This window comes from Dermacentor variabilis, chromosome 6, assembly GCF_050947875.1.
Source record: "Dermacentor variabilis isolate Ectoservices chromosome 6, ASM5094787v1, whole genome shotgun sequence".
In the NCBI taxonomy this organism is placed as follows: Eukaryota; Metazoa; Arthropoda; class Arachnida; order Ixodida; family Ixodidae; genus Dermacentor; species Dermacentor variabilis.
The window spans coordinates 86,941,720-87,085,898 of NC_134573.1; positions in this window are offsets into that span (position 1 = coordinate 86,941,720).

The window sequence follows — 144,179 nt, forward strand, 5'->3', positions numbered from 1 at the left end:
TTTGCTCATGCACTCCGCTATTCTTGGCCGGAAACCAATTTTAGCTGTATACCAGTTATTATAATCAGTATCGCTTGTATTTGCGCTTGCTCGGCCGTAGCTGTTAACACATGTTGCTTTCTCCTTGTAAACTGCGGAGCTTTATGGACGCCGGTAAATTTTTTCAAAATATGCACATGGTTCAGACAAAGCGTGTTTTGCTACGAACGCTATTGGTTCGTGTGGCTACCGATTGCCCGCTGACCTGAGGCTGTCACTGACGACATGGTTTAGGCAGTTCGAAGCTAATTAAACCAGACTGTGCAGCAGAAGTTCTACCCCGTTGCATCATACTTTCTGCTGGAAGCCGGATAGTTTGGCCAACCATCCATGCAGGCACCTCTCTCAGTAATCCAACGAGTGCGCATTTCGTTCTGTCGCAAGAAAAGAGGACTCCTAATGGCCGTGTATGGCTGTGTGGCCGTGTATGGCCGCACTTACTGTCCGCATATTATTCATTTCGTGCGGCACCCCCTCCCCCTGACACACGATAGTTGCGGCGAAAAACGCACGGGTGGAAACATTTAGGCAGCAGCCGTGCGTTCCACGGTCCTGGAACACTGATGCTGAGCATAATTCGTCTTCATTACCGTATTTGATGCCGAATGGATGGCATGAGTGCGACGCTGTTCCTCGGAACGCGAGCCACTCACTGTGCAGGGGCTGCTACGTTCTGCATCCTTTATTTTTCGAAACGCAGTAGCCTCTCTTGTCAATGTTATTTTTTTTATTTGGCAGAGACGTCCTTTTGCAACATCGTGCACTGTTTGTAGAGATACCATATGCATATTCATACCCGGAACACCGAATATGAGCGTAGAAAATTACATCGCTTCAACGAAGCACTGGCGCAACCAGGCTACTAAAAGCAGCTCAGGGGTGGGCATAAATATGGAACACTTCGCTATTCGAAGCTCCATCTTGATTTATTAGTATTTTTATGAACGGTAGAAGAGGCGGCAACGTGGATTAGAGAGCGATAATGGCTATTAATTTCATATATTGCAGATTACAAGGAAGAAGATGAGAAAGTCATTTAATGCATTAAACACGTATATCATAGCCGGTTGGAATAATACCGAGCGTGCGAGTAAGATATAGAAGACGCAGTAGATGGAGCCAAAGATTATATAGTGGTCAGGTGCTGAAATGTGCAGACGTGACGTTGAATTGACTCACGCAGAAAAGGCCTTCGTGCTTAAGAGGACCTATGAATAGATGATGATGCTGAGTCTGACAACGATGATGACGGTAGAGATGATAAACGAACCCTCCATTCAGGAATTCACCTAATGAATGCGTCTTTAGCGGGATTGTCGTGTTATCCTGCAATCATCTTTAAGAACGTCAAGTGAGAAGAAGGGAAGAGGTTAATTTGTTTATTAGCGTCGAGAACTTTTACGCACCTTAAATGACAAGATCAGCGTCTTCTGATGACAGCATGTTATTTGGTCGACGTTAAACTGCTTCTGTCTAACAGCGGGCTACTCTGATCTGACCCAGACATGGTACAGCCTCATCTGGCGGGCTGGCCCCCCAACGCGCACTGACCAACGAGGCCGTGACACTGTTGAATAAGAGGTACAGTGTGTCTTCGGAAAGTGGCCACGGAGGTGACTAGGTGAGCATAAGACAAAATAGTGGGTGCAGCTCCTGAAGCTGCGGCTCTGTAACAAAGGTGAGCCATAACCGCGGTGCCGCAGGTGCCTCGTTCAGGTTGAATAAAAAGAGTGTGTGACCACTTTCAAATTATTAGTTCGCAGTTTTTAAAAGCTGGTTCCAGTTCTTGCCGGAGTATTGATAGAAATAAGAAATATCTAGCGGTTAGGTAAAACGCCTGCTTTTTTTCTATTGAAACACGTGCCCGCGAGTTGACAAAATTTCAAACAGAAAAAGATCTCTCAGATTTATAGACCAGCATCAAAAGATAACCCGAATTGCTGACAGTACGTCACACGATTTGCCGTCTGCTTACATGCTACGCAATTGTGGTGCACGCTTCAATTCATTCAATGAGGAAGAAAGCAGGCCAATGAGTAAAAGCAATGCCCTTCCGGTCGAGTTTTATATATGCTTCCAGGAAAGTATAACACGTAAAGGTGTCGCGTTTTATTTTCGTATGAAATGGGTTGATAATATTCGTTTACAGTTTTCTGATTAGCAAATACCCTTGGGCAACGTGTGTTGGGGATGTGTCTGCTCCAGCCTGTAGTCAACCAAGCACTCTAGGTGGTTTATTTAAGGATCGTTAAAGTATCAGTAGAGCAAGCCATTCACAGCAAGAGATGATTATATTACCGCTCTTCAACGTAGGGACCGTGAAAATCGCGAATTTATTCACTGTCAGTACCAAAGGGAATCCACTCAAATGATTGCGGGAGAAGAAAAATTGTGTTATTTTTTTTCCCCGTAGTTTTACCATGCGTAAAAAGCGCCACAATTCTGATACAAAATTTGGAGCCACTAGACACTTATTGCTCCCTATATATTGCACATGTTCGTAGCTGTGCGTTACAAATCATTATCAGATGTTGCTGAATCACTGTTACTGCTTGTGTTCTTATAGGTGTCTTTTGGGTGCCAGTTTGTAGACTTATGGCAATTTTTGCAAATCTTTGAATTGTGCTGTCTCTGTTACCAAAGATAGGCCTCTGCACATATATACAAGCTTTTCCTCGCCATGTACACACCATAGAATAAATTGTGCTGTTAATGCAAATAAGTGCAGTGTACATCGTGACCCACATCGTCTCTCTATAAATATAATTTTATTAGCGCTAAGATGCCGCAAAATCTTGGGAAGATGCTGTTGGAGCTTTCTTCGCAACTCGCGTAAAGCACATCTTCTTGCCTTCAGCGCGTCCCAAATTTTGCAACAGAGCGCTGTCGCATGTCCTAATAAGATCGAGATATTGAGGCAGCCACAGCCAAGCTGCCCGATGACAAATCAATTGATGTATTCCTGTATGTGCTGGCAATATAGGCTAGTCAGCATGACTTCAAAGAAGATGACTTATGTGCGTCAGTCTGAGTGTCAGAACTGCAACATAACGGCATATCACCCGTCCCAAGGCGTCTAGGGTACGGAATTTAAAGAAACCTGAATGCTTTTATGAATTATTGTGTTCAAGAAAGCTAATAGAAATAATAAAAACATTTTTCTCTCACAATTTACTGAAGCTTATGGTAGAGCAAATGCGTTAATAAAGGCGACTGATAACACCCACCTATGCCTTTTGGTGACCTGTACATTTAAGTTTCTAAAAATTGAGTTTTAGTGATATGCTGCTTTTCACTTGAATGCGCTCACGCTTAAGATCTTACACGGAAGCTACGCTATAGGCGCTCAATGACCGTAAGTTAGCGCGTACCTATGACTCTGCCTTATCCTGCAGCTCTACTGTGGAGCAACGCTTTATTTTTTCGTACACTCGTTACACCACAAATACGTTGCACAATTGCAGTCTTCCATGATTTCTTCCCAAAGCTGCCTTCATTGAAGCGTGCACGAGGGTTGAAAGAACATTAAAGCGTTAAACCAAAGTGTCAAACCGGGTTAGCTTGTATTGCTTCCAACTATGCTTTATTACAAATTGCATAAAGATATATATGCTCCTGTACACGGGATCACAACAAAAACTACAAATTCCTAATGGCTAAACGACAAAGATAATCAAGATCATGGAAAAAGGACAAAACTGAGATGGCACGCTACCTACAGCTGAATCCAGAAATAAAAGTTCCTTATCCGTCAAAGCAACCGATGATTAACAAACGAAGTTTTCTTTTGCAATAGCCGCTTCTTAAATGAGGATCCTAGTGTTGTATCACGCGTGTTTATGTATGAGTAGCATATTTTCGAACTCCGATGAGCGACCGCATTGGTTACATTGCTAACAAAAAAATCCAGCCTTCCCTTTCTGCGCTTTAGGGTATCTTCTGATGTCACGGTCATGCACCTGCTTCCTTCGCCCAAAGGCGTTAGTCAACAGGAGAGAGGTATGTCATTGACCACGGCCCTTGAGCACTTAACAAACCTATTTTCTTTGCTTTCTTTTGCATGTGCTTGATTGTCTGTTCGCAAGACTTGCTCTAGCACACAGTTTAGAAAGTTTGTGCCTGGCTGGAAAGAGAGCAGAAACTCCTGCCCTCTGCCCTATCTTCTTCAGCTTATGCGAGATACCACGTAGGTGCGGCTTACGTACTGTCTTTTTTTCGCAAGTGTCTTTGGGCTTCGGGACTGGTGTTACTGTCTTTCGACTGCTTACATAACGTTTCAGAAACAGAAACAAGAAGGTGGCGGGGATAATCTGCTGAGTTTAAACGATCAACATGCCGACCGAAGCTCTCCTACATTGAATGGTGACTACCCTTATTTAGGGCATCCAACAAACCCGAGTGAACGATACCGCGGTGAACTAGCTTGCTGTGTGGGGACCCGGAAACCCAAAGGAGCTTTATTGTTCATGGCTTGCAGCTTCAGCAAATGTGGGGACCCGATAAAGATAGCCTTAAATCCGGAAACTTCAAAGGAGCGCTATGTGGAATCTCTTGCGGGAGGTGTAGTGGATCCAGGCATTTGTAGAACAGTGCTAACTTCTCCTGAAGGCCGAGCCCTAGCGCGACATCGTCACCTTCAAAAAAGTTCAGTGATATCGCCAAACTGTCCACAAGTGGGGCAAAGATTTTGCCCCACTTCTTGCTAAATTCACGGTAACCTTTCTATCAAGGTGCGCCATAAATAGGTCACTCCGTAAAGGGGTAATAGATGAACCTATGGAAGTGCCGCTCTTCTGGAGAAAAATCCGCCCATCCCATTCGGAGAAAGTAGGCGATAGGTAAAGCTGTAGCAGTTCAAGAAAACCAGCACTCGTGAGGCCGCAGGTGCTTTCAAACTCTTCAGCGTCATGCTTCGAGATAGCTTCTTCAATAACAACCATAAGAACATGATGCGGAACTGAGTAGTATAAGTATTTTATTTCGATAGGTATGGCTTTGTATGGAATGACTGTATACTTGGACATGTACTGAATAATCGGTGAAAAAGATTTAACTAAGAAAGGGTGATTGACCTGTAAATATACTTGGTTACATTGAAGACGGAAAGCAAACGATTTGTGTCGCGATTCCTTTTCAGATGTCAGTACACAAAAGGACACTCTTGTGTGTTCTCGCTGAGACAAACATTTCCAAAGCCAATTCTTATTTCTTTTCAACCAAACGAGCGAGCGTAGCAAGACTTACCTTGGTTAAAAGGCATTTCCCCCAGGTATAGGCATCCTTCAGATTAACATGTGACCACAAGGAAAAGAGCGAATCAATTCAAGACTAAACTTTCGCCAAAAACGACCCTTGTCACATCACAAAGAACCCACCTTCCTTGGCGGAAGGTACAAGAAAGAGGTCATTCAGAGTAATGCACGAAACTATCTGTTGAAACGGAAGACTTCCTCCACGATGGTTATATCTGCAGAGCACACCAACGCCTTCACACGCACGCTCGTCACCCTCACACTCCGGGGCACGCCTGGGTACATCACGCACTAGAGAGCAGTTCCACAGGAGATTTCTTTCTTTCTGCGGCAAACTGTAGGCCAAGAGCGAGGGCTCATCTGACAAAGTGCGGGGAGGTAACCAGTCATTATTGTGGACCGGTCCCGAAAGTATTCCATGGTTTGGCAAGTTATGGAACCGAAGGACGAACAAATCTCATTGCCAATTGCGTTCCACACTGTAATGTATGAGAGCCGCTAACGCGCGCTGCTTCTTCTGTTTTTCTTGACGACTTCCTGGTCCATGATAAGCTTAAACGAAATGGAATTCCAAGTGGAACCATGCTTATTTCAACCACTCGGAGCGCAGGATCAGTAAAATCCTTTTCAGATAGCATGCGGACAGGGTGAGTACATCGAAGACGTATTCGACGTCTGCAGGAGACGAAATCAGCATGTGAAAAGACGTGCACGGCAGATGAAGAGGGAGATCGAGGTTACGAGGAGAGACGGATAAAAAGGTATACAATTAAGAGAGCCCGACGAACTACAAATTTTTTGAAGGTGCGAAAAGGAGTTGGTAATACCACCAAAAAAACTTTATTACAAAGAACACAGTTGTCCTCGTCGTTCCTTCTCCGTCCTTCTCTGTAGACCGTAATGTGCACATCATTTGTTGAATATGGCAAACTATACTTTATCCCGCAAGTAACTTACATCACTGCCGAATGCTCGAGCTATGCCATATCATTGCGCAGCGTAATATATTTTCACGCGTACCTAACTATAAGCGGGATTAGATGCCTTTATTTTTGCTTGGTAAATGATACATTGCAGTGATACGTTCGATGTACAGCCCTTCTTGCGTGCAGGTCCTGTTCGGCGAAAGTACTGTGTCAGTGCCGCCGGTAAGCCTAATAGCCATCCTAACGGCGATTACGTTGCAATAAATCAGTGCTCATGCATCCCAGACAATCCACTTCGATCGCAATTTACGCTTGCTATTGACTCTCTGGAGTGACCGCACGAAATAAATCGTGAAATTATGATAGTTTTGTGGGATCGCTTGCTGAGGGCAAAGCATCAGGTGTGTTTTGTCGTTGTTAATGAGATGACATGTTCGCTTCAGCCCTTCTAGGACTGCACAGCTTGTGCCGAGCCGTAAAGGTGGTTTCATTTCCAGTTAGCAGATGGCGCTACAGCATTTGCACCGGTCAACAATTGAAGATGTGGCATTCTAGTGAGGCCTATTTGTTCACTGCATCGGTAATTTACAACTCCTCTCTAACATCGTTCATGATGACTGTTACGAGCAAACGCAAAATACTACTGCGCCATTACTACTGGCTCAGGAGGCTGGAAGACGCTGCAAAGAAAACGTAAAGATGAAGCCGGGCCCAGCTGTCGCATAGAAGAAAACGCAGTTCAAGGTTGCAACACCAAGAGCTTTGTTGTGTCCATCGACCAACCGTGCAGGATGACAGAGTAGACGCTGTGCAGGCGACATGGCACAGGTGAGCACATTTTCAGAGGTGTTCGGCCTTACTATCGGCTAAAATCTCCTGTAGCTTCCACAGTGCTGCAAGGAACTACTGAGATGCCTGAGAGTGTAGATGACTACTGAGAGTATAGATGTCTACAGAGTCATTTGAAAAAACGTTAAGGCTTGGGCGCTAAACCGATGCGTTGTCATTAGCTTGCTAACTCAGCCGTGTATTGCAATATCAAGTAGCGTCTGTCATATTGTGGAAGAATGCAGAAAATTGTCCAGTAGACGAAACTTTTTAGATACGACAGCAGCGTAATGATTGGATTCACAGAGAATAACTTTGGCGTGGTCAGCGTCGTCATCGTATGCTATTGGATTTATTCAAAAGCGAACAATTGCAAAACACCTCCTGCGCGTTGTTCCGTACCCAATTTAACCTTCATTTGTATCTGCGGCCTATTTCTGCCTTCTAAAACTACTACTGGGAAAATTGTATGCTTAAAATTTGCGAGGTTGCTCTTCCTTGTAATTGCGAGTTATAGGCGTTCTGACCACTTATCTCCTATTTTTGTTTCCATTTATGCTAATGGTACATACATTTAAATGTAAAATATATTACTAAAACATGCATTGCCAACTTTGCCACTTGTGAATAAGGGAATGTTTTATTGTCGTCATCTAGATGTCCTTGCTTATATACTAGCCCAATCACATTAGAATGTAATTGCCAATATTGCTTGTTATATATTTGGTGGTGCAATTGTCATCGAATATTGTTTGTAACTGTTATTTTTTATATTTTCCTGCTAATTCTCACTGACTTTCTCACACTGGCGGACATGGCCTCAAGTTAGACATTGAGTCGACTCATAATGAGTCCACTTATCATATTCGTGTAGCCGGTGCGTGTCTATGGGACAAATATAACGGTAGGGACTCTCGCTTTGCAGTTATCCTTTGAGCTTCTTGGAGTGAAGCAAGGCATGGGTGATACTATTCGTCACCTGCCTCATGCGCCTGCCTCAGAAGCAGAGCACCAACGTCTCCTCGCAAGTATTCGTCATTCAAGAGGTTAGTTGGCCTCTTCCTGACATTTCTTCTCACAAGACATCAATGTGACTCACCCACAAGAAAGGCAGGAGACTTCCGCGATTGCTTCTGCTCCGAACTCGTTTACTGCAATACCAGCATTCTCCTACAGCCAAGGGAACAAATTTATTTAGCCTTGCCTGTTTTCGCGCACCACTGATTGCACCACCACTGCTTTTGCGCACCACAGAGACAAAGCAGACAACGTCAGACAACTTCAGAGCAACGCTATTGCACTTCCCACGATTCTAAACAGAATGTACCCAGCTAACTGCAAAAAGAGCAATGCAAGCACAGCAAACTGCCCAACAACTCTTCCTCACGGTATGGGAATGTGATGGCATTGGCGTACAGCTCATCAAAGAATTAACCGTCGTGCAGGGGGTACGTCCGGCTGGCTAGCGCCGACCCTGAGGATCAGACAGGTCTGATGGAAAGGGCGCAGCAGGCGGCCAAACCGCCGGCATCGTATGTTCAGGGTGAACACGTCCCCTGTTCGTTTGATAAATAATTTTCGATACTACTACTACTAATTTTACTCTCAACTATTGCTCTCGCGAACTACGGGGAATGTAGATATCATAAAAGCTAACAAACACTGACACCAAGGACAACGTAGGGGAAATTAGATGTGCGTAATCAATGAAACAAAGAAACAATAAATTAATGGAAATGAAAGTGGAGGCGAAAACAACTTACCACAGGTGGGGAACGATCCCACAACCTTCGCATTTCGCGTGCGATGCTCTACGAATTGAGCTACCGCGGCGCCGTTTTCCCATACACTTTCTTTGGTATTTATGTTTCCTGGTAAAACCCTGGTAGTGCTAGCCAGCGCCACAACTCGCAGACCTTGGCAGAGGGGAATGGAGAAGAAGACAGTCTCTGCAGAGTTTCAGTTGCGCAAGAGGCATGCGTTTGGTCGTAGAATGATCCTGTCTCCCACACTTCTTTTATTCTGGCTATGAAAGACCTTCACCCTCTTATCAAGAGAATGCCTGGCCTTAAACATGCCATATAGGCCGATGAGGTCACAGTCTGCTGCGCCACAGGAAGCAGAGGAGAACGCGATTCGACCAAAGAACCCGGTATAGACATCGCCGATTTGTACACTCGCGCAGTCGGACTTACATGATCCTCAGAAAATCGGAATACGTTATTGTCATAAATTCCGACGCATACAAAGGCGAGGTCCATCCATTTCTCGTCAAGATTAGCATAGCCCGTAATTCCAGCTCCCACCACCGTAAAGTCATACGAGTTCCTGCTTCTATGTGGCAACAAGATGGCGAGGGCGCCAAATGGCTTTTGCGCACACGAATTCCAATCGGTCAGGTTACCCACATAATTACTCGAAACATAAAAGGCTATCGGGCTTCCTAAAAACGAGCTCATCAAAATTTCCGAAGCTACCATCTACTCACGCATTATGTGCAGCCTCCCTTATGTCACCCTAACAAATATAAAAAACCGCCGCCTCGAAGCAGCACTTCGAAAATGTCACCGTATCGAAATGGGAGTGCCCCATTATGCCACGGCCACTGACGTTCAAGTGGCTGCACTCGGTAACACACTGGAAGGTGCAAGCGTACCGCGAAAGACAACAGTATCGTCTCCGCACCGTCAAATCTTCATGGACTTGCCTATGGGGCCATTAACCTGCTTGCTATTCCTCTAAATCTTCTGCCATGGGATGGGATTACCAGGCTCACGATCTTGCCCATATGTAAGAATATGAATCCGACACCTTAGCATCTACTTAGGGCAGGTAGTGCCCGCGGATCTGGCTCATGAGACTGAAATAATTATTAGAATAGAAATGGACTGGGGTGCATTTCAGAGGTATTCTCAGATCATGAGCAGCAGGTTGCCATTATCTCTAAAGAGAAAAGTGTATGAGTGTTCTGTCTGACAAGTACTCACCTACGGAGCAAAAATCTAGAGGCTTACAAAAAGGGTTCTACTTAAATTGAGGACGACGCAGCGAGCTATGGAAAGAAGAATGATTGGTTTAACCTTAAGAGATAAGAAAAGAGCAGATTGGGTGAGGGAAAAAACGCGAGTTAATGGCATCTTAGTTGAAATCAAGAAAATTAAATGGGGGAGCATTGGCTGGACATGTAATGAGGAGGGAGGATAACCGATGGTCATTAAGGGTTTCGGACTGGATTACAAGAGAAAGAAAGCGTACAGGAAGCGGCAGTAAGTAAGTTGGGTGGATGAGATTAAGAAGTCTGCAGGGACAATACGGCCGCAATTAGCACATGACCGGGGTAATTGGAGAAGTATCGGAGAGTCCTTTGCCCTTCAGTGAGCGTAACCAGGCACATGATGATGATGATGTTGATGATGATGATGACGACGAATCCGAAATCTCATAATAGACCACTACCATCAGAGCTGATAACCTCCCAACTCCTTCACATGGCACACTTGGGAACGCCGCTCACACCACGGACAGAACCACCATGGCTGTTAGTTGTTTAGGCGACATCATACGTCATCAGAAAGCAGTCCCAACCAACCCTGGCGCTGGAGTTCTCGCCTTAACAGATGTCATTTGCCTCCTCCCACAAGACAGTCAATTACTGTTCGCAGTAGTTGTATGTCTGAAATCAACACTTCCGAGTGAAATGAGCTGCCAGCATGCAGACTCCACCTCCCCTACACGTCGTCTTGGAATGGGTGCCTGGTCGCCAGCGGTCCCGAGTAAGCAGCAAGGTCATGCCCTAGCTCGTGAAGCCGCTATACCGTGCGCCCGCATACTATGACCAGATACTTATATCCCAAGAGCAAGAAAGATCGAACAAAAAAGCATCGCCGCTGAGGCCTCAAAGTATTGATCCAGGACGCACGTACCCTCCTTCCCCTACACCTTTCTATGTCCCACCATTATGCGACCCACAACAGGCAGGCCCCACATTGACCCTCCCCAACTGATGCCCTCCAGCACCGCATTGAAAAGCGTCGCGGATGCCCATCGTGCCACGTTTCTGAGGCACGCGTTTTTGTGTGAAGAACGTCGAGGTAACCCCTTGACGTTCTTCACAGAAACTGGATTGCGAGCACGCTCATCATCAGCCTACCGCGCCTCCCACAGTCTTACTTGGGAAAGTGTGACGAAAACCCTATAAGGCACACAGCCAACGCTCTGCCCTCGCCTTGCTTCTCACATCCTGCACAGTCAAGGGTTCACGCTACGCACCTCACTCCCGTCACCTTCATCATCACCGTTTGTACCTAGAATTGTGATGCGGAATAAGGACAGGGAGGTCGAAAAAAAATGACGCCTACTTCAGAAAGCATCGCCACATATCAGCACTTTCGGCTCAATGAAAGTATATTATGTGTGGAATATGACTGAAATAAATATTCAATGGATTTAGGTTTTCATTTGTTGCGTGCAGTTATTGTCGTTCAGTTTGAACGTTGGTGCGACAGGCTGCTTTGTTTATAGGATAATTTCACAATAAGAGCTGGTTATCGTCGGCAAAAGTCTTGATCATGTTATAGTCAAAGAATTATGCAAAGCCGTTCAGGCATTATCCAAGAAAAGTAACAGAACGATGCACTTGAACCATTACGAAAGCTTCAGCTCATGCAGAAATGTTTTATAACACAACAAGAATGATTTGAATGAAAAATTTTGCATCTTAAAGAGAAAGTAAAGCTCTAGTGACTGTTGGAAGTATAAGTTTGAATTAGGACTTGCAATTTTGTTATTCAATGTTTTCTAAAATGTCAGTTTCGAAAAACAAAAACAGCTAATTTACGATACCATAACTCTGCACCAAAAGTAGTATCTAAGTTCTACGAACTTCGACCGTTGCTGCACTCAAAGCGTACAAATTTGAGATATTAATATACAGCTTATGTCAATTTGTTACAATCTTTTCGAACCTTCTCCTAAATTCCAACTCAGGAAAAGACGGTGGAAGAACAAGCTAGACCTGACATTGTGCTGTTGGAGAAGTTAAGTAAAACAACTGTAGACGCCTAGCCCGCGCCGAATGAAATAACTTCCGAAGCCAACGCGTTGTTTTTATCGGCACATATATAACACTGCAGGCCAAAGCAGCCAACACATGCATTCTACCCGCCGTTCATCAATTGGTTTTATGCGGCTAATGGGTCTGTCACGAAATATTCTTTACAAATCCTGACAGCTCTTTCAGATAGACACTGTTATTGTACTAGGTTTTTGTATCAGAGTTGATGCGTCATTTGTACTAATGGCCCTATGGCTCTATGGATGGGAATTATATTGTTTTCACTGAGTAATATTTGGTTGTGACGTATGCTTATTCAGATTGTATCAACACAAGCATAGCTTGATAAGCATGCGAAAACAACAGCCAAAAAGGTACCACAGCCAGTTGATGTGGGCCTACATTGTGAGGTGACTGTGTTCAGCCCTCAGGATACGGTGACATAGCTGCAACGTGCTGTTAAAAGCATCACAAACAAAAAGGAGTTGAATCAAATGAATAATAAACTTGAAAACGCTGTTTGTACATAGATCTTCGAAGCTGGCATGCATATTTCAATATATTGCTTATTAGACTCTTCTAACATTGCCAAGTATTGGGACCTGTTCCTAATAAATGTTGCTATGTTTTTCTAATGCGACAATCCGTGGACAAAATAATGAACGAACGAACACACTGTTTGTGTTCTTCGCCTTCTTTTCTTGTCGGCATCATTTCGTAGTATTTTTCACATCATATAACTTGCTTTTGTGGGCACAAGTTCGCCCAATAAAACGCCAGTTTCACCATTCACCGTTTTTCTTTCTTCACGGCCACTACCACGTGACGATACCAACTAGCTCAGCTCTCGATACCTTGTACATGCAGCTTTCTTTTATTGAGATAACTTCTAATAATTGTAAAATACTCGCTTTTCTATCATTCGCAGGCTAATTTTTCCACGTCTTCCACTTCAAAAAGTATCCACCTCAAGAAATGCAGAAAAGACGCAAATGCGTGTGCCGACCTGCGCGGATCAGCTTGTTTCCTTGTTTTCATTTTTCTTGCACTGGTGGCATGGCAATAAATATTCGCGCAATCATGGTCAAATAATGAGCATTTGACAACTAGTTATGTTCTTTTGGTGAAACACGGAAGGGTAAATCTGTGTTAAGGATGGCATGCCTATAATAAATAATGGGCAGTTCTTGATTACGGTTAACACAAACACACACAGAAGTTTAATAATACCAAATGCAGAGAGGTCATGGTGAACAGAAATTTCCATCTTCGTGCTCTGGACTTTCAAGCCTGTGAAATGTCTCTTAAGGAGGACTTTAACACAGCGAACTCGGATAAGGCAAGTTTTCAACCACGCCGAGTACGTTGAGAGTGTCTGGTTGCTTTCCAGGGGGCCTAATGTGAAATAAATGAACTTGCGACTAAGTATAGAAAATGTACCGTTCAGATAAACTGATCCTTTTTTCTAGTCTGAGGGTGAAAAAGGTTGGCTTTCTCAAATAATTTCTCTTATGTGATCAGTGACTTTTGATGTGCATCGTCAACACCGCATTCGCCTCGATGATGCGTCAACGACTCTGCCAGTATGCTTAAATTCCCACGGCAACCACGTCGTCGGATGTATCCTTCGTCATGCATTTGAGCGCGAATAACAGGGCCCATCCATGACAGTATGTAGTAAAATATACTCGCTGTGAAATGCTTAAATCACCACAGCGGGAGGCGTGCTCGAGGCATACCACTAATAATTTAGCAGCTTACATTTTACACCTGCATTTAAATATTGTTTCTTGATGATGTGATTTCTCCCTATGATGTGATATAGAATACCAAAGGGGCAGATCAAGGTCAGATGAGTGCGCTAACTGCGCAAAACTATACGTTAGTTATTCAATAAGATTTGTGTGCACAATTCCAACAACTTTTTCTCAACCTTTCTCCATAATAAGTTGTGCGACTTTTTTTCGAGCAATCAGTTTTGGATTGTACTGTGGGATTTTCAACATCCATAGGCAGCAAGTAGAAAAAAGGAATAAAATTTTAAATGCTAGACAAGCAAATCACGTAAAAAGTTGTCAAAGCTGCTGAAACTGCTTTGAGAACAACAAACAAGTATTTTAACTAATTAACAAAGCCGTTGCTTAAACGGCTGTGCGAACGCGCACTTCAGTGCAGTTATACTGCAGATTACACTAGCAAGAACTAAGGCACCAAAATAATACAGGCGCATAATTAACACTATAAAACTGCTACATTCTTAGTCAATAGTGGCTCAAAACAATGCATATAACGCGGAAAGTAAATCACAATTTCGATGCTTACAAATGACTCACTCCAAGCGGCCTATTTTATGCGGCCCTTGCCTACGTGGCCCGCATTTAAACGGCACCATTCGTTGCAGTGATGGACGTCTTGGAAAATGTCACGCATAAAGGCATATCTTTATGCGGTAGCTTAGATAAAATCCTGCTCACTAAAGATCGAATATTATGCGGCTAGGACTATGGTGCCAAACGAGCATTTTTCATAAAAAAACAGTTTTTTTTATTGACAGGCGCCGCCCACAGCCGTCGTGCACGGGGTTTCATACATATAGCTGATATCCGCGTTAGAGGAAATTTGTAACCCTCATTACACAAACCGAACCACTGAGGAGTACCTCAAACCAAAGGGTGTGGTGCTCGCCGAGCAAGTCTGAGCTGCTGCTATATAGACCCAAGAGACGAGGGCCGAAACCGAAGCGATGGGACACAGGTGCCGACCCATGCGTCCGCCTGTTCACCGGTGAAGGCAACACGATTCCGGTGGTCAGTCACATCAAGACGTTGGGCATGACAATAGAGGCGGATGGCTAGAACACCATCGCAGCCGCTAAGCTCACCACGAAGTCCAAGAACGCCACACGCCTATTGAGACGAGTGGCCAACTGGCATTACAGTCCCAAGGAGGACAACCTGCTTAGACTGGCAGAAGCTTTCGTAGTCAGTCACTTCGTGCACCTCGCGGCCATTCACAATTGATCCAAAGTGGAGAGAGACAAGCTTGAAAGGCTCCTGCGTAAGGTTGCCGAGAGAGCCATGGGTCTACCCATACGCACGAGCACAGCGGCACTGGACTCATTAGGCATGTACAATAGGGTGAGCGAGATTGCGGACGTACAGGAACGGGAACAACTCACCAGGCTGTCCGGTACACGTGCGGGCAGATGGATCCAACGAGAAATCGGCGTCGCGCCTCGGGAGATCGGGTGTGACAGCCACGGGCCAACACCGGACCAGAGGAGAAAGATTAGGCCAGCCCCTCTGCCCAGGAATATTAACCCAGAGCACAACATCGAGGGAAGACTTGCTCGAGCCAAACCACTTGTCCGACAGGCAGCCGCCTCCGGGAAAGCATGCTGCTTTACGGACGCAGCCAAATATCCTGGCAAACGAGCCTATGTAGCAGCGGTGGTCAACAAAGATCGCACGGTCATCAACGCGTACACGGTCCGCACTGATATTCCTGTAATGGCCGAGCAGGCGGCCATCAGCCTTGCACTCCTAGAAAACGATAAAAGCTTGGTATACTGCGACTCCAAGAAGGCGATTCTGTCTTTCAGAACAGGGAGCCTATCTCCGACCGTCGGCAGAATAATTCGTACTCAACACCTCACCCCAGACTACATCAATTGGTTCCCGGCACACATGGAACCATTAGAGGGGCCGCTCCCTAACCTAAACGAGCGCGCACGAGACCTAACTCACCATGCGAGCCAGGACTCCCTCTCGGCAGGATGGGAGAGTGAGTGAGGCACCCTCGTCACTTACAACGATCTGAACCCCCCAGCACAAGAAAACCATGCCACTGCCACACAAGGCACTCAATAAAGCACAATAAGTCACCTACAGGCGGCTTCAGACGGGCACCTACGCATGCCCGGACTTCCTGCACAGAATCCTTCCCGACGCGCACCCTCCCAGTGAGTGTCGCTTTAGTAACTATATATCTAGCCTTGCTCACATGCTCTGGTGTTGCCCCCTGGTGCCGGAGGCCAGGACCACCAAGGAAGAGTGGGACCGAGCTCTACGCAGCTCGGACCCTGAAGCACAGCTGTGGGCTGGCCATCGGTCCCGCGACGCGGCGGAGGGGCATGGCGTGTCTGCCCCGACGTGGGAGCGGCCCGCTGCGCGTTCATCGCGCACACCGACGGACCTCATGAAAATTATTCATCCATCCATCCATCACACAAACATCAAAACACACTTTACAGAAACAGGGACATACGGGGAATCGAACCCGGGTACACCGTGTGCACCATATTTTACAGCACATCGCTGAACTGACACGCAGGATTCGCATAGCTACTTCTACATATATTTGTACTTGCGAGGCTGCCAGTTTATGTCCATTGGTCAGCGTCGGCGATCGTGTGTGGTATACATATTTCGTGTAACTGTTGCCGATGCTTAGTGGTTGGTGATAGTAAAGATGTAGTTAAATAAGTAGCAGTATACAACTACCGCTTTCAACAGCTGTCATGTGCGACGGAAAGGCTAAAAGGTGTAACATAACCGAGCATGGGAGCTCCGAGAAAACAAACTGCTGCTTCCCCAGGCCAACGTTGTTCTTCAGTGTTTTGCGTTCATTCGCTATGCTGCGGATCGTTCGCTGCAGTCGCTGTTTAACGGGGAACTTGGCTTTGTATGAGAAACTTTCAACCTCGTTCACGTTCAAGAGGTTCAGTCAAATGTGATCCACCGCCAATATGCACACCAGCAAATATAGGTAACTGCCTTTGCTTCAAAGTTGCACTGCCTCGACTGTACGATGGCAATGCAGCTATATCTTTCTGAGCCGTCGAAGAAGTGGGCGGCATTTAGCCGGCAGGATGCCCCATCCCTAAGGCTGAGAGATACAGCTTGTGCGAGTACGAGAAAAATGCTCTCCAACCATGCTTTTATGCCATTCCGTTGTAGTTATTGATTCAGTGTTGATTTTAAAGGAGAAAGGCTCCTCAATGTGACCCTACCGCAACTCTATTTCAAATATCAGAACCTTCAGTGCTTTGCACATGCTAGCTTGTTTTCACTTATTTACCTGCCAGGCGCATGGGACGTTGCTACCAGCAACCGTGGCCATACCTGCATGGCCGTCAAGCTTAAAAGGAAGAGAGAAAAAAACGAGGCGTGCTTAAACAATTTATATTGAGGGACTTAGCATTCCGAGATTGAGGTGGATTACAAGGGACGCAGTAATGGAAAGCTCCGGGTTAATTGTGACCTCCTGCGGTTTATTGCCATGCACCAAAAGAACAAGGCAAGCGTTTTTGTATTTCCGACGGAATGCGTTGTATAACTTCCGTCGAAGCGCTAGAGCCACCAGGTTACCACGGCAACTGTCGTCAAAATAACGACTGAGCTGTTTGTAATTTATGAGGCACAATATTTCCTGCATAGTAAAGCTCACAATGGCTCCATTTCTAGCCGTGGAAGCCGATGACTCAGACTCAGAGTGAACCTGGAATAAACGCAATTTGCCCATTGTGTTGTGCTGCATTTGTGTGATCAGCAGTAAAGCAAAGAGCACTCTCCACTATCTCGAATGCAAGTAATTGTCCATGCTGAAGAAGAGCCGTATTCATGCGCAAACTACGTTTATTTATCCATACACATGCATATAGTTATAAAGATGTGCCAACTGTATCAAAGTGGACGCGCTGTAATAATCGGGAATGGTGCCATAGTACCATGTATTATGGAAAGTGAACCAGTCAGTGCTTGAAAATATGAGATGGACTGCATACTTGCATACCCAAATATCTCGAAGACTGAATAAGGATTTACGCAGTTATTAAAAGCATAGGTTTTTCTCTTACCGTCTGAAGTATGCTTTAGCGGAATGTCCACTTCATGTCTGTATGCCATCTGAAAGCATGCTGTGCATTCATGCACACAGGTTCATGCATATTTTGACAGATAACATATTTTTCAAATAAAGATGCTTTATTTGCAACAAAACAAAGTGCGCAGCACAGTTTCACTGTAGGTTCTTAATACAGAATGAGGACTTGCATACCAAGCTCTGACAGAAAAATGTAAAACTGCAACAGTATATACAAAAGCATACAGGCAGTGTTTGCGCCAGTAGCTTTTAAAATGTAAAACCAGCACAACGCATGGTCTTGCATGATCTTCATGCGGATGTGACCAACAAAGGTAGGGTCTCTCAGTTAGTTACTTTCTCGTTTATTTTAAAAAGTTTTGTTTTGAACCAAATTTATGTAATATATCAGACAGGTACAATGTAAGGAACAGAACACATATGCGCCCCAAACTTAATGTAAGATCAAATTCTTTATAGACAGGTTATCTAATGAGGAACTTGGATAGCGAAGTTCTGGCAGCTAATGAGTACATAGCTACCATGACTAGCATGAAGAAAGAAAGAATGAAGCAAATATACATATTTGAATTGAAGTACTCTTGTGGGAGCCAAGCAACATCAATGTTTCTTTGTACGGCGGAGCACACTCCATATACATGTCACAATGTTTGGGTGAATGCAGGGAGATCCAAGTACATTCTTTATGTATACATTGTCATTAAGAAATAAAATAATCCTTTTAAAATATGAATTTTATATTGACCTAATTACTTCGTAATCGCTCAAACGTCAGACATCCTTTCCCCTTTATCCTTCAGAATTATTTTTCCTGGTGAATCCTGGACCTCTAGTCGAACGTTGTACCTGTAGGGAAACAGAAATTCCCCTCAATATTAGACAATTCATGAAAGTTTCACCTTGGCCCTGCAAGGGCTATGTTTTGCTCAATAGTTGATCAAAGCCAATATAGTAGTGATCTTGCACTCAACAGGTTTATGTGCCAGCCGAAAACTTCTGAGGTTGTGAGACAACGATATGAGATTTCTTATGTCATCATCATCATCATCATCATCATCAGCCTGGTTACGCCCACTGCAGAGCAAAGGCCTCTCCCATACTTCTCCAACAACCCCGGTCATGTACTAATTGTGGCCATGCCATGCCTGCAAACTTCTTAATCTAAACCGCCCACCTAACTTTCTGCCACCCCCTGCTGCGCATTCTCTTGAAATCCAGTTCGTAACGCTTAGTGACCATCGGTTATCTTCCATCCTCATTATATGTCCTGCCCATGCCCATTTCTTTTTCTTGATTGCAACTAAGATCTCATTACCTCGCGTTTGTTCCCTCACGCAATCTGCTTTTTTCTCGTCCTTTAACGCTACACCCTTCATTCTGCTTTCCATAGCTCGTTTCGTCGTCCTCAATTTAGGTAGAACCCTTTTCGTAAGCCTCCAGGTTTCTGCCGTGTAGGTTAGTACTGGTAAGATACAGCTGTTATACACTTTTCTCTTTAGGGATAAGGGCAACCTGCTGTTCATGATGTGAGAATGACCGTCAAGCGCCCCCCAGCCCATTCTTATTCTTCTGATTATTTCAGTCTCATGATCCGAATCCGCGGTCAATAACTACCTGCCCTAAGTAGATGTATTCCCTTACAACTTCCAGTGCCTCGCTACCTATCGTAAACTGCTGTTCTTTTCCGAGACTGTTAAACATTACTTTAGTTTTCTGCAGATATTTAGACCCATGCTTCTGCTTTGCCTCTCCAGGTCAGTGAGCCCCTGATTCCCCTGAGTTACTAAGCAAGGCAATATCATCAGTGAATCGCAAGTTACTAAGGTAATCTCCATTACCTTTATCCCTGATTCTTCTCAATCCAGGTTCCTGAATACGTCCTGTAAACACGCGGTCAGTAGCATTGGAGAGATCGGTTCTCCCTGCCTGACACCTTTCTTTATTGAGATTTTATTGCTTTCTTTATGGAGGACTACGGTGGCTGTGGAGCCGCTATAGATATCTTTCAGTATTTTTACATACGGCTCGTCTACACCCTGATTCCGTAATGCATCCATGACTGCTGACGTTTCGATTGAATCAAAAGTTTGCTCGTAATCAATAAAAGCTGCATATAAGGTTAGGTTATATTCCGCACATTTCTCAATCACCTGACGGATAGTGTGAATATGGACAGCAAAGAGCGGCTACGATGCGGACGTTCCAGAACTTTCTTTGCTTCTCGATGCAGATAGTATCGAGTTGCTTCACCGGCGAGCCACCACCACAGCCTGATGCGTCATCAGACATTTGGTTCCGCTCGCCCCTGCGCAGCCCAGGGCTGCAGCCAGAACAATGTTGCCCAGCCACATCGAAGGAAAACCCTTCAAACGTCACCTGATTTCCCATGGATTCGGCATTGCCATCGTCCCTGACATCATCGGATCAACTGCCTTTAAAGACCGGGCTCTCATCGTTCTTCTTCAGTGGGCAGAAAAGAGCGGCTACGATGCGGACGTTCCAAAACTTTATTTGCTTCCCGATGCAGGTCAGTCCTAGCCCTGCTTTGCACTGTAAACACTCTAGCAATACTAGCTTGCTGTACTTTCCATGTTCAAACACCATGTTTAGCATTGTTTGTGACTGTGCTTATGTCATGAAATTTTTGATGTTGGGGGGTGATGTCGAAATGAATCCCGGGCCTCCGAAGGAGGACTATAGCAAAACTTCTAACGAACTTCTTTCTTTGATGAAGACACTTAATGCTAAAATAGACAAAAATCATGCAGAGGTGCTCTTAGAACTTTATACATTAAAGGAAATTCAGATGAATCTGAAAAAGCAAATGACACATTTAAATGACAGATTGACAGCTATTGAAGAAAAATTAGAAGCATCCGAAAACTGTGCCGAGGTAGAAGTTGCCGGAGCAGTAACTGAGGCTGTGGGTAGGGAGGCGGCCTGCATTTACAGTCGTTTTTATGAATTCGAAGATCGGTCAACGCGCGATAACTTGATATTTTATAGCGTTGCTGATGACCGGACAGAGACGTGGGCTGCTTCTGAAAAAAAAGTGCGCGACATAATTTCTTCAGCGCTCAATATGGAATTGTCAAATGAGGCCATATCTCGTGCCCACAGACTGGGAAAGTTTTCGCCAAATAAGTGCCGTCCGATAATAACTAAGTTCACTAATTTTAAAACAAAAAGCAAAATATTTTCCTCAAGATCCCAAAATGAGCACGACAGGTATCACCGTAAGTTAAGATTTTTGTATTTCGACCCGCACATCCCGCAGAAAAGTAATCGAGTTTGGAAAAGCTAGCGGTGAACAATTTTCACTACGCTACAATAAATTGATAATCACAAAGAAAGCTTATATGTACCACCCATCTAGTAACAGTGTCTATGAGATCGAGTCCGGAATCGAGGCTGATGAATCATCCTTGCATTCTTCTCAAGCCGCCGTTCGATCTTCTGCGCATGACACACATCAGGCATAGCTGAACTCGGACACACACCGCCTTGCACCTGATATTAATCTGCTCTTTTCTAACATTCGTAGTGTTGTAACTCAACGTGATGACATATCTTCCCCGATCGATACACGCACTGCCGACATTGTCACTTTGACAGAGACCTGGCTATCGTCAAAAATATCCAACAAAGAAGTATTCGAATCCCAACAACAATATTGTATCGATCGGTGTGACCGTGGTACTATATTAGGTAGCGGCGTGCTTATCGCAGTGGCCGACAGGCTCAATTCGTTTCACATTCCTCTTTTTTCCGGTTTCGAAGCAGTCTGCGCCGGCATTAGAATAGACCACTGCGATGTTATTTTTTGCGCAAGTTATAGGCCACCGAGCGCTTCCTCTACATTTTGCGCTGAACTTCATGACCTGCTTAATACCATCGTAACAAGATTTCCACACTGACCCATTTTCCTAATGGAAGATTTCAACTACCCCAACATAATCTGGTCCTATCCTGTGCCAACTGTATCCGACTCATCCAGTGATAGCAAGGCATTTCTCGATTTATGTTTTGATTTCCATCTTACTCAGCTGATTACTCAACCAACTCGAACAACAGCAAGCAGCGCTAACATCCTCGACTTAGTTTTGACTACCGCTCCGGATCTTGTCAAGTCTTTCAGTATTTTGCGAGGGCTTAGTGATCATTGTTTTATTCATTTCCAGCTTACGGAAAACGTCAACCGTCCCAATAGCAAACAAAAATACATTCGAGACTACTATAAAACCGACTACGCATCATTGAACACACAACATCAAGCTTTTGTAGAAGAATATATGCAGGACTTTAACACTTGGAGAGCTGAACAGAACTGGTCGCTTTTTAAAAATAAAGTTAATGAATTAGTACAAAAATACATACCCCTCCGAGTTGTCCGGTGTAACCATCGAGCAGCGTGGTTGAATGCATCCCTAAAACCTACCTTGAACAGGAAGAAGCGGCTGCTTCGCCAAATTAAAAAAAACAGAACACAACTGATAGCTGGCGTGCGTATCAGCAGGTTGCTTCACTGTTTAAAAACGCAGTCAAAGAAGCTAAACGCGTTTTCTTCCACAGTACACTTCCATCTCTGCTGACTGAAAATACTTAATAATTTTGGAAAACTGTCAAGGGTTCCGAATGTAACACAATATCGTTAAGTGATGTAGATGGTGCTATTGTTTCACAAGAAGAATGTTGCTCTTTACTCAATGAAGTGTTCTCTAAATTATTTTTTGAATAACGTGTTGCCCTGTGCTTCTCTACCTGAAGTTGTTAAGATGAATTTTCTTCAGATGGAGCCCTTGGTAATTGATTACGAGGGCGTCGTGAACTTAATTCGTAAGTTAAAGATATCGTCATCGTCAGGAGTAGACGATACTAATTCTAAATTTTTGAAAAGTACCAAAGTGTATTCGCCCATAATTTTGTGCAACATCTTTTCGCAAGCTATTCTGTCGTGCTCATTACCAGAGGACCTTAAGGTCGGCAAAGTGGTTCCATTATTTAAGTCTGGCGACGTGCATTCACCTTTAAATTACAGGCCAATTTCTCTAACAAGTGTGCTATGGAAAATTCTAGAGCATATAATATACTCTAATCTCATCAACTTCCTAGAAAAAAATTCATTTTTTTTCATCTCGTCAGCATGGGTTCCGTAAATCCTTTTCCTGCAATGCTCAACTTATTTCATTTACACACGACATCTGTGCTGCGTTGGATAATGGATTTCACATTACACCATCTTAGACTTTTCTGAAGCATTTGATCTCGTCTCTCACCAATTACTTTGTCTAAAATTAAATACACTTAACATTGACCGTAATATTATCTCATGTATTGAACACTTCTTATCCAATAGAACACAATTTGTCTCAGCGAACAGTTTTGACTCTCGGCGTTGCCCTGCCAGTTCCGGGGTGCCGCTGGGTTCTGTTCTCGGGCCCTTGCTTTTTCTCATTCATATTAATGACTTGCCTTACTGTGTAGCGTCCTCCATAAGGTGATTTGCAGACGGTTGTGTCATTTACAGAGTAATATCGACACTCCAAAACGACAATCTGATCTAGACAAGGTAACTAACTGGTGCGACACTTGGAAAAGGCGACTTAACAGCCAAAAGTGCAAAGTAATGAGGATTTCCCGCAATAATGCTTCGTCTAACCTATCCAACTATCACTTCAAATAACTCTGTACTCGAAGAAGTCAGTTCCTCTAAATACTTAGGCGTCCACATAACATCTAATTTTTCCTGGCAAACACACATAAACCACATCACTAACAACGCTAACCGTACGCTTGGTTACCTCCGTCGCAATTTCTCCATGGCACCCGGTAACTTAAACCTATTTCTATACAAAACACTAATGCATCCTAAGCTTGAACATGCCTCTTGTGTATGGGACCCGGGCTTGGATTACTTAATAAATGCAATAGAATCTATACAAAATCGTAGCGCCCGTTTCATTCTTACTATTCTCGAACGTCAAGCGTAACATCTATGAAGGCTACTTTAAACCTTCCTCTCCTCACATCCCGTAGGAAGTTAGCACGCTTATCACTGCTGCACAAAATTTATTATTACAATTCGGAATTAAAAAGTGAACTTTTTTCCGAACCTGCACATATATCATCTCGTACTGATCATCGGCATAAATTGAACGTTCCACACTGTCGCACGTACTAATTTTTTATTCATTTATTCCTGAAACTACGAATGAATGGAATCATCTGCTGGCCTCAATTGTTAACATAACCGATACATCTGCTTTTAGAACTACTATTGAAGAATACTTTTGATAATCCACGCTTTCTAATTTTTTATTCTTATTCCCTGTTATCTGCACATGCCCTGTATTTCGTTCCACTCCCTTCTGTAACGCCTTCGCGCCTTGAAGGTACAATAAATGAATGAATGAATGAATAAATTGTAATGAAGAAGAAGAGCACAGGAACAAGGCCAGCCAGATCGTCTCTTCCATGCCTGCTGTGCAACCAGTGGGCCAGCCGGATCGCCAGTGCTTGGCACGAGTGTGAGCCGTTCGAGGTACCAGCTGTTCCTGCTCTGCGTCACCTGCCTCCTCGGTTACGAAGAGACGTTACCATCGGAACTGTTCAGTGCACCCATTACAATTGGTGGAGGTGCGGGGTACTCAAGAACATCTACACCCTGGAACTCCGGTCTCGGACTCTGCCTCCCGTCATGCCTGACTCTCGCCAGCCGACGCCGCCGCCACCCCCCGTTGCCTGCTCTGGCGCTGTCCCGCAACGCCATCCAGCGGTTTTCAGCGGTACGGACGAACAGGACTTCAATGACTGGTTGGCTACGTACGAACGGGTGAGCTTGCACAATCTATGGGATGATACCGCCAAGTTAAATGCCGTCATATTCTACCTAGCGGGAGTGGCTCACCTGTGGTTTAAGAATCACGAAGCCGACTTTCAGTCCTGGTCCGCGTTCAAGAACAGTTTCGCTGCAGTTTTCGGTCGCCCTGCCGTCCACAAGTTGCGCGCCGAGCAGCGGTTACGAGAGCGAGCGCAACAACCCGGTGAAACATTTACCTGTTACACCGAAGAGGTTCTCGACCTGTGCAAACGTGTGGATGCTTCTATGCCCGAAAATGAGAAATTAAAGCACATTTTGAAGGGCATCGCCGATGACATTTTTCAAATGTTGATCGCCAAGAGTCCGCGCACCGTAGCAGAGCTCATAAACTTGTGCCAAAGCTACGACGAGTTGAGAAGGCAACGAGCTTTGACCAGGCGCCCCTCAGTGGCTGACGAGGCCCTCTCTTCTATGACCGTCCTCCCTGATCGCTCCCCCCTGCTCACACAAATCCAAGCTTTTGTGCGGGAGGAAATTGCACGTCAGCTCTCTCTAATGCCCTTTGCTGAGCTACCCCTACAGCAGCCGCTGCCTTCACAGCCTCCTACACAGCTCACCCCTACGCTCCGGCGGGTTAATGAAGAGCAAGTTGCTGAGGCCCTACCTATGCAGCATCAGCAGTACCCTGTCGCCGCGCCACTTACCTACGCAACCGTCACCGCGCAGCCTCAAGTTGCTGAGGCTCTACCAATGCAGCATCAGCTGTACCCTGGCGCCGCGCCACCTACTTACGCATCCGTCGCCGCGCAGCCCCCTCGTCAACCACTCGTTGCCCTACATCCTCGGCCGCCACCACCCGTTCATAGTCCCGTTCATCGACCTGCTCCTGCCTTTACTAATCCTTGGCGCACGCAAGACAACAGGCCCATATGTTATGCCTGCGGTATTCCCGGCCACGTTGCATGACTCTGCCGCCGCTGCGTGCTGCACTCTGATGAGTTTGTGCAGTCGCCTCCCTACGCCAACGTGCAGCCTTTCCACGACACTTATCTTAGTCGGCAGTCGAACAGGCCACCAGCCGAGCGCCCGGTCTTTACACGTCGTTCACCTTCCCCGCGTCGCCGCTTGTTGTCCCCCATGCGTCGGCGCCCTTCACCCACGCATTTAATGTGATGCCATTTGGCCTATGCAATGCGCCTGCTACCTTTGAACGAATGATGGACAATATCTTGCGCGGCCTAAAATGGAGCACGTGTTTGTGCAATCTCGACGACATCGTTGTGTTCGCCCCTGATTTCAGCACGCATCTTCTTCGCCTTAGGCAAGTGTTGACGTCCCTGACCAACGCAGGCCTGCAGCTGAACCTGAAAAAGTGCCAGTTCGCCGCGCGCAAGCTCATGATTCTGGGTCACGTCGTATCACAAGACGGCATTTACCCCGACCCATCCAAAATTCGCGCCGTGGCAGAATTTCCGAAACCTAAGACACTCAGAGAACTCCGCGCCTTCATCGGCCTCTGTTCTTACTTCCGACGCTTTGTTCGCAATTTTGCCTCGATAATATCACCTCTGACACAACTCTTAAGTGGCGCCCACGACCTATCCTCCTGGTCTCCTGCATGCGACACCGCGTTCGTGACCTTACGCCGTCTCCTGACGTCTCCGCCTATACTGCGACACTTCGACCCCACCGCCCCAACTGAAGTGCATACCAATGCCAGTGGTATTGGCCTTGGCGCTGTCCTTGCGCAGCGCAAGTCTGGCTCCTCCGGAAAACGATGGATTATTGTCGCAGTTGACCACCTTACACGCTATGCCGAAACCGCTGCTCTACCTGCAGCGACCGCCAGTGACGTTGCATCCTTTCTGCTCCATCGTTTCATTCTTCGTCATGGCCCACCTCGGGAGCTACTGCGTGATAGAGGCCGTGTGTTTCTGTCGCAGGTGGTTGAAGCTCTGCTTGCTCAATGCCGCATAGTTCACCGGACCACCACGGCGTACCATCCTCAAACTAACGGACTTACAGAGCGTTTCAATCGCAACCTTGGTGATATGCTCGCCATGTACGTTTCATCGGAGCATACAAACTGGGACATCATCCTCCCTTTCGTCACGTACGCATATAATACGGCTACCCAAAGTACCACAGGATTATCTCCATACTTTCTTCTCTACGGTCGCGATCCTTCCCATACCATCGATACGGTTTTGCCTTATACACCAGACGCGTCAGAATGTGCTCCCGTTTCAGCCGTCGCCCGATACGCCGGGGAATGCCGTCAATTAGCGCGAAAGTTCACCTCTGCTGACCAACAACGACAAAAAGCCAATCGTGATGGCGACGCTACGAATCCGAACTTCGCTCCCGGCGCCCTTGTCTTGTTGTCCGTGCCTTCTACCACGCCTGGACTTTCGACAAAACTTCTCTCGCAGTATGATGGACCATACCGCATCGTCGAACGGACCTCTCCCGTCAACTATGTCATATAGCCGCTTACATCGACATCCGACAAGCGCCGCCATGGACGGGATGTTGTTCACGTGCGCCGCCTGAAACAATTCTATGACCCGCTCGTCTCCACGTCGTAAGTCGCCAGGATGGCTCCGCTTTTGCACCGGGGGTAATTGTAATGAAGAAGAAGAGCACAGGAACAAGGCCAGCCAGATCGTCTCTTCCATGCCTGCTGTGCAACCAGTGGGCCAGCCGGATCGCCAGTGCTTGGCACGAGTGTGAGCCGTTCGAGCTACCAGCTGTTCCTGCTCTGCGTCGCCTGCCTCCTCGGTTACGAAGAGACGTTACCATCGGAACTGTTCAGTGCACCCATTACAAAATAAATAAATAAATAAATAATTAATTAATTAAATAAATAAATATTGTTCAGTAGTCTTTAAGCAATCATGCTTGGTCCTTTGGTAGGCAGAAGTCTAAGGAGTTCCTGATTCTGTTACTGATTACCTTATTATATACTTTGTAGGCGACGGAGAGTAAGCTGATCGGCCTATATTTTTTTCAAGTCTTTGGCGTCCCCTTTTTTATGGATTAGGATTAGGTAGGCGTTCTTCCAAGATTACGGTAGGCTCGAGGTCATGAGGCATTGCGAATACAGGGTGGCCAGTTTTTCTAGAACAATCTGCCCACCATCCTTCAACAAATCTGCTGTTATGTTTTCTTCCCCCGCTGCTTTCCGCCTTTGCGTAGCTACCAAGGCTTTCTTTACTTCTTCCGGCGTTACTTGTGGATGTCAAATTCGTCTAGACAATTCTCTTATCCATTATCATCGTGGGTGCCACGGGTACTGTATAAACCTCTGTAGAACTCCTCAGCCGCTTGAACTATCTCATCCATATTAGTAATGGCATTGCTGGCTTTGTCTCTTAGCGCATACACCTTATTCTTGCCTATTCCTAGTTTCTTCTTCACTGCGTTTAGGCTTACTCCGTTCCTGAGGGCATGCTCAATTCTATGCATACTATACTTCCTTATGTCAGCTGTCTTGCATTTGTTGATTAACTTGGAATGTTCTGCCAGTTCTAGCCTGGCTGTAGAGTTAGAGGCTTTCCTACATTGGGGTTTCTTGATCAGATCTTTGGTCTCCTGCGATAGCTCACTGGTATCCTGTCTAATGGTGTTACCATCGACTTTTATTGCAGAATCCTTAATGATGCCCATAAGATTGTCATTCCTATCTTCAACACTAATGTCCTCTTCTTGAGTTATGGCCGAATACCTGTTCTGTAGCTTGATAGGGATTTCCTCTATTTTCCCTCTGACCGCTAGCTCATTGATCGGCTTCTTATATACCAGTTTCTTTCGTTCCCTCCTCAAGTCTAGGCTAATTCAAGTTCTTACCATCTTGTTGTCACTGCAGCGCACCTTGCCGAGCACGTCCACATCTAGTATGATGCCAGGGTTAGCGCAGAGTATAAAGTCCATTTCATTTCTAGTCTCGCCGTTCGGGCTCCTCCATGTCCACTTTCGGCTATTCCGCTTGCCAAACAAGGTAGTCATTATCCGCATATTATTCCGTTCTCCAAACTCTACTAATAACTCTCCCCTGCTATTCCTAGTGCCTGTGCCATATTCCCCCACTGCCTTGCCTCCAGCCTGCTTCTTGCCTACCTTGGCATTAAAGTCGCCCATTAGTATAGTGTATTTAGTTTTCACTCTACCCATCGCAGATTCCACGTCTTCTTAGACGCTTTCGACTTCCTGGTCATCACGACTGGATGTAGGGCCGTAGACCCGTACGACCTTCAATTTGTACCTCTCATGAAGTTTGATAACAAGACCTGACACCCTCTCGTTAATGCTATAGAATTCCTGTATGTTACCAGCTATATCCTTATCAATCAGGAATGCGACTCCTAGTTCTCGTCTCTCCGCTAAGCCCCGGTAGACCAGGATGTGCCCGCTTTTTAGCACTATATATGCTTCGTTTTTCCTCCTAACCTCACTGAGCCCTATTATATCCCATTTGCTGCCCGCTAATTCCTCCATCAGCACTGCTAGACTCGCTTCCCTAGATGACATTCTAGTGTTAAACGTTGCCAGGTTCTGATTCCAATGGCGCCCTGTCCGGACCAAGAGATTCTTAGCATTCTCTGGAGCGTCACAGGTCGTACCGCCGCCGTGGTCAATTGCTTTGCAGCTGCTGGGGACTGAGGGCCGGGGTTTGATGGTTGTATTCATATAGGAGGTTGTGGCCAAGTACTGCACCAGGGTGGCCAATCCTTCTTTGGTGACCATTACATAGTGATCACCAGACATAAGCGGAAAGCCAAACTTATGTTTTTTTTATTCTTCTGCAAACTTTTAGCACTGCAGCACTGCTTTCAGACAACATTATGAAATGATACAGGAACTGAAATCCACAGATTTTTCAGTGACATTGTGAACGACTCGCAAATTTTTCCAACCATTCAAGTTATAGCTTTGTATTTGAAATTTCACTGGCTATATTAGCGCTAATGTCTATCGCTATTCATTCTAAATGCAATGAGTGCATACTCAGTGCAAACCAAGTATTCAAGCCATGACAATAGACGAACGCCCGTAATGCTCTGAACAAGCAAATAAAGCGAGCAAAATATGCTCAATTGCGTTTTCCACGCTCTGCATAAGCACATTTCACATATACTTGTCCACTTCAATATCAACTGAATGTGCTTGGGGTTATGCTTTATTTCTCAGCCATATTTTTTTACGCTTGCAGTTAATAACTAAATAGCCCACATTGTCATCTGGTACAGAGCGCTACTGATTTCTGTCCCTTACACTTACTGACATTCAGCTGCGCTTGCATTTGTTTACGCTCGCATAAACTGACTCAGTGACTTCCCACTCTGGTGAAATCAACGGAAATGTGTGAGAGGGCTCGTAAATGTGTATAGTGATAATAAAGAGTATGCAAGTGCTTCAATGTCATCCGCATGCGAGCAATATTAAAACCAACTGTTTCTTTTTGCACCTCACCAGACTTTTCTGCTGGCAAAATATTATAGTTTTTCTTCATGTGCTTTATCATAAGCAGATATTCTTTTCGCGCTGCAATGAACAGCTATTCTGGGCCAGTTCTTCGCTTACCGCTGCCGTGGTCCACTCTATAGTCGCACTGGAGACACGGGGATTCTGCTTTCTTTGGTGGCATTGTTATTAGTGTCGACCTCTCCTGCTTTAATTCTGAAAAAAAATCAGTTAGGTGGCCATAAAAACAAATTGCAGAAATTTCATAATCCCCGATACAAAAGCTCATAAGAAAAGTCTTAAAGCCTCTTTTGGGGCTAGTGGGTACTTCATAGCCGAAAGTCAACACCACATAGCAATTACTAGATATAAGGAAAATGTACGATTTGTTAATACGTTTTTTTTTCGTTCTTTCATAGTTTTTACCAATGAAACGCTGCTTTCTGACAATTTGAAAACACAAAAGCACAGAAATCCATAGATTTTTCAGTGTGCAATAAAACTTGAAACTGCACCCTCGACGTGAGGTATCGCGCCATTGAAATTTTGCCAGTGGCGTAGAACTTCACTACTTCTACAAATAATGAGTGTACTTTTCCTCTCTAAGACACATTGTGGCAAATTCTACTTCTAGCGCATACCGGCACTTTTTCTCTGCTGCTGCGTCGTCGGAGTAAAATGATTATTTTCGCGTTAAACAAGCGTTGAGCTAAACGAGCCTCTGAATTCGAGTGAACTCGATGCATTAACAGGAAAGCCGCAAACCGGCGCAAATCCACACAACACCGAGGATGGTGCGTAACGCACAAGAAAATTGTTCGAAATAAAGCTATCGTTCGACAAACTGAAACTGCGAAATTTATTGAATTCATTTCGCGAAGTCCATGAAGGGGACAAAAAAAACAGAAGATTTCATGGTTAGAAGGTACACGCGATTACTAGCGGTGCGATAAAACGCCAGCCCCAGTGAAAATGCGCGTATGAAATTTAAACGAAACGACACATGGCTACGCCAGCAAACAATATCGCCAGCACTAATGCAATTTGAGGAAATTGAGGTTTACACGCGAAATCTTCAATGCGCGTGCCCGCATTATTGCTACTCGTTTAAATGTTTCATCCCCGAGATTCGTTATCTGCTGGCTCATAATTATGCAATGGCAGAAATTAGGCATTTAGTGGTATGGTAAGCAAAAATCAACCTACCGAATCAACACTGGTTCGCAGCTGTACAGCACACACTAAAGGGCTCGACGATCAATCGCACATGGAGGATCACCGCCGCTGATTATCGCCCTGTAGTCGCACTCGTACGAGCTGTCTAAGTTGCACAGGCTTCTTACGTTTCCGGTAGGATCGGCGGAATCATAAGATCGGCGGAAAGCGTTCACTGACGCGGCCGGATGCCTTCACAACGCGAACCCAGTCGCATAACGTCACTGGTACAAAGACATGACGCTAATGGCCACCGAAGATAACCGCCTTGTCTGGCGCCTCACGCCATGTTTTGCTCCTTCGCAGCCGGCCAGTAGAGTTGCCAGATGGCCCCAACAAAGATAGCCGAATGATCTCAAAATGTAGCCCAACTATAGCCAGATCCAAATTTGTCGTGAGCGAAAAGTAGCCGAAAACACAACCAATACGTTTCATAATGTTCAGCAGGTGTTTATATAGATGGTGTGAAAATCTTACCATGTATTTTCGGCTTGAAAATTACTTCCGGCGCATGCAACCAGCACAACACTGGCCTCAATATCTGCGCAAGAAATTCTAGCGAGGGCTGTCACTCAGACGTGGATCTGGACACCACTTATTGTTACAATGATCCGTAGGATTTCTTTGCAGATTTACTCATGACATCATTGGTATTTATTGAGCCCCGTTCTGAGCTCACTTTAGTTCACGCCTCGCTTTACCCGAGGTATTTTTCTATAAAAGTCGGGAAAAATATTGCCAGCGCCAACCTTGAGGATCAGCTTCGGCTGCTCACGATGTAGTGCTCGATAGACGGCCCAAGCTCAAGGCATTTTAGAAACATCTTAACGAAAAAGTGCGCCAACAATACAGACGAAAAAGAGAAACGACAAGCACGGGTGCTACTCGCAAGTGTAAGTTTATTACAAAAGAAACAAAATAGGTAGAAAACTACGCTGAAACGAGAACAGCCACCCTCTCAACTGTGCACCAGGAAACTAAAGTAGCATACACGTTGCAACAGCCAACTGGCTAATCAAGAACTGATTCGCACACACTCCCGAAGGTATGACACTTCTGCCTGTGACAAAGCTATCGAGGGTTGACTGATGCATCTGTCACCCTCCGACAACATGTAAAAGGCTTCAATAGTTCTCTGGTTATTTGTGCTCTATGCCTGAACAAAACCTCAGTTTTATCAAAAACAGGTTTACACAATCTTAAGCGGCAATGGGCGAGGAAATTGGTGTTTGCCAGCTTGCTGTTGCCACGTGTATGTTACTTCCGTTTTCTCGTGCACACTTGAGAGCGTGGTTGTTCTCGTTTCAGCGTAGTTTTCTACTTATTGTGTTTCTTTGTAAATACACTGATCGTTGCGAGTAGCACCCGTGTTTGTCGTTTCTCTCTTTCTCGTCTACGTTTTTTTCGTGCACTTTTTCATTAAGATGGAACCACACCAACTCGCCCAACTCTCAGTTTTGATGAGTCGCATTTAGGAATAGTGGTGCCTTTCCTAAGCTTGAATCGCAAAATAAACATGACATTTCTCTCACCCGCTCTCTCTTTCTCTCTCAATTTGATATTTTCAGTTGTAAGCAGGAAATACTGCCGCTTGGAGGCGCACTGGATTCTTGAGAAAACTTCAAACCTTCTCGCATTTTCCTCGTGCGAAGAAGAGGCAGTTATGCAATTCATCTTTGAGTGGGAAAAACAGAACAACCTGCTTGTCCTTAACAGAAGAGGTGCATTAAAATTCGTAGTTATATTTGCCGCCTTGATTATGGGGCTGGTAATAACCCAGGTGGTATTACTATCTGAAAGAGTTTACCTGCGCAATATTTAAACAGGAATTCTCTAGCAACATTCGTACAATGCGAAAACGTGTACGTAAGTTTCTGTGAATGAAGACACGAATGCATGTGTTGCCAAATTTCCGAAGTGAGCTGTGCACATTCCTTTCATTGTTACCTGAAAAAAAATTGACTGTTCCGCCCGAAAGTCGAACCACCGATTGTGATAGCAAATTAGTAGATAGCTGTACGAAGTAAGGATAGTAGGTCTAGCGGTCATATAAACTCGTAAACATTCGCTTACTAACTAAATAAACAATGATAGAACATGTAAGCGTGACTGAACGGGGCCGTACGAAGAAACAGACACATAGAGACAGCGCTGTCTTTGTATGTCTGCTTCTTTCTACGTTCTTATTCAGTCGTGCTTACACATTCTATCACCGATTCAAACCAACTATAGCCCGTCAACGTGTTTTAACTAAATTAACCAGCACGGTGTCATGCGCACACAGGTGAACATGAAGACATCTCACTCGATGAGCGCGGAAACTCGCTGTCAAAATTCTGGTGTTAAGGATGGCGGCAGCGGCAAGCGAATTGACCTTCATTCAACTCTTGATTCAACGAGAACAAAACGTTGAAAGCACAACGCATTCGAAGCTACCGGCAATGTGCGCACTCTGCAAACATCGCAGATCACTGTGAACATGAGGCACGCGCGGGCGCGCGCTTTGGCCATGTCGCAGGTCGCTTTCAATAATGCTCCTCAATAAAATAAAGGTAGTGCGATCTCCTCTCTCCTCCTCGTGCGCCGACGTTGGCTCGCCCTGCGCGGAGCCTAATTTGGAGACGCTCTCCCATTCAAACGCTGTCGCCACGTCTCGCTCGCGCTTTTGAGGCCCTATTTTGATCGGAATTTTTTTACGGCATATTGTGACTGGCTGCCCAAACATCAAGAGAGGACGTCTGAATGCCGTTGCAACTGGCTGGCTCGATTGGCTCTACTTATTCGGGCTGCCTCTCTTGCTTCAGCGCCAGCGAAACGGCGAGAACGCAGCGTTTCAGCAGCATATCAGCAACGCCACACACAGCCACTTTCGCAGATCGCTTTTGACAATGCGGGCCCCCTCGTTCCTCTTCTATGCTAAGTAAGCGTCGAGAACACAAAACGCGAGGCTATATCAGCAGTCGGCAGTCTTTGTCGGCGTCGCAGATCGCTTTCAAGGTACGGTCGCCCCACCCTCATCGTTGCGTAGCGTACAGCGATACAGCCAAAAACGTTGCTCTTCGCATACATTAGAGCCGAACAAAGAAAACGCCATGGAATGTATGATCCAGAAGACAAAAAGCCCGCGCGTTTGACGACGACTTGATTGAAATCGGCCACGAAATTCGGGAATAAACGCAGTGCGACCAGGCGGAACTTAAGAGAGCGAAAAACTAACTAATCCGAATACAACAAGTGGCAGCATGCGAGATTAGTGATGAGCGAAGAATCACTCGCTTACCTCACACAGCGGGGACGAGTGCGTGGTGTTGAAATCAGCCCGGCTGATTCTTTGAAGCCACACCTTCGCCTGCGCTGCGTGTCGCTTCACAGATGGAATACAGAAGAGTCGCCTGATGTCAGTTTCACCTGTCGTGCATCCGACGCCAGAGCAGAACCCCTCGCGAACACGGATTCTTAGAGTTTACCACTATATTACCTAGAGGCAAATCTGGCGCTTCTGCGCAGTGGTATCCATGGGAATGCCGGTATATTGCGACTTCGGATTGGCATCGTTCTCGGAGAGCCAGGCAAGCACCGTTGAGTCGTTCACAATGATTAATTTTCTACTAAAACAGCACGTAAAAAGTTGTTTTAGCTTTATTATCCCACAAGAGTATATTTCATTTAACTACGAGAACTTCTTTTTGCATGTACAGTTATATAAAACACAAAAGATGTCAGCGGGCCGCTAGAGTTGCAGGACAGACGTCAAGATTCGTGCTGGCTTTGGAACAATTTGTCGTCTGGTTTGCTTTTCTTCGCTTGGTTATGCACTATAGGTGAGTAAACTTCACCGGAAGATGTAATATGCGTGAACGGAAGACTTTTATGCAAATTTTACTTTATGAACGCGCTATTTGTGTAGCCATATCCTCGTTTGTGACGAAGCCTCTTACAAGACCAGCCAACACAAGCCTCGCAGACACATATACCGTCATTCCCATGACGGCACAGCGCCCTTTAGGAAACTCTCACAGACGGTGCGCCAGATTTTCCTCTAGGCAATATAGTGAGAAACTCTATGCACGGAACTACGCTACTAAAGCGCAGAGGATGCGCAAAACATGGCGTCTGCGTAAAGCCCCTCATTGCGTCTGCGTACGGCGCTCGCAATATTTGGCATAGGTGGCATTAGCTTTCAAGACACACGAGCGCCGGCAAGGCGTCCCTACGGCGTCCGCCAAAGGCGTCTACTACGGCGTCCGCGATTGGCGCGGCCAACGCCGTAGCAGACGCCGCGGTTGTTTCAACTCTGTATGGAGGGGCGGGCGAGAAGGACGTCGAGGCACCCTGGCAGCCGCCGGAGAAGAACGCCCCTCCTCCCTCGGCTCATCCCCCTGCTTCGCGCGCCACAGGAGAGGGTACGCCTGGGCGCCGTTCTGCGCTCGCGCAAGCGACATTAGAGAGTTTTAGAGAGCGACATTAGAACGTTTCGCTCCGCTCGCGGTCTCCACCGTTGCGCCAGCGGAGCGGCTCCCGAAAAAAGAATTTTAGCCCAGCGGATCACTCACCCGTTCGAGCGGAGAGAGCGGGGCGCTCTGCTTCCCCACCTAGTGGTCCGAATAGGAGTTACTGAGAAATGCATTGAATTACGCTTGATTTTATAATGCAAGAAATGTTGAATGAAGATATATTACATGTTCTCAGTACATTATTCGTTAATAATATACTGAGTACTAATGTACGGGTCAGCGCCGCAGTCGCCGTCGTCGATGCAGAACTGCCGGCGTTCATGTTCGCGGCTGCCATCTTGCATTTCCCATACACGCCCGCGCGCGCTTACGCACGCTCGCGCGCTGCGCATACCCTCCGCTGGGGAGTGCTTTCCAGCGGGCGTAAACGCTGCTCCGTAAAACCGCTGGCCGCCTCAGCGTTGTGCGCATGCGCAGTCGTGTCTCCGCTCGCCCGCTCCGCTCCGCTGGCCGTAAACCCGCTGGGCTAAAACTCTCTATTGAACCGCGCTCACCGGCTCACCCTCACAAGCTACGTTCGCCGTGCTCCCTCGCGGGTTGCAGAATCAAGCGTCCTTCCTTCCTTAAGATCACTATCATGATGATCTCATACGGAACCTCACGGCAACGACGACGGCAGAAATGCGCCTGGAGTGTCTATCTAATTGCTATCGCAATAAAAAGAAGTATAATTCTACTAGGAAAGACACAAAATGGATTTTATGGGTCGCGCACGGCTGTCATTATGTTAGGTGAAAAGTAGCACCCTTTGTCTAACAAATTCAAGCACTATATATAAGACTAGGAAGCCAGCGGAACACTATATATACCTTAGCTGGCAACAACTTTCTGCCCAACCCCCACGGCACTGTCTGAAAAAATAACAAATACGGACGCATTAACAGTACCACAAATACCTATTATGTATATCGAATGCAGTTTCTTTTTCTCAGCACACATGGAAAATGCGTGTGAGCAAATACAATGCAATGACTTGTAAGACGAACAAAGAGGAATTACGGTGATCATAAAGTATGTGCATATAGAAGTATGTAGTAATCGCAATTCCGCATAAGCACATAGCTTAAAGGGGAAAAAACTTTCGCAAGAGTGTGGCATGAAAACCGACGAGTTATCATCATGACGTTGGCAACGAAATCACTCGCCAACGTTTGGTGAGCCAGTACCTTGCCATCGTCACTGGGGACGAACACTGTTTTTCGTATGTTTACTGGGCTTATCATTATAATAACAAGCAACGTTTATGAAGTACCATGAAACAATGACAACTTTCACGTAATACAAAGCTGCTTTTCTAAAACAAAGACTGGAAAAAGACATTGCGTAGAGTCACAGTTGATACTTCTCCCACTGGTGATGTACGCAAATGTATTAAATATACCGTCTAGTTTCATTTTGAATAACTTCCACTACCACTTAGACAATATAGAACGGCAGGGTTGAACGCGACAGAAACTGTTCATGTGGCTCAAAATCTTTGCAGCAGTCCACCCTCTCTGCCAAACCTTAGACGACGTGAACAAGATCTTGCCGTGTCTTATTGTACATGTGCTTTCTAAAATCATTCTTTGTCTACGAAACCTGGCTTAACAGGAGGCCTTGAGGAATCCTTGATGAACACTGAAAGGACCACGGGCGAAAATGGCGCACTATGACATGCGTGCGAATACTTGAGTTGGGGTGTAAGTCCACAATACTTTGTTGTCTGGCAGCCGGCATGGAACACGTACTCGACAGCTGTCAGCCCCACCGTTTTTATTACTGAACCACGCGTCAACCGGCAGGAGATGGCGGCTAAAATAAAATAAAACAAGAGAGTTTAGTGCTGTAATAACGTATAAACATGGCAGCCATGACTTAACGCCATCCTTTGAAACTGCCTACACATCTTTCGAACCGCAGTGGGCTTTGGGGTTTCATAAACCGGCGTTCCCAAATGTTGCGAGTGTTGGCGTGGTCCTCGGGACTCGGAAGTCCTTAAGACAAAAATAGCCCACATATAGCCATGAAGCCAACTCAATATTTTCGACGCCAGCCCACATAAAAAGTAGCCCAATTTGGCAATTATTACCACAATTTGGCAACCCTGCGGTGCAGTCTTTACACCTCCTCGGCCATCAAATCTTCGCACAGAGGCGACAACTTCTTTCTTAGACTATTTTCTCTGTCCTTTGCATTTCGCTTTTCTTTCTCCCTCACAGCTTCTCCCTTATCCCTCCTTGTACTTTTTGTTTGTAAAGCTCTCTCAATGCTGCTGTGTGCTTTTTGGCGCTCAACTTTCGGTGCCTCATATAAACGTTGCGTTCGCTCATCGGCCGCATACAACCGTAATGAGCGGGTCGGCCGCGTTTTGTCACGCATGAGCTCGCTTGAAAGAACGCTTATATGCGGTGCTCTGGGATGAACCGTCAACGTGCCACTTCTACGGAGGACTCTAAGGAGGACTTGACTAAGAGTGTACAGAGAACCCCCAATCCGCCAAACCAATACACCCGCTACAAAGCACTGAGCTTCGGCAGACTACAGAACTGCGACAGACTATCGAGCCACATCCAAAAATACGATAAGACGTCAGGACTTCCGTCATCGTGTCCTGGTCCAATTTCAATCACGTGTGCTTTTATCACAGTGGTACAAGCGCTGCAAAGCAGGGAATACACCTCTCGTCTCAAAGGTATCGGTTTGGGATATTTGGCGCGTGCCTCCGGGGCCACTTTCTCAAGATATTCCCTCGTGAAAGCTAGACCTTTGAGACAGTTTATTCTACACCACCTTAAGAATCGGCCCATATTTATTAGTGCTTTCCTAAGAGCAGCTAACACTCTTATATGCTTCGAAATAAAACTAAGCAAGCTCTAGGCCGATCTTATCATCAACTGAATTAAAGGTTTTCTTTCCTATCGGTGACAAAATGTGTTTGCTAATGGTGGAATTTTCAGGACTGCTTCTGTGGCCTTTGGCGTAACAAAAGCCTGTATTCTGCGCCCAATATTGCTTCTACTCTATGTTAAGAATATATATCCCTATAAATGTTCAATTCACTATAAAAGTGTTTGCCGATGACTTTGTTGTTATTAGAACTTTTTAAATTTCTAATTATTTAATAATTTATTTATTTATTTATTTATTTATTAACGTACCCTAGCGGACCAAATGCTATACATAGAGGAGTGGGTATTTTTTATTCCCAAAACTCTTCAAACACTGCTTTCTTCAATTCAGTAGCATTAGTAATTGCAGCAACGGAAAGCGGGATAATTCCATTTCTTCCTAGTACTTGGTTTAAAGGTATTGGAAAACAATGCTGGTAAAGCATGTGTGAACTATGACTTTGAATGCTTGGTCACTGCGAGAAAGAACGTAATAACTACTCTGCCAATGCAATACTGCAATACGATTTGGATAGCATTTCCTTTTGGTAATTCCATAATGAGGCTCAACATAGCTAAGTGCAAAAGTAGGTGTACCTCGCGTCAGTGAAATGATAACGCATGGTTGTGTTCTCAATATTACGCGACTAATAAGGGTCACTTTCTATAAGTAGCTTGGTATTTATGTAACAGAAAGATTTTCATATAATATACATGCGGTGTTCCTATCTGACAATGCTAGAACCGAACATCGCTCCTTAAGCCGCAATTTCTGATCTGCCATTGTGCCGTCAAATTTATCCTCATACAAAGCACTAATACGACCTGAGCATGAATATGCATGTTTCATTTGTGGTCCCTGGTGTGCTTTACCACCGAACAGTTTTCAATCCATTCAGAACCGCGACGCCGGTTTCATTTTATCCATGTATTGTCATCCTGCTAGTGTCCAATCTATGAAATTAATCCTCCATTTACCTGACCTCGCTTTATCCAGCAAGCGTTCCCACCTATCACTTTTAGTAAAATTTATTATGTTAATCCGCATGTGAAAGAACCACTTCTGCTTCGTCCGTCTTATGTTTGATCACGTGCTCGCCACCAGTTCCTGGCTGCAGGGGCGATTTGCCTCTCGAGTGCCTTCATCACGCGCGTACCTGTTCAGAACGAAATCAGCTTCCTCCCTCTATCATTAGGACAGTGTTCTACAGTCATGGCATCCTACTCGACTCTGTAATGCCTTATGGGCCTGAAGAGTGTTGGCGATAAATAAATACATTAAAAAATCGGTCTAACGAACTCTGGGGTTTTACGTTCCACAACCACGATCTCATCATGAGGCACCCCGTAGTGGGGCATTCGGGAAATTTGGCCCACCTGGTGTACTATACCGTGTACCTAAATCCAAATACAAGGATGCTTTCGCCCCTATCGAGACGCGGCCGCCGTGGCCGGGATTCGATCCCGCGACCTCGTGCTTTATAGCCCAACACCATAGCCACTAAGAAACCACCGCGAGTAAAAATACGCTAGAGACACTTGAGATGGCTTACGTGTGAGAAGGCGAAAGCATTATAGTCGCTTTGGTAAAATATCTTTTTCTGCGTGTTCCCTGTTCTCGCCTGCGTTTTAATTGAGCCTCGGTAAGGCCAAATAAAAAGGCGCCGAGCGTCTGAGCGCGCTCGGTTGCTCGCGAGAATTTCATAAGTCGAAGGAACGCTTAGCGTAATTCAATTGACTAATAATGCTTCTATTGCGATAGCAATTACATGGATACTCCAAGCACACTTCCGCCATCGGCGTGAGCGTTGGCGTCGCCGTGAAGTTCCGTATATACTCCAATGGCGTTGACACCATCACTGATAACGCCGTCATGCGCGCCCTGTTCGGCATGTTCGAGGGAAGGCATGTGAGGGGAGCTGGTAACAGCTCCCCTCACATGGTAAGATAGCTGGTAAGATAGCTGGTAACATACAGGAATTCTATAGCATTAACGAGAGGGTGGCAGGTCTTGTTGTTAAACTTAATAAGAGGTACAAAATGAAGATTGTACAGGTCAACGCCCCTACATCCAGTCATGATGACCAGGAAGTCGAAAGCTTCTATGAAGACGTGGAATCGGCGGTGGGGAGAGTGAAAACTAAATACACTATACTGATGGGCGACTTTAATGCCAAGGTAGGCAAGAAGCAGGCTGGAGACAAGGCAGTGGGGGAATATGGCATAGGCACTAGGAATAGCAGGGGAGAGTTATTAGTAGAGTTTGCGGAACAGAATAATATGAGGATAATGAATACCTTCTTCCGCAAGCGGGATAGCCGAAAGTGGACGTGGAGGAGCCCGAACGGCGAGACTAGAAATGAAATAGACTTCATACTCTGCGCTAACCCTGGCATCATACAAGATGTGGACGTGCTCGGCAAGGTGCGCTGCAGTGACCACAGGATGGTAAGAACTCGAATTGGCCTAGACCTGAGGAGGGAACGGAAGAAACTGGTACATAAGAAGCCGATCAATGAGTTAGCGGTAAGAGGGAAAATATAGGGATTCCAGATCAAGCTACAGAACAGGTATTCAGCTTTAACTCAGGAAGAGAACCTTAGTGTTGAAGCAATGAACGACAATCTTGTGGGCATCATTAAGGAGTGTGCAATGGAAGTCGGTGGTAACTCCGTTAGGCAGGATACCAGCAAACTATCGCAGGAGACGAAAGATCTGATCAAGAACCGCCAATGTATGAAAGCATCTAACCCTACAGCTAGAATAGAACTGGCAGAACTTTCGAAGTTAGTCAACAAGCGTAAGACAGCTGACATAAGGAAGTATAATATGGATAGAATTGAACATGCTCTCAGGAGCGGAGGAAGCCTAAAAACAGTGAAGAAGAAACTAGGAATTGGCAAGAATGAGATGTATGCGTTAAGAGACAAAGCCGGCAATATCATTACTAATATGGATGAGATAGTTCAAGTGGCTGAGGAGTTCTATAGAGATTTATACAGTACCAGTGGCACCTACGACGATAATGGAAGAGAAAATAGTCTAGAGGAATTCGAAATACCGAAGGTAACGCCGGAAGAAGTAAAGAAAGCCTTAGGAGATATGCAAAGGGGGAAGGCAGCTGGGGAGGATCAGGTAACAGCAGATTTGTTGAAGGATGGTGGACAGATTGTTCTAGAGAAACTGGCCACTCTGTATACGCAATGCCTCATGACTTCGAGCGTACCGGAATCTTGGAAGAACGCTAACATAATCCTAATCCATAAGAAAGGGGACGCCAAAGACTTGAAAAATTATAGACCAATCAGCTTACTGTCCGTTGCCTACAAAGTATTTACTAAGGTAATTGCAAATAGAATCAGGAACACCTTAGACTTCTGTCAACCAAAGGACCAGGCAGGATTCCGTAAAGGCTACTCAACAATAGACCATATTCACACTATCAATCAAGTGATAGAGAAATGTGCAGAATATAACCAACCCTTATATATAGCTTTCATTGATTACGAGAAATCGTTTGATTCAGTCGAAACCTCAGCAGTCATGGAGGCATTACGGAATCAGGGTGTAGATGAGCCATATGTAAAAATACTGGAAGATATCTATAGCGGCTCCACAGCCACCGTAGTCCTCCATAAAGCAAGCAACAAAATCTCAATAAAGAAAGGCGTCAGGCAGGGAGATACGATATCTCCAATGCTATTCACAGCGTGTTTACAGGAGGTATTCAGAGACCTGGATTGGGAAGAATTGGGGATAAAAGTTAATGGAGAATACCTTAGTACCTTGCGATTCGCTGATGATATTGCCTTGCTTAGTAACTCAGGGGACCAATTGCAATGCATGCTCACTGACCTGGAGAGGCAAAGCAGAAGAGTGGGTCTCGAAATTAATATGCAGAAAACTAAAGTAATGCTTAACAGTCTCGGGAGAGAACAGCAATTTACAATAGGCAGTGAGGCACTGGAAGTCGTAAGGGAATACATCTACTTAGGGCAGGTAGTGACGGCGGATCCGGATCATGAGACGGAAATAATCAGAAGAATAAGAATGGGCTGGAGTGCGTTTGGCAGGCAATCCCAAATCATGAACAGCAGGTTGCCGTTATCCCTCAAGAGAAAAGTATATAATAGCTGTGTCTTACCAGTACTCACCTACGGGGCAGAAACCTGGAGGCTTACGAAAAGGGTTCTACTCAAATTGAGGACGACACAACGAGCTATGGAAAGAAGAATGATAGGTGTAAAATTAAGGGATAAGAAAAGAGCAGTTTGGGTGAGGGAACAAACGCGAGTTAATGACATCTTAGTTGAAATCAAGAAAAAGAAATGGGCATGGGCAGGACATGTAATGAGGAGGGAAGATAACCGATGGTCATTAAGGGTTATGGACTGGATCCCAAGGGAAGGCAAGCGTAGCAGGGGGCGGCAGAAAGTTAGGTGGGTGGATGAGATTAAGAAGTTTGCAGGGACGGCATGGCCACAATTAGTACATGACCGGGGTTGTTGGAGAAGTATGGGAGAGGCCTTTGCCCTGCAGTGGGCGTAACCAGGCTGATGATGATGATGATGATGTGAGGGGAGCCGAAGATCACGGTCAACACCACCTAGGCAAGAGAAGACCTGAGCACTCGGCGATGACATCACGGAGAAGAGGCCGGCGGCAGGCTCGGAGATACCGTTTGAATGAAGAGATCGCGCCCTTATGGACAACGCAAACCAGAGCGCCGTTATTGTTTTTAGGCATAGTTGAGCAGATGGCCCGCAGGAAATAGGGCGTGTTCCAGGATTATCCTATTTATGCAAAACTATTTACGCGCTGCGTTATTAAAAAGCCCGTCGGTAAAATAAATGAATGGTTCAACCTTAGGAGTCAGAACAAATTTCGAATAAATGATGACAGGGAGTATGGATTATACTGAAAAGTCACAGTGCTGCCCTCTTCAGAGTAGCTTCTGTGCCTTGATCTATCGTCGACGTCAAAGAGCTTGTCGTTCATGCTACTACAAAAGTTCTTCAACAAAATGTTAGCACTGCACCATAACACATATCTCATGACAACTTTACTGGTGTGTCCTTCTTATATTCTGGACGCATGTATTTATTCCCGTCTAGATTAGGCTCTAAACGAATAATTTCGCTTTCGAGGCATTATTACATACCGTACCGCAGCCCACATATTTACAACACCTCAAATGAGTTTAGCAATGGAGATACAAAGCATTCGTACAACTATTTTCAAAGAAACAGCTGCTTTGTTCCGCGGAATTCCAGCTTTTCTCATCTTTGCCTTAGCAATGGGACCCAATTTTCTGTCATTGATCTTGCAGAAACTTGAACGCATAATTTTTCGTCTCCGATTTCTAATTGCTCTAGCAATTGAGAACGCACAACTTATTAGGCATATTCTGGCATGAATGTTATCCAGATTACGCGGCAATGAAGGCTTGTCAGACACAGAACCGCAATCGCAGCACATGCTGTGAGGATTGGGAGGTCAATCCCATCGCTCGTAATCAGTTGTCAAGATTGGAGTCGGGCATGAATTAGATGGTAGCTGGACCATGCCGTCGTCCAACTTATCCACGCGGAGGACGTTGTTGAAGGGAAGTACTGCTTCTCATCGAAAACGAGGAATATGGGTTTATTTACAGTATCTACGTCGGGACGTTGCAGTTCATCAGTCTAGCATGACTGCGAGAGAAAGTACACTGAGCAGCCGCACAACAGCGGTTTATATACACTCGGTCCTCAATCGATCGGAAGATGAGGGAAACGTTCGACCAGGCACCGTATACTAGCCGCCTCTCTACGCGAGGGATTACACACACACACTTCCACACAGGTTCACGGTCCCCAACGAGGGCAGGCGGCCTTCGCAGAGCTCGTAGCTGGCGTCACGAAAGGCACATCCGATTCCCCGAGCTGACCCCCGCAGCGCGGCCGCCGGTTGTCCATGGTCTTGGGTCTTGAACGGCGCGCGGAAAGGGGCCTCCCGAGACGTACCCTCGGCAACTGCCCCGCTCATAGCAGATCCGGTCGGTGGTGGCGGGTGCAGTAACAATGGTTGGTCCGCCGATCGAGTTTAGTTACAACGGCGCCGAGGCTAGAGCGTAACGGTGGCTTTCCAAGAAGAGTTGACGCCGCTGTCGCTACTGGCTTGCAAAACTTGTACCTCAGGGGGCCGTTCTTAACAATGCGCAGAGACTGCATGCACAGTTCTCCTCCAGAGAAAAGTGCGCTCGGATGCATGTCGCAGCATGCCAGGACTTTTCTAAGCCCGAAACTGTCCAAGGACGGGCAGGGTTCCCGGAACTAATTAATTGTTATCGCCATCGTCTTCCACTCGGTCTTCCGCGTCTCACATTTAACGCAGGTGCGCCACTCGTAGCTTAGCAGCACGCTGCGCGGAACTTCTATGTGGGCCTCTTTTGCTTGACGTAGCTCAAGGGAAGAGGGTACATCCAGAAGGTCTTACGCTCTCTATAGGGTGTTGTCACTGCTCAATCTTGTGCGCGCGAAAGAGACAAAAGCGGGGAGGAAGCACACCGTCTTCCGTCGTTGCTAGGAGTCAAGTCGAGGGGAGAGAGGGTGGAGGAGGGGACGGTGTTCTACTCTGTATCTTGAGCGCGATCTGCGTTCGGAGCAGAGTCTAGGTGCGTCAGCGGCTATCGTTAAAACGATAGATACCACGAGCGTCACCTGTCTTGCGGCGGCTGCCGCATTTCCTCACTCCAGCCTTTTCACAGCGAGTTTCCGCGGACATCGATCGAGTCACACTTGTTCATCTTTTCTTGCACGCGCATAATACGATGCGTCTTAATTTAGTTCGTATGCCTATGTTTACAAGTTTATACGACCGATAAAGCTACTATCCTTACTTCGCGCAACTGTCCATTAATTTCCATTGCAATTGCTTCTTGGCCTTGCGGGCGAAACGGCGACTTGTTTATTTTATACGTTCATTTTAAACACTAATGACTTGACACCCATGCAGTGCCTAATTACACACCCATTGGCTGCGCCGTCACGTGCACAACGACAGATGCACTAGGCCACACATTCAGTCAACCACAACGTCGTCGGTGAAGCATGCTCGTTTCGACTCCCGGAAGCGCGGGTTCGATTCCCACCTAGAGCGCAATTTACCTAACATTATTTTGAAAGGCGTTAGTTTACTTCGTTCACAGGAACCTTCCTGAGAAATGCGACGTCGAGTATGTTCTGATGAGGTTTTAATCTTTGCTGTCGGCCATTTTTGGTGCTATGTTTCGGTCACGCCGCCGACTATGGCTCCTGATTTTCGCGTAATGGGACATATAATTCTGTCGCATTAATAAATAAATGAATCGGTAACTATATAAGTAAGTAAATAAATAGAAGCTCGCGATAAATTACGGTCTTCAGATTAACCTAAGCCAGATTTTAGAGCAAAGCTGTTAGTGTGACTAGATCTACTGGCTATTTTCCAGGTTATGTTAACCCGCGTCCTCTATACACCAGAACACCGTGAATTCTAAGCGCGCCGCCATATTGATTAGCGCTGGTCGCGCCATCTATCCCAAGCGCCGCGAAGTAGCAGGCCTGGGCTGCCACGCTGGGAGATGCGACCCGGCGCGAAAGCGAAACTTGGGCTTTTTAGCTGGGCGGAAAGCGTGTTTCGCGTTTTTACTAACCTGTCATTTTCGCTGTCTCGATTCAATCAAACTTCAAGACCTCATGCAAGTCCGCAATGGTCACACTGAGTGCTCTGCAGACTGCAGAAGCGAATATATCGGGTAAGTACGCTATTACGTTTGTACAAACCGCGCGCTATATGCTAGAACACGTGTGAGCTTTTTGGCACGTAACCTGTGAAGGATTTTTAGCACTGTGTTGGTGCCACATTTTATTAAAGCACGCAGAACATTGTCCTCTGCACTTTCAGTTTGGTCTTGTTTGTCATGATCACTACTGGGTTGGCCGCGTTTGGCAACCAACTGGCGAGGTCGTTTGACTGCCTGATTAGCAGACGCCTGCCCTTCACCACCTGCACATTGAAAACAAAATAGATGTTATAGTAAGAAGGGCTGTAGTTCTTTCCCATGCCATCACTGTTGCGAAGATATAAAGTCCTCTCAAAATGAAATAGAAAATACACCAGGCCAATTGTATCGTGCAACCACTTAAGAGTACAACATTCAGAACACAAGCCTACAACACTCGAACAAGTAGCATATGATGCTAAACCTGCACTCATTGAAAAATGAGGAACTACAGTAGTTATAATGTTCAACTACATGTGCAGTCAAAGCCCGTTTAACAGGACGAGCATGACAGACGCAGGTGTTGTACAGTTGCACAAACCATGACAGGGCACATAAAATTAGCATCCCTACTTAAAGCTGCATCATCAGGGACCCCTTTAGTACAAGACAACAACTGCACCTGCATTCCAAAAAATTAGCCCCACCAACTGCAGCTGCCTGGTATCAGACCTGTTTCGCTTGCGCGAGGCCATATCGGATTGTTGGCGTTCCCTTAGAAAAAACAGTAAAAAAAAACTGGTGAGAACGAGCAAAATTTTTTTACAAAAAACAACAATGATTAAGCACCTTATTTTCCTCGCCAAACAGCCCACACGCAGTTTAGAGCTCAGGAGGCTCAAATGAATTCATTACGAATGACACCTGCAACACCAGCTCGTAAAGACAGGCGCGCTGCAAGAACACCTTCGGCGACGAGCAGTCGTCGTTTACGTTTTTGTGGACGCATGCTACGTGACGAGCGGACTTCGGTTTACGTTCATTAGCAATAACGCTCACCAGCAGGGCAACATACTATTGCCTACAACATGTCGCTCACGCTTAATGGTCATGCCGTGCACCAGCTGCAAGTATCGCTAACCGCAAACTCATCTGTTCCGCTTAACCGTCGGGAGCTCTGCCTGAATGAAAACGCGGAAAGGCTTGCATTCTTGTTATAGCCAAGGCGAAGCACCGGCGCGGGATTCTGTCCTGTAGGCTTGTTGTCCAGAAAGTTGTCGGAGCAAACCTGCGTGTTACACATATTACGTTCGTAGGGCGCAAAGTTGAACGTGGCACCAAAATATACACAGATCGAATACTCACTCGTGCATTTTCACTGGGTTGGTAGTTCTTCCTATTCACTGCAGCTATCCACCGGTGGCGCAGCTTGTCATTCTTCGTTGCGGATGGAAATCGGTGCAGGCTGAAAACACCGCACCGGCACGATTCCCTACGTGTATTGTGCTCTTCGCAAACAGCGCTAAGCAACCTGCTCCTTTTCCGCTGGTTATTTTGGCATTCAAACACGACGCAATGATGCCCAGATGACTTCTTGTACTTTGGATCCGCGTGAACGGGCACATTTCCGCACTTTGGAGTCCTAGAGCTGGCGCTTGCCATGTCTACTGGTCACCGGCGAACACACTTTGGCAGCCCAGTACAACATGGCGCTGGTCGACCGGGTAATCCGGGTGCGAGAGTATGCGTTCGGTTAGTCTGGGTGCGAGGCTAGCGTATTCTGGTCTATACAACGCAGTAAAATTCGCAGTGTGAAGGTGAAGGGCGGAGAATTTGGCTGGAAGTGCCAAATAGGAGATCTATGTATCACTTTTGGAATAAAAATTGGTATTCACATTGTACACCTATGGGTACACAATATGTGAAATGGCTTAAGATCTCTTAAAAAATGGGCGCTGTTATATGCAGACAACGTTTTAAAGCATTGTGGTTCAAGTAGGAGCAGGTAAAATTTCTATTTGATGTGCTTGAATCGGAAGTGCAGCCTACAAGCAAATTAGGCTGCAATTCAGCAAGCTGGTCGCAGTTTCTTGTGTTCCCTATTTACATGCTAGTTTTCTCGCCGCCCTCGTAAAGCAAGGGTATAATGTTTTCAGAGCTTGGTTTTGATGTTTCATTGCGTTCTGGTATCGTATGACATATTATATTTTGTCTGTATAAAATATCGATACTCCAGTCACCTCCCTGTATATGAACATTTTACACAGATTTTATCTTAGTAGTCTGTGGCCGTAGTTGAAGTGTTTAGAAATTTGATTTAGAGATTCTAATCATTTAGAAAATGATTAGAAATCACTTTATTCTTTTCGGGCTCAAGCTGCACCGACATAGAAGTGACGGACGCTGATGATGTGTGCAAATATTTATGCCTAATGTTGCAATCCACAGATGAAGAAGTTGCAGTCAATGTCGAATATTGCGTTGCCAATATGCCATGCAACCAGTAAATTATGAGGTTTACCTACCGGAAACAGCAGGATGGCTTACGAGGGACACCCTACTTTGTGGCTCCTGATCGATTTTGATCACAGAGAAAAAAACGTTCACATAAGCCTAAGTAAAGCACAATTTCGCATTTAGTGTCTGTGAGAATCCGGCCGCCGCCGCGTAGAATTTATAGTGCGCGACCTCGTTCTGTGAAGCATAACTGAGGCGCCATGGTAGTTTTCATACAGACACACGTATATGCACATTCATTCGCACATATCCCCTAGAAACACACACACACACACACACACACACACACACATCTAATCTAATTGGAGATATGGGCGAACCGGCCATATCCCCAAATTGGATTGCAATTGATATCATGAGGAATGAGAGTCCAACCCACACACTATTTTGATATTAAGGCGAAGTTAAGCCATCCGAACCCGCGGTCCTTGTTGTTAACTCAGAAGAAGTTAATTAAGAGACGGGTAATTGAGGCATAGTTAGTTACGGCGCACGAATCCACTATCTATGGTGGGAGAAAACAAGTAATCGGAAGTAACAAAGAAATAAAAGGAAAATGTCAAGTGATGTAGCGAGTGTCTGGTGAGCGGGCAGGCGTTCGCCTTCGTCCTTGTTCAGGGTATGCAATATGGAGTGTCAATATTTATTATGGGCTTAGATAAGTTATTGACAACAATTACGTAACGAATCTTTAAAGAACTGATTTAAGCGCAATGTCTTAAATGTAGAAGACGGTGACTCACATTGATAAATCCACAAACTGATTTCTCTGTGGGAATAGCTGCTGCAATTTTCATTTCTTCCGGGCTGCAGAAAGTGCGCGACAAAATAAAGTAACGCAGGACTACGCGCATACACGCCGCCACATTAGTGCCCTAAAACTTGTCACGACGTTTCGTCGCCATTTCACGCAAACCGTGCGCACAGACGGGCCGCAAGAATAAAGAATGATAGGTGATGGGCCCGCTCACCTTCGCCGATGCATTGCCGCCACCTGCCTAAACCTCCTGGCTTTTTACGCGTCCAGCCAACAGCAAAAATACTGACAAAGCTTCAAGACTTGCCATGCGCTACTTGTCGCATTCCTCATCGCTTCAACCGACGCGATATATAAAGAAAAGCCGAAGCCAAGACTACTGTATTGACCCGTCTCCATTGTTCAAGGGCTGCAGGTGCCTTTGGTCTGAGCGCAGCATTGAGCAATCGATGTTAGCAGGTTTGAGGGCACTAATGTCGCATCACGTAAGTTCCTTTTAACGTAGTTCCTATTATAAGTCTTGCGCGCTTTCGTTGGAGCCCGGTAAAATTAAAACGACACGAGCTATGATCACTAAAAAACTTTAACTGGGTATTTTTCAGTGGGCTCTATAACTTTTATTTTGAAGTGCTTGCATATATATCAATACTCTAAACGTTCTTTCAATACCTGTAATTACCCATTAGCTAACGTCTTAGTATAATGAACTTTTAGTTTGTCGAGACGGTAGCGAACTATATTAAGTTGTTTGCGTTCTCGCAACTCACACGTGTATTTTTAAGTTTTGAACGACTAAGTTGAAACACCCTGTAAAACATACACATACATACATACATACATACATACATACATACATACATACATACATACATACATACATACATACATACATACATACATACATACATACATACATACATACATGCATGCATACAGAAGCTTTTACAGGTGAGTTGTGTTCTAAATATAAATTTCGACATCAACATTTGCTTATGAGCCATTGCCGTAGTGAGAGACTCCGGATTAACATGAATCATTTGAGGTTATTATCGTGCGATTAAATCTAAGCAGACCATCCGTCTACGCATTTCGCCTCTATCGAAATGCGGCAGCAGCGTTTGAGTTGGAACCCGTGACCTCGAGCTCAGCAACGCAACGCCTTAGCCACTAAGCTACCGTGACGGGTTGTCAGTTGTATTCTGTGTTATTACAAACTTCTTAGTAGCATTACAAATGCGTGTAAAAATATTGAAAACAATTCATTTGGATGTTTCCGTAATTAAGTTTATTATATCTTCCGCAGCATGATCACAGTCTAGTTTTTCAATGCGTACATTGATTAATCTTGCAACACTTGTACCGGCACGCCATACCGTTAGCTGAAAAGATGTTGGATACGCGTGGAGGCATGGACAATTCTTGTGGGCTCTCGTCACTTTAGTGACCGATGATGTTCTCGTTCGCGAAGTTCACGTACGAACTTTTGTTGACTAGCTTTTTCTTGGGGTAATCTCCAAGAGCAATCTTCGTAGCGTAGGCTTCTCTCTCATTGCACGGTTTCCATTGCGTTCCGACCCACTGACTTCAAATGCATCCTACAACTTACAGCTATTGCCTATCCTGGGATGCACTAATGCGCTCCATGGCCCAGATTACTGAGGCAAGTAGTCACACGGTACTTGCATGCAATAAATAGAAAACCGTGGCTGGACAATACATTCTCCTTCAGAGATCCAATTAGGCGCAGCTGAATGATCGAGCACTGATCGCTGGGGAAGCGGCCTCTTCCTGACAAAGACGGATTGCATGGGCGTCTCAGTGGGAATGAGGGGTTCGTACTTTATAACTTAGTATATTCGACCAGTTCGTAATGTCTTTGGCGACAGGACCAAGAGGACCAGCATTCCAAAACCTGGGGAAACGAGGCCGAACGGAGAAGAGAAACTAGGGAACCTGCATGTGGCCTTTGAATAGGACCTAAATAATTTGGGTCTAACAAGAGGATCTTGCAAGTGCAAGCTATGCCTTCATGTAGAGGCGCGATAATAGGCGGTGCCTTCAAGAAACACCTGTTCTCCGACACATAACAATGCGAATATCACGCTTGATGTGATATTGCCCAGTTTGGAGGTACCTAACGAAAAATAATGGCTGATCGCGAAGGCTGCGCATTGTAGCACTTCATGTAGCTGCATAACAAGTAGTGGGCATAATAAGCTTACACGTTGCTGTATCGATGACCCCACGATGAGATCGTCTCTATAGTATTGAGCAATCTTTCCTATTCCGGGACGCGGAGAGGGGGGGGGCAGAATGATAAGAAATCAGACTCCATCAAATGTTAGGATGCGTAAGGCGCAATTCTCGTAATACGAACAGATTTTGGGTAGCCGCTATCAAGAACGGCGTTCTGCCTTCTTGGTTACAAGCACTAGCACTATATGCAGCATTTACATTCCATTTAGAATAAGCACACATTACTGCACATCCCTTAATATAACATAAATGTACGTATAATTTGATATATGAGAAATAATTAGATATAATTATATATAGTTAGAAATAGGCATAAGATAAATACATTCTAGTGTGAGAAGTCTTGAGGAGAATGTTCCCCATTTTGGAGGTATCGTGAGAAAATAATGGTCAATGCCGAAGGTAATGCAACGTAACAAGGCTTCTAAAGCACTAGCTGTCATGCGGGATGAATGCGCAATACCGGAACGTTACGCAAGCGTCAGAGCCGCATGCACTTTGTTTCGGCTTATTGTAGCATTGAGCTGCTGTGCTGCAAGAGAGAGCATTGATCCCGGAATGGGTGCCGCATTTCTTTAAAGCAGTTTCGGTGGAATTCCTCCACGTTGGAGGCATTTACCAGAAGAGTTGATGTGTATTGATCGCTACACGAGGGCGTCACTGCGTGGACGAAAATGCTATTTGTTATCAGGTACAATATAGAAACATCACCTTGATAAATGAAATTGTGCTAGGTTGTCCTAGGTCACCTGTGATTTACGCGCACGAAGGTGTCAAAATGTCGCAATATAAGTACACTATCGCATACTTAGAAATTTGGCGATGCTAAATTCGGACCATGTTTTCATAAAGTGACATGAGTATGATATGTCACCTACCTTCGAATGGGTTCCCGTATTCGTACTTCTGCATTACTTCGTCCTTGGGCTTTCATTTCTAATTACAACCGGACTGATTATGTTTCCTTGATACAGCGCTTCGAATGTTCGGTGTGTCGGTTACATGATGAGTAGTCTTGCTCTCCTTGCCTTTGTTTTTTTCCTCTATTTCCCCTTCGAATGCAGGGTATTCTACCGGTTTCTGTCCTTGTGAACTTCCTTGTCTTTTATTTATCCTCCTCTTTCTCTCTTCTTTCTGTTTACAGTAAAAAAACTTAAAGAAGATAAGATAAAAGCCCACAACACAAACGATGCACCCGTGTAATCATAAGCAGGAGAAGTCGCTGTGTAAACTCTATCGCCATTACAGCTCTTTACAATAAGCCACCACCCCATCTTAGAATTATCAGAAATTGTCGTTGTAAAGTCATTCAAGCGTGAACGTATTCATCTGCCCTCAAAATGGCTGAAAGCTTTTAAACATGATTTTGCTTCTCCTCCTCTCTATATTCAGTGCTTTTGGGTCTGACAAATTTTGTTCCTAACCGAGGGAAAAAATATCGAATGTTTGGCTGTCTGAAGTGCACAAATAGAAGTATAAACCCATAAAGCATTAGAACTACTCCCTCTGTTAGCGGCATTCACGACACCTCATCACGCAACGAACAACACACATCGTCCTGCAGAATCGTTCCCGCTCGGCATCTTTGATGCAAATAACGCCGATGGAAGAAACTATGTCTGCGTCATTGGGCAAGTCCATTGATAAGCCGCGAATGATTGGGAAATGCTAAAGCTACTCTGAATTTTATAGAACTTTACGAAACGTGTGCCTTTAACGGCAGAAGTACAGAAAGCATCATTAGCCTTTCTATAGCTCCGTGAAAGCAACGTTTTGTACCGTATGGTAAAGCGGTGATATGTAAAGGTCTTTCGAGAAACTAAGGGCTTCAGTGCGTCTCCGGTAATAGCTCCACTGTGATGCTAGGTATATTACCTGCACTATAAAGACACATCCGGTAATGGTATACTTGCTCAGAAGTCACGCTCTTTCCAGCCCATCTAATGTTTCCTACACGGACAAAAATATCCATTGGTATAGAAATATTTTAACGTTATGTGCTTCGCCGAGGTAAAAAAAAACATTACTTATAAATCAGAGATCTTCCAACGTGTCAGTCGTCTCATTCGTTTACTTATTGCACGATGAAGCACATCTGAAGAATGTTTCGACATATCTACAGAAGGGCAATACCAGTCGGCCCACCATGACAACGTCGAAGGTCGCTTCTTTCTAGACAGAATTTTGCATCCATTTTCCCTAATTGTATAACAGAATTTGGGGAAACTCTGCAAAGCGAGCGTTTCTTGTGAATTCCCATTTCAGGTTAGGCAGCATAAACGAAACGTGTCGCAGAATAAGGGAAATCAAGAATTTCAGAGTGGAAATGAAGTAACATGCCAAAATGCGATACATGGGTCGTCTTCTTTATTTTTGTTTAAAATAGTAGATAGCTTGCTACGATGGGATATATACCATGGGAGTGATTTGAGAATGTTGCTAATGGTAATACTGGAGACAGCAGCACTTTGCGCGAGTGTAGGAGAACACAAATTTTAAGACCGTACAGCGTATTTCACTCTGTTTCTGTTTGTGGCGTCTGATCAGTTCTTGGGTGTTTGTTTTCTATTATGCTGTCCATATTCGACAGGTTGCACGATTTCGCCTGTATAAGGGGCATATGCTAACAGGGTGTTCTTGCATGATAGATTTTGTTCTCTGCACAATTTCGCATGACCCAAGCTTTCGTGCATACTCGAGTGTTGACCAGGAAACCGAGTATGAATAAAAATAATTTAACAGTCTTGTTCCTAGCGCACGCAGTATTTCAACTATAAGCGGATTTGTGTGCTGTGTATTTATCACGCCACTGTATTGCTAAGCCTTATATTAACGAGTGACAAATAAATCACCTTGCGGGATCCCGACCTTTGTTGACGCGCTTGTGCTTTCAACAAGTTCCAAGTGAGTTGCTGGCATCATTCAACAAGATAGCGAGACACGATAACAGGAAGGTTAACCAGTTGTAACGGGGCTAGTTACCCTCCCTTATGACAGCTGGGGAGTGGACTGAAAGATGAGACGGGGACATGTTTACACTATGCGCAGACACACAAGCACTACGAGGTTCATGATGCATATTGTTGCATCTGCATTTAGAGGAAACCCTTACTCTTGAGGGTATTATAACAATTAAATCATAGGGCGTGTTCCCACGGAAATTTAGATCAATAGAAAAAAAAACGTGGAGAAGGCCCATTATGAGACGTAGATTATTGCAGGGCAAACAAGGTCCTGTATCTCCAGCGGAGAGCAGGAGGGCTGCTTTTATCAGCTCTGACGATGATTTAGACAAACGTACTATGCGGAATCAGCTGCATAGCATAAGAGATTAGAATTTGTATTAAGACTGTCACCTCTGATTGCAGAAGTTAGCTTAGTTAGCGTGAAACTTCATTATCAGTACCTCACAAAATAAGCAATTTTGAAGAACAAAGCAAAATGTTGTAACATTGCACACTGTTGAGGGGGTTTGGTCGGGCTGCTGCTATTGGTGGGTCACTCAGTATCTTGGTGGATGTATTTGTGTATATATGTACACCAAGGTTATGTGTGCAACAAATGAATATACCAGAGAACAGGTTTTTATAAGCACAGTATATGCTGTCCGACAAACTAGTCCCAGTAAAAGGATCTGTGCTCTCAATAATTATAATAAAGAAACTTGGGTAGGCTGTATCACAGACGGAAGAAGTAAAGAAAGCCTTGGGAGCTATGCAAAGGGGGAAGGCAGCTGGGGAGCATCAGGCAACAGCAGATTTTTTGAAGGATGGTGGGCAGATTGTTCTAGAGAAACTGGCCACCCTGTATACGCAGTGCCTTATGACCGCGAGCGTCGCGGAATCTTGGAAGAACGCTAACATAATCCTAATCCATAAGAAGGTGGACGCCAAGGATTTCAAAAATTATAGACCGATCAGCTTATTTACTGTCAGTTCCCTACAAACTATTTACCAACGTAATCGCAAATAGAATCAGGAACACCTTAGACTTCTGTAAGCAAAGGACCAGGCAAATACCAGATGACGTAAAGGCTACTCAACAATAGACCATATTCACACTATGAATCAGGTGATAGAGAAATGTGCGGATTATAACCAACCCTTATACATAGCTTTCGTTAATTACGAGAAAGCGTATGATTTTGTCGAATCCTCAGCTGTCGTGGAGACATTACGTAATCAGCGTGCAAACGAGCCGTATGTAAATATACTGAAAGATATCTATAGCGGCTCCACAGCCACCATAGTCCTCCACAAAGAAAGCAACAAAATCCCAATAAAGAAAGGCGTTAGGCAGGGAGATACGATCTCTCCAATGCTATTCACAGCGTGTTTACAGGAGGTATTCAGAGACCTGGATTGGGAAGAATGGGGGATAAAAGTTAACGGAGAATGCCTTAGTGACTGGCGATTCCCTGATGATAATGCCTTGCTTAGTAACTCAGGGGACCAAATACAATGCATGCTCACTGACCTGGAGAGGCAACGCAGAACAGTGGGTCTAAAAATTAGTCTGCAAAAAAGTAATGTTTAACAGTGTCGGAAGAGAGTACCAATTTACAATAGGTAGCGAGGCACTGGAAGTGGTAAGGGAATACATCTACTTAGGGCAGGTAGTGAGGGCGAATCTTGATCATGAAACGGATATAATCAGAGGAATAAGAATGGGCTGGGGTGCGTTTGGCAGGCATTCTCAGATCATGAACAGCAGGTTTCCATTATCCCTCAAGAGAAAAGTGCATAAAAGCTGTGTCTTACCAGTACTCACCTACGGGCTAGAAACCTCGAGGCTTACCAAAAGGGTTCTACTTAAATTGAGGACGACGCAGCGAGCTATGGTAAGAAGAATAATAGGTGTAACGTTAAGGGATAAAAAAAGAGCAGATTGGGTCAGGGAACAAACGCGAGTTAATGACATCTTAGTTGAAATCTAGAAAAAGAAATGAGCATGGGCAGGACATGTAATGAGGAGGGAAGATAACCGATGGTCATTAAGGGTTATGGACTGGATTCCAAGGGAAGGGAAGCGTAGCTGGGGGCGGCAGAAAGTTAGGTGGGCGTATGAGATTAAGAAGTTTGCAGGGACGAAATGGCCACAATTAGTCCATGACCGGGGTAGTTGGAGAAGTATGGGAGAGGCCTTTGCCCTGCAGTTGGCGTAACCAGGCTTATGATGATCATGATGATAATCACGGACGTAGCCAGAGTTGGGCACACAAAATGTCTTTTTCGCTCTGCAGTAGTGTCATGGCCAATACCGTGCAGAAAACATGTGACCGAAAACACAACGAAAATTTATTCATGCCTTAGAATGCTTATGCGTTTAACCTGCATTTCACGTAGTGGGAGCTTACGTTCTAACCTTGCAGTCGTGGTGGCGGGGTATTCGTAATGGGACCGTTTCTTGGGCAGCGGGTTTATGGGCATTAGGATAAAAAAGCACCACCCCCCCCCCCTTTATGGTGATGCCCGAGACTGCTCGGCGTTGCTCCAGCCCGCCGTATTCGCAGTTCGTTGGAGCACCTGCGCTTGCCTTCATCTCTTGCACGTGTGCTCTATATGTATACAGGGCACGTTTCATAGGGATTAAAGTTGTTGCGTATCCCCTTTTTCCCCGGTGGGGTGTCTTCGCGCCATCTGTTGACCCTACTTGTCAAATGTGGGGTGCCATACCCAAGCAAGCATGAAATTTCTGGAACAAATTGCGCCATTGAGTGCCGTTGATTGCCGTTTAACTCGTCACGAGCACATGTTTGAGTGCGATGAACAAAGTATACAATGACAGAGTGTGATTATAGAAACTCGACCTATTACTAAAACTGCAATTACCGGCAAACCTTTCTCGACGTGATGCAACACTGCTGTGTCGGCAGTGGGTAGGAGTAGCCACCACTAACTCCTACAGCTATCGCATTGAAATGGCAGCGTCACCTATGGGCGCTAAGTGAAAGTGTGATAAGACCATTGGTCATTATCTCTGACATTAAGCCACCTTCCTCGGTGGTGTAGTGGCTTTGGTGTTGCAATGCTAGGCCCGAGGGCGCGGGATGGAGTCCCTGCCACGATGGCCGGATTTAGATGGGGGAGAAAGGCAAAAATTCCCGCGTACCCTGCATTGGATGCAGGTTAAGAAACACTAGGTGATCGAAATTAATCCGTTTTTGCCAAACGGCGTGCCTCATAATCATATGGGGCTTTTGGCACGTAACACTCCAGAATTTATTTTATTGTGTGCCACTGTTCGCGTTTCGATAAACAAAGCGAGGCTCTCGAGCGCACCTTGAAATAAACGGACTGTAGGTCATTTACAGAAGCACAGGCCTTCGGAGCTTGGCTTCACAGTTCAACACCCCAGAAAGACATTCAAGCTATCCTACAGCACCTCAAGGCAACAGACTTCAGTGTCCGGCTTTATGTATGACGCATCGGGCTGTATGTGCATGTGCAAGTTCGATCAAGACTACTTTCTTTGTCTCATTCTTTCGCTCCCCATCGCCCTCCCCACGTATGATGTAGCAAACTAGGCAAAGGCTGGTTAACGACCCTGCTTTCCTTCTTCCCTTCTCTCTCTTTCAAACACGACACTAGCATAGGGATTTTTTGGTCGTATATATTTTTTTGTGGGACTAAACACTAGACCTCATCGTGGTCTAGCACGATGACTTCCGTTCTGACCGAGAAACGTGCGGCCTGTCGATGCCTCTGTGAACGCCGCGCGCGAGGAGAAATTGATGTGCGATTGCGTTATGCGCGGAGCGACAATAATGCCATAGTCGCATGCGCCATAAGCATGATCGAATGACGACTTTGTTTCTGTACACACCGATACCAGAAGGAGGTGCGCGGCTAGTACGGTTACAAACACATAGGTGATACTAGTGGTACATGTTTTTGTTGCACGGTGGTTTTAGCTACTGATCTACGTCAAGAAAAGCTATGTATATATATATTACATACAACCGGAACATATATTGATCATATCTGCCTTCAAACTATACCAATCGTGTAATGGAATAGCCCATTATATTCAACGAATTATTTTTATTACCTTGTTTTTTGAGATATTGACACGTGTACTTGCTTATCTTTCTGCGTTGACCACTTTCGACCGGCTCGGAAATGCTAAACGTTAGCGCCCTGCGAAGGGCGTGCCTGCATTTCTCGGAAGCTTTCCGAATGTTATGGATGGTTCTGTGCGTTCTCTCGTGTCACCGAACCTTGTTTAAGCTAATTGTATGCACGGCGTGAATTGTGTAGTACTTTCTGGTAGGCACTCGAGCACCTGCGATTACGATGGAAGGTTCGCCGACTTATTTATAAAAGTCAACGCGCTTAACCCGAGGATCAGGCTTCACGATCGCCGACGGCGCCCTCCGCTATCGTTGTGCTTCGAGTATCACGTGCTTTTGTGGGCAAAGGTTCGCCGAATATGGAGTTCACTTCGTAATTCACACTGTTGCTGCTGTGTTTTTCACCGTCACTAACAGTTTTCAATAGTCATTCGGTGTGCGCCACTTGGTGTCTGCCTGTTCTTAACCAGCCCTTCTGAATGAGTAAGCGTCAGTGTGGCACAAGAGGTAGAGAACCCTTTAATGGTAGCTGCATATTTGTTACACTTCTCTGTATACAAACCTGCTATTGTAATTCCTCCGCCGAAAGGCGTCATACATTGACCTTGCCATCATGACATCGTTGAGAACACATCTGACTCTGCAGCCTCATAATTTCGTGTTTTCATTACGACATATCTTATGAAAGATGTAGTGCCATAAAGACAAAAATTTCATTACAATAAGTTTGGCCCCTTTGTGGTCGATAAACAAAATATAAGATATTAGATGTGGTGTAGTATGAATGTAAACACAATTTTACGCATCGCCTTTAGTTGTATATCATTTCACTATTCACCTCACTCAAGGTCTTTACGCATAGATTTAAATATATGCGCTGGATCTGCATTACGTTGATTTTTTTAAGTGTTTATGTTGTACGAAAATAACGAAACCCGGAAAAGTAATTGCATTTTTTTGGTCACAGAGTTGCTGTCCTAATTTTCGTTCACAAAAACTGTTTACCAAAGCACGTGCGTCTTAATTTTCACACTCTGCACATTACTTTATAGCAATAGTAGTCAAATTTGCCTACAAGCCAGCAAATATATATAGGAGGAACTATATAAATTTACTGAAGCACAATTGCAGCGCCGTGGTTCTAAAGCGCTCCCGAGGTAGAGAAACGGAAGGAGATATAAACGTGCGTGGTCGTGGTACACATGCGAAAAACTGCCTTAATAAATTTAGACTTGAGAAAAAGTTACGTTAACAACCGATAACGTGGCAATCAACACTCGAATTCGACAAGAGAACATGATCTTGGCTTGCAGCGCGAAGTGAACACGGACACAGAAAGGAGCAGACAGGACGACCGCTACAAGAGAAATTATTAAGACATGGAAAATTCCCTTGAACTAAGTATGGTATGCGAGAGAAATGCTTCTAAGTATTGAAGATTTTAAAAGATGAGGGAATATAAGATAGTCTAAGATGTCAAAAGAAGCTAATTCTTATATTTTTTAGATGATTGAAGCAAAATCCACTTACTACATCCGCTAACAGCACTAAGCAATACTACATCCCTTCCCAGCGATTTCAATGGTATTGGCACCAATTTCAGCAATGTGCTTGCTGTGGACTGCGTCAGTATGTTCATTAAACTGCATCGTCTACCGCTTAAATCCATTAGGACAATTTCAGCTGTTGTCTTGCCATATAATGATAAAAGCTTTCTATAGTAGGGCAGGCCGTGTGTGTTCCCTTTGAAGGCAGTCATAATGTTTAGCTGCACAAGTATGAAGCTTGAGGTGCTGAATATTCCCAAATTTGACCCCTCTTTTTACCAACTTTACCTTCTCAAAAGTGACGACTGAATTTTTTGCCAGTAAATTGAAATTTTAGTGAACACGTGAAAATAAAGTGATATTTCCAGGTGAGCAATGGCATCTGTGTTTGTTTGTTACGCTCCAAGTTCACACGCTTTTTAACTATCTCACCGTCATTGAACTTATTACCCCACAATATCTTTGGCCTTTGGCAAAATGCTTCATTTCATTTTTGGCATGATGCTTTCTTGCTCATACAGATATGCTCCCTTGCCGTTGAAGTGCTCTTTAGGGAATGCCACCTTCTCGGTTATTGTTTTTCTTAACAATTTTGTACGACTCCCCTGAGGTAATGTGGTGTGCATGTTTTGTTATTTTTTACGCACCTTTTTCGATCGTTGCTGTGCTAAGCCGAAACAATTATCTTAATGAGCACCCTCAAACTCTTTCAGTAAACTTATTCAACCAGCTTTTATTTTACGGCGTGAAGAAATCCGTAGCATAAAAGCAAGAACAATAAAAAAAAGCCGAAACAAGACGAAGTGGAAGAAAGAACCAGCATAAATGGGCTGGAAGCGTTGCTTCCATGCCTGCCAAACGAATCAGCCGACTTTCTGTTTGGTTCATAGTTGACCCAAAAACCTCTCACTTTGCTTGGTGGAGTGATGGCGGCTGAACGGAGAACTTAACTTACATATTTAGCAAAGGCGAATGTTAAACCGGAAAAGAAAAAGGAAAGCAGAAAAGATGACCAACTTAGTCACTCATTTGCAACTGAGCTGTACTACAAAAAAAAAAAACTCTACTAAGATCATTTGTGCGCACACGCTCACCGAGTTTTCTCTTCTCTGCATTCCGTTATGCTTTAGTGCTCCCTTTTTCTGGAAATGCCAAGTCAAATAGCCCAACAATTTACTCTTCTTAAGCAGGCCCTTCCGGAACAGCTCAGGGAAAAGAAACACAACTGCGCATAGAAGTCTGCTCTGTCGACGTATATCCGGTACCCTTGCGCCAATGAGCACAACATATAAACTTCATAATTGACGTGCGCTTTCGGCTTTCCCAATCGACCGTCAACCTGACATTCTTGCTCAGAAACTAGCTATCTGATTTTTTTTTCTTTTGCGCTATTTGCTCCATGCACTTTCTATTTCCATGTGACATAGCCGAAGAAGCAGAGCCAAATTCGACTCTCTTTTCGGCGAAAGTAGCCAAGCGGGGATGGCATCAAAAAGTCGCAGCATCGCCAGAAAGGGGAACAACTGATAGCGATAGCAATGTACCGGAGAACTACATCAATTAATTTTCGTAGTTTTATAAGTCCTAAAAATTGCAGTAAAAGTTTGCTTACTGGACCAATTATCAAGCATACGGTATTTTCATAACACAAATGTATTTTCATAACTGGATGCGACTCAATCAAATCTCTTTTGTAGCTGGCGGAACGGATTCCAAGTCTGAGCGGAACGACTGTGACTCTGCGCAGAGCCAACTTCAGTTAGGTGCTTCATTAAGCTAGCGTACATGATGTTCCCCAGAGAACATTTGTGTATCCGCTGAAAAACATCATTTAAATAAATGGCAGATGCTGCAAGTTGCACCGGCCTCTGATTTTATTGTATTAGATTGTGGCTGTCAGGATGGGATCAGCTTATGCTGTTCAAAGGAACAGATGACGCGGAGATAAATTTAGTATTCATAGTCTTACAATGTTGTGAATGGCTGTGACTTTAAGAAAACTGCTTTAGAATAGGCAAGCTAGCATGCTTTCATGCAAGCTGTCTCACGTGGAGCCTTCATATGTCACCGAAGGTCACATGTCAGGAAGATACGAAGGCAGAAATTCACTAAGCCAAGGCACGGTAAAAAACAAACGAGACTGGCAAACTATAGCTCGGTAGTCTGTGGTAGAGTGCGTAAAGGTCTGAAGAAGAACCGAAAACAGGAAGAAGCGAACGGCGAGGCACAATGCGCAAACAAGGGTTGTTCACGTAAACCAAGTAACAAGTGGCGAACCCGTTGTGACGCGTATGATTACCGTTCAAGAAGAAAGAAGAGTGAACTGGAAATATAAAACCTTTGCGCACTTGTTCACACTGCTTAAAATGCTTGTTATAGGCGAAAAATGTAAAATATTACTAAGACTAACCTTCAGAAACTTCATTCTGCCATAACCTGATTTTGTGAAGATCGAATGGAACAAAGAGGGAGTACTGGAGGGCAAAAAAAATCGGTGCCAATGAGCATACCGCATTAGGCGAAAATTGAGCGCAGCACTATATGTGTTTTCATTTCGCGATATATTGGCTGGCGCGGACAATCAATCTCATGCGGCAGGTTCCTAACGGAGCGAAGTGTGGCGCGTCTTCCACGCTAATCGGGAGATCGTGAGAGGCAACGCGTGGGTGATGCGTGGGTGCGATTCACAGCAGCCGCAGCAGACAGACCTCCGCTCATGCAGCGCTTTCTTTCAATACGGACCACGCCTGCTACTCTGGGGCCATATTGTAGCCATCGTCAACGGATGCAAAAACTATAACGCAAAAACAACAAGCATCATCGCAAGTGATTACCCCTTCACCACTGATGTAGGTTATCAAAGTACACGATTTCTGTACAACACAACGCAGCACCATGTAGAGACAAAAAAAAATTGAATAAAATAGCTGATGGTTAAAAAGAATTATGTTTATTGTGCACATACCTACCCCGCATGGCACAATCAGCATGAAAGCGCTGACGTAACACGTATGGAGCTATTTTATAAATACCGCGTTTCTTGGGTTTTATCAAGTCCTGCTTGGCCCCTCAGGACTTGAGAGGCCGCCAATTGAGTCGAAAATTTTAATATTCCTAAATCTCTAAAAATTATGGGGACCAAAGTACCCAATTACACATCGCTTACGCATATTGCTGAAAAATATTTTAGCAGTTGTAATTACTACGCAGTTACACCAACAGTGCGCTTGGTATTTAACGAAGCTTTTGCGCACTGTACGCCTGTTGAGCTTCCAAAATCAGCCATTAATCTCAGTGGCTTTGTTCTGGTCCAGAAAAAAAAACTGCGGTGAGGAGTCATCATCATCATCAGCCTGGTTACGCCCACTGCTGGGCAAAGGCCTCTCCCATACTTCTCCAACTACCCCGGTTATGTGCTAATCGTGGCCATGTGGTCCCAGCAAACTTCTTAATCTCATCCGCCCACCTAACCTTCTGCCGCCCCCGGCTACGCTTCCCTTCCCTTGGAATCCAGTCCGTATCCCTTAATGACCATCGGTTATCTTCCCTCCTCATTGCATGTCCTGCCCATGCCCACTTTTTTCTTGATTTCAAGTATGATGTCATTAACTGGCGTTTGTTCCCTCACCCAATCTGCTCTTCTTATCCCTTAACGTTACATGCATTATTTTTCTTTCCATAGGTCATTGCGTCGTCCTCAATTTAAGTAGAACACTTTTCGTAAGCCTCCAAGTTTCTGCCCCGTACGTGAGTAGTGGTAAGACACAACTGTTACACACTTTTCTCTTGAAAGATAATAGCAACCTGCTGTTCTTAGTCTGAGAATGCCTGCCAAACGCCCCCCAGCCCATTCTTGTTCTTTTTATTATTTCAATTTCATGATCCGGATCCGCGGTCACTACCTGCCCTAAGTAGATGTATTCTCTTAGCATTTCCAGTGGCTCACTACCTCTCGTAAACTGCTGATCTCTTCCGAGATTGTTAAGGAATAATTTAGTTTTCTGGAGAATAATTTTTAGACCCACCCTTCTGCTTTGCCTCTCCAGGTCAGTTAGCATGCATAGCGATTGGTCTCCTGAGTTACTAAGGAAGGCAATATCATCAGCAAATCGCAAGTTACTAAGGTATTCTCCATTAACACTTATCCTCAGTTCTTCCCAATCCAGGTCTCTGAATACCTCCTGTAAACATGCTGTGAAGAGCATTGGAGAGATCGTATCTCCCTGCCTGACGCCTTTCTTATTGGGATTTTGTTGATTTCTTTATGGAGGACTACGGTGGCTGTGAAGCCGCTATAGATATCTTTCAGTATTTTTTACATACGCCTCATCTACACCCTGATTCCGTAATGCCTCCATGATTGCTGAGGTTTCGACTGCATCAAACGCTTTCTCGTAATCAATGACAGCTATATATAAGGGTTGGTTATATTCCGCACATTTCTCTATCACCGGATTGATAGTGACACGTGTACTTATTTGTCTTTTTGGGCGACACGTTTCATCATCTAACAAATGTTATCGCACAGATCAGGACGCGCCTGCATGTATCCGAGGTTTCTGGAAAATTATCGACGCTTCTATCCGCTGTCTGTTGTCGCCGAACCTTATGTTATCTGATTTCATCGCCTGACGCGAATGGTGCAGAACTTTGTGAAAGGGACGCAGGTCCCAACGATTAGTATGGAATATTCGACGATTGACGTATAAAAGCCGACGCGCTTGACCCGTTGATCAGATTTCGACGATCGCCGACCGTATTCGCCGCTATCGTTGTGCTATAAGTGTAGCCTGTTTTTGTGCGCACAGGTTCGCCCAATAAAAGTTAGTTTTGTCTTTCACAGTATTGCTACTGTGTTCTTCAACGTCACCACCACGTGACAATAGTGTGAATATGGTCTATTGTTGAGTAGCCTTTATGGAATCCTGCCTGGCAGAAGTCTAAGGTATTCCTGATTCTATTTGCGATTACCTTAGAAATACGTTGTATGCAACGGACAGTAAACTCATCGGTCTTTAATTTTTCAAGTCTTTGGCGTCCTCTTTCTTATGGTTTGGGGTTATGTTACCGTTCTTCCAATATTCCGGTACACTAGAGGTCATGGGGCATTGCCTATACAGGGTGGCCAGTTCTTCTAGAACAATCTGCCCACCATCCTTCAACAAATCTGCTGTTACCTGATCATCCCTAGCTGACTTACCCCTTTGCATAGCTCCCAAAGCTTTCTCTACTTCTTCCGGCGTTACTTATCGGATTTCAAGTTCCTCTAGACAATTCCGTCTTCCATTATTGTCGTGAGTGCCACTGGTACTGTATAAATCTCGATATACCTCCTCAGCCACATGAACTATCTCATCCATATTAGTAATGGTATTGCTGGCCTTGTCTCTTAACACATACATCTGATTCTTGCCAATTCCTAGTTTCTTCTTCACTGCTTTTAGGCTTCCTCCGTTCCTGAGAGCATGTTCAATTCTATTCACATTCCTTATGTCAGCTGTCTTACGCTTGTTGATTAACTTCGAAAGTTCTGCCAGTTCTATTCTAGCTGTAGGGTTAGAGGCTTTCATACATTGACGTTTCTTGATCAGATCTTTCGTCTCCTGCGATAGCTTTCTGGTATCCCGTCTAACGGAGTTACCACCGAGTTCTATTGCACACTCCTTAATGATGCATATAAGATTGTCGTTCATTGTTTCAACACTAACGTCCTCTTCTTGATTTAAAGCCGAATACCTGCTCTTTAGCTTTATCCGGAATTCCTCTAGTTTCCCTCTTACCGCTAACTCATTGATCGGCTTCTTATGTACAAGTTTCTTCCGTTCCTTCCTCAAGTCTAGGCTAATTCGAGTTCTTACCATCCTATGGTCACTGCAGCGCACCTTGCCGAGCCCGTCCACATCTTCTATGATGTCAGGGTTAGCGCAGAGTATGAAGTCAATTTAATTTCTAGTCTCGCCATTTGGGCTCCTCCACATCCACTTTCGTCTAACCCACTTGCGGAAGAAGGTATTCATTATCCGCATATTATTCTGTTCTGCAAATTCTGCTAATAACTCTCCCCTGCTATTCCTAGAGCCTATGCCATATTCCCCCACTGACTTGTCTCCAGCCTGCTTCTTGCCTACCTTGGCATTGAACTCACCCATCATTAGAGCGTATTTTGTTTTGACTTTACCCATCGCCGATCCCATGTTTTCATAGAAGTTTTCGACTTCCTGGTCATCATGACTGGATGTAGGGGCGTAGACTTGTACGACCTTCAATTTGTACCTCTTATTAAGTTTCACACGACCTGCCACCCTCTCGTTAATGCTATAGAATTCCTGTATGTTACCAGCTATATTCTTATTAATCAGGAATCCGACTCCTAGTTCTCGTCTCTCCGCTAAGCTCCGGTAGCACTGGGTGTGCCCGGTTTTTTGCACTGTATTCTTCATTTGTCCTCCTAACTTCACTGAGCCCTATTATATCTTATTTACTGCCCTCTAATTCCTCCAATATCACTGCTAGACTCGCCTCACTAGATAACGTTCTAGCGTTAAACGCTGCCAGGTTTAGATTCCAATGGCGTCCTGTTCGGTGAGGAGTACTATATGGTAATGCTCACAGCGGAGTCTGCCAGACGATCTTCGGTCAAAGGAGAGGGAGGAGAAGAATAATTGTAAGGAAGGGGCGTTGACCAGGAGATATTCTTATTGGCTGCATGGTACTGGGTAAAGAGGAAATCTGATGAAAAGATTAGAAGAAGAAGAGGACGAACTGCGCTGATGCCGCCAACGCAGTGAGAATGTTTTACTTCATATCACAGGTGGCCACTCAGTCTGGTTTCAGCACAAATTATCAGCGCGATTTTGAAAATTTGGTGCTTAAGAAAGCCCTGGTACATGCGCTTTACTTGTTGTAGACTTTCTGATACATGAAGTAGCTGTCCTGAAGTCCTCATGTGAACAACTTGAAAAAGCGACTGATGGCTATTTCACATCTATTCAGGTTCCTTCCAGGAAGAAACTGGGCGATGTCCATACAATCCCTACTAAAGCTGTAAAGTGTGCTGTTTCTTTGGCCTCTCCGGTACAGCCTCCCTGTTATATTCAACAGTTACAAAACAATTTCTGTACAATTCAGGGCATTCAAGCCCAAGCTCTGAGGCTATGCCTTGGATTACCACACAGTACATCAACGGCTTAAACTATTGCCATTGCTCAAAATTGTTCAATCACGAGGCACGCCGCCGTCGAGACAATGCCTGCATATGTGAGGCACACTGACCTTGCCGCACTCACCATGGAAGGACTCCGCACGTCCTTTAGCACAACTGTCAGTGCATATCACGCCTTGTTTACATTGCGGTACACACCAGTGGCCCGTTCGGTGTGTCTTGCTGGGTGTTTGTGCCATCCTGAAGTACACCTCAGAATTCCAACACTTCGGAAATGTTAGATCTAACACCGTCCGCACTTAAACAATCGAGCTTACTACTGTTGTACGAGAGATACAGCAGTCACGTTCACATCTATACTGTCGACTACATCGACCACTTGTGGCGGTGCTGTGTTTATACCGACGGGAGGAATAACACTGCGATTCAAGAGACCATATGTCACGACGGCATTGGCTGCAGAACACACGGCTCTGCGCAGTGCACTTCAATTTTTTGACATGGAGAGTCCTGGTACATGGGCCATATTTTCCGACTTCCCTCAGCGTGCAGTCAGTTCTCCGACGTGGAGCTCACGAGGAGCCAACATACGAAACTATCAACCGTCACCAGGACGTCAAACAGAAAAGCCACAAAATTATTTTCCACTAGCTACCTGGCCATTGAGGGATCAGTTGACATGATCAAGCATACAAAACGGCGCGGCAGTCACATCAAGAACAACACAACGTAACCATTATTCTTTCCAGGACAGACACTGCAAGGCACCTTCGTCACCTGGCACGCCTCACTTTAAGAGAGTGTAATGTTCCAAAATGCGCCCAAATAATATCCCAAACGCGCCCGTGCGCCCAAATATAAGGCGCACGGGGTTGCACGAACTGAACACTTTGCTGCAACTCCGCCCTCCAGCCGGGCTTCACCGACGTGACGTATCGCTTCTATACGGGCTGTGATTGGGAGTGGCTTTCACGAAGGCGTGCAATACTTAGATTTGAATGACCGACAGCGCTGCATGCGACGTCTGCTGCGTAGAAGAGAATACCAAACATTTATTGTGCCACCTTTATCGATTTCGGTCTGAAAGACAAACATTACCTTCGCATTGCGACGACTGGACGATCGGCCGTTGTCTCTGCAGGTGGCAATTGAAGACCGTCCGCATAGCTCGGTGGCCCACAAAGCTGTGAAGGCACTTTTGTCTTTTTTGAGGGCGAGTGGCCAATGCGAACGCTGTTGACTCGTTCAGACCCTTCGCGTGCGTGCGGGATCTCCCGGCGACTTTCCTCCGCCCCCACCCCTCTCTGTATCTTATTTTTCTATTCCCGCTTTCCCGTCCCCCAGAGTAGGGTAGCCAAGCAGATACAGTCTTGGTTCAGATCCTTGCCTTATATTTTTATTTCCTCCTCCTCCCCTGCTCTGATACAAGACAGAATACTTTCCGCACCAAAGATACAGCAGCATGCTTAACTTCCCATAAAAATTTATGATGTTTTCACGGGATTATTCTTAGCTATAAAATGGTGTACAATATTGCTGTTCTTTAGCAAAAAAAAAAGAAACATTGCATTTGGAGCAGTCATCGCAATGCATGTGGCGGCAACTGCGTGGAACAACCAGCCGCAAATAAAAGGATTTCTTGAACAAGTTGATGCCGTTCGTTAAATATTGCTTTCGGCGCAAGATAAGACATAAAAAGTGAAGCACACATATCCACAGCCCACCAAAACACGTGCGATAAACATTTGAAGTCATCCTAATCATCTGTGTCTGCTATGTGCGTAGCAGAAGAAAGGAACACATTTTTAGAAGCGTTACGCAATCAAGGAATTCCAGCGCTTTGAATGTGTGTGTGAGATGGTGAATGTGGGGCGGAGAAGGCTCCTCATTGTATGACTCTTCTTGCCGCCAGAAGCAGGAATTTTACCAAACGATAAGTATATTGTCTGTGCTCGTGAGCACCGTGACTGCTGATGTTAATACCGCAACAATAATTATGTTACCATTCGATAGGCAACACTGTTCAGATATAACACGACGTAACGATCAATCACTCTTTTCACAATTATTACTCCGGCTATGCCCCGTAGTTTTCCCGTAATGGCATGCATAAAATTTATTTGTATCAATATAAATAAAGCTTTTGTTGCATTGACAAAAACTACAGTAAGCAGGTGTGGATCAGGGGCAAGCCGTAGTGCTGATATTTGCCTTTATTCTTACAATCCGGCACTCCGTATAGCGCTTTAGCATAAGACACCCTTACAATGCGGGTGGCATTATCACGAATGAAACCATGCATCTTGCGTCCAGGCTCCGAAGGCCACAACTACTTAGCTAGCGCGGCAATTCGGCCTTTTATTGGCGATCATAATTGGCATGGGTAGTACTTGCTGCTAATCATCGCACAATCTAGGATATATGACTGTTCCTAATACTACTGCTGCGAGAATGTACGGCATAGTAGGAGAACGTGCAACAAAGCGGTCGTTACTTCAATTCTGGGCATCATTGCTAAAAAACATGTTCGAAGCTTTTGAGTCACTGGATTTGCGTAACAGGACAGACAGACAGACAGACAGACAGACAGACAGACAGACAGACAGACAGACAGACAGACAGACAGACAGACAGACAGATTTGAAACGCCTGAAGTAATCAAAGAACGCTAATCGCATTAAAAGTATTCTAGCTTTTTCATGCGGTTTTATTAGATATGGCTAGGAGCGTTTTTCAAAGTGAAGTGACTGCTCTCTGCTAGTATCGTAGGTGGTTAGTACCATAGTACCGATTTACCTGAGTGATACCTTCACTTGGTATCGTGCCTAGGCTTTTGAAATATTTGCAGTTTTCGTCATGTGCAGCACACAAACCGCCAGCTTGTTTTCAACGTCACTTTGCTCCCTTCCAGTAGCCTCCCTGAGGATTTCGTTTGTCTACTCCATAAAAAAAATCGAGTGCAGCATCCACAAACTTAAAACATTGATTCTCCGAACACGTGCGCAAGAACTGCTGTGCATGATTGTTCGGTTTTCGTTCTCCTGACATTTCATTTCGTCCCGCGAAAGCTCAAGCTACCCATCCCTGTGTGCGCAAGCAATCCTCGTGGACAGAATGTACGTTACACTACGTCGCGCCCGTCTTTATTAGGCCGCATGTTTCATACTTCTACTGCGGTGCTCTTCTATGTCGCTATTCACATTTTCGTTCTAGGAAGCAGCGACGGCACCGAAGACGTGCCATGGATGACAATACCAGTTTGCAGAAGCGTACGTGACTTCAGACGAATGTCGCAATGCTCGCCGTGTGTCGTTGATGGTGCTAGAATGTTGTCTACTGCAGGATGTCAGCGAACTTTGGCTATTTGGGGAGCTCATGCGCATTAACTAAGTTTTTTTGCGATCTTGTGAAATGCTAAATGTATAGTACACAGTAGAGTTCATGTCTGGCGAAGTCTTACCTTCTACACAGAGACCGAAAACACGCGTTTCCGTGTCTTCTCGCTTTTGTGTCTCGTTGAACGTTCGAGCTTCAAACAAGAATGATGCTTTTTGAGCTTCTCTATAGTATTTTCATCATAGATTCAAAGTGGGATCGGAATGCCTATTGCGTTTTGCTGCTGAAAAACAAGTCAAGGGTTCGGCTCCCTGTCCCACTAGCCGCACTGAGATGGCAGGGAAATGACGAAAAAGTTTGTCTGCCATGCTCTCTGCGCACAGTAGCGAATCCTAGGTGGCCTAAATTGTGCCGAATCCCGTTTACTGTGTACAGAGCCTCTTTTTCCTCACAGTGTAGTTCGGAAAATAAAAGCTACAATATAACTAAAAAATTAAGCGAAGCGGGTGACAACTGAGTTTTGTTTTAAAAACCCACGCTAACGTTTCTCTTGCTTCGTGTCTATAACATAAAACGCGCCGACCTACTTCAGATAGCTTGAACAAAACCATCAGAGCAGACCTTGGAAGGGCTCCCAAATCTCTTCCTTCAAGAACTTGCTCGCCTATGTCGTTGCACGTAACTTGAATGGATTGTCGCATACAGGTGACGGCAGTGTGCGAAATTTTCCTTCTGCATGTGATGCTAGCATTCTGCAGTAAATATTGCATCAAGATCAAACGCCACGGTAGATACTACAGTGGGCTGTCCGAAAGAGCTGCACCGCTAGAAGACTAATTATTGTTTTTATGCGAAGAGCTGCTCTTGAACCGCCTTGAATCGTTCGAAACACATGAGTATAACGTAGGCGATTACTTTTATTTAGAAGCATTTATATCAGCCACTTTGAAGGACGTAGGTCGGTTCCCATCTCACCTTGTTTCGGACCAAGTTAATAAATTGAAATGCATCGCCGCCGGTAGTACCAAAAGGCAGACATCCACCATAGTAGCTGGATGAGTTGTGACACCACGAACGCACGCATTCTTTTCTTGATCGAAAGCCAACTAGCTGTTCGAGACGTTCGAAGCGTGTGATGTATTCCAGTTACTCGCACTTTTCTTCTCTGAAAGGTATCGCGTTAAAATTCTGCGTTAACTGCACCAACGTCAGGTTCAACCCACAATTTCCAGTCATTTTCCTGTAGTGCCTTGTACTGCGCTGAAACTGCGTGACAAGCGGTACTGCCTTCATGACCAGGCTAGATCGAGCATGTTCAAACGTATCTTCACCGGAGTCCTTGTTCCATCGTTGTTTTAGCAAACTGTGCTTCAACAGACATATGTACACACTGTTACACAACAGTCAGTCATAGTTGGCGTCACAACTCGTGTTTTTGTCGGTTACATCCAGCCAGCATCTGTGCAGAACCCAACAGTCGGCGTGTCGTAAATTTGCGAAGACTGACGGAAGGAGAAATTATGCTGTCGACGTCGTAAATCGCCATCACCATTGCCGTCATCTTGCTGCTATCGTCAAACAAACGCTCGTATCATAGACAACCGTGCGGGATGCATAAACATGGTGGTGAACGCGGTAATACAATGGGGAACCCCAGACAATGCTGGCTAACTAGCTATGTGCAGAGATGCTTTGCCAAGCATTGATTGGCACATTGCTGCCGATCTGCATAGTTTTCAACACGACTAGCAATTTATGCTACTTCAGGGGCGTCCGACTGCGTCACGCAGTCTTTTTTCGCTAACTTGAATTACTCGGATAGAACATGTGCTCGTGGTGTGCCCTGAGTATGCGCGCGAAAGACTGACAATGGCAGATACATTGAGACATTTACACAATGGACCACTGTCGGAGGACCTCTTGCTAGGCGCATGGCCACAGAGTTGGCAGACGGCAGAAACAATGCGTGCACTTTTACGTTTCCTAGGTGACACGGGCCTGGACTCACGCCTGTGATACCAGTTGTGTAATGTGTCCTTCACCTCGTTCCTCCCATTATCATCCCCCATTGTGACCCTTTTTCTTCCCCTCTTCGCCTTCCCTTACGTAGAGTAGCAGGCCAGATGCTCCATTATCCGGCCGACCTCTCTATATTTTCCAATCATTAAAATACTTCTTCTTCTTGAATTACTCGGTATGCTGGTTTCCACGGTATAAAGTTTAGAGCGACGTGCTGTCGTGCTGAGGGAACTCAATTCAAAGTCGACCATCGGACGAAGTTGAGTGCCTCAGGGCGGGCATTGGGTGTATGCTGCTCTTAGATCAACCTATTTGACGCCATCTTGAGTAGCTGAGTATGCGCAAATGGGTATGTGTCGCACCTAAATAAAACTCTTTCATGCCAAGTTTGGTCACTTGGTATGTTCCGCTTGGTATGAGCCGCTCCTCAGCAACGTCTTTCAAGCCAACTGAGGTCACTTGGCATGTTGAATTTTATATGTTCCGTTCTTCAATAACACCCTGTGGTGTCCACTTCAGTGACAAGGTATGTGCCTCTTTTGGTCTTCTGTGGTGCAAAATTGGAACACTCGGTATATGTCACGTAGTATAGTTGCCGTCCTTCAATTATAATAAACATCATTTAAAATTTATCCCGTGTTGGACTCAATCAAACCTACGTCGTCACATCTGTAGTGATCTCTTAACATGAAGGGTGTTTTACAGAGAATCTGTCTATGGCTAGCATCTGGAAAAAAATGTTTCAGAGATGTTGACAAAAACAAGTCAGGATGTGGGCCGATCCTGGTGATACTGCAGAGAGGGTCCAAGCTCAGTGGCAAATACCTCTGTGGGCTCGGGGACCTGTAACGCGCCCTTGAACTAACCTTGTCACGCATTGGACCCACGTGTCGAAGCGTCAGTGTATGTGTATAAAGAAAAAAAATAATGGGAAGCATAAAAGATGAAAAGTGAAAAGAGAAAAAAATATGAAGCAAATAAAAAAATAAAGAGACGAAACAAGGAATGAAGTTATGCTGTTTACAAACACAGTGTGTCAGAGCGATGAACGCTATTGCCGGAATACTAGCCTATGGCGATGCGTGTCGAAACATCAGCGTGTATGCATAAAGTTAAAACAAATAAATATATAAAGAGGAATGAAGAACTCAAAAATTAAACAATCAATAAAATAAAACAAAAACTAAACACAAAAAAGAAGACGAAACAAACTACGAAGGAATTTGCTTGTGCCTTTATTCAATGAATGTAGCACAACCACCATATATAACTTAATATAGCTATTGAACAATACGGCTTCGCTGGTCTTTGATCTTCACATAGTAAAAGGGCTGTGAATTTTTTAGGCAACACAGAATTTTATACAAGACTAGGCGCAACGAACCCAGAATTCTTCCACGGGAGTTCTTAAGTACCCACTTTCCCACGGATAGCCTGAGGTTCCGAAGACTAATTACGGAATATTTCCCAGTTAAATTTTACATCAGTAATTTAGGGGCAGTTGTTTAAATGGCGAAATTGAAGGCATTCACATTTTAATGCTCCCTCATATTTTTTGCGCACCTTGAAAATCACAATTCAAGACATTTATCGTCTAACTTGAGCCCTAAAGCCAGACACAGTGAAAGGGAGCGTCGCGGGTGCGCAGAAAAGGTGGCGCCGCTGTCTTCACGGTCGGGCCAAGTTAGTCGCGAAGCTTCGGGCGAAACGCGATTCAGTACAAATTGCCACCGACATCAGCAAGGGTGATTATGGCAGCAGCGATTGAAGCACGACTATGCTTGGAGGGAACAAACATTAAGAAAGAAAAAAAAAGCGTTTTTTTTTTATTCAAGCCGAGACAGACATAGATTCATTGTACTAAAATAAAAATTGCAGTCAATTTTATGCATTCGTGACTAGTTCAGAAAATACGAGTTTATTTATTTTATTATTATCATAAATGCATTTCTTTTCAGCGCACATCGTCACAGGGGGCGTTGACGCCGCTATCGGTCGCAATGCAGTGCAGCTCTTGAAATGTGCAAGAACGGCGCGCTCGTAAAGTTCACCTCTTGAAATACGCCCCCCTCACACGTTGTGCTTCCTTGCTTGTCGACAATTGTCTGAATTTCGTGACGCGGGTAGCTTCATCACTTCTTAACATGCTCAGTCAAAAGTAGTGAGCTATGACCGCCAGACAATTGTTTCGTTGTTTTCGTACGACTGTGCTGGCCGACGGGCTTGGCGTCCGACGATAGGATCAGCACTCTACACCTAAAGCTTTCGTCGGCCTCCAGAGAAAGTATGCCCTGTACAGGGGTGTGATTTGGACAACAGTACGGCTGGCATTTTCCTGCATCGCTTTCCGCACTGAAAATTCGAAACGCCCATGAAGTTGAATATTGGGTATTTTTAATATATAGCCCTAAGGGGTATATAACCCTAAGGTGAATATATAGCGCTAAGGTGAATATATAGCCCCCATAGCAAGGTGCGCTGCATTGACCACAGGATGGTAAGAACTCGAATTAGCCTAGACCTGAGGAGGGAACGGAAGAAACTGGTACATAAGAAGCCGATCAATGAGTTAGCGGAAGAGGGAAAATAGAGTAATTCCAGATCAAGCTACAGAACAGGTTTTAACAGGCTTTAACTCAGAAAGAGCACCTTAGTGTTGAAGCAATGAAAGACAATCTTGTGGGCATCATTAAAGAGTGTGCAATAGAAGTCGGTGGTAACTCCGTTAGACAGGATACCAGAAAGCTATCGCAGGAGACGAAAGATCTGATCAAGAAACGCCAATGTATGAAAGCCTCTTACAATACAGCTAGAATAGAATTGGCAGAACTTTTCAAGTTAATCAACAAGTGTAATACATCTCACATAAGGAAGTATAATATGGATAGAATTGAACATGCTCTCAGGAACGGAGGAAGCCTAAAAGCAGTGAAGAAGAAACTAGCAATTGGCAAGAATCAGATGTATGCGTTAAGAGACAAAGCCGGCAATATCATTACTAATATTGATGAGATATTTCAAGTGGCTGAGGAGTTCTATGCAAATTTATACAGTACTGGTGGCTCCCACGACAATAATGGAAGAGAGAATAGTCTAGAGGAATTGGAAATGCCACGGGTAACGCCGGAAGAAGTAAAGAAAGCCCTGGGACCTATGCAAATGGGGAAGGCAGCTGGGCAGGATCAGGTAACAGCAGATTTGTTGAAGGGTGGTGGGCAGATTGTTCTACAGAAACTGGCCACCCTGTATACGCAATGCCTCATGACCTCGAGCGTACCGGAACCTTGGAAGAACGCTAACATAATCCTAATCCATAAGAAAGGGAATGCCAAAGACTTGAAAAATTATAGACCGATCAGCTTACTGTCAGTTGCATACAAAGTATTTACTAAGGTCATCGCAAATAGAATCAGGAACACCTTAGGCTTCTGTCAAACAAAGGACCAGGCAGGATTCCGTAAAGGGTACTCAACAATAGACCATATTCACACTATGAATCAGGTGATAGAGAAATGTGCAGAATATAACCAACCCTTATATATAGCTTTCATTGATTATGAGAAAGCGTTTGATTCTGTCGAATCCTCAGCAGTCATGGAGGCATTACGGAATCAGGGTGTAGACGAGCCGTATGTAAAAATACTGAAAGATATATATAGCGGCTCCACAGCCACCGTACTCCTCTATAAAAAGGCAACAAAATCCCAATAAAGAAAAGTGCCAGGCAGGGAGACACGATCTCTCCAATGCTATTCACAGCGTGTTTACAGGAGGTATTCAGAGACCTCGATTGGGAAGAATTGGGGATAAGAGTTAATGGAGAATACCTTAGTAACTTGCGATTCGCTGATGATGTTGTCTTGCTTGGTAACTCAGGGGACCTACTGCAATGCATGCTCACTGACCTGGAGTGGCAAAGCAGAAGGGTGGGTCTAAAAATTAATCTGCGGAAAACTGAAGTAATGTTTAACAGTCTCGGGAGAGAACAGCAGTTTACTATAGGTAGCGAGACCCTGGAAGTGGTAAGGGAATACATCTAGTTAGGGCAGGTAGTGACCACGGATCCGGATCATGAGACGGAAACAGTCAGAAGAATAAGAATGGGCTGGGGTGCGTTTGGCAGGCATTCTCAGCGTAGGAACAGCAGGTTGCTATTATCTCTCAAGAGAAAAGTGTATAACAGTTGTGTATTACCAGTACTCACGTACGGGGCAGAAACTTGGAGGCTAACGAAAAGTGTTCTACCTAAATTGAGGACGACGCAATGACCTATGGAAAGAATAATGATGGATGTAACGTTAAGTGATAAGAAAAGAGCAGATTGGGTGAGGGGACAAACGCCAGTTAATGACACCACACTTGAAATCAGGAAAAAAATGGGCATGGGCAGGACATGTAATGAGGAGGGAAGGTAACCGATGGTCATTAAGGGTTGCGGACTGGATTCCACGGGAATGGAAGCGTAGCAGGGGGCGGCAGAAGGTTACGTGGGCGGATGACATTAAGAAGGTTGCTGGGACCAGATGGCCACAATTAGCACATGACCGGGGTAGTTGGAGAAGTATGGGTGAGGCCGTTGCCCAGCACTGGGCGTAACCAGGCTGATGATGATGATGAGTCCTAAGGATAGGTCAAGAAAACAAATTTCGCACCATCGAAAACGAAATTACGTCACTTCTCTTTTTAACGGATATGGCGGCACATTACTTTTTCTTCCGCCGGAAGTGTTCCCTTCACATACAGACGGTGCTAAGCCCCATGAACCACCCATGAACCGCCATGTTTTGAACGTATGGGCTCCTATAGAAGCTTCGCTACCAGGTGTATTTACCTTGCTGTCATATTCGACCGAAACGCCCGGCGACAAGTGCGGGGAAGTTCGAAAGTGAACGTCTCGGCCAGTCGCGGCACCTACTGATACGGCCCGCTTTAAGTAGGCATACTCGTGCCGCCGAGTGTCAGGTCAGGATATGCCGCGGTGTGCTTCCATTCAAACTTCGACCCATCACGTTAATAAAATGTAAGTACACCTTTGATAATTAGTCTCGTTTCGGAGTAACTTATGCAGCGGCAAAATATGTCCGCTTAGCCATAGACTTCGCATGCGAAGACGACAGGTCTGGCACATTATTCTTTATTTATAAAATAATCTCTATATTCTAAAAAAAAACCGGCGTATTAACACACGCACCACGCGCGGACTTTGTGGTTGGGCTGACAGATGGCACAGCGTGTCCACGGGGGCACCGGGATACAGGATCCAGGTCCCATGCACGCATGACGTCTAACGCACTTCGGCGGTGTCAATATAATATGTGGTTAGAATGCTTCAAAGCTAATAGCACACACCGCCAACGCGACGAAAACACTCAGAAACACTCAATCAGTATTCTTTTCGTACCGACTGCTATAAGAATCATTTGTTTCCTTTAGCGGTAAGAGTGGAATAACCTGAGCGACTCCTTTAGTAACAGCTCCTCATTAGATACCTTTGCTAGTTCAGTGGAAAAAAAGAAACACCTGCTAGCCCTATAGCTTAGAATTACTTATTCTGCTCTGTTATTGATGTTCAGACGCTAACACTTAAATCTATGCGCGCCTTTTCACCAACACCGAGGTCTTGTACGATGCATTATGTTCGCCACTGCAACCTGTTTATCACGTACGACTGCTGATGTTTAAGTGCAATGTATCAACTCTTTGCTATGTATCAACGAATGCGCTGAAGTCAGATTAAAATTGGCCAACCAATTAGCCAATCAACACATCCTAAGCAAATTCATTACCCTTATTTTAAAATATTCCTACCTACTTTTTGTGGTTATACATTTCTTTTAGATTGATTTCTTTGTGGCTGCTTTTAAATTCAACGCTAATCGCATCTCGTGCTTTCTTCATAATCATTTGGCTAAATAGAATTGTGCCCAATTAAAGTAGAGTGACTTGACGCTACCTCATTTGGATACAGTTAGGCTAAGCTTCATCTGCAGTATCACAAAGTAGGAAGAAAAACGGTACTCTCTAGAGCGTGATACGGCCTTGAATATTACTGAAAGAAGATTCCGAAGCCTTTGTCGAACGTGGTCTTTCGAGTCTTTGTGCTTGTATTAGCACGATATTGGTTTCCTTTGAGAATGCAAACGCGCGAAAAAGCTTTATATTTTGATCGCCTGCTAAGCCGGATAATATATTGCAATATCAGTGTGATGTTCCAGCGCTTCTAGGTTCATCATCTCGCCCAGCTGTACCTGGTAAAAACCTCCGTTATTTTTTCTAGTGCAACAGGTATCCTTCAGAAAAACTTTGCGAGGAGCATGTTGCGTGCAAGGTAAAAAAAATATCTGCGGCAATAGTACAGTGTGTGGTACTCACCTGGAGGTTTATAATTCTTATATTCCTTCTGGAGCTCGGAACAGTTTTTTGTGCTTTACAATTCTAAGGGTACTTCAAGCACATTCCGAGATATAGCTATCCGCTTATGTTTCTTTATCTATGTTGCATCTATCTGTGGGTCGCTGCAAGAGGGGAGACTGGGTAGACACTTCCCCTCAACGAAATTCTTCGACGCCTACTTGAGTCGCTGGTTAGGCGCCAGTAAATATGAGCCCCTCTCCAATGTACGTCTTTGACACCACCTTGGGCAACCAGGTGTGTGCCACTGAGAATATGTCACTATAGAATGAAAAAAACAATTCGTAAATTCCTCTGACGCTAAACGAAATCGAACCGGCGTCACGAAGGTTTCTCAAGGACAGCAGCCAGACGCATTCGGAGTATGCGCCACAATTGCACGGGGTATGTGGCTCATTCGATGAACGCGTTTCATAACGATGCTTTAGCGAGCTCCCCCATGAATGACAGTGTATGTACTGCTCTTCAAAGGAGCTCTCGCCAACTTGAGTCACCATGTACCACTTAGTGTGGCAAGCGAGGCAGCGATTCTCAACTTTCGCAGGCACCTGTTCACCATGTTTCTTGTTTCGGAGGCAACGCATGGACTTCTCGGCAGTGCGACTAGATGGCGCAGCGTGTCCCGAAAGAAGAGCGAGGGCGGAGCCCGGTTGCCGTATGACGAGTTGCTCAGTGCTTGTACGCATCAGTGCCCCATGCATTTCGGTTGTCATTCGCAGCATTCGTGGTGGTGACGGCAGATGACGCCATTTGTTTACAGCGAAGCGCGAAAAAGCAGCCATGTTGCAGAGCACGGACCATACATAACTTCTTTCAACGGTGTCTGGAGGCTGTGGCACTACATGTATTTAACGCTAACGCATTACCGTCGATAGTCACCATGAGATGTGTTCTGTCGCAATTGTTTCTTCTGGATCCTATTGTCGTGTTGAATTAGGATCAGCACTATCCCAGATGGAAGAACAATCGCATCTTTCGACGAAGAAGCCAGTGCTCACAAGCACGCGCAGCTACAATCTACAGGAGCGGCTGATAATAAATATCGTTCCTGGAGCTTTAGACCTCCTTTCTCGCCGCTGAACCACAATCATCATCATCATCAGCTTGGTTACGCCCACTGCTGGGCAAAGGCCTCTACCATACTTCTCCAACTACACCGCTCATGTACTAATTGTGGCCACGTTGTCCCTGCAAACTTCTTAATCTCATCCGCCCACCTAACTTTCTGCCGCCCCCTGCTACGCTTCCCTTCCCTTGGAATCCAGTCGGTAACCCTTAACGACCATCGGTTATCTTCCCTCCTCCTTACATGTCCTGCGCATGCCCCCACCCCTTTCTTTTTCTTGATTTCAACTAAGATGTCATTAACTCGCGTTTGTTCCCTCGCCCAATCTGCTCTTTTCTTATCACTTAACGTTACACCTATCATTCTTGTTTCCATAGCTCCTTGCGTCGTCCTCAATTTAAGTAGAACCCTTTTCGTAAGCCTCTAGGTTTCTGCCGCGTACGTGAGTACTGGTACGACACAGCTGTTATACACTTTTCTCTTGAGGGTGAATTGCAACCTGCGGTTCATGATCTGGGAATGCCTGCCATACACAACCCAGCCCATTCTTATTCTTCTAGTTATTTCAGTCTCATGATCCGGATCTTCGGTCACTACTTGTCCTAAGTAGATTTACACCCTTACCACTTCCACCACCTTGCTACCTATCGTAAACTCCTGTTCTCTTCCGAAACCTCTTTTGAAACTGTTAAACATTACTTTATTCTTCTGCAGAATAATTTTTAGACCTACCCTTATGCTTTGCCTCTCCAGGTCAGTGAGCATGCATTGCAATTCGTCCCCTGAGTTACTCAGCAAGGCATTATCATCAGCAAGTCCCAAGTTACAAAGCTATTCCCCATTACCTTTTATCCCCAATTCTTCCCAATCCACATCTCTGAATGCCCCCGGTAAACACCCTGTGAATAGCATTGGAGAGATCGTATCTCCCTGCCTGGCACTTTTCTTTATTGGGATTTTGTTGCTTTTTTATAGAGGAGTACGGTGGCTGTGGAGCCGCTATAGATATCTTTCAGTATTTTTACATACGGCTCGTCTACACCCTGATTCCATAATGCCTCCATGACTGCTGAGGATTCGACAGAATCAAACGCTTTGTCGTGATCAACGAAAGCTATATATAAGGGTTGGTTATATTCCGCACATTTTTCTGTCACCTGATTCTCGGAACCATAGACGCAAATATTAAACGTTTGGTGCCGAAACCCGGGAACTGCTACCACAGACCACGGCAGGATACAAGGAGAGCTGGCCATCAAGGAGAGGCTGAGATGGAGGCGGACGTCGCGGCGATTCCTGAACACCATGATCATAAACGTGGCGCTAGCTGTTCTCGGTGATGAAACAGCTACTTTAGATAAGCTCAAGGCTATTTATGAACGTCTCAAGGTGAACAAAGAGGAGCTAGAGAGTAGCGTAGTTGATTAGGAGTTCGATCAGGAATACAGCGCCGTTGTGTAATATGAGGACAACGCTTCCAGCCTCATGACTAGACTGCATTACAAGCAAAAACATGTTGTTCCGGCCACGTCATCAGCACCGTATCTTCGGGCAACATCTGACCGCGCTAGCCTTCTGAAACAACCGACCCAAGTTTACGATCGCCCGTTTTGCGGTTGATCTGTGTCGATGGAACGGCTTCTAGGAACAATTGGTCTAGATGATTCACAGCAACGGACGCTTCACAGCGACGGACAAGTTTAACTACCTCATGTTCTTCCCAGGAGGTGGCGCAGCCTAACTAATTTTGAGTCAGCCAGCCACAGAAGCTTGGTACAGGGACGCCATAGCCATGCTCAAGAAGCGTTTCGGTGATAGAATAACATTCTAAACAAGACTACTTTTGCAGGCTTCGTATGCTGCCTTCGGTCCCTTCAAGCTACCCGACAGCTCTTGGAAGACAATGAGAGCATGCCGTCATCAAAGGAAGAGCAATGAAGAGGCTTGCAGTTAGAAAGACGTCTTTTTCCTCGGTGCTGTGCCGACTGTTGCTGCGGGCTTTACCCCACGTCCTAGTGGTACAGTACTACCGGTCATGTGCAATACAGGCGAGAAGGGTAGCAGTAATGCAGCGTTTATGACGGAGCTGGAACGCCTATTAAAGTTAAAGTCCATCGAGTTTGAAATTTAAGTGAAAAGTTAGTTCATGATTCATCGACGATGAGAAAGGAACAACGAGAATGCGCAAAACCAATCCCGCCATTTTCGCAGCTCTAAACACACGCTTTCAGTTGTCCATAATAACACTGTGAAAGTACTTGAACGTTGTGTATTTTGTAAACGGAGTTGTCATTCGACGTAACACTACGCGCTTGATCTCCAACAAAAAGAAGGACATTTTACTTGGAGACCTGAGGGGCATTCGATGGGCGTCTAAAGGCTACAGGACCTATCATTGTAGACGCAAGGTTTTGTGTGTCTAAATAATTTGCAAGCTTCATTTACCTTCTTGAATAATTTTTATTTGAAACGTTCCAAGCTCGATGTCACAATCTCTCAAACAAGTACAATATTTTATTGTAAACTAATATATCAATAAATCTGCAACTTTCTTAGTGGCTCGGGTAGTACAGGGGACCAAACGAGTGGGTTTCACACCAAAATGGCTTCATTCTAGAGATAGCTTATGTCGCACACAGCGGAAGGAATCTAAATCTAACAATAACCACTACGCATGATAAATAAATGTGGTTTGATCAATATGGTACGCCACTACCTTAATAGAATGCCCATCGCATTATCGACAACCGTGATAGTTAGATGAGGCCTACCACAACATTTTACTTTTTCAATTTCAGTTGAGATATTTCAAACTCAAATTTTTTCCCCAAACCCATCGCAACACCACACGACCGCATAAATGAAACTAGACAAGGCTAAATTTCTGTGATCCTTGAAAATCGAAAAATGGACGTGGGCGGCATACATGCGCGGCATACAAAGCATAGAAGAGTTTTAGGAAGTATTTTGTAGCGCCCCTCATGGGAAAATAATTACTGAGCTAAAGAAATCGTAAAGTACTTCAGTACATCAAAAAAGTATTTATTGCGCTCTTATTCTGCAGAAAATCCGAGTGGTTTTCTAAAAAAAGCAAATTATTGAAATTCTAAAGATAACGTGACCGAGATGAGCAGTTGTATTTGTTCCTATTCTTGTTCATCTGCTTGCAAAACTAGGTCGTTGTAAAATAATCTACTTGTAAGAGCCATGATGGAGAAGCGGTAAAGTCAACCTCAGAAGAAAAATTAAAGCTAAAAAATTTCACCGGTGATTACTATACTCCTTAATGCGAATTTGAAGCGCCGCTCATTAGGTGTTTTGCACTCGCTATTTATTATGGCAAATAATTTGATTCTGAAGGACAAGGTGCTCTCGGCGGTGGCGCCGAGCATCTGCTCAGACAGGTCGTGTAGCAGCAGCGGCGGACAAAGCTCTTTCAACGGTTGCATTGCTCATTGTCCCGAAAGAAAGCGTGAACACCGGAGCGCGTGGCTCGCGTGGACCGCATTCTAGAGGCGGCGCCGTTGGAGGAGAAGTAGCGCATGCGCAGTGGATCCGAAGCCCAAGCCAGCGCTGGCCGCATGCCTGGTCGTGCTGGCACTGCACTTTCCTCCTCGCTTCTTTTATCCCCGCGCTGCGCTCCGCGTTCACGTTCACCTTACGCTGCGCTCGTTCGCTCGGTTACGCCGACGCCGAGGCCGCCGCCTATGCTCGCCACAGGAATGGGCGCCTAAGAGTTTCACTCTAAAATTTTAAACCTGCTATTGCCAGAGAAGAGCGTCAATCTGCTTCAAATTTGGTGAATATACGGACCCGTTTTTGCAGAAATGTAAAATTTCAAATTTTTCAAGTGCGTAGGTGGTAACCTCATTCCCGTGCGAGCTTCGTCCTCCAGGCAGGCTTTATTTGATTCCCTGTGACGTTAGGATTCAGCTTCGGCTAACATTTTTCCAAACATTGTTCTTTTTCTTATCTGGTCGGTGGGATTGCGCAAAGTAAACCACTTCCGGGATGAAAGGATTTCCAGTTCCTGTAGAACCTTCTCGAAGCATCTGCGGCTTCTGTTTAACCACATTATTCATATTAACAGAAGTGCCCATCTTCATGCCAGTGCGTGGAAAACCAATACTGGAAGACTAGCTGAAGAGTAGTAGAAATTCGATAACGTGCTGGTGTCGGCTCAGCCAAGATTAGTGCTATCTTCTTAAACCGATGAAACTCACCATCTCTGGAATACCTGTGGCTGTGCCAGTTATCAGCAAAGATTAAGTGAAAAAAATAGACCGAGTACCCTAAAGCATCACGCCTGACTAATAATTTACTTATCGCATTATTCTTGATAGAGAAACGCCTTGGTTCTCTTGCAAATAATATTAAAATTCCGAAGCACAATTTTGCAAGCGAAATCTAAAAAAAGAAGGAAATGATTTGTTGAAAAATAAATACAAATTTTGACCAGCATTTCTCTTTGGGAAGTTTTCCCAGTCTCACGGCTAATGTTTTCGGGGATCGTAGCTTGGAGCTTAAGATTATCCAAGTACTCACTGACCGTCAGTAACGCAAGAGCGCGTCGAAACACTCCTACAAACATTTCGCCACACCCAGTAGTGCGTGACAGAGCGCCTTGGTGGTGTCCGGAAGAAACGCTCTGTCGACTTCAAGTACTGACGACGAAATCGCGTGAGTTTCCTCGCTCAGCTTAGCGGTGTGTCTAGGCACTCCAGCATGAGTACGTCGTGAGAAACCTTGAATCGATGGGAAAGAGCTTCAGGTTAAATAGGGCGTTACTATCGGACGCTCCTGGTTTGTGTATCTGATAGCTCAGCGCACATAACATTCTAAAGCGTGCAATTGTACCTAAAGCGTGAAAATCATTATATGCACATGCGGCGTTAAAGTGCCTGCAGTAAAGCTTAAGATTTATTTGCCAAATTACAAAAGGCCAGGCACCGCCAAACAGCGTAAGTTTTCCTGTTGGACGCTTTCGTTACTATATAAACATTGGTCTGCTTTAACTTCTATCTCGAGCTCTCGTCATGCAGAACTTTTACAAGGACCTACATGGCGCTGACTGGAGAGGTATACTTTACCTCACACAGATGATAAATTTACCTCAGCGTCGAACTCCCGTGTTTTGGTTAAGTTTTGAAGTTTGAAGTTTATTACAATTTTGACAATACAAGATTGTCATGGCGCCGGAGCAAAAGGCGTGACTATACACGCCTGACTAGGCCCCTGGCGCCACGAGCACAGCAGACAACAGTGCAAAAAATATATACATATATATACACACATAATACACATATATACATACTTATATATACGAATGTTACAATTATACATACAAGAAATCATTGCAACACAATCAGTGTAAATAATGAAAATGAAGAAATAAAGTGCGTACAGAAAGATACAGGAATGCCAAAAGGCCACATGGGAACAAAAAGTCTTGCAACGCATGAAATTGCATATCAGTCGAAAAAAACAGGAAATAAATTACAAAAAACAGGTGTCATTTGTTGGAAAAATACAGTTTTGATTTCTTTCTGAACATTGAAATGGTTGAGGAATCTTGCATGATATCAAATAAAGCATGCTCATAATTAAGTAAATTAGGAATCTGCCACTGTAAAAGCTGATTGCCGTAGTTTGTTCTAGTTTTTACCTTAATAAAATTCCTAGCTCTTAAGGTGTAGTTAGTTGTGGTATTAGTATATATAGAAAAAAAGTTCTCACGATTACTTATGAATTCTAAAAAAGCTTTTTCGGATAACTTTTTTTAACTAGCTAACTAGATAACTAGCGACACTCAAAATACTGTCCTGGTGAAAGTACTCAGAGGTATGTTCGTACATCGATAGGTTATTAATAATACGAACACACTTCTTCTGCATTCGGAATAGAGTTTCCAAGTTAGCCTTAGAAGTGACGCCCCAGATAAGTAGACAATAGTGGAGTCTAGAATGGATAGTAGAAAAGTATAACTGACGTTTAAGTTTTAAAGGTAACAGCGTGCGATACTTATTGAGCATACCAATTAATTGTGCTATGCTACGTTTAATATAACTTACGTGATGCGTCCACCGTAGATTTTCATGGAAGAGTACACCCAAGAACTTGTACTGGGAAACCCTTTCAAGTGGTTGTGATTGAAATATTAAAGAAGATGCGAACTTAACTGGTTTGTTAATAGGAGTAAAAACAATATACTTTGTTTTTTTAACATTTAGGCTCAACTGATTAGCCGATAGCCACACTGAAAGGGAATTTAACCAGTTGTTAATAAGAGGAATTAGAGTAGAGATGTTATCAGAGGAGAAAAAAACGTTTGTATCGTCGGCATATAATACAATATCGGGTGTTCCTGGTATTGCCACGATATCATTGATATAAAGAAGGAAAATCGTAGGACCTATAATAGAACCCTGCGGGACGCCGTACCTAATGTCTGCTAAATCTGATTTTATGCTGTTGATTTCCACAAATTGGGAGCGGTGCGATAGATAGCTACGCAGTAAGTCTAAAGCAATGCCTCTAATTCCATAAAAGGGTAATTTAGAAAAAAGTATGTCATGTTTAATTGAATCAAATGCTTTATTAAAGTCTAAAAATAAGCCTATCGTGTATTGTTGGTTTTCTATATTGGTAACAATTTTATCACGTATTTCAAGTAACGCAGATTCAGTGGATTTACCCCTTTGAAAGCCATACTGATTCGGGGATATAAGGTTATGCTTTTGCATGTGTCCAGTTATTCTAGAATTTAAGGCTTTTTCAATAATTTTTGAAAAAACTGGAAGTATTGATATCGGCCGGTAATTACTGATGCAATCAGTTGCGCCACCTTTATGCAAGACGACGATCCTAGCAATTTTCATGTTATCCGGAAATGTGCCTGTAGAAAACACAATATTTGTTATGTCACAAAGAACACTGCATAATAAATCCGCGACTGCTTTAATTGGTGCTATTTTAATACCGTCATAACCACAAGAAGAGCTGTTCTTTAAATTGCTAATAATGTGTGCTATTTCTGTAGGTGTAACAGGACGAAGATACATAGTATTTTGCAAACTGGTGTTAATATAGTCCTTGAAGTTGTTGCTAACTTCTGAGTCAAAGGAGCCAAAGCACAAGAACTGCTGATTGAATACTTCCGCGAGGGGTTTACCACTTAGCACTCTATCGCCGTACGTAAGTTCCTGGGGAATCCTATTTTTTGTGTGCCGTAATAGGTCCTTTAGAGTTCGCCAAGTTTTCTTAGGATCATAAAGAATGTCCGTAAATTTGTTAGCGTAGTAATCAACACGTGACTTTTTTATGTCGGCATTAAGCCTGTTCCTGACCTTCTTATATTGCTTAAAAATTTCTGCGTCCTTATATTTCAGGAAGTTGCTGAAGAGCTTATCTCGCGCTTTCATTCTCTTGACTAAGTCGTAGGTAACCCAGGGTTTCCTCGCTTTCTTAAACTTTCTAACAGTTACCAAAGGAAAAGAATGTTCGTAAATTTCAATAATTTTCTCGAGAAAACTGTTGTATAAAAGGTTTGAATCAGATTTATTTTTTTCTAAAATTGCATTCCAGTTTACAGATGCAATATTTTGACGGAAGTTATCTATCGCGCGATTAGTTATCATCCGCGTAGTTTTTGTCGAGTTTTCTATGGTAACCTGTGGAAAGGTGCGCTTGGGAATGAAGCAGAACAAAGGTAAATGATCACTGATTGCACTTACAAGCACTCCCGCTTTCACGTCACTTTCATCATGATTAGTCAGACACAAATCAATCAAGGTTTCACTGGATGCAGAGATGCGAGTAGGCAGAGCAATATTGTTTGAAAAGCCATACATTGATAACAGGTCGACAAAATCATTCACTGATGTGTTAGCAGGTTGCAACAAATCAATGTTAAAGTCACCCAAAATTACAACAGGCATTTTCAGTGACGACAGAGAATCAAGCAATGTTTCAAACCGACGGAAAAATTCAACCAGAGACCCAGCGGGAGGCCTATAAACAACCCCAATTATGAAAGTTCTACATCTGACAAAAAGAAGTTCGTAGTTGGACAACATAGCACAGTGTTCAGCCATTACTTCATAATGAATAGCGTTTTTTATGTATAAAGCAACCCCACCCCCTTTTTTACTACACCTGCTCAAGCATTCAGGTTTGTAACCATTGATTTCGATTGCATCTTCAGTGGTATTGTACCAAGTTTCCGTAAAGGCCAAAATATCGAACTCAAAGCCTAAGGACATTAAGAATGTGTTTAATTGGTCCTCTTTGTTCCGTAAACTCTGCGCGTTTAAATGATAAAAGGAAAAGAACTTCGAATGCTTACTCTCCTCAGAAGCAAAATCGCGAAAAGAAACGAGATCGAGATAAGACTTAGAACATGAAACCGCCATGGGAAAGAATAAAGTTTATCAAATAATGCCGGAAGCGTTAACATTAAACCATGTTGGCGAGGTCGCTTTCTTGGCAAATTCGAATGACACTGTCACCGCTATTCTTTCGTGCAAAAACATGACCATTCTTTTGCCACACGAAGCAGTACTTCATTTCTTTTCCCTTCGTTTGCGCTAGCCACAAAAGCCTTTTGTTCATCGCAGTTAGATTATCAAAAATTCGCAAGTCTGGTGCTTTCTCCCGAAGACGTGAGCGACTTTGCATCCACCGTTCCTTCAACATGACAGATCGGAAGCGAGCTATCACTACAGGTTTTTTACCAGCACGTGGATGCAGCCGATGAAGGGAATCAAGGTCAGAGTCTGATAGCTCGGGAAGCTCGAGCGTACGTGCCAGACAGTTCATATTATCAAGAAGGTTTTCATTCTCTTCTTTTTGCACACCGTGAATCTCGATGTTTTGTCGGCGACTGTACTGCTCCAATTCATTTAACTGAGTTTTCACTTCGAGGGCATTTGGAGAAGTTTCAGACTCCAAATGTTCAACACGCTTCCTCAAGGCCGCAATTTCAGTACCCTGACTGTCAGTCTTCTTAAGTATTTCGTCATACTTGTCAGAAAGCATTTGGATAGATGCCTCAATGCCGCTGATGCCTTTGACAGCCTCGGACAAGGCGTCCACTTTGGCCACAAGTGGAAGAAGTGATAATACGTTTGCATTGAGTTGGTTCAGCTTACATTCAAGTCTTTGGCTTTCAGACATATTGGATGAGGCACCGCCCCTTTTTTCATTTGTTTGACATGTTGCGCACTTCCAAGAATTTTTCAAGGAATCGCCTTTACTGCGAAAAGCAGACCCAGTAATCCCAGAACATTTACCAACATGGTATGAATATTTAGAAACTGTACACACAAGGGGTATTTCATCGGGCCGAATGTCTCCATTACACGCCAAACATTCAGTCATAATAACAGTGGACAATGATTAACTATAGGCACAGCAGCAGCAGGGAACTTCAGGAGGTTAAGAGCGAGTTCGAAGCAAAATAACACCAACCTGCAACAGTGGCAAAGCAAGTACGTGAGAAGCGATGCTGCGTGCCGTCCACTGCCACTGCTGTGCCCGAAAAGCCAAGAATCCAGGATCCGCCTGTCCTTTTTATGTCCGTCGTCCTCAGGTCCGTCACGTGGTAGCAGCTGAAATCGGGGCGGTGGTCCAAATTATCGCCACGATGACGTAACAGCTGGATTGACGGTCGCACGTTGTATTTCTGCAACAGTGGCAAAGCAAGTACGTGAGAAGCGATGCTGCGTGCCGTCCACTGCCACTGCTGTGCCCGAAAAGCCAAGAATCCAGGATCCGCCTGTCCTTTTTATGTCCGTCGTCCTCAGGTCCGTCACGTGGTAGCAGCTGAAATCGGGGCGGTGGTCCAAATTATCGCCACGATGACGTAACAGCTGGATTGACGGCCGCACGTTGTATTTCTGCAACAGTGGCAAAGCAAGTACGTGAGAAGCGATGCTGCGTGCCGTCCACTGCCACTGCTGTGCCCGAAAAGCCAGATACCTCAAAAATTACACGCGGAAGCTTGATAACAGTGATCATCAGGAATAAAACGAGCACTTGCGAAAAATTAGAAGCATGACCGGATGGCTTTCTAGTAATGGTAATCCATGCAATCATGACTTCATTGAGGCATTAGAAATCAGATAATGACCTTAGCCAAATGCGGATGCACATAAATCATTTCGCTCGTTTGATCTTACCAGCGCATATATGCATGCTTAAGACATTCTCATTTTTGGCTAGGGGGTTGTCCTGAATATGGCCTAAACTGATTCGTCTGTAATGCTTGCGTGGCTTAGCGATGAGCAGGACAAATGATTTGAGGCACATGGTACAGATAGCCTTCGGCGGTGCTCCATGGTCCTCTTGATTTATGGGGTTCAGTTACGGGTACGACCATGCCAGCACTCTTCCAAGAGAACCACGGAATTATTTTTCTTTAATTATGGCACAGAGCTGCCTCTTCAGCAGTTCAGTTACGTTTTTCGTTTTGATATGCGCGACCCTTTCTTTCCCTAGATGATTTATGTGTACAGTGAGCTGCAAAAATAAGGCTGCATCAATTTACTGCGAGTGACAACCAGCCATTAGTACTTGTACAAGGTATGTTCCGCCAACATGCATTTGGGTCTGACTCATTCAAAGCTATCTCAGTCTGTATGTTTGCCCCCTTTATAAGCTGCCGAAATAAAAATATGCATCAGCAGAAAGGCAAGCAATAGTGGTGTTGTGGATAATTACCCACTTCTTGGGAAAAACCGTCAAGCGATTGGATTAATTAGGGAAGTCAAATGGCATTTCAAGAAAAGGAGTTTGGAATCTGGGCCAAGAAATGAATTTCTTTTTACGTTCCCGATTGCACAATGCAACTATTCAACAAAATGGCGAGGAAGACTGTTATGATTTATGAAAAAGGAACAAGGCAGAAATTTGAATGCGTCACTGCAGGTATACCGAAGATAACGGCCATCAAATAAGGGCATGTAGCAATAACATACATTCTAAAAATTAATTATGTAGTTACTATTTCTTGTACCTTGCATTGTAAATGGTTTCATATGCCATCCTCCCACATGTGGGACTTCTTGAAGTACATTCTTGGTTCTTGCGCGAGAATGGGGACATGCATTTCATTCCCTACTACTACTGTCTCGCGACGAGCAGCGAGGAAATGATGTCTAAACTCTCATGATTATTGGCATCGTACTGCATAATGTTGTTCCTGAGCTGTTATTTGTTTCTAATTTGCTTACATATTTAGGGTACTAAATGCAGGAAATTATGCGTGAAGCTATTATGTATGAATCAGCCATGCTTCCAAGTGCCCTACATGTGGTATCACAACTCTTCCGCCAAGCTATGTGTCCTTGGTGCAGCTTGGTATTTTTCAAACGCTGCTATGTGCGAAATAAAGAAAACAAATCATGCTATAGTGTCATAGGCGACTGCATGTCTTAGTCCTGCCTTGCTAGCCCGAAGCTTTATTCGCTTAACGTTACTTTCATCTCATTTACAATTTTTGCTTCATTTCAACTTTTTTCTCCTCTTTGTCCATGTGATCTCCTTATTGGGTAAACGACCACCATCGAAAAACACAACCAGTTAAGTATTTAGAAGGACAAGGTCTAAGGAAAATATACAGATCGAGATCGCCAACATTTACGCCCGTGTGTGCATTGCATATTACCGCGAAAAATGGGTGCTTAAGATTTTTACTTTCTCTCAAATGTACAAAACTTAGTCTCTAGCATAGTATCTCTTACTTCATTTCTTCTATCCTGTAAACATTTTTATAATTTATCCAAGCTATGCATTTTCCTATAATGTCTGCATTTTAGGGGGGACAACAATTACTTCAATTACTGCAGTGACGCTAAATGGAAGAAACTTTCAGCTCACGTCATAAAATGTATGAAATCTACAGAAAATAAAACCTACAATAGCATATCAGTGGTACGTGGGTATACAAAAACAAATACAATGCAATGTAAATTATGACACCTTATGTCTTTTTTCTAGCATATCGCTCCGCAAGTGCGATTTCTATAAAAGCCAAAGAGGCTTGTCTGTCTTAAAATGTAATGATTCCAGAAGCAATGTTGTACAATATTACATCTCTAAAGTAAACAGGGAGAGGTCCTTAGGCAAAAGAAATATACAAATAATGTAGCTTTCTTTCAAACTTGCGATCACGTACGCTAGAGATTTTCTGGCCGAGCATAAATTTTCATAATCTTTGTTGCATCAACGGGGCGAACAAGTATCAGAGTCCGCAAACTGTCCTATAGATCACTGACCATTCTTGACTTTTGTATAAATTAAAAAAAAATCAAGTTCTCGACTTCTTTTTTGTACGTTGGTACCCAAGTTTTAAAATTGCTTGTCATAACGAGATTGTTTGTGTTCTACCAAATGAAGCTAGACAGCATTATTGGTAAAATAGCAATCAGAACTATGGACGAGCGAATATGCATCTCGAAAGATTTCTATCACCGTAGTTTACTTTCACCAGAATAGCACTTTCCGCAAAGCAGGGGAATTTCCTAAACCATCCCGGAGACGCTACGGACGTTAGGTTTGACGTGTTTTACATGGCAGCCTATCTTCGAGCTGACTATTATTTGGGGACACAGTTGGGCCAGCCTGTTTCGAGCGGATAACAAGACAGACACGCCATACCTATTCGCGACTAAGTCCACTATAGGACAAACTAGCGGCTGCATTAATGACTGAATAAGGGAGCAGGATAATAACCTCAACAAGGACTTCACTGCGCACCTTTCAACGCACTTTAAAGCCTTCCCTTAATAGCCGGTGTTTCCTAATGTGAAGACCCTGGGCAGAAATAAAGATAAAGCGGCACGTAAGATATTAGAAGCATATCATATTGACCGCAAATACAGATGGGGACAGCGGAAAAGAACAGCACATAAACAACACGGGCGGTAACTTTAACAGTTGAAAGTTACCACCCGTGTCGTTTACGTGTTTTCTTCCGCTGTCCCCGTCTTTATTTGCGGTCAATATGATATGCAGTAAAGAAAAGCTATGCCAAACTGAAGTTCTTCTGAAGGATATTAGAAGCTTTTTACCTAAAAGGACAAAGTGGTACCTGCGTAAGTCAGACACCTGTTGTTTTGTACAAGGCGGATCTTACCTTCTTAAGATCCACGAAATGATCTTGCCAGCCCTGAAAATCGTCCTCACTAGTGGTAGGCGCGCCTGCGTGTTAGGAATAGTATATATACTCTTCTCGCTATCTTTGAAACAAAGTTGTTAGTACACAATAAACATTTTAACAACCTTATGAGTGATAAAAGCGGTGTTTTCGTCATTTACACCCATGCCTACACCCTTTGAACATCTTTTCCGGCCAAAACACCCTATCATAAGGGGGTATCCACACATAAGGTGTGTCTTTACTCAAAGAAGGTTGTTAAATTGACGACTGAAGGGTGGCGAACGCATTGATGCATACATCCAGATAATGTGTACAAGTCTGTGCACTGAGCAATCTGTTTATGTATTGCATTTTAAATGCGAAATCATTTTATGTCCTTTCAGGTAGAAAAGCTGGTGTTCTCCGTAACAACAATGCATATGTGACCCTGCTCATGCCAATCTTGCCATTTTGCTTGAAAACACTGAGAAAGCACTGAGAACCGCGCAGCCCATGTTATTCTCCCAAATTATTCACGTCTTTCTAGCGCCACGTCCATGAAAACAACACTAGGTCTACTTGACCTTTGGTTGCATCGCAAGTACTTTCGTCACTGTCTTTTTCATAGAATATGCTACTTTAACCCTTCTCGTAAAGAAAACATTTTCACCACACCAAGTTCTTATCCCGCATCGACCATTAACACAAAATTGATGTGCCATTCTTCCTTTTTGCCAAGAACAGCCACTGAATGGAACCGCCTTCCCACCTCCACAGACTCAATATGTGACATCACTGATTTAAGATTCAAATTGTCTTGCAGTTTAATTTTCTATTCTTGCTTTGCAATGCAAATATTGCATACTTTCACCACTTCTTTCTATTGTGCCTACTAGACCTTGAAATTATGTGTAATAAATAAGATGTGACGTCATCGCAGTCTTGTATGACGTCAGTAGTGATACAAAAGTTAGTAAATACAACAATGTTAATTATGAGCAATTATGCGTAATTAATGTGAAATAATATGAATAAGGGGGAATAAATTACATTAAGGTTCGTACAAACTATAGCACGGTGGATTACGGGAGATTGAGGTAGAATTGTGAAGGACACGTGACAATGATGAACTAACGTATTACGGTCACGTGACAATTGCAAGTGTAGATGCGTGAAGTGATTAAATTTTCGCATTCCTAAGTGACTGTAGATTTTTTTTTCACTTACAATTTAATTATCATTATATTTCGTGCTCACAGGAATATTAACATGCAATTAAACACTTCTAGAAGAACTGCAGTACCAGAACGAAAACACGCGAGCAACTTGCACTATTCTGCACAAAGATTTCGGTGCCCTTAATAGCCCAACAAAAAGTGGCGAAATGGAAGAAGCTGTTCGAATACATTGCTGTACAAACAGAGACGTGCTGTTAGACGAGCCTCTGCTGTACAATGGCATCAACGTACAATTTGCATGGTGAATCCATAAAGAAGACATTTTAGAGGCGAAATCATGTTGGAAGTTCTCAAACCCGAATTTCCACGCACCTTGCCTAATTTATTCAGAGGTTTACTAAGCTAGTGATCTGCTTTTAAGTGCATCCTCAGATAGAGGTTGTAAGGCTCAGCCTATATATTAAGGGCTGGTGTCATCAAAGCTGTAATTTCTTATCCACAGCATACGCGCTTGCAAAGGCAGTCTTCAGTCTCCTCATGAATGTTTACGCGTAGCTGTCGCATGACAAAGATGTGAGCGTCTTTATCGGCCCAGGATATCGCTGAAACTACGCTGTGACCTCGCAAGGTTGCTTCGTTCGGACGCAGCGAATAATCTAATCTAACCAGCAGAAGAGCGCCGATCGTCTCGCTCATGGTCCCGATTTGTGTACTGTACCCTCAGTGATGCAGCACAGACTACACCCCCCCCCCAAAAAAAAATGCTCTGCACGAAACGTAGTAGCGACTACCCGCCTCACCGCTCTAGTTAGAGACCACAACGAAGCAGCAGCAAACAGGCGTCCATGCGAGGAAGGAAACCTGTCAGAATAAACGTTCAATTTGCGCGGCTGCCCACTGCCCAATGAAAAGCGACCGGAAGTGAGGAAACGACGCTGTACCCTGACTTCGGCGTGGCAGGACGGGAAGGCGGAAGCTGCACCATGTATACATGAAAAAATGATGCAATGCATTGTCTCGTTTTCGCCTATGTTCGCGTCTCGCGCTGTGCGAAATAATTTTAAACGTGTGATTAGTTTTGTGCGCGCTGTAGAAAAAGGTGTGGCCCGTGCTTTGTGTATTACTCGTGCCCCACTTCAAAGCAAAGCGTTCGTACGCATTGGAAGGTGGATCCACGAAGGCTGGAACGAGAAGTTTCAACGTGCCCGGTAGGTAGTACTGGCGTAATGAGAATCTTCAGGCAAGTGTCCGTTTATTTGGCATTTGTTTTGTTCGCTCTAGAAGTATCTCACTGTGATCTCGTAGCATAATTCATAATTCACTAATGTAAGAGCAAGGGCAGCTGCGCTCCTAGTAGGGCAAGTTAACTACCTCGATCGCGCCCCGTGTGACTAATATTTGTCAAATCTAGTTCGGGCGTGGTGCTTCTGCATAGTTACGCTTTGCTTCTCAGCGCTTGAACGTTCATAGATGGGATTTTCTTGTAATACGGTCGTTCGCACTTCAGTTAAATGTCGTCGACCACTTTTGCGTCACGTAGAAGGACGACCGGCTTTGCCACCTTTCGAAAGAACCGGCGCGGTATTGGTTCTTCCTGATGCGGTCGCAACAAAATATTGTTGGAAGTCAGCGCAGTGTACGTCGTCTCTCGCAGTCCTTGTCCTTCGCGCTGTACGTCATTTTTTATCATGAAATGCCAACTATCGCAAGAAACCACCCTTGTTCAGTATATTTATAATGTTTGATACGACCATTTGTTGCTCACAAATGTTAACAGTGTGATATTTAACTTGAACTTATGCATGACTGCCTTTGCTGTGTTCTTTTAGTAACCAGAGTATCGATGATTTAATAAACCATATTTGCTAATTTGCATACTCATGCTACAGCAAGCCCTAATTTTGTATTACCGCATCTAAGTGCAAATAATTTTGAAATTTACTATGTATCTTAAAGCACTGTCCACCTTTTGGGCTCAACGAAGTCATTTAATCAACAGTGGTTTGTTTTCACAAGGCCTAATACTGCACTTTGCACCCAAGCAGTAGTAACAGTGGAATATTCATTCTTCTGAATTATAGTAAGAAAAGAACCCATTTTCAAACTACATATTGTATAACAGACCAGTGCCTTCGGGTTACAAAACAAAAATTTCTAGAAAGTGGAATTGTAGTTAGAAAATCTGCTACACAGCGCCTTTAACTCAGAGAACTCTCGTTTTACAAAAGAGAAAAAAACTATGTAGGCACTAAAAATTCTGCATACTTTTCGTGCTCAAGTAATCTTGTTGGAAGAAGAAAATTAGCAATAATGCTCCTGGTTTAAACCTTCCTTAAAGCACGTCTATGCTTGGAAAGTATTGTCTCAGTCTGAAAAATGTTGGCCAGTTATACTTTACATCGACTTTCCAAACTTTTCATAATGCTTTGCAATTACATTAGTGTACAAAATAACAGGTGTCTTTCTTGTGCGTTTGCTCTTCATTTCAGTTACTTCCCTTAGTTCACGTTTGCATTATTCCTTTTTTTCTCAAGGCATCAAAACTTAAATTTTCGTTCATTGGAGCCTAATACTGAAAATTTATTCGTTTATGTTGCTCAAAACACTGAGGTCAACTCAGGCTCTTTCAGTGCCGCTATACATCGGTTCTTCTCTAATAAGAACAGCTTTGATCAATACATATATTTTAGATACCTTTGCGGGAAATGTACATGTTCTTGTACTTACCAATGTGTTTGGTGATTGAGCATGTCTAGATTTAATGTGATTTATGTATCTCTTGTACTCTGTATTGTAGAATGCAATAAATATATTTACGTTTTTCTTGAAAACGCAGCATATACCTTATCAGTCTGTGTTGCATGTTATGTGGATCTGGTAATCATGGTAACCGTTGGTGTTGATATACATGCTCAAAAGTGTCAAATTTGCTAGGTTGTATTTGTGCAGCGAAGACAGGTTTTGCAATATACACCATGAACTACTAATATGTAATGTGATCCACACTTATAGGTGTTGTGTATGGCCATCGACGCTTCAAGGCCGGCTGTTGGGCAGTGCGGTTGGTAGCCGAACGTGAACCTCCTGGCACATGCGAGAGACACGCGTGGATCGCTGTACATAGTAGTAATTGAAGGCGTGTACTGCCGAACATGCCTTCCATACACACTAGAAATAAAAGGGTGTACACCCTTCCAACACCCACATAGATGGGTGTTAATGTGGACTAGCACCCTTACACCCTAAATTTATTTTGCTGGACACCCTTCCTCTGGGGTTCTATAATTGCACGCCAACTGTAGGGTGTATACAACAGCACCCTTAGGGTGTTCGTCTGGCGACAAACTGATTTACACCCTTAAGGATGTTACAACGTCTAGTGTGTAGCGGCTGTGACGTGTTCCGTGTCTCTTCTTCTGTCGTGGATACGCTGGGCAAAGTCATCACGTGTACCTCTATCCGGACGACGGACCCTGAGGTGGCCGAGCAAGTGGCCATTGCATTTGTCATGCAAGACGGTGGGAGAGACAGGGTGTATAGCGATTCCAAAGCGGCTGTCAGGTCATTCTAGAAAGGCGTGGTAGCCCGTCAGGCAGTTCATATTCTGAAAGGCGCCAAACACGGAGACAGCTCCATACACTCCATCCTATGGTTCCCTGCCCACGTCAGGGCGATATAGGGGGTTCCACTGAACCTCACTCAGTCAGCCCACGAAGCTGTGCGTGGCTTTACCGACCCTGCTGCCCTCGGATCGGGCGACTCTCTCTCCCCGGACACAGAGACTCTCCTATCACGCACAATGAAATCACTAAACTATATTACTTAGAAGGGTTTTCCCGCCACCTTATTCCAAGCTAAGCAGGCCGCAGGCGCTCACGCTCAGACTTTTGCAAACTATCTCATACCCAAATCCGGCGTCCCTTGACAGCATATATCCTAAGATTGACCCGAATTGTTCTTGCATTGCCTGCAGTGAGGCTGCTACATTGTCTCACATGCCCCAGGTTCACCGAGGAAGAGTGGGACGCGTTCCTGCGAAGTCCCGTCTTTGAACACCGAATCCTGGCCGTACAGCGCGCCCAAAATTGGGCCGGCAGGCTAGACCTGTCAGTCCCGTCGTGGCATCAGTCGGGTGCGCGTTTCATCGCATTTTGCTAGACCCAATAAAAGTTTATTCACTCACTCACTCACTCACTCACTCACTCACTCACTCACTCACTCACTCACTCACTCACTCACTCACTCACTCACTCACTCACTCACTCTTCTTTGTAACTGTGCCTTCGCGCTAGATTATGTCCGTAAGGAAACACTAACTAGCCCAACAACAAGTCCTTCTGCGTTAAGGCGATGCCATCTCCCCTCGCGCAACACATGTCACGCTACCTTGATCGCAGGTGTTCCCTTTTGGCCGCTCTACTCCGTCGAGGCATGCTTGTGACGCGGCATCGTCGCCAAGGGGCCCGTTTAGCTGCTATAGACTTCACCGGATTTTCTGTTGAATTGGCAGTTTGATGCTCTCGCATCATAAAAAAAACGCTGCCAGTGTGTCAGTCTTTCCATCCTTACCTTGTAGTAGCTAGCGTTTTGTGACACTGTGTTAAAGTGCACACCGATTTCGAGATGAACCAGTCCTTCTTTTGTTGCAGTTCACGGTAGGTACACACTGAGTGACGTCATACTGCATTCAGAGCTCACTCAGGCAGCAATGAAACAGGTTTGCACATGAAGTACAGAAAACGATCTTCGTGCAGTCTCCATCCTCCTATCGTAGTGGTCAACGTTGTCATCTCGCTGCTGACGTCTCAAATAGGCTGGCGTCACCCTGTGAATTGCGTCGTATAGCAGCGATTCTAACAGGGCATAGCATCCGCGTAAGAGTTTTTCATTCTCGAAGGTCTCAAAGGCGAATTGCGTGAGGACTTGGCATTTGGAGGGCCAAACTAATCATGACGACTTTACATAGATGAGTCAGAGCACAGGATAAAATATATGTCACGCCGTATTGGTGGTCAGAGAAATTTGTCTTGCATGGTCCTTCAACGGTGGAAATGAATGAATCGCTGCCATTTAAGCAAATGGTAGTGGCCAGAGACCTCCAAGAACTCAAAGTTGGCATAGTGTATATAAAGAATGGAACAACCCGTCATGTATTTATTCAATAAACCGTCTTCGAAATACGCTCATTATATACATTTTTTAATCTTTGTCAAATGTTAAGTGACGTCTATTCTAGAAAACTGGAGTTCCACTGCGCATCACTTAGTAATATTTGTTAGAGGGAAGCTGTACATAACTAGAATCCCTAGGAAACTTTCGCGTCCATCGACAGAGAACTATCATCATCAATGAGTCATATGCCCGTAAGTTCTAAGCACGCACACCCCCATAAGCAAGCAAAAAAATACAGTGCCTCATATATCCCCGTAAGGCAGAGGCTCCAAGCACTCAGCAAAGTGAAGCGAACTGTGCATGCATTCTTTGGAATCACGCATACACCATACAGAAGAGCATACGTTTAACTAAAGACAAGCTCAAATCAAGTAACTGAACTACAATCTTGGCGTGATGGCGATGAGCACTGAAGCAATGTAGTGACACACCGTATTGCTAACGCCGAAAAGAGTCTCGTTCCTCTCTCTCGCTTCCAACTTCTGAGTCTACGACATGAAACAGCACCGCTGGAAAGACCGCATGCGGTGCGGATTCAAATTCGCCGAAAGCAAAGAAATCTAAACGATCATTTTAGTCATGATATAACGGCACATTTCCAGGGCCCATACCTAGTTAGTCAAGTTGGGTGTCAAAGATGTTGACTGAAGACAAGCGTACAACGCGTGGAAATGAGAGGGAGTGAGTTCAGGAACACTTCGGAATGGAACAACAGGCAGAACCCTGAAGTATGCACATACAATAGGCTCTTCTTTGATGGCACATTGAACATAGGTGGAAATAGCAAAGCACGCAGGCAACAGTTCCCCGCAGTACAAGTCATGAGTTACGGGCCAAAGAGGCGAAGAGGGTAGCATGTAACCTAGAGTTGAATAGGTACACACTGCAGCCGTTTCTGAGTCATCGTAAAATGTTCGAGCCTGCCGGAAAGAAAGGGTTCGGGTGCAGGGGCAGTATGACTGCGTAGAACTCCAGTCAGTGATTCTCGGCCACAGTCGACCAACCGACGCCTCAGCGTGCCCGGCATCTGGACGTCAACTTCAGCTCCTGAGCACTCAGCAACCGACATTGTGGCGTAGAGCATCCTAAAACGTAGCACCCCCCCCCCCCCATCAGCTTTCCTGAATTCTCAATCTTCAATCGACCAGCAGGTGCCACCGCGCCAGCCCTCCTGGACCATTTGTCCAGCTGAAGAAAAGCCCTACGTGGACCCTAAGCTGGCGGGAGCTTTGTTTCGCGTGCAGGGGCCGTGATGGGGGATGGTGATTGGCTGCCATGGGCTGGACATTCAGCGAGGAAGTTGTGGCCTTCTAACGAATAGCCTTGCGTTCTGCATATACTACGGACCATTTGCTATGACGAGCCAGGATTCATGAGATGTCATTCACATGTTTCTGGTGTCGCAGAAAATCTGTTGTCGCTGTCGGCGGCGTTGTCCGATAGAGGGAAATCATCCTGAAATCACGCATCCCGAACCACTCAGGCCCCCCGCGTGGCGCGTAGGCGTCACTAAACTAATTGAATTACTCAAATTGTGCCAAAAATTTTGCCAAGTAGGCTTCCATGCCACCTGCGTACATGATAGTGTCAGATTGTCATTTTGATATAAGTAAGAAAGATAACTATGTGACGCGGCAACTCAAACATAAACCCCTTTTTCAGTTGCCGTTTGAGGTGCCGCCCCAAGGTTCCACGCAACACGATTCAGGTGGCGCACACCTCCACGCACTCGCGGCAGTGGCGACGCGATTATGGGGGGAAATAAAAAAAGGTCCAGAAAGCTCGCCGTCGTGCATTGCGTTCGTCGCCAGCGTTTTCAGAAAAACGTTACGGTCACATAAGCTGCAGCTATCGAGAAGCGCAAGAAGCCCAGTCAGGGATCTTTGAATACTATCGCTTTCCAATCTTAAAGGCGAAGCTTAAGTATCCTCCAAGTTTTAGGTTCCTCGTCGTCGTCGCATGGCGCACTATCTTGTTCTGTCTTTGTCCTTTGCTCTTATAGCATATTGCCGCCAGGTGTCACGAGCCAGCGCTGAAAAAAAAGAAGTTGGGACTGGAACACGCGCTCAGCAAGAAACGGGCGCTGAAGTAGAAGAGGTAGAAGCTGAGGACGCCGGCTTAAATTATTGCACGCCATCTTGTTCAACCGCCTCCCTCGCCGACGCCGGGTACATCGTCTATTGTCTTTTCGTGACAAAACTGGTGGAGGTGCGGGGTACGGTTTATCCGATGCCACAAACCCCTCCTGGTAGCAGGAGTACCAGCCCTATCCTAGTGGACACCCCTGTTCACCGGGCAAGCAGGAGAATCCGAGGATTGCCTCCGGAGCTTGATCATCTCTCCGCAATAACATCGACGCCCCCACACACCGGTATGGAAGGAACGTCGACGTCCCTACCGACCATTAGGCAAGGTACGGCCACAACGGCAACGCAGTATCTGCTGCAGAATCTCCGAGTGCCGAATGTGTTCCACGGAGATATCTTCGAGGATGTAGAAGACTGGTTGGTCCAGTTTGAGCGCGTTGCCGAGATAAATGAATGGAGTGACGTGGCGAAGTTAAGGAACGTCTACTTCAGCTTGGAGGACGGTGCCCGCACTTGGTACGAGAACCGAGAAGGGCTCATCAAATCGTGGCTTGATTTCCGTCGTGCCTTGCTGGATACCTACACCAATGCTGATCGCCGCGAACGAGCCGAACGGGCACTCCAATCCCGCATTCATCTGCCGAACGAGAGCGTGACGTCGTACGTCGAGGATATGACGCGCCTCTTCCGTCGGGTGGACGCAACCATGTCCGAGGAAAAGAAGCTGCGGCATCTAATGCGGGGAGTTAAGGAACAGCTATTTGCTGGCCTTGTTCGCAGCCCGCCGAAGACCGTGGCTGAATTCTTAACTGAAGCCACCACGATGGAAAAGATGTTACACCAGCGCTCAACTTTCTATGACAGGCAAATGAACCCAACTTCACCTTCGGACCAGCGCTCAGCCCCGTATGACAGGCACGCGAACGCTGCTTCACTGACGGACGCGATTGCCTTTGGAAACGTGGACGTTCTCCGAGATCTTATCCGCTCTGTGGTGCGTGATGAGCTTCAACGGCTCACCTGCCCGCCTCAGCCCACGCTAGGTTCCATTTCGGCCCTTGTGAGGAACGAAGTGCAGCAAGCGATCCGGTGTCCCGTTCCTAACAACAATGCGCCGCCTGTGACAGCACAGTTGCAGCGGCCGTCGTATGCGGAAGTTTTGAGGCGAGTCCCTGTCCAAGCTCCGACCCACTTCGACCCCGCCACGTCTTACGCCGCGTCATACGTCCCGCCGCTCCCATCTGTGCAACCAATCCAACGCATGGAGGATCGTCGCCCACCCGAAAGGAAATCTGACGTCTGGCGTACCCCGGACAGAAGGCCTCTGTGCTATCATTGTGGAGAAGCCGGTCACATATACCGCGAGTGCCCATACCGCCGTCTCGGACTGCAAGGTTTTGCCGCGGATTCACCAAGGCCCAGATATGGTGAAAGGCCTAGGGCGATTGAAGAATACTTGACCCAGCAGAGTATGCCACTGTTCCCGCGGCGGCAGTCGCGCTCGCCGTCCCCCAGGCGTTCTTCCCCCGCTCCTAGAAGCCCTCCAATGGCAGCGCAGGGACGATCGCCAAGCCCTCGCCGGGGAAACTAAGAACAGCGACCTTCGGGGGCGAGGCCGCTGATAATCGCCCTTCCGAAGACCTCCCATCGACGCCAGCACGGTCTATTCAGCACGATTCAACGAAGACAGCAGCCGAACTCAGCGACAGACTCTCGCTCGACATACCTGTTGTGCTCGACGGCCGCCACGTTAGTGCTTTATTGGACACGGGGGCTGACTACTCAATCTTGTGCGGAAAACTAGCGACGGAACTTAGAAAAGTTATCACGCCTTGGTCTGGAGCGCAAATTCGTACTGCTGGCGGGCATGTCGTCACACCGTTGGGCATGTGCACGGTCAGAGTACAAATTCGTGGGTCCACATTTCCTGCCAGCTGCCTTATACTCCGCGATTGCTCTCGGGACCTTATCTTGGGCGTCGACTTTCTGCGAGAGTATGGTGCCATTATAGACCTCCGGGAGCGCACAGTGACTTTTTCGACAGAAAGAGCAGCGAACAACCGCGACAATTGCCGACGTAACGCGCTTCGAGTTTACGCCGACAGTGTAACGGTACCACCACGCACAAGTGTCATGGTAATGGTCGTATGCGACGATCTGCGTGACGGCGAAGCTGTTGCAGAAGGCAATTCCTCCCTTATGCTGACACACGGTGTATGTGCGGCCCGCAGTCTGATTATGCTTCGAGGTGGACTTTCGGCGCTCCTCGTGACGAATTTCAGCCAGGAACATCGGCACCTATTTCGTCGTACTACTATTGCTTTCGCTGAGCCCATAGCAGACGTTGTGAATGCTGTGCGTCTGTGACGAAGGAGAAGCCAGCTCAGACACTCAGCCATATTGACATCAATTCAGACCTTTCGGAGGAAAAACAGAAAGCGCTGCGTGAGTTGCTCCTTCGGTTCAAGGAGTGCTTCGCATCTTCTTCTAAGGTACGTCAGACGTCCATCACGAGACACCGAATAATCACGTATGACGATGCTCGTCCCATACGAGAACTGCCTTATCGCGTATCGGCGAAAGAGCGCAACGTGATTAATGCACAAGTGAAAGAAATGCTTGACGATGACGTCATACAACCATCCCAAAGCCCTTGGTCATCGCCGGTGGTCCTCGTCAAAAAGAAAGACGGAACGCTTCGGTTCTGCGTTGACTATAGAAAGCTGAACAACGTCACAAAAAAAGACGTTTATCCGCTTCCGCGGATCGATGATTCGTTAGATCGACTCCGGCGAACCAGGTATTTTTCATCCATAGATCTGAAGAGCGGATATTGGCAAATCGAAGTTGACGAACGAGATCGCGAAAAAACTGCCTTTGTTACCCCAGATGGACTGTACGAATTTAAAGTACTTCCATTTGGCCTGTGTTCTGCACCGGCCACATTCCAGCGAATGATGGACACTGTTCTGACGGGTCTGAAGTGGCACTGCTGTTTAGTATACTTAGATGACGTCGTCGTGTTTGCGGCGACCTTTGAAGAACATCTGAAGCGTTTAGAGGCGGTACTTGAGGCGCTCCGCTCTGCTAATCTCACACTAAAGCCAGAAAAGTGTCACTTCGGTTACGAAGAGCTGAAGTTCCTCGGGCATGTCGTGAACGCCGACGGCGTCCAGCCTGACCCAGACAAAACATCTGCTGTTGCTGCTTTTCCGACTCCTCGTGACAAGAAAGCAGTACGCCGCTTTCTCGGTCTGTGTGCGTACTATCGTCGCTTCATCGCCAATTTCTCGCGCATCGCTGAACCACTCATACGCCTAACGCGAGAAGACACACCCTTTGTTTGGGCGGATGAGCAGGACGCAGCTTTCACCGAGTTACGGCAACGCCTGCAGGAATCACCTGTCCTCGCTCACTTTGACGAGGACGCTGACACCGAGGTGCATACCGATGCCAGCAACATCGGTCTTGGCGCTGTACTCGTTCAACACCAGGAAGGCGTCGAGCGAGCCATCGCTTACGCCAGTCGCACCCTTTCACGCGCCGAAATCAACTACTCCACCTCCGAGAAAGAGTGTCTAGCGGTTGTGTGGGCCATCATGAAATTTCGACCTTATCTCTACGGTCGCCCTTTCAAGGTGGTGACAGACCACCATTCCCTGTGTTGGTTAGCCAACTTACGAGACCCGTCCGGGCGACTTGCTCGATGGAGTCTCCGTCTGCAGGAGTTCGATGTTACCATCGTCTACAAATCGGGCCGAAAACACGAAGATGCCGACACGTTGTCGCGCGCTCCCGTCACAACTTGCGACAAGGACATGGACGAAGACGGCGCATTCCTTGGGGCCCTCACCGCATCAGACTTGATCATACGGCAGCGCGAGGACGCCGAAATACGCCCTCTCATCGATCACCTAGAAGGCGAGAATGCTTCAATCCCACGACATATTTCTCGCAGTCTCTCGACCTTCTGCCTCCGACAGGGCGTCATCTACAAGAAAAACTCGAGTGCCACCGACAAAGAGTATCTATTGGTAATACCTGCCGCCCTCCGTGATGACATTCTCCTAGCCTGCCATGATGAGCCCACGTCTGGACACTTGGGATTTTCACGCACTCTTGCACGAGTACGCCAAACGTACTACTGGCCCAGACTTTCTACCACGGTGAAGCGTTACGTGCAAAGCTGCCGGGAGTGTCAACGCAGGAAGTCGCCGTCTTTGAAGCCCGGGGGGTTACTCCAACCCATCGCACCACCTAGCGCGCCGTTTGATCAAATCGGCATGGATCTTCTGGGACCCTTTCCCTTGTCAGCCAGCGGAAACAAGTGGATTATAGTCGCCACGGACTATCTAACACGCTACGCCAAGACGAAAGCTGTACAACGTGCCACGGCCTACGAAGTTGCCCAGTTCTTTATCGAGCACATAGTCCTCAGACATGGTGCCCCCTCACATGTCATCACCGACAGAGGCACTGCCTTTACAGCCCAACTTATAGAGGACATATTCGAGCTGAGCTGCACGCAGCATCGCAAGGCGACTGCCTATCATCCGCAGACCAACGGACTGACGGAACGGCTAAACAAAACCATAGCTGACATGCTGTCTATGTATGTGGACGTCCAGCATAAAACATGGGATCAAGTCCTGCCGTACGTTACATTCGCGTACAACACCGCCATTCAGGAAACCACACGCTTCACACCGTTCCGTCTTGTCTACGGGCGCGAGGTCCAGACCACGCTAGACGCTATGCTCCCGCACGACACCGACGCATCACTTACTGCCGACGCCGAGCAACTAACTCAACACGCAGAGGAAGCTCGCCAACTCGCGCGCATACACATCGCGAAGCAACAGAGTACAGACGCAAGACGCTACAACCTTCGACATCGGCACGTCGAGTACCAGCCAGGTGACCAAGTCTGGGTGTGGACTCCAGTCCGTCGCCAGGGGTTGTCTGAGAAGCTCCTTAGTAGATACTTTGGACCCTACAAAGTGATACGCCGCGTTAGTGAAGTGAACTATGAAGTCATTCCCGACGGTGCCGCGTCGCCTCGGCGTCGACAGCACCGCTCAGAGATAGTGCATGTTATTCGCCTCAAGCCGTACTTCGCGCGTTAAGGCGACGCCAATCCGCTATCATACGAATTCCACACTTCCTCCTTCTAGTTTAGTAAGCATCGGGTCGATGCCTTTCTTTTGGCGGGGGAGTAATGCCGCCAGGTGTCACGAGCCAGCGCTGAAAAAAAGAAGTTGGGACTGGAACACGCGCTCAGCAAGAAACGGGCGCTGAAGTAGAAGAGGTAGAAGCTGAGGACGCCGGCTTAAATTATTGCACGCCATTTTGTTCAACCGCCTCCCTCGCCGACGCCGGGTACATCGTCTATTGTCTTTTCGTGACAATATTATTGCTGGAATATAACGAATATAAGTAGGCGTCAAAAGGGTTGATTGGCAAGCTGCATGCAAGCTAGTGCGACATATCTAGTGGCGAATCCCCAGTGGGCCAAGTTGGTGCCGAAGGAACTCCTTGAAGAGCAGTGCATAGGTACAGAGTGACACGTGCTCAGTGACACAATTTGGTCTGGCGCTTGCTTTAGAACCTAGTTCCCTCAACAAAGCAGCCCGATGCAGTTCTTATTCGGCGATGGACTACCCGTGAGATAGGTTGGCGGAAAAACACTTAGAGATGTAGTTAGATGACCCACCCGAGAGAAATGCATAAAGCACCTATATAATACTAATCTCCATAATAATTCTAAGGTTATATACAATTATATTATCAATAATCAGCCTGGCTAAAGTCCAAGACGTTGCTTTGAATTTGAAACGTGAAACAGTTCCTTTAAACTACAGTACATTCACTGTAGCCCTTCCGAAAAACAAGTAGCCTTCAAAAGCTCACCAAGCGTATAAGAACTGGTTGCGTTTACTTTTCTCGTGCTCTTTTGATGGCAGAGCAGCGTGGCATTCAGGCAGGTCCAGCCATGCATACAGCGTTTCCTAGCAGAAAGCCTACAACATGACAGATCCGAGGAACCCGTTGCGGCAGGATGGCTCTTGATGAAAGAGTTTTAAGCGTGAAGTCGCTGTGAGGAGCTGTGCTATACACGAGAAGTTGCGCGAGCATTTAAAAGAATTCGAAAGACTTCGCCGCCTTCCAAATGCGGCGCCCCGTGCTCGCTCAATTTCGAGCGGCTGAAAGGCGAGCAACTCTCAACAGTTCTGCATGAGTGCTCAGCTTGGCTTTATTTCCGGTTCAGCTGCTATGAGTATGGAAGATTCGGCATATCGAACGTCCGCTTGAATTCTAATACTGTGTATGTTGCTTGCTACTGGGACACAAGAAAGAAAACAGTCAGACTCAACCCCAGCTAAGATCTACTTAAATGCGAAGCATTCTGAGTGTGAGTCACCCACGAACGATGTGTGTTTGTCTGTATGAAGTGTGGTTTTTGTGGTTTAATGTTAGCAATTAAGAGCAGCACGTTATAAAAAAACGTCTTTATTAATTAGCAATGAATTATCAACCAACTGTATATTATGTATACATATATACATGCAGCACCTCATAAGTATACAAATTTCTTTAAGTTTTCAGTGGTGATTCATAGTGCCGTGTCCCACTCAAGGTGCTTCTAATGCACCGGCTTCTTCTAGACCAGTGCAACTATGGATAGAAACGCCCGAAACAGTGTTCTATGGCGCTTTTTGACGCATGCGTCTATGGAGTAATGGTTTCAATATCAGACTTGTGTGCTAGACGTCTTGTGTTCGAATTCTGCCGCCGGGCAACATCATTAATGTTTCTTTTCTTACTTATGACGTCATGCTTTCTTGAAGGTGATCACTTTGAAGAGCCATGAAGCTGTTTATAGCCAAAGCGATGAGTTTTAGGGAGAAATGCCATGTACTAACCGCCATTCCCAGGCTGCCTGAATCGTCCTGCTTGCAGCTCCCGTAGATTCTACCGCCACAGTTCACTTTAACAATTATTGCACGAAAATGCAATAGTTACTAAAGTGAACTGTGACGCTAGAATACCTTATGCTTGAAGTGGTAAACTACTTCGCTGCATCATTCTTAGATGGCATTACAATTCCCTTAAACGCGTTCAGCGTTAGACGCCAGGTACGTACAAGAAAGTGCCTCGAACTCGAGAGCAAAGCATCGCTTTAAAGATTTGTTACATCTCGTACATTAATATTGCGCTTCGCTGCGACATATGTGCAGGTTGGTCATAAAGATTGTCCGCGTTTTTCTAGGCGCCCATTTCCTCTCAATTTCAATTCCGGTAAATGGTATAGATGTTCATTCATGTTCATGTTCATGTTCATGTTCATGTTTATGTTAGATGCTCAATTCATGTTGCATTTAACATTGCCTCAGTGCCGCGTGTTATTTTTCGCAAGACTATCTGTCTATACAACAAAGTGAACTTCAAATGAAGAATTCTGCAATTTTTAGCAGTCTTCGAAATCTCATTGAATGAACGATTTGTTGAAGACAGCTGTGACATAATTAACAGGGACAAGCGGGCTAGTTGGTGGTCATGATTGGAATGCATCGTGTAACCGCACAAAAACAAGGGACAAAGAAGGAACACACAAGACAGGTGCGGAACTTCAACTGAACTTGAAGTTCCGCACCTGTCTTGTGTGTTCCTTCTTTGTCCCTTGTTTTTGTGCGGTTACATGATGCATTCTAATGACAGCTGTGAACTGTTTAAAAATAATACGAATCAACTGAGAAACAATATTTAGAAAATATCATTCCGTGCTAATCATCATAGGACCTGGTTTATTAATAAAGAGATAGGTAAATAAGAAAAAGATAATAGTTTTTCGCGTAGCCATGCCGAAAAACCCAACTTTATGGGGAAATGCTATGTGGCTGATAAAGAATATTTGCTTTCTTTTCCCAATTCCCAATGGTCTTTTGGTTAATAAATGCTAACCCAAACTGCTAACAGACAACCCCAAGAAATTTTGGGAAGTTATCAACACAGGCAACACACTTGCTCTAACTCTGGTTAATGATACGGGGCAATCACGCTTGAGACTGAAAGCGCGCTTGTGTTTTAACAGCGCATTTTTGTCTGTATTTCCTAACGATAATAACGTTTCATCGTTTAATGTTCCTTGCAACGTAAATTGTAGCATGCCGAGCGTGGTGTGTTAGCCTGTTGGTGTTTATAACCTTAAACGTTCATCCTCAGCAGGTATCGATGACAAACTCTAAACCGGCGAAAAATAGTAAATAAATCTCTACTTCATTTATGCGATTTATAATGTTGCAGTCATTTTCTGCAAGTTCCATGCCCGACGACTGGAAGGTGGCGAAGGATTTTCCCATCTACAAGTCAGATAATTGGAACAAACCACTAAATTATCGACCCATCTCTGTAGCTAGGCTTCCGCGCAATATCACGGAATACGGAATCCGCTCTTTGAGAGTTAATAATTTGGACGCCAATCACTTTTTTAACTCGGCACAGCATGAGTTCCGTATGGGTTTATCTACCGAAACGGAACTACCTATGTTCCTGTACAACTTGCATATAAATCTTCACTATAATCAACAAATTAACGCTATTTTACTGGACTATGAAAAGCCTTTGACAGAGTCTGTCACAGCCACTTACTACAAAAGCTTTCTTCTGTGAACCTAAACGTTGGCGTACTCAAATGGCTCAAAGCGTCGCTGACTAACCCTTGCCCCAAATCGTTCGTATCAATGAGAAATCATCCACTCTTTTCTATATAACTTCTGGTGTCCCTCAGTGATAGTTCTCGGTCCGTTTGTTTTAAGGAGAAATCCTTCAGTGGCTCATAGCCCCGATAGCCTCGATGAAATGTGTCGTCCGGTCCAATGGTACAAAAATTATCACTATCAGCAATGGCTCATACCCCCCTAAGGAAGCAAAACAATGCAATGGCTCATCCCTCTCATAATGCAGAGGCTACAAGCACTCAGAAAAGCGAAGCGTACAGTGCTTACGTTCATTGGAATCGCGCACACAACGTATAGAAACTAGACGTGTAATTCAGGGGTACAAAAAAAGAAACCCTGTAGAAACCCAATTGTTCATACCCCCGTAAGGCTGAAGCTACAAGTGTTCAGTAGATTGAAGTAAACAGCGCATGCAGTCATCTAAATCGCCCATACAACACGCATACCAGCATACGTTTCGTCCCCCTGCAAAGAGAATTCAACGTAAATTCCAAGAGAAACATCGTTGTCGCAAGACTGACCCCGCTATACGAGCGCGCAAAGCTGCAGCTAAGTGTAGAAATTCAGACGAAGAAGCTGAACTGCGAAAGCACAAACGCGACAATGCGAAGCGGTGCATTAATAAGTGTACATCAGGCATTCACCTTCACGTCTTCCAAGAGTGTAACATGCTGACGAGTTCTTTTTCATTTAGATTATTGATTTACCCTTACGAAGTAGCTGCCAAAAATCTGACATTCGCAGAGGACTGCGTGATCTACCACCGCGTTTCCAATGTTATCAATGAAAGCCCCATACAACACAATGTTAGCAACGTGAAGTCTTGGTGTGATCTTTGGCTGATGACAATTAATCCCAGCTAATGTAGACCTGTAGCTTTTACTCGTCGCCGTAATCATTTCCTGTCCACTTATATAGTAGTAAACGTTCCCATAGAATCAGTAGAATCATTCAAGAACTTAGGTGCCACACTTTCTCATGATCTCACTTGTCGAACGCATATTTTCAACATACTTTCATCAGCTAACTGAGAGTTTGGCTTCATGACACGATAATTACGTGAAACTGCATAGGGCGCAAAACTCCTAGCTTCCAAATCCGTAATGAGACCGAAAGCTGAATCACCTGCCTGAAACCCAAATCAAGTCTATCTCGTTAACGCACAAGAGTCCTCTCAAAACCGTCTCGTCAGGTGCACCAATTCATCCTCCTCTTATGACGTAAGCGTGTCATGCTCAAGAGCAAAGTATGATGTGCAGGACCTTGCACGTTGCCGCGCAACTTCCCGCCTTTGTTTCTTTGATGAATTCTCTTTTACAATTCCCGAAATCACCAGCCATATGTCAACCTACGCGCTCGCATATTGCTACGAACTGAACAGACATTACAAGTCTTGCAGCCACGCTCCAAACAACTGCTTTTCCTCAGTCTTTTTTAGAGCGAAGCTTTTTACCTGACAGACATGTATAAATGAGCCGTATAGGTGGTCTAGTAGGGAGGGGGGAGCGTATGAGATAGCTAATGTCTGTAAAGTGAACAAAAAGGGACGGCGGCGCTGCGTGGTCTCGTATGGGGTAAAAGGGGCGGGGGGTGGGTGGTATAAGGGCTGAACGAGCCATAGTACGGCGCAGAAGAAAGAAATGACGTGTGATTTAACTGCGCGCTGCACCTGCGCAGTGGGTGAGTACACCCGCGCTGGCCTCCGTTGCTGCCGGCAGCGTCTGCTGCCGTCTGTCCTTAAAGGTACTGACAACCGATTTTTAAAGACCTAGTTTTTTACGACGCAACGCAAAGCTAACATTCGGTAGTGTTCACACTTGTAGCTGTTAGTTCTAAAAAGTTTGTATATACATTGTAAGCAGAATCTTTCCATCTATGCAGCCTCTAAAAAGTAAGAGTCCTTACTCGAGCAACGCTGAAGAGTGAGAGCGATGTCGATTGCCCGCCTAGAAAATTTTGAAAGCCGCCCATCGTCCTTCTTTCGAAGTAGTCAGCGTAACTGCGCTTAATAACCTAAATTTTTATATCTTCAACCACTTTTGAACATAAGAAGCTGGTAAAAAAAGTTCGCGTTGTTGTATAGACTTCTCTTATATCTGTGTCGCGCTTTTCTCTACGTAGACTCCTACGTAATGGCTGGCTGGTCCTCGTCGTCATTCTGTCGACACACGAGCCAAGCCAACTAATCGAAAATGACGGTGAAAGCAGTGCCACTTTTCTACTCCCTACAAACCACGGTGTAAGAATAAGTTTCACAATAAGTTTTGAGAATATGTTTTCAAGAATAAGTGATACAAACGAATGCCTATATGTACATATTGGGTTAAAAAATCTTATAACAGAAAAAAGTTCACTGCATTTCAAAAGTACTTAAAGAACTAGGAACCGCGTACTCTAATAGAAGGTCACGGTATAGGCATCTTATGCATATTCAGGTTGTTGCCGCTTGGGGCGCCAAAGGTCACTTTTCGCGAATTTATTGAAGAGTTAAGAATACAAATCCAGATTTAGTGAAAGAAACGTGGCTCGTTTTAGCAATTATGATGGGCAGTCTTTTCATCAGCAGGGTTATCTTGGTTCATGTTCCGAGCGGTTCTCTGTCCCTATAATACAACCGTGTGCCAGTTGGGGCAGGAAAACACGAGGATGGGCGTCGCGGTAGCTGCGGTGGTGTGTAAGAAGCTGAGTGTGCATTGCAGAGGTAGGCCATTGCAACATTTGTAACTTGAATCACAACTAGGAAAAATGGGAAAACGACACATTGTGCTCAAAGCCGAATAACAAGCAGAGTACGAGGAGGGGCGTCGACACCAGAGACGCGACTATAACCAACGACAACGTTTCCGTGCGAAAGCGGAGAATGCGGCCAGTTACTTTGCCGGTGAAGAACGTCAGCGAGAGCAGATGCGAGAGTCTAATCGCCAGAGTCTAGCGTAAGCTACCGATGAAGGTCGCACACTGGAGGCCGCTGGTAAGCATCAAGATAGGTCATTGGAGTCGGCGTCCAAGCGGCAGAAACGGCTTTGCTGGCTAATCCGCCACCATATGAATGTTTTGGCCCGACATTTTTTCCCGCACACTATCAGATTGGAACACCCTTGCCTCACACGTAGCTAAAATCACTTGCGCGAAACCATTCTTCGAAAATGCGTCTTTACTGGCTAAAACTAATCGGTTCTTTCACGCGACATTCGTTTTTTTTTCTTTTTTATGGACTTGTGGAACATATCTTTCTTGTTCAGCTTTTCTAAATGCCCATCTTTTTGTTATCAAATGTACGCACTTCTTATCTAAGAGCCCTAGCACAGTGGTTTTTAAGAAAATAGTGAACTTAACTGTGACCCCGATTTCGTTTTCTAAAATGGTTACTTCAGGATCTGCAGCTCAGAAATCATTGTCCTTAATTTTCCTTCCACCTCAAACGTACGTTCTTGTTCCTGAATGTAAAATGTTTCTCCAGCAGAACACGCACGCTTTCACAGGGCGGAGGAAGTGCTTAAGAGGCTACCGATAGGGGTGGGCCTTACACCACCTGTCACTTGCACTAGGAACTGGTGGAGCTTTCTTCTGAGTGTAATATGTCTGAAATGTTTCGTGCCTCAGACAGAAGCCAATTCCCACCTCTTAGTATATGCATGCCCAGGTTTGCAACCGGAAGGCTCACGCCTCTTACTGCAAGCGGGACTCCGATAAGGTGACATGAACACCTATATTATTTTGCACATGAAACCAGGTGCTACAGAACACTACTTCAATTCGCACGCAACACAGACTTTTCTGCGCAGCTGTAATGCAAATCAAACGCTATACGGCAAGTCATTTTCTGTACAAGCATGTAATGGATTGAATTCTATAACTTATTCATACCGATACTAAATCTCGAAAGATGACCTACTTCACATGAAGAAAGAAGCAAACAACGGGCTTCTCTAAACATGTGGTTATGATACTTTTCTTTAATTAAGCATCGCTTCTTGCCTCTTCATTTGAAGTAAACCTTTACGGGAAACCAAAACCAGGTATAAAGTACTGAACATGGAACTTTGTCGCAATGCTTACCATTTGACTCACTTCGATATTTCCCGCAGCAGGCAGCAACATCTGAATTTCAGTAACTTGACATTGACATCAAAAATAAAGAATATGCCCACTAGCGAACGACTGTTTACGTAATACCTGCTCTGGATAAAGCACTCTAATGCATAACATAACGAAATCAGCTTTTAGATGCTCACGTAACACTCAAGAATATCGACCATGCGTCATCTATTTCCACTGTGATTTGTGTGCTTGCCGTTGTTGTTTGGTGCATAGGTGTTTACATACGGTATTTCCATATTTCGCGCCCATATTTTGAAAGCTACATTCAAAACCGCAGTTATTTGCTTTTTTTACGTTCCTGCGCAAGGCATTGTCCCTGTGCATTATTTCTAGAAAATGTGTAGCAGCAAACTACCACGGGAACTGTAACGAAATGCTGACAGCTTAGCAACTCTTTCTATTACTTGTACACCATATAAATTTTACAAAAGCAAACGCCGGAAGAGGAGATGATATCGTCAAAATATTCATCCTAACGACAAAGCAACGGAGGCAAATGCACTTTGCGGGCAGCCGATGCAAATTACAATATAGAGGCGGTGTCGTCGTGTTTAGGAAGGCAAAACTCGGCGACAGCCGACAAATAGGCTGAAATCCGGTAAACATTAGGGCATGTTTAGTAAAACGATTCTCCTTCCTAGTCTGCTGTTGGAAGCGAAACCATCTAGAATTCTTTTAGAGCTTGTCAGCCAGGCTCGTCGACATGACCAGAGACGGTTTTTCTACAGGAGCCTCAGATAAGACACGAACCGAAGACTAGATTTCATGGGTAGTATGTTGCATCGAGTTTTCTGTAGCTTCACTTGCTTGGCGCATTAAACAGCAATTTTTTTCTCGTTTTCGCTGCTTCATTTCATTGTCCCGCACTTTGCGTCTCGCTTCTCTGCGCACCGGACGTAGCCTCCATGGCAAATAATTTTGTAAAGTGAAGAGCACCAAACGTGTTTTTCATGCATGACGTATATAAAGAGTGCCGTCACAGCTGCACAACAAAGAACTGCCTCTCTAAAGAATTTAGGAGAGTACCAAAAGTTCGCTACAGCGAACAGAAAACGGAAAGGGGGCAAGTATGACATACGAAGTGCATTTTGTTTTGTTGCGCCGAGTAAACATTGTGCCTGTGCATTCTTCGAAGCCGCAGTAGGCGAATAGAGAGGAACCGAAATGGCGTTTGCTTAACTATTTCGGCATCCACACAAGAACTGCTCGGGTGAGTGTTACTTGTTAAATGTTCATAGAAGGATTCATTTCCCGGATTCGCTTCAATCTGTGCCACGAAGGAGGCATGCACGTACAGCTTTTTGCCTGAAACTGCGTCGCACGAGACAGCTCTACCCTAGAGTGTTTTTAACGCATGTGATATCGTACACGAAATTGAGTGCCAATATATATGCTGGTATTCCTAAATATCTTTGTTTAATTAATTCATCGTATTGTTTAAATTTCTCTCTCAGTTGCGGAATCATCTTTTTTTTCATTGCTTGTTAGAATACCGTTTCCTCCAGCACGGATGACACGCAGGTCAGCAGTATGAATAATTGATAAATGAATAGCGTTTCAACTACTCAATAATTGAAATTGGACGCACACTTGTTTTATACATTTGTAGCCCACAGCAAAGCTGCTTATTGCGAAGTGTACAATGTGGTGAAATAGACACACGAAATACTTGCTTTGTTTACTATAATTACAGGCAGACGGTTGATTAGCTCACGTTTATCGCCAACAAGAGTCATACAAGGTGCCTGATAACTACTTGAATAATGAAGTTGTGCAAATGGTGATTTGAATTTAGAGAAACACTTGTGAAGCAATGTGCTTATTAGGCTTGCACAGCAGTTGAACACTAAGCAATAGTCCGGCAGCTCGCATACTAGGGCACAAGGTTATGTATACATTTACAAGGGGTTCGAGAAAGTACGCGAATTGTGTATAAATAAATCAGCAGACATCAGCTGTTGCGCCAACCCTGAACGCATAACATCATGAAAGCAGCAGGCTCTCACTTTCGACACCACCGTTATGTGAAGAGCAATGACGATTTTAGCCGCCACTCTATGGTCTTGTCTGGTCTCGGAAATACGTATATAATGACGTACTTGCGAACCTGTGCGCAATAAAATTTATGCACTGCCACGGTGAAAAACCCAGAAAGAATGTTTCTCTTGTGTGGAGCGAAAAATACTAAGCACATTCGCTCAGCAAGCGGACATTTATACAAATTAAGTACCTTTGTTAAAACACACTCAATAAAATAAAAACAAGGCTAGTTAGAACTGTTCACAATTGAAACCGCAGCTTTGACTTTAACATACCACAGTTATGTATTACGGCGTAAACTAAGGTGTAGAGACGACACACTGATGTCAATACCGCTACATCTAAAATATTTATTAAGTCCCTTTTCCAGCAACAATACTCAAATATTCGGTTGAAAACATTCATTGTTAGCAATTTCTTTGTGATAGCAGCAAAAAGAGAACGAAAACAGCTAGTGCCCTCATTATGAAAACTAATCACCCATTCCCTGGGATTCCGGGTGATCGCATGAGGCTGCGCCGCCGAGAATTGCTTACTGTGCCGTAACTATGGCGAATTCAAGTGCATACAGAAGTAGGCATGACCGGTGGCATGCAACGAGTATAGCAATCAAGAGCACCATATCCCAAACAAACACCTGAAGAAGTTCCCAAGTCCTTCATTGTTATATTCGGGGAGATAATCGAAGACGAGGACAGCCCAGTAAATGGGAGATAACCAAAGGCGGAAGAAATACCTTCACTACATCAACACTGCTAAAAATAGTTACGTCAGGCCTACCTTGCGTAAAGCTGCAGCAACCACCAAGAAAGCAAGTAAAAGGCATTTGTAGGATCAATATTTGCTTGACCGACGTGTCATTCTTGTACCGCAGCTGAGGATGGTCAGTGTGAAGAGATATAAGCATGGGGCTGCTTAAAGGCTGCGCCAGAAAAACCACAAGACTACCGAGTGTGAAGAAGCACATTAAATGTTTAGCGCTGCTTGTCATGTCATAGTCATGTATTTAAGTGAGACACCGATGCCTCCCTGAGTAAATAGGTCAGGAAAATATAAATTGAGCAACCATATATCTGTACGAAAGCACTAGGTCCCGGGCTGCACAGTGAGTGAGCTTGTCGGTGCATCCTAAAGTTTACCGGTGAACGGCTAAAAAGGACGCCACTGTTTTCGAGCGAATTAGTCAACTATAGCATCAAAGTACCGGACGATGAGCTTTTCTGAACAATGAAGGCAGTACATTCCTACCGCGCTTGAATTTAGTTTGTAGTGATGCGGATCCCTCTCGATATTCGAGTGAGCCAAAGGCTGTCCCTTCCGAACGTGCTAGATTCTCCCAATGTAATCGGAGTACCCAGGTGACCGAAGTTCTGCCACATGTAAATCACATAACCCCTCCTCCACCTTTCAGTGTTCAAAGTGGGAATGCTTCCGAACAATTTGAGCTTGAGCGCAGCGCTGTGAATTACCAAGGCGAATGTCTTTTAGGGCCCACTTTGTCCGGTCCAATGTAAACCGTACAGTAAAAGCGCACTAGAGCTGTCGAAAATGGTCAGTCGAATCTTTTACCAGTCATACATATTAACAATGCAGAGGTGTATTGATATGTTGGTTGAAGTATACGCTGTACAAGGAAGGTAGTTGCATAAATTTTCAGTTAAGTTTTCATATGCCTTTTGAGGCGGCAGTATTCGTGGATGGTCTATTTGAGCGAACTTAAGGCGTTTGCTTCAGTGCTAAAATTCAGATAAGATGCTGCTTCTATTTAAAAAGGACAATATTACAGCGATTAAAAAGATCAACTCCTGTACATAAAAAACCAGTTATTCATCATTCGGTTAATATATTTGTATAGATTGCGTAGATTGGAGGAAGTGTATTATGTTGTTTTTGGCATATATTGAATGCAATAAAGGCTTGATGATTCAAATTCGCATCTCATAAAATTTAAAGGAACGGAAAGGAGAGAGAATCCAACCACAGAATGTGGATGTTGTCTGAGTAGTGTGCCACTCGTTTTAATGCACACGAGAACTTTACCTTCAAATGATACAAATACAAGCATACATGTTAAAAGGTCTCCTTTCCTTTAGAACACCTATAATTCAAAGAAGTAATAAGTCCTCGAATTGTTTTAAACAATGTGGACACGTGCAGAAACCCCTTACGGGATGCCTTCGTCGTTCATGGCTTCAAGAGTCATCTTCATGAAGTTGGTGTCATGGTTCCTATTTATCGTCGACAAATTGTGAGATCTTATCTCACTAAAAAGTGTCTTTCTGTTGGCCGTGGTAATGCGCAATCGAGTAAAGCAATATACCGTGCTCAATTTCGTGTGATATTTTGTCCATAAAAGGAATCAGAATTTTCAAGCCGTTCCGTCGCGCTCGTTCTATAACCAAAGATATTGCTTGTATTAGAAATTCGAGGCGTTAAAGTAAAATTAAGTGTAAGGATCATCTGTGGTAGTTGTAATTGATATGTGTGCCTATCTGGAGACATAAAACCTAGCATGGAGTGCGGTCCCCAGTGTTAAATGATTGGGTGCAGATTGACTTCATATATTTGTTGAATTTCGTTGCCCCTTTGTATGAAATCCTACATTAAAAGCAGATTAAGATTATTCCTGAACATATATATTATTAGATAAACTTATATGACTCATTATAATAAATGTGGCGCTTGTAATCGCTAAATTATCATTACTGTTTATATTTCGAACAGGAAAATGTGGTGTAGAAGTATTTGATGAGATATTTAGGTTGAAATTACATGACAATGAAATAATTGTAGGAGACATTGTACATATACTGAAGTGAGTTAACGCTGCTAACTTAGTGAAGCTCAATTTATTAGGAGCCATCCTCATGCTGCTGCCGCTACCCCATACTTGAGGAACGCTGCGAGCGCGGAGCGAGCGGACGCGCCTCACATCGGCTCCGGCAATTTTCCTCCGGTTTACCGAAAATTCCAAGGGACTCCGTGAAATTTTGCCTCTACTAGACGGATAACATCACCCGGCGCCCGAAGATACCGCTCTGGAGTAGGTGGGCCATTTTTGGGACCTTTTAGGCCCATTTTTGTCGCCGTCCCTTCGCCCAGCTGAGCCTAACGCCCCGGACTCGGTCTCCGTCGTTCTCCGTGACCGCCATGTCGGCCTCTGCTTGGTGCGGGTACAATCCCGAGACGATGACATGCTCAGAAATCGTCGCAGAAGCCCCGTCTTCGCTTGAAACTTCCACTCCGATGGAGGAGATAGTGGATGAAGGCCTTTTCTCGTTGGTGGCACTTCGTAAACGCCAGCAACGCTCGAACACTTCGGCGGTCAACGGACGCTCCATGAGTTCCGGCGTTTCTGTGCCTACGAATCCTGAAAAGTCCAACCCTCAGCTCTCGCAAGCAGCGGGATCGAAGAAATGGTGGCCCACCGCTATGCCTCGACTCCGCAAAGAAGATTTCACGATTGTCATCAAGCCCAGAGTGACGATCTCCCCGAAGACAGCCCTGCAGAACGGTGAGCTTGGTGCTTTGCTCTCTGCCTATGCAAATCCATCTTCGGTGGACATTCTTAGTGTTTGGCCCATCTGGGACCAGAATATTGTCATTGCCACCACTCAAGACGTCAATGTGGCGAACGCGCTCGCTCGTGAATTTACACTCAGTGCTTCGAAAGGCCCCATCCCGGTGGTCGGGCATGCCAAAGTCATCGGTGAAGTCTGCAGGGGGATTATTACGGCCCATGAGCAGGAAACTTCTACCACCCTGAAATCTAAAGTCCAGTGGCGTGGAGGAGAGATAGCCTGCATCCGCAAGCTGGGGAAGTCGACGATTGCCCTGCTCACCTTCGTGGGACACAGAGTACCGCGTTACGTGCACTATAACAGTGCGGTGACTGTGGTGCGCGAATATAAGCGGTCTATTCCCGCGTGTTTCCAGTGCGGCACCATCGGTCACCGTCCGGACTTATGCCCGAATCCTCAAGACAATCGCTGTGGACACTGCGGCGAAATGGTCGCAGTCCTCGAAGACGGCAACATGGCGCCCCACGAGTGCACCCCTTCCTGCATCGTCTTCTAACACGTCTTCTACGTCGATATTGCAGGCCCCAACCACTCCAGGGGGGGATGGTACACGGCTGCAATCATACACAAGGAAAGACAAGTGGACGGCCTCTCGTTCAAAGCACCCAGCTCAACGCATGCGGAGGAGGTGGCGATCGCCCTCGCAGCCGCCCATCCCGACTCTAAATTTATCCTCACAGATTCCCGTGGAGCCTGTCATAACTTTCAGTTGGGTTGGATCACTCCTCTCGCCGACAAAATTCTTCGCCGCTGTATTCGCGACTGCGATCCAACTCATCGCTCAATAATATGGGTCCCCGGCCTCCAAGGCATGCCAGGTAACGAAGCCGCCCATGATACAGCCCGCGCACCGACTTGCCGGGCACCAGGCATCACTTGGGAGGACCTTGACCCAGATCACAGCCCTCTTCTTTCTTTTAAAGAGATTACTGATCACTATCGTGCCGAACACCGCCGTTACCCGGTTCCTATGAAGGGACTGGGTAAAGCTGGCGAACGAACTCTCCTTAGGCTCTTTACAAACACCCTGCTGTGCCCGGCGGTTCTCAAGCACTTTGACCCTTCTTTTGATGGCCGCTGCTCTTTCTGTGGGGAGGTGGCCGAAACATTCGACATGGTTTGGGCATGCAGGCAAAATCCTTCTCTCCCCCCTCGCCCCTTCCCCTTCCCGAGAGAACAGGGAGGCGGCCCTACTCGGCTGCCAGGAACTATCGGCCCAACAAGTCTTAGTTCGGCGGACCTGCGTAGCGGCCAAGACCAACGGTGTCCCGGAATGAGAGACTCTGCCCAGCATTGCAAGGGGCGCGAACAACTAGAGGTCTCTCCCCGAGCACCTCTCTGTATATATAGCCCAATAAATGCTTTTCACCACCACCCCATACTTAACGTTATCTATGTGCCATGGAGGTGTTTGGTTTCTTGATTTGGCTGTTCTCAAATAACAGTACCGATACATACATACATACATACATACATACATACATACATACATACATACATACATACATACATACATACATACATACATACATACATACATACATACATACATACATACATACATACATACATACATACATACATACATACATACATACATACATACATACATACATACATACATACATATCACAAAAAATCCCGCGCGTCAAGTCGCGCGGCATTTTCCGCGTGCTTTGGCGGGCTTCTTTCAGGCATAAAAACGATGTTGTAGCGCGTATTGGGCATCAGAAAGCTGGATCGACAATTTTACACGCGGGTCTACAATTTTCCCATTGACACTTTTGCTGTGAGAATATTTCACAACTTGATAATACTCTTACCTAATTATGTATTTATGCAAAATGCAATATATAGTGAGACTTGCTACAAACTTCGACATATACCTTCTTTCTGCCCAGCTACATGGCACTTGCCTATTTGTTTTCATTTTTCGCACTAGTTGGGTTGTTACGTTAGACAACTTGGTTAATGCGAACAGATGTCCAAACGAAGGGTCTAAAATAGCCAAAACTTATTGTTTGGCTACTGAGAGTCGGATGAACAATTATATTGAGACGATATGGTTTATGGTATCGATCAAACGACCCATTACTGCTATTGCTGCCGTGCCCATGGACTTGCCTTTCCATTGATTCGGTCGGTTCTATTTCAATTTGCATCGACATCACATTGTATTTGAGAGAACTGCTATTGTTCTGCGGTGATGTAGAATCTCACCAGGGACCTGACATAAACCAGATCACCAAAGAACTTAGGGACATAGACACTGATATTAAAGATATTAAAGAGGGATGCCGCGTTGAGGTGGATCAAAAGTTAGACGTGTTAACAGCAATCGAGGCAAAGGTGTCATTATCTGAATGTGAGATAACAGATATGAAGGTGCGCTTGGAAAGGCTTGAAGAGAGAGCTGAAGACTTAGAAAATCGGAGCAGACGAGCAAACCTACTAGTATATGGCCTCCCTGAAACAGAGGGAGAAACTAGTGAAAGCCTAGAAGTGGCTGTGAACGACAACTTAATTAAGAACACTCTTTGTGTGGAACCCGTTTGTATTGAGCGCATCCGCCTTTTAGGTAGATATCCAAGAAATAAAACCAGACCAATCATATTCAAGCTTCTCTATACTAGACAGAAGACTCAAGTAATACGAAAATGTTACAAGCTCAAAGGCTCCAACTTGTCTATCGGAGAGGATTTAAGCCGCAAATTGCGGAAGATTACAAAGAAACTCTGGGATAGTACAAACCCCAATCGGGAAAAAGACAAAATAGTATCTTTATCATATTATAAGCTCTACACTAATGATGGCGTATTTGTTTGGGATCACAAAAAAATGAGAGGGTGTCACTACAAAAAACCATAGAAATCGTCCATCAACCCGAAGTCAAACAAATGTGAGACTCTAACAAAGAAACTTGAGACCCTAACAGTCCTTAACATAAATACGAGAAGCATAGTAAACAAAGCAGAACTTCTGGAAGGATGGTTACTAGAACACAATCCGGATATAGTGGCCATCACTGAAACCTGGTTATCCCCAGATATATTCAATCGCGAGATATCTCCACCAGGTTATTCTGTTATTCGTAAACATAGATAGGCTGTCTCGTGGTGGTGGCGCGGCCATCCTTCTTAAGAATATTCCATTCGTTCCACTCCGTGAAGTCTCCAACGCGGAGGCTGTATTTTGTAAAATATTGTACAATGACACCGGTATATTTGCTGGTTGCGTCTATCGAAGCATTACTAGTGGATCTGAAGGCGTGCCTGCCTTGCAGGAATATATGCAGCTCCACGTTCCTACCAGTAGAGTGACGCTTATGGGGGAATTAAATTTACCAGATCTGAACTGGAGTACCATGCACTACACTTCAGCCACACCCGCAGCACTTACGGATCTAATGCCAAAGTTCAACCTTTAACAGGTAGTTGACCAGCCAACTCGCTCAGAAGGCTCTACGAATAGCATACTTGATCTCATATTCACAAGTAACCATTTCCCACTTCACGCAATTCAGACGGCAATAGTCGGCGGTGTATCGGACCACGACATGCCTAAATGTCAGCTATCGCTTTGAGGAAACACAGGGAAGCTAAACGTGGAGCATGCTGTACTTGATTTTCATAGTGCAGCTCATGACCGTTTCTCACTCACCTGGTACACGAGTTCGATGTTTTTCTCCAAGCTGCTTCACAAACGTGTTGTGACGTCAACACTTTGTTGCATGAATTTAAGTCATTCGTGCTACACTGCACAACAAAATTTATCCCGATGAAACGTTGCAAAGCACAAAAGAAAAACCAACGGATATCGCGTGAGGTCCTTCAAGCGAAGCATAAAGTAAATAGTCCATTAAAACAAAAAGGCCGAATCAATGTTTGAAAGCCAAACTGACCTCCGCTCTCGCTGACTTCAAAGGAAAGTTAAAATTAGCAAAACATCACTATTTCAGCACAACATTCCCCAACTTCATTACCAACAACCCACGACGCAGGTTTTGGAAATACTTTCGCCCATGTTCAGATGTGTCACCCAAACGGTCTCTAGAAGAGAAAGCGGCTCGAGCGAACACATTCAATAACTTTTTCTTTTCGGTTTTCCCTTCAGATAATGGCTTACTTCCCTCCCTATCTTGCTCACCTAAAACCATCGATTCATTAAGCATGACTAATGCCGGAGTTCTTAATCTATTGCTTAATCGCGACATCGAGAAAGCTGACGGGCCAGATAATATCCCGAATGAGTTTTTTAAAAATACATGCAGAATGGTGTAGCCAATATCTTGCTATTATACACCGTAAATCACTCGCGTCCACACAACTACCAGATGACTGGAAAAAAGCGAAGGTGATTCCTATAGATAAATCCAGCGATAGCAACGAACCTTCTAACTAGAGGCCGTTCTCATTTATCAGCAGATCTTGTAAAATACTGGAACAGATTATCTTCAAACGCATCACTGTATTTCCCGAGCAAGAACATATAATAATACCTCCACAACACGGCTTTAAAAGTGGCCTCTCAACGGTCACACAAGTAACCGAAGTGATCCATGACCTTGCGCTCACCCTAAACAACCGAAGCCAGACAGGCATGATCCTCCTCGACTTCTGTAAAGCATTTGATTGTGTAAGTAATGTAAGATTAGTTGCAAAACTAGAGGCTGCAATCGGAGATTGTCAGATTACTGCATGAATAAAAACCTCCTTATCACATCGAACACAGTACGTTATTGTAGATAGCACCCCTTCCAGGTCTGTAGCTGTCACCGCCGCTGTTCCCCAAGGGCCAGTATTGGGCCCATGACTATTTTTTGTCTTTATTAACGACATTGCTGCTAACATTGAATGTGAGAGTAAGCTCTTTGCGGATGAGTATATTATTTATAAGAAATTGACAGTTACGCTGACCACTTATTATTAAACAGAGCTCTCGATTTGGTGTTCAATTGATGTAAAGAATGGCAAATGTCTAATAACACAACTAAATCTCTATGCATGTCGTTTACAACCAAAAAGAAGCCTGCGGAATTTACGCCCTCCGTGGTACTTGCCTGAATAAAATAAATCACCACAAATACCTAGTTTTGACATTCTCTTCTGACCTTTCTTGGAACTTACATATTCAAAATATTACCTCAGTCGCATTGCGCAAGCTGTTCCCTGAGAAGATGTTTACGCCTTGCACCGAAACCCACCAGACTACTAGCCTATACAACTTTTGTTCGCCCCGTATTAGAATACGCTATCATCTGGTTTCCGCATACATTAACTAACATATCAAAACTAGAGACCGTGCAAATAAAAGCTTCGGCATTCATTTTTAACAAATACAGGCCCTATAATTCCCCTACAAACCTCTAAGCTTATGCAGGTCTTAAAACACTGTCGGTGAGGGCCAGACAAGGCCGCTTAAATTTCAACTACCAACTTACGACAGTTAGACAGTTATAAGATAGACCGTACTCCGTACGTTGCTTTGTATACATCACGTCTATCGCGAAAAAATCACCGATTTACACTAAACCAGTACAGTGTTCTCAATGACACGTTCAAGTTCTCACTTTTCCCACGTGCGATCTGAGAATGCACGCTCCTCCACTCGGACGTAGCTTCCTCTCCGTCACTTCCATCGTTTATCAACCTACTAGAGACATCAAACAGAGAAGATGCCACTTAACGCATCCAGATATCTTAAACTGTTATACATATTTCTCTGCGAGGAAGTTCTGCATTTCAAGCCCTGAACTGGCCGTTTCTGCGCGGTTATCTGTTAGCTGTATAAGTTCTCTAATCTTACATGGGTCATTTATTATTTATATTTTATTTAAATTATAGTAATTCAACATTGTTACATTATATATCAATAATACTGTTATATCGTTATAGCCATACTGTTATACCAACCAAAAGGATATTATTTCACGTCGTCATTGGTGATTTCTGCAGAAGTTAAGGAATCTTCTTCTCTTTCTTTCTTTTAGTGTACCATGTAACATGACCTGTTTGTTTCTTTCTGTAAAACTATGTGCCCCTGCTTTGGTCTCACTGAGACTGGCAGTATTGCAAATAAATAAATTATTGTGAGCGTTAAAACGGGGAAAATGCTATGTGTTGTATTCGTACCATAGTTGACTAAACTGTCATGTCTTGTTGTCCACATTATACACGGACGAAATTAAATTTTCCAGTTAGAGCTTCGACAACCGCACTTCAGCAAAGCACGAAACGTTAAACCTTGTAGCTCATGCACGTGTACTGTACCGCGCCAAAATTGGACTTGCTCAGCAAAAGACTACATATATTGAACATCGCTTTGGGCCATTGGAGCATCTGAGGCTACTGGATGAGGTTCCACCGATCACACTTCTGTGGTTGCTTCGTGAAAGCGTATTATTCATGATGGTGCGGTCACACTTGAACGTTACTTGAAACTGCTTTTGTCGGCAATGTGGTTGCGCCATTTCATGCGGAATGACCCAAGTATAACTTTGTAAATTGAAGAATGGATGGATGAATGGATACAACTTTCTTGTACTTCCGGAAAGGTTTAGCGCGACCCGGCCTCCGGTCTCCTACGAGGAAACGTCAGGGCCCTGTCTCAACGCCGCCTCGTGGGCTTGCTGGACTGCCCACGTCTGGATTCCGAGGTCTGAGCTGCGCAGAGCGGCGGCCTACCTCGACGACAGGGTCTCCGGAGCAACTGCCATCCTTCCTATATCTACATTGCACTCCCACAGCATGTGTTTGAGTGTTGCTGGTCCTTTATGGCACAATTTGCACGTGTCGTCCTGATGCTTATCTGGGAAGATGCGTTTCAGACGGAATGGATTAGGGAAGGTGTTCGTCTGGAGTTGTCTTCAGGCGACGGCCTGCCTCCTGTTAAATTTGGCACTCCGCAGTGGGTTGTAAATTGATTTCTAGGAAAAAAGTGGTTCGATGCTGTTGATGGAAGCACTTCTGTTCTTTTAAGCCTTTTTCTTTTTCATTCTTAGTGGGGAGTAAAGTGATTGCCTAATTACCTAATTAGTCAATGATTACCTAATTTCTACTGCCATACGGCGACATTTATTCTTTTGAAATGTAGGAAAGTATCGTAACCACTCCACAGTGACCAACTAAGATAGATGTCTTGATCGTGCTGGCAACATTTTTCCTAAATCGAAGAGCTCGGAGGAGCCAATCACTGAGTAAGAAAGAAATAAATAAAGAAGCGGTGATGCACGACCTGACACCGTGTCGCAGATGCCTACACTGGCAGAAACCGTCACAAGGAGGGCTTACGGATGAAACTTAACAACTAGAAGCTACTCGAACGCATCTTTGCCATACGCTCAGAATTGCGATGGGGCGAGAATGGAAGCTGATCGAGGATATAAATCATTTGAGGCACCACGAGCAGGCACCAAGCTGATAACGTGAAACTCTTTTTCAAAGCTTCGATCATTTTCAATATTGCGTCTTTCAGCCTTCCTTCTGATGCTTCCTGCACGTGGACGAACACATTCGCAAGAAGTATGTTGGGGAGAAGGAAAAAGCTTACGAAAAGGCATAGGCTGTTTGTAGACCACTTTAGGCTAGATCACACTAAGAGAAAAATGTTGTCGCCTATACAGAAAATAAGAATGTACTAGGACTTAAGAATGACCAAGAGAAAGATAAGAAGCACACGAAATAAAACGCACTATAAGCAGCCTATATCCACAGGCAATGATGGCTCCTGACGTGCGGGAAAAAATCGATCTCAGTGGATCTGTCTGACATGGCGCCAAAGCGCAGCAGGCGGTGATATATGGTTTCACGGAGGCGCATGCGTGCAGTGGCGCAAAGTCTGAAACAACGTTTATTTCTAGTCTCTGCATCATTCCTCTTGGGCTGTTACAATCTGTAATTAAGGGCATATATCAGTTCAGTATTGCTCTTTTTTAGCGTCTCGTCACTGAAGGGTAATTAGCACCGTCGAGCAAGCACGGCTCGCTTTCTTGTTTTATTTTATTTTTTATCTTTTTTGCCCTTAAAAATCTGTTCTTGAGGTTACTAATATGGAGGATTGGCGTTCAAGACTAGTCAGATGCATATTGGCTGAGTAATGAGACGGCATTTGGAGTCAACAATATTTCGAGAATCATTGTTTTTTCCTCTATGGGAGATTAGAAAACGGTTACAAAATGGGACTTGAAATCGACATGCAGGTTTGTTTGGCCCCGTTAGGTTAAGTTTGCGAGTTCTGAGTTAAGCCAAGTTTGTCAGAGACTATTATGTGAGCACGTATTAAGACCAGTGCCGGCAATGGTTTGACAATTGATCGCGCTTTCATGAAAGATGAACTTTATGCAGCGAATACATCATACACTTGCGAAAACTGCACTTACAGACACCATTTTTATTTACAACAGTACCACTCTAAAACCAACCTTGCTGGCTTGTCTCAAAATTCTCGGCATGAAGGCTGATGTAACTAGATGAGTGTCGTGTGGCTGTAGAACGTTCTGTATGCTATGCTTATTTTCCCTAGCATTGAGCATCTATCACTCGGTTCTTGTAAGGATGCTACAATCTTATTTTATTGTATTCACATTATTGTATTCAACATTTTTTATATAAAGAAACTCAGACGGACATTAATATTTTCCCCTACCATCTTTGTTCCTCTAAGGTTTTGTAGAGCACCATTAATGACATTTTCAATCAGGATCCTTCTTGAGTCGTGGTTTCAAGCTTACTCGAAAAGAGTTCACCTCTTCTGTCCATTTTTTTTTCAGTAGTTGCTGTGAAGGAGAGTTCTTGCATCAAATGCCTAGTTATTGATTAAAACACCGTTAAACATAAGCAATTCTAGACAGTTTTTGAAAACCGTCTCTCCATCAAACGTCTACTTTTTGATTAAAAATAACTTTCAGCGTAAGCAATTCAAAGCACCACCATGCACCGTGTTGCGTCGTCCAAAGGTGTCTTTGTATTGCTTATCCAACACTCTAAAAAAAGTTTGCACCCTTTGGGTTGTATTTTGCCCCGAAACAATATTCGTCATCTGTCTTGCCCCAATTTCCTTTCTTTAACGCTGCGAGCCCGGTACTTTCTAGTCACGAACGGCTTGCGCATTTTCAGCTTCACACAGCATTTTCGACAGGAAAGTAGCGAGCGCCGAATTTTCAAGAGGGGAAATGCAAGCAAGGCAGATGACGATCATTGTTTGGAGACAAGATAAGTCTCAAAGGGCGTAAACTTTTTTTTAGAGCGAAGGTGACTTTGAATGTATAACGACATGTCGTTATAGCGGCAGACGCTGCTCAAACAAATAAGTAAAGGTATTTAGCGAGTACATTCGGGTGATCTTCTCATGAGGCGTGTAAGCATGTGATAATGCTTGACATTATTACAAGCTAGTTTTACAGACCCTGGCAGCAGTGTTAAGGCTACAGTAAGAATTGATTTGTTATTTTGCTTGAAGGCTATCATTTGTGGGTATTTGAATTTTACTATCTAAGCACTTAATGTTTGTGAAACCACCACATTGTAAATAAATAAATGATTGAGCACGCAATGATTCCAGATTTTTAACGGTCTGAAAAGTAATGGTTTGTACGGATTGTCTACGGCACTTTCGCATCGAAAAGAATGAATGTCATTGCCTGCAATAAACTAGTGGCGTATATTTCCCGTACATGTTTTTCTATTTCTACATAACACACTGAACTTTTTTATTTGCAGACTTCTTCTATTTCATTTAAAACACTTTTTAGAGTAGGAAATATCAGTGTACCGCAGCAAAATTCGTATATAGATCTCTACTATAGCTAGGATTGAATCCCATGATTTTTCCACAAATAGCATAAAGCTCCATTTGAGGCATTATTATAGTCAAAAATATTTCAATAACGCAGTGCACGGCAGCGGCACTTCATGTTTATATTTGGGGGTTCTGTTTTATATTATAGTACAATGCAGACCACCAAGACATGTTCTTATTGCGTAAATGCTCCAGAGGTGCAGAAGGCTTACGTAGGAGCTCTATTCAATATTTCTATCGGGTCATCGCAAACAGATGGGAGCACTTCATTAACGTTGAAAGCCTATATGGCATGAGCATTTCCGATAACCTTTTTTTTGTTCGCGGGAAGGGAAGGGGGTGGGGCTAGGCAGCGAACGTAGTATGCCTAATGCAGCTATCTATTCATGAATCGTTAATTTGAAGGTTAGCGTTCCCAGTTTAAGCGCTACGACAATTTGAACATTTATCGTCACTAAAAACAGAATAGCCTTTTCAATCAATGTGTGTTATCTTTATCTATTATCTGTGCCGTTACCGAATTGTGTGCAAAGCTTTGTATATGAAAAGGACGCCAGGTAAAATTAATTACTCCAAGCACCTCTAAGGCTGCAGCGATACTGGACTACGATGTTGACCTAAAGCGGAAGCTGAGCCTTGTCCCAGGCAAGCTTTCGGTGACGTCAAAGAGGTTAAGCTTTTTTTTTATTATTCTCGTCACAGGCTACCGTACAATTGAGAATTACGAGCTTCAAGCAATTTCACTTGTTGGTTATCTTATCTGACTGTTACGTATCGTGTAAGTCGTTTGCAGCTAAGTGCTAAACTTTCCACAGACGCATGTCTAAGAGCTAAAAGCTTATCGGATTGCTCCTCGTCTGGTTTTGTAAAAACGCAACCCTGCAACCGGACGCCTACAGCAGCACACAGTAAATGTACTAAGTTTTCGTGTGGGAGTGGTGGGAGACCATTGTTCACGCAGCAAGTTGTGCAGTTTGCGCAGTGTGTTAGGCTAATTGTATTATGCATATCTAGCATACAAGGCTATCGTTGTTGAAGGCTATGCTACATTCGTGGCACAACAATCTGTGGAAATAAACGGTGATAAGCTACAAGGCAGAGCTTCTGAAAATGTGTTATTACCCCAAGAAGTCCGGCAGGGTTTGTAGGCCATTTCGCTTTCTCGGTACAGATGCGGACTCGACGCGCCTTCTACGTGTAACACGTTTACGTAAACGCTGAAGGGAAAAGCAGCAAAACACTTACTGGTGCGTTTTGTCTTATTTAGCTGAGGTAAACAAGAATGTGTTTACGCTTTCCCTTCCCCAGCTTAAGCTAGCGTGGGTGAAAGTGCGGGACGTTTATAGCGACAGCTTTAGGGACCCCGTTTCGCAGTGAGCATGCTGTGCGCGGCGTTGAGCTTGAGTTGACCAAGTATACCGCGAGCGAAACGCGTCGGCCAATCACAGAGCACAGGTTCCGCGTGGTTGCTATTAATCATAGCGTGTCGCGCCGCGTTTGTACCATCCGCGGGAGCAAAGGTGCCAGAATGAGGGGAGTGGGCAAAAAAAAAAAGAAACAGAAAGTTTACCTTCGTGCATAGCGTACGCCCCAAGCGTTTCCCACTAAAGATCACGGTAGCATGGGCTGCAGTTACCGGGAAGCGTGAAAAAACGTCAGGCAACTTTCAATGCTATGGCGTTCTACTCTTAAAGGCAAAGATGAAAGTCTCGCCTTTATCTCGAAAGTTTTTTTCCCTTTTTTTCCTGAAGCACTCCCGCTTGTGCGGCGATTTCCTCCGTAGACCGTAGGCGCTGCCTCGTGGAAACGTTGCGCACTCGGCCAGACATAATTGTCGCTACTGGCACATTATTTCCACCGTGGTGTGCTTGCACACAAGTAGGAGGCACGCGAGCCTTCAGGGTGGTTGTCGTGTCGCTATCTGTGCGCCCGGCCCTGATATACGAGTAAAAGCTGTTATTTTCACGTGTATAATTTGTCCTGCTTCAAACAACAGACAGAAAACGGCTAGGTATAACCCAGAATTTTAAGTTTTCCTACATTGCCGCAGATAGTTGTCTGCGAGTGTAGTCGCTAGCGGTGCCGGTCCTAATTTATAGCACGCGTGAAACTTATGCCTCTTACCGGTAGGTCTAGATGAACAGCACATAGTGCAGTTTATAACTAAATTTCATTAGAGAAGGCTGGAGCCATTGCTTTTGTTCTAACTACCCACAGTTGTCATGATTCCACTGATAATGATCCTATCCCAAATATTTGATTATGAACATTTTATTGCGATAGCAATTATGGGGACAGTGCAGGCGCATTTCTGCGTCGCCATCGTCGTCGCTGTGAAGCTCCGTATAAAGTCCAACCGCAATAACGCGCCGTATGATGTATGTGCGAGTGAAATCGTGCGAGAATGAGCCGGTGATCGCGGCTAATTTTTGCGCACGCAAGCGATGAAAGCAGGGAGGAAGGATCTGGGGGGAGGAGAGGGATTGGGGGCGCGTTCTGCTCCGGGCGGCCAGGGGGGCCACGCTCGGTGCCCGGGCCGCTGTATGTTGAAAGCCATCTGCGACGAAGATCGAGTACGCCACGCGCTGTGTTTTCGCGATTTAGTTAAAAGTCGAGGTGAGATGCGGCACGACGGTCAATTCGCTCGCTGCTGCCGCCACGTTTCCTTGCTTTGGCGTTTTAACAGCGAGCTGCCGCAGTCATCGAGTGAGATGTGTTCATGCTTGCTTGAGCGCACGTGACACCATGGTTGGTAATTTAGTTAGGGTGCCAAGTTCAAAAGTTTATGCTTTCAATATTACTACTATCATCACATGGTATAGCAAATGTATATTAATTTCCTATCAGAATCGATGCCTCGCCTTCAGGGCGAAACTGCTGCCTTTTTTTTTTGACACGCAGCAAGAGAAGCCTGCTGTGATAATGCTTACGAAAAAATGCAGCAATCGTCATCAGATATATTACAGAGGGATAGATGTACATGAATGTTGAGTTAAAATGTTTATGTATATGCAGCAACACGTAGGCTCAAAAGGCGCGATTTTGCTCATTTATCGTTCTAATTGGAATTACGAATATTAGAAGGCCTCTCAAAGGTGGTTCTATTTTAGTGTGTAAATTATAAGAACACTTATGAGTGTCCTTGGCAGCGTGTCGCTCTATAGTTACCCAAACGTTTGAGGTGCTTTTTGAGAATGTAAGATATACGCCAATAAAACGTAGAAAAGGAAAACAGTTCTGTCGATCTTAGTTCTTCTATGCTGCATATTTGCAGCATCACAACTACGTAACAAAAGTGGGCTCTCCCTTTTAACCTTCGTCGCTGCTTATCTGGTTGCCATGTAGTGCACTTTCAATGCATGTACGCAAAATGATAACTCTCTTTAAAACAAAAGAAAAAAAAGATTGCGGCGGTAGTAGATAAACTTTACTTCTCATGGCCGAAATTTCCTACAGAACATGCAGAGTACATACTGTGAGACTCGTGTTTTTCGTTTGGAAGATTTCTTTTTTCATTTGTCAGCAGTGACTTTAATGACCAAGTGAGAACACATTTTCTCCAAGAAAAAAAAGGCATCATTTTCTTGAACAAACGGCGCAAGTTGAAGCAGCGATTTTGGCAACCAAAAGAAGTTTGCCGAGATAGCAGAATGCTTAAGAAAACTAGCTAGAGATATTGTGCGTATAAATTCACTTTATTTTGACCATAGCCCTTCTAAGTAACTCGGGACTCTGCGGAAATCATTTCTAGAAATTTTCTAGTAATATCCATGCCATATGGGGATTGAGCTCTGAAGGGCGTTAAGCGATAAAAAACATTCTCACTTCATTCAGAAACTCTTCACGTCCCCATCTGCATCTTTTGGTTCTGTTCAATAGAGTGCGCTCAACTCTGACAACGCTTTTTTAATTCTGATCAGTGCACATGTTTCCTATGTTATGTTTGTTCGGCAATTTGGTTGTGCAATTTGTTGTTTTCGAAGCGTCCAGGTTTCGCGCTAAATAATAGAGTGTGCACATTTTCATTTGGGCACACTTTCTTTATTAAACCATCAAAGCAGTGTTACTGCGCATAAAAAACGTTAAGAAGACATATTGAAGTACAAGAAGATACCGCAGTCTGTGCTATTTGCTCTTCATTCAAAAAGCTTTTTGTACTGTGAACCCTGCTGTGAAGAACGAATTATGTAGAAGTTCCCCTGCAAACGTTACTAAATAAACCATTTTGCTGAGCCGTGCAATTAAGGAGCAGAAGATTGAAGCAAACCAGATATCACCTATATTGATCGACCACGACTGGGTTCAAATTTCTCATTCGCGAATATCTTCTTGGCGCATGTCGTGGAAGCGTGTCAATCACACTCGAGGAATTTGATCCCGATCAAACTTGCTCGCTGTAAAATGCGTCCCACGTGACTAGGGTATCATAAATCCCGACGAACAAGATGCAGGAGTCCAGTCTTCTAGCTATTCACAAGGCTGTAGTAATGCGTTGCGATTGTTTAAAGCTTTTTTTGTAAATAAGAGCGAGCGAGAGAGAAGCTAATTTATTTGAAGATGATTTGTCGGTCTTGTGTGGCAGTGTAGAGTAAACCATCAAGAACACAAAGAAGGTTATGCTAATGCAGAATTATGAATTGAGATTAAGCCAGGCATCTTTAACTGTGGCCTAACTTCATAAAAAAGATATTGTGTGAAGACGCAAAATATACCCTTACTCTATTTTAATACAAAATGTAACAGGGTGCACTCTATAAAATCAATTTTAACACGCGCCTCAAAGATGAGTAATTCATAAGTATTGCAGTCGATCATCATAAAAACAGGGCCCTCTACTCACTTACTAGTAAGCAACAGCAACTGTTTTGAATATTGGCGAAATATCACAGGTATCGCGCAATAATTTGTCCGCTGCATTTTTCTATGACTTATTCCAATGTAATAAGAAATGTTATCATAGTTGTAAATATACCTTTCTGTATTCTTTTCCATAGGGGATCAGAACATCAAACATTCAGGCTAAATCACAGGCTTGCAAATATGCGCCAAAATAAATGGACTCTCTTTTAACTTAACGCATGCGAGTCCTGTTCAATGAAACCTGAATTCGTGTGTTTCTATTTTTCTGTTGTCTTTTTTACAGGAACCTACAGCTATACTTTCCCCTCCAGATACTTTCACAGTTTACTCTTTACAGCTGATCATTCAATCAATATTGTTTTCTGCTAGCTGAGATTTCTTAGAATGCATTTTCGGGATATATATGACCACATGAATAACGGGTGGCTCCCACGGGACATGGGCAGCGGCAGCCACACGCAATACAGACCCTATTGTCTTCACCAGGTCGCGGAAGTGGCTGGTTCTCCTACTGACGGTTTGGCTTCAATAATATATGTATGAAAAACCGGTAATATTGCATTTAAGGCATTCGACCAGTTTTTGGACAGTGAAATATTGGGTGTCAAATACTGTGCGCTGTTGTCGGTTGCGTGAGTGCAATAGGAAGTAAATGCTTGTTGAGACAGTAGAAAGCCATTGTCGCATCATTGCGCGAATGAGCCAGTGAAAAAAAAAAAGAAATCGCAGGACTCTAAGTTTCGACTTTAGGAGTGGAACGCGGTAGCTTTCAAAGGTCCCTGATGGCTTCTCGCGGTTCCTTACGACTGGAGCGTATGCAACCGTAACGTTTAGCGAGAGAGCGAGACAAAATTTTATTCTGTCCTTAATGGCCTCCAGGGTGGCGAGGGTAGGGGACTAACCCCAAGACACCCCTTTCCTCAGACGGCGGCAAGTCCTTCCTTTCTGGCAGCACCATCAGGTATCCGGATTGGCCAGAGCGGGTCTTATGAGTCCAGGCTGATTAGCAAAATGTTCCACTGCTGGGCCGTAGCTATCACGCGTGTAGTGTTAGAGCAGTGAGTGTTGGTGGATGAGGCTTTGGGGCATGGCCCAGATAATGTGATCGAGGTCAGCGTGGGCCTCGCACGCTTTGCAGAGTGGGAGTATGCATAGGTGTAAATGTGATTCTATAGCACAGGACTTGTGAAAGCACGCGTCTGTATTGGTCGCCAAGCGGTGGAATGAGATTCATTCATTTTTTTTATATGCTGGGGGGCAGTCTAACCGATCTGTGGGGTAGTGAAGAGTGGTTCAGTCTCTTTCACATTTGTTTTCCTATTCCTAGGTGCGGGGTGGCAAACCAAAATTTTTCTTTTCAACCTCCCTGCAGTGGCATAGCCAACGGGTGGCACACCGCCTATGTGCCCCCCTCTCAATTTCTGTAGTATGTGGCGTGCCCAGCTCCTCTCCATGCCCCTGTCTTCCTACCCGTCCCCATTAAAATGCGTGCAAGCTCCCCTATCCCCTCCCTGCCCCATTCACCGCCCCAACGAATTGGCTACACCTCTCTGCCTTCCATTTTGTTTTCCCCTCTCTCTTCGTAGTAGAGATCATATTACAGAAGGCTGCAGAACCTGAATGCCATTTCGCAATGTAAAAAAAAAACGTAATCTTAAGGAAAACTCTTACAAAAACAGGCGTGCTCGCTAAGCGAATTGCTTGTAATCCTTGAGCCACGGATAAACTTTTTTCCTTATTGATGGAGGCGACGCTACAAAGGAAGGAAATTTGGCAGAGAGCCCAGCGAAATTTGGTGTAACTGAATTAAAATTTCATGGAAGGTCCCGCCAGGAAAGTTTAATCCGCTTTGAGACGAGTCGTCGCTTCACCGAAGACGCGGACAGGCGGGCCCGAAGCTTGCGGCGCAGCGCGCCGTCCCCCTACATAATTAAAGATGAATCGAAACAATAGACTTGCTCTCAAGGGTTTGTAAGAGGATATGAAAGGAACCGTACGCTCAATCCCTTCCTGAATTCCAATTTCTCTTTGATATTATGAAATAGTTTTTTGGCTAAAGTTGCATGGAGGCCTACTGAACGCCTGTTTTGTTCTGTCGCGCATTCTTTCCCTGTACTGAAGTGAAATGTTTTCAAACTGAGAAAAAATAATTTGCGAGTGTCATGTGGCATGAAGTAAACATCAGAAATATCGAGCCTTTCATTATTTAATGTAGCTCGTATTACAGACCACCGCTTTGGAACAACGCCTTTTCATTTCGCCGTGTCTGTGATTACCCTTCAGCCAGAGTGCCTTCTAAAGTTGGCCTGCGCAATATGTGTGTGCACCCATAAGTGTTGGAGGTCGCCTCAGCTGAAATTTCCGAGACACGATGAAGCGGGAAGCAGCACCTGACGTGCCTGTCCCAGACAGAGTTGGGGTAGGTTCGCTCCGCGCTGCTGACGCTCTTCTTTACGCCAGCGCAGGGAGCCTCGATGATACCGATCCTTGCGCTGCTGTCGAGGCACCCAAAGCCAGCATTGTGACAGCGGGCGCTCATGGCCACTGAGTGAGGTCCATTGATATTTTTCCCTTTTTACGTGTTGCACCATGGAATTTTTACACAATTAGTAAGCGAATGTTTTCTGCGGATTACCTGCCGAACCACTAAGCTTACTTAATACACTTGTCTAAAACTTTCTTATCGCTAGCAACACCTCTCATTTTGGGCTAAACGTAAAATTATAGGAGCTTACCTGCCATAACAACAACCTGAGTAGGAGACGCACCATAGTGCGACACTCCGGGATAATATTGGCGACCTGCGTTTCTTTACCATGCTCCCCATGCACAGTACATGAGGACTGCGCCACGTGGAAAATCTAAGCATTTCCTCTTCTGATAACACCGACGTCCCTCCGGTTACCATATGGCCGGCAAGAATGACGGAGATTTTTGTTGTTGGCTGTCCAGGGAAACTCGTTTTATAAACGGCGCGCGAAACTTTCGGATAAGGCATATACCCTGGCATGCAATTCAATGCACCACCTAGAACCAGGCGCTTCTTTTCAACAACAAATCGAAGACTGCGCCCACAAAACATAACGTGCCCATACGCGTCAAGCTGGTCAATTTGTTTACTGGCTGTAATCCTCCCATCCGCAGCATATCGAAAACGCTTCTTGTTGCTCCAATTTCGATTTGATGCACAAGTATAAGTGATTCTCTATGTTCAAGGTGAAATTTAGCAGCAAGTATATTCACCTGTTTGCCTCACTAAATCAAGTAATTTTCATTACGCACAACCTAAGTGCAATGTTGTTTTATTTTGTATAAGATACGGAAGAATGACATGACTACAGGTTCCTGTTAGGAGGGTGCAGGAGATATGAAGTACTATTTTCACACTGCATATATTTGAGGCACACTGAATTAGATTTTTGCAAAGCTAGCCGCTTTGGACAGAATACTCGCCGTGGTTGCTCAGTGGCTATGGTGTTGGGCTGCTGAGCACGAGGTCGCGGGATCGAATCCCGGCCTCGGCGGCCGCATTTCGATGGGGCGAAATGCGAAAACACCCGGGTGCTTAGATATAGGTGCACGTTAAAGAACCTCAGGTGGTCAAAATTTCCGGAGTCCTCCACTACGGCGTGCCTCATAATCAGAAAGTGGTTTTGGCACGTAAAACCCCAAATATTAATATTATTTGGACAGACGACCATTATTATTCGGAAACATTTTGGGCCTATGGTTATGAAAAAAAAATGGAACACATAGGTTTACTCGAGAAAGTGCAATTCTTGGAAGAGTCGGGAATTTCAAAATGCTACTAAAAATTCGTTTCTAGATTTTGCTTCTGTTGGTGTTATTTTTTCTGAAAGAGCCTGCATTATTGTTTCGTGATGTTTCTGCCGCTCTTTTGTCCGAGAATGCTAGTGTTGCGAGGGGCACGTGGCACTCAAGAGAAACCAAATTTAAGACTGCTCAAGAACATTTTTATTATGCGAACAATCAGGTTGTGTGGACAGTTAAATTGTGAGGGCAATATTATTTTTAAATGCGAGATTTCTGCACGTGATGATCCTTGTATGTGTCCTTTCATCATTCTTGTTACTATGAGTTTTATGAGCACCACTTACGCGCCAGCGAAGAGGATTAGCCATTGCCACATGTATGCACCTACTCTTCTTTACATACAGAAAAAAAAGAGGATTGGAGGAAGTTCGGACGCACTCACGCATATCACGGGGAGCACCGTAAAAATATCTAATCGTCTGAGTAAGGCTTAAACTTTGAACAGATTGTTGGTGGCTTCCAATAGCGCCTTTAGGAAGAACACTGTGTCGCACAGACCCTGGGGGGCACTCTTCGCTGTGAAACGAACGCCCTCGTGACTTTGCTGGTCGCGTGTCATAGCTGTTGAAAGTGTTTTTTGAGTGTGTGGGAGACCTGTTATTATGTGTGGCATGTTCTGCCGCCGCTAGAGTTGATTGTTCGTCTAGTTGATGAAGCGTACCTATTAGGACAGGAAGAGAGGCAGGAGCAAACGATACATATACAAAGATAGAACACACACTAGACAAGCACATCTAATATTTTCGTGTTCGCGATTTTTCACGTATATTCTTTGTGAAAGAAGCTGAAGAATTATTTATTTTCCACGGTATTCCTGCTCAATAAACAGGAGGTACAGAGTCTCTCATGCACTCAATGTAAGCATAAACCTTTGAAATGGTTCGCATGCAATTTGATAAAAGCTGTCTCTAGCAACCCACTGTTCGGCTTGATGACGCTGGGCATTACGTGAGTGAGATGATGAACACAAATATCCACAAGAGAAATGGCATCTAGTTTATCGGCTTTGACCAAAAAAAAACCTTACTTGGACATAGAAATTGACAAAAATAAATGTGTGTGCGGGGATTGGGGGGCATTATTAGTAATCCGTGTTCTTGAATGCACCAACGGATCCGTAAGGGCAGGTATTCAATGGAGGACAATTGAAGAGGCAGCCACTTGTCAACGTCGCATTGTATTGCAAATGTCGAACAGGTGAAACAGTTAAAGCATGATTATCGCTGTTGCTACGCGCATATCAGAACATTTAAGGCTGAGCAGGGAGGTATGCTACGAAATAGTTCCCAGCTACAATAGTAAGCATAAACTGAAAACTAAAGCCGTCCTCCAAACACGGGCAGGAGGATTGACTGAATAGAAGGTGTCGCATTTTACGTATAGGAGCTCAGCGCAAAGCGGCGGACTAAGAAGAAGCGCCCCTCATTGCCTGTTTCGGTGTTTTATTGCTGTTCACCAACCACTGCGCGCTCAACCTCGCGCTAAACTTTTGTCTTTCATTGAGCATCGTTGCAGAGGTTTAAGTTGGTGTCACTAGCGTTACGCTCAAATGAAGCGATGACTCGGTTAATGGCAAGGTCATGGTTGAAATTCCTCTGGAGAAGTAAAGCGACAACAATCAGAAACTAAGATCATGTCCATCAAATTTTTGTGCTACAGGCTTCATCATCATCATCATCATCATCATCATCATCATCATCATCATCATCATCATCATCATCATCATCATCATCATCATCATCATCATCATCATCATCATCATCATCATTATCACCATCATCACCATCATCATCATCATCATCATCATCATCATCAGCCTAGTTACGCCCACTGCAGGGCAAAAGCCTCTCCCATACTTCTCCAACTACCCCGGTCATGTACTAATTGTGGCCATGTTTTCCCTGCAAACGTCTTAATGTCATCCGCCCACCTAACTTTCTGCCGCCCCCTGCTACGCATCCCTTCCCTTGGAATCCAGTCCGTAACCCTTAGTGACCATCGGTTATCTTCCCTCCTCATTACATGTCCGGCCCATGCCCATTTCTTTTTCTTGATTTCAACTAAGATGTCGTTTATCCGCGTTTGTTGCCTCACCCAATCTGCTCTTTTCTTATCACTTAACGTTACACCCATCATTCTTCTTTCCATAGCTCGTTGCGTCGTCCTCAATTTCAGCAGAACCCTTTTCGTAAGCCTCCAGGTTTCTGCCCCATATGTGAGTACTGGTAACACACAGCTGTTATACACTTTCCTTTTGAGGGATAGTGGCAACCTGCTGTTCATGATTTGAGAATGTCTGCCAAACGCACCCCAGCCCATTCTTATTCTTCTGGTTATTTCAGTCTCACGATCCGGATCCGTGGTCACTACCTGCCCTAAGTAGATGTATTCCCTTACCACTTCCAGTGCTTCGCTACCTATTGTAAACTGCTGTTCTCTTCCGAGACTGTTAAACAATACTTTAGTTTTCTGCAGATTAATTTTCAGACCCACCCCTCTGCTTTGCCTCTCCAGGTCAGTGAGCATGCATTGCAATTGGTCTCCTGAGTTACTAAGCAAGGCAATATCATAAGCGAATCGCAAGTTGCTAAGATATTCTCCATCAACTTTTATCCCCAATTCTTCCCACTCCAGGCCTCTGAATACCTCCTGTAAACATGCTGTGAATAGCATTGGAGATATCGTATCTCCCTGTCTGACGCCTTTCTTTATAGGGATTTTGTTGCTTTCTTTGTGGAGGACTACGGTGGCTGTGGAGCCGCTATAGATATCGTCCAGTATCTTTACATATGGCTCATCTACACCCTGATTCCGTAATGCCTCCATGACTGCTGAGGTTTCGACTGAATCAAACGCTTTCTCGTAATCAATGAAAGTTATATATAAGGGTTGGTTATATTCTGCACATTTCTCTATCACTTGATTGATAGTGTGAATATGGTCTACTGTTGAGTAGCCTTTACGGAATCCTGCCTGGTCCTTTGGTTGACAGAAGTCTAAGGCGTTCCTGATCCTATTTGCGATTACCTTAGTAAATACTTTGTAGGCAACGGACAGTAAGGTGATCGGTCTATAGTTTTTCAAGTCTTTGGCGTCCCCTTTCTTATGGATTAGGATTATGTTAGCGTTCTTCCAAGACACCGGTATGCTCGAGGTTATGAGGCATTGCGTATACAGGGTGGCCAGTTTCTCTAGAACAATGTGACCGCCATCCTTCAACAGATCTGCTGTTACCTGATCCTCCCCAGCTGCCTTCCCCCTTTGCATAGCTCCCAAGGCTTTCTTTACTTCTTCCGGCGTTACCTGTGGGATTTCGAATTCCTCTAGGCTATTCTCTCTTCCACTATCGTCGTGGGTGCCACTGGTACTGTATAAATCTCTATAGAACTCCTCAGCCACTTGAACTATCTCATCCATATTAGTAACGATATTGCCGGCTTTGTCCCTTAACGCACACATCTGATTCTTGCCTATTCCTAGTTTCTTCTTCACTGTTTTTAGGCTTCCTGCGTTCCTGAGAGCCTGTTCAATTCTATCCATATTATAGTTCCTGATGTCCGCTGTATTACGCTTGTTGATTTACTTCGAAAGTTCTGCCAGTTCTATTCTAGCTGTAGGGTTAGAGGCTTTCATACATTGGCGTTTCTTGATCAGATCTTTCGCCTCCCGCGATAGCTTACTGGTTTCCTGTCTAACGGCGTTACCACCGACTTCTATTGCGCACTCCTTAATGATGCCCATGAGATTGTCGTTCATTGCTTCAACACTAAGGTCCTCTTCCTGAGTTAAAGCCGAATACCTGTTCTGTAGCTTGATCCGGAATTCCTCTAGTTTCCCTCTTACCGCTAACTCATTGATTGGCTTCTTGTGTACCAGTTTCTTCCGTTCCCTCCTCAAGTCTAAGCTAATTCGAGTTCTTACCATCCTATGGTCACTGCAGCGTACCTTGCCGAGCACGTCTACATCTTGTATGATGCCAGGGTTCGCGCAGAGTATGAAGTCTATTTCATTTCTAGTCTCACCATTCGGGCTCCTCCACGTCCACTTTCGACTAACCCGCTTGCGGAAAAAGGTGTTCATTAGCCGCATATTATTCTGTTCTGCAAACTCTACTAATAACTCTCCTCTGCTATTCCTGGAGCCTATGCCATATTCCCCCACTGACTTGTCTCCAGCCTGCTTCTTGCCTACCCTGGCATTCAAGTCGCCCATCAGTATAAGTGTCCAGTAAATCTGCCCAGAAGAAGAAAAAATAAAGCACTGCTTGTAGAAGGACGACCTTATCATATGCACCAAATACTTGTGGGATACTATCTTAATTTGTCATCTCAACATTGGTTTCTCTCACACGACAACGGGATGCCACTACTGCAATATCAAAGCAAGAATACCTAGCAGAACGCAGTGTTCGTATTCTGCCACATCCCCCATATTCAGCCGACTTGGTGGCAGCTGTGCGGAGTCGTTAGTAGAAGAGTGGAATAAATCCACTTTATGAGCTCAATTCTTTTGGGAAACGTAGCAACATTTCGTTTAATCACGGGTATTTTTGTCCTTGGGGGTGTGTGTGTTTGTTTCTGTGGTTGAGTGTGCGTACATGCATGCGTGCGTGCGTGCGTGTGTGTGTGTGTGTGTGTGTGTGTGTGTGTGTGTGTATGTGTATGTGTACGCATGCGTGTGCGTGTGTGTGCATATCTATATACACTATGTCCCATCAGCTGCGTCTAGCGCTTTGTCTTCCTGTTTAAGGATGACTGCTACTTCAGCAACGATCAAGACAACCTAGCGGCTCACATAACTGCGCACGCTTAGGTTTAGACACTGCTTATTCCCTTTTTGGTCTCCCATTGTACTGCGCGTACTCAGACACATGACTAGAGAGATCGCATTATAATCGCATTACTG